The sequence below is a fragment of the Littorina saxatilis genome, linkage group LG9 (assembly GCF_037325665.1).
Source record: "Littorina saxatilis isolate snail1 linkage group LG9, US_GU_Lsax_2.0, whole genome shotgun sequence".
NCBI classification, from domain to species: domain Eukaryota; kingdom Metazoa; phylum Mollusca; class Gastropoda; order Littorinimorpha; family Littorinidae; genus Littorina; species Littorina saxatilis.
In genome coordinates, this window is record NC_090253.1 from 38166548 (window position 1) to 38289867 (window position 123320).

The 123320-nt window shown below is 43.9% G+C and overlaps 5 protein-coding genes across 11 annotated transcripts; 3 read left to right on the forward strand and 2 right to left on the reverse strand.

Annotated features, from left to right (window-relative positions):
- Window positions 1–2351: 2351 nt before the first annotated feature.
- Window positions 2352–19754, forward strand: LOC138975989 (uncharacterized protein C8orf34 homolog). Of its 3 annotated transcripts, none has more exons than XM_070348778.1 (19): window positions 2352–2506; window positions 3207–3302; window positions 3855–3894; window positions 4287–4334; window positions 5335–5448; window positions 8010–8167; window positions 8597–8760; window positions 9241–9374; window positions 10973–11040; window positions 12071–12117; window positions 12683–12699; window positions 15570–15629; window positions 16632–16687; window positions 16968–17001; window positions 17325–17388; window positions 17739–17853; window positions 18484–18595; window positions 18869–18898; window positions 19184–19754. In XM_070348778.1, the coding sequence occupies exons 1-19, from the start codon at window positions 2447–2449 to the stop codon at window positions 19189–19191; spliced, it is 1425 nt and encodes a 474-aa protein (XP_070204879.1). In that variant the 5' UTR covers window positions 2352–2446; the 3' UTR covers window positions 19192–19754. The 3 variants fall into 3 exon arrangements, with proteins under 3 accessions (XP_070204879.1, XP_070204878.1, XP_070204880.1); XM_070348777.1 differs by lacking the exon at window positions 12683–12699 and adding an exon at window positions 13554–13594 and having other exon boundaries at window positions 2353–2506; XM_070348779.1 differs by lacking the exons at window positions 12683–12699; window positions 18869–18898 and adding an exon at window positions 13554–13594 and having other exon boundaries at window positions 2353–2506.
- Window positions 19755–22472: 2718 nt separating this feature from the next.
- On the reverse strand, window positions 22473–32891 carry LOC138975990 (uncharacterized). The gene is made up of 8 exons (XM_070348780.1): window positions 32847–32891; window positions 30669–30804; window positions 29774–29929; window positions 29121–29361; window positions 28326–28533; window positions 27597–27672; window positions 25776–27138; window positions 22473–24816 (listed from the first exon to the last, which is right to left on the reverse strand). The coding sequence occupies exons 1-8, from the start codon at window positions 32889–32891 to the stop codon at window positions 24477–24479; spliced, it is 2565 nt and encodes an 854-aa protein (XP_070204881.1). The 3' UTR covers window positions 22473–24476.
- A 268-nt stretch (window positions 32892–33159) lies between these two features.
- Window positions 33160–90210, forward strand: LOC138975991 (probable ATP-dependent DNA helicase HFM1). Of its 3 annotated transcripts, none has more exons than XM_070348781.1 (36): window positions 33160–33214; window positions 34528–34684; window positions 35103–36165; window positions 36700–36744; window positions 37202–37269; window positions 38040–38172; window positions 45024–45175; window positions 45441–45521; window positions 46157–46303; window positions 50355–50401; window positions 51732–51885; window positions 52955–53096; window positions 54532–54633; window positions 55201–55346; window positions 55978–56025; window positions 56297–56343; window positions 57489–57622; window positions 58629–58676; window positions 58922–59005; window positions 66596–66687; window positions 69038–69144; window positions 69923–69970; window positions 71156–71253; window positions 71587–71715; window positions 72076–72161; window positions 73315–73398; window positions 73882–74039; window positions 74352–74452; window positions 74716–74802; window positions 76907–77119; window positions 84495–84757; window positions 85395–86415; window positions 87005–87179; window positions 87494–87513; window positions 89000–89093; window positions 89569–90210. In XM_070348781.1, the coding sequence occupies exons 2-36, from the start codon at window positions 34571–34573 to the stop codon at window positions 89615–89617; spliced, it is 5580 nt and encodes a 1859-aa protein (XP_070204882.1). In that variant the 5' UTR covers window positions 33160–33214; window positions 34528–34570; the 3' UTR covers window positions 89618–90210. The 3 variants fall into 3 exon arrangements, with proteins under 3 accessions (XP_070204882.1, XP_070204883.1, XP_070204884.1); XM_070348782.1 differs by having other exon boundaries at window positions 76910–77119; XM_070348783.1 differs by lacking the exons at window positions 87494–87513; window positions 89000–89093.
- A 48-nt stretch (window positions 90211–90258) lies between these two features.
- LOC138975993 (eukaryotic translation initiation factor 3 subunit I-like) lies at window positions 90259–101292 on the reverse strand. Its single transcript, XM_070348788.1, has 9 exons — window positions 101164–101292; window positions 98839–99019; window positions 98311–98376; window positions 97111–97260; window positions 94914–95047; window positions 92804–92914; window positions 92310–92399; window positions 91163–91329; window positions 90259–90408 (listed from the first exon to the last, which is right to left on the reverse strand). Exons 1-9 carry the CDS (start codon window positions 101164–101166, stop codon window positions 90327–90329), a joined length of 984 nt encoding a protein of 327 aa, XP_070204889.1. The 5' UTR covers window positions 101167–101292; the 3' UTR covers window positions 90259–90326.
- A 1157-nt stretch (window positions 101293–102449) lies between these two features.
- LOC138975992 (3 beta-hydroxysteroid dehydrogenase/Delta 5-->4-isomerase-like) lies at window positions 102450–120918 on the forward strand. Of its 3 annotated transcripts, none has more exons than XM_070348787.1 (7): window positions 102450–102693; window positions 106065–106280; window positions 109509–109673; window positions 111671–111880; window positions 113418–113626; window positions 115834–116253; window positions 119064–119482. In XM_070348787.1, exons 2-7 carry the CDS (start codon window positions 106088–106090, stop codon window positions 119253–119255), a joined length of 1389 nt encoding a protein of 462 aa, XP_070204888.1. In that variant the 5' UTR covers window positions 102450–102693; window positions 106065–106087; the 3' UTR covers window positions 119256–119482. The 3 variants fall into 3 exon arrangements, with proteins under 3 accessions (XP_070204888.1, XP_070204886.1, XP_070204887.1); XM_070348785.1 differs by lacking the exon at window positions 119064–119482 and adding an exon at window positions 119490–120918 and having other exon boundaries at window positions 102504–102693; XM_070348786.1 differs by lacking the exons at window positions 109509–109673; window positions 119064–119482 and adding an exon at window positions 119490–120918 and having other exon boundaries at window positions 102504–102693.
- The last annotated feature ends 2402 nt before the right edge of the window (window positions 120919–123320 follow it).

The following is a 123320-nucleotide window of genomic DNA, read 5'->3' on the forward strand; positions in this document are numbered from 1 at the left end:
TATTTTGTCTTCGATTTTGTTGTTGTTGATCTTATTCTTATTCTTCGTCGACTTCGTGATCGTCACCATCACCGCAATCACCTTCTCCTTCGTCGTCGTCGTTGTCGCTCTCTACAATCGAGTGTGCGCGTGCGTGCGTGAGTGTGTATGTGTTTGTGTGTGTGTGTGTGTGTGTGTGTAAGTTGTGTAAGGTGTTTGCGTGCACATGTGTGTGTGTGTGTGTGTGTGACGGTGTGTGTGTGTGTGTGTGAGCGCGCGCGTGAGTCAGTGTGTGTGTGTGTGTGTCTATCTGTCTGTGCGTGTGCGTTTGTGTTTGTGTGTGTGTGTATGTGTGTGTCTATCTGTCTGTGTGTGTGCGTCTGCGTGTGTGTGTCTGTGTGTCCGTGCAGCCGATTCTTCAGTACGTTGAACCCTCAGTGGAAGTTATTACCCTCAGCACTATTCTCCCGGTGATGTTGTTTTTCGCAGAATACTCACCACAGAAATCAAACCCTTCCTAAGTGCATACAATAATCAGAAGGGAAAGGAAAGCACACGGCTATTACCCGTATACTTACTGACGTAAGCAAGTCGTTAAGATTGTCTGGAAAATGGTACCCGCATAGTAGGCAGTGACTGCCACATGCGGTGATACGTTCAACGTCTTGTCGTCAAGTCCAACAGAGGTCGATGAACGGAGTGAAGTTAATATCATAGCAGACCAATAAACTCCCCCTGAAGACGTAGTATGTCGGCTTATGAATGGGGTGTGTGGAGGGGGGGATGCGTTGGGAAGTTAGAGGGTGAAAGAGAGTGCTTCAACTTGAAGTTATGAACACCTACCACATGTAGCAGTTAATCTGTTTAAAGCTGATGAGCCCCGATAGAACGAATGATATTATAATAAATGGGGGGCGGGGGGGGGGGGGGGGGGGACAGTTACGTTAGGAAGTTAGAGGGTGAAAGAGAGTGCTTCAAAGTTATGACCACCTACCACGTGTAGCAGTATATCTGTTTAAAGTTGCAGACGAGAGCGTCGATAAAATTGACTAATATTATAATAAATGCGAGGGGGGGGGGGGGGAGGGGGGAGGGGGTAGAAAGCAAAGCTATGCTGTCCTACTGTCTTGGCTGACCAAACGATGTGACGTTGAGGGGGGGGGGGGGGGGGGAGTAACCGTCATGGATAATGATTATAAAAGTTGGGGGAAAAATCACGTGAATCCTAACGCTTAACTCTGACCTGATCTTTATTACCGTCAACGAACTGGGCGGTCAGATAATTTTATCCAGAGAGTCTCGGTATCATCTTCCCGTCCTTTGACTCATCCAAACCCCAAAGAATACGCTTCCAAACTGACAAACCACCAACATTATCAAATCCAAACAAAACCTTCCCTATGTATTATGTAAGCATCAGCCAAAAAAGATGTCTCCTCAGTTCCTGCATGCGTATACAAATAAACAAAGGGAGACAATGCCTGCCTCTTCCACCCTGATTTTTCCGGTATCCGAAAGGTCTAGACAGAAATAGCTCTGGCTGGAAAACAAAGAAGTTCCCTGTATTGATGTGTCCTCCCTGGAATGTTACAAGGGTACGCTTTCTCCTACAACACCGATCACAGTTCTTGGCTCAGTTCTGGTTCAGCTTTGGATTTTCCGACTCAGTAGAAAACTAAGGATGCATGCATGCTGTAGATCGACTGACAGGACGCGTTTATCTGTGTGTGTGTGTGTGTGTGTGTGTGTGTGTGTGTGACGGTGTGAGTGCGTGCGTGCGTGCGTGCGTCATGTGTGTGTCAGTGCGTGCGTGTGCGTGCGTGCGTGCCGCGTGCGTGCGTGCGTGCGTGTGCGTGTGTGTAGTGTGTGTGTCAGTGCCGGTGTGCGAGTGTGTGTGACTACTAGAATACATTGTAACTCATTCAAAACGACAGAGACGTGACTAAAGTTATAATGGGTGTACATTTTCCTAGTTAACTTAATTGAATTAAGTGAATAAGATAATAAAGTCTCTAACTTTGAAGGACGGTTATATTCTGATTTTTGAGAATCCAGTCAAGCATATTGCCTACACATGCAGTTGCAGTGATGCCGTTCACTGCCAGAGTTAAAAAGCCTGACTAAAAAAAAAGACACACGGCACAGAAATGACAACGTACAATTATTAAGTATAATGCTATTCAAAATTATGCTTTCCACCACCGTTTGGGTGATTTTATTTTTATTTTAAATTCTTTACTCTGAGACAACCTCAACAGGAAGCATTTTCTTCATCATGTGAACAGCTCAACCACTACTGGCACTCTTCTCAGTCAGTGTCTGGTACCGCTGAGCCACCGCGAGAAATAAGTTGAGGGGGAACAAATCTTGACGTGCTGTAGGAATGACTTCCCTTGGAAGATGTTTTGATGTCTCCAAGCTGGAGAATCATCTTCAAAATTGTGCTTGTATTTGTTGAATAAGAGCTATGAGTCAAGCCACAATGGAGGCCTACATGGATCGACATAAACTAGGCCCTCTATTTGAAGTGAGTGCAGTCCCTAAAGGGCGATGTTTTGCTTTATGTGTGCGGGATGGGTGAGAAAAGAACGAATACCGGTTGGTCCTGTCCTGCAAAATCGATAACAAGTGCAGGCATGCACTGTATATTTTCTGTTGACCTGTAAATTTGAACTACTTCTTTCAATGCAACTATCAAGCTTACGTATAACACAGGGTTCTTTATGTAACTGGTCCCGCATGCGGTGCACTATAGCCAGTAGATATGCGGTCAATCTTCAAGCTAATAAACCCTACAACGTTTTATCTACTCAACCCAGCTTGGGGATCGGGCCTTTGGTGATTCGCTTCCAGTTTTCTTTGTTTGGTTTATTCCAAGAAAATTGTCCTTAAGCATTACCAGGTTGAGGAATTGCACTTGTAACTCAAAAAAGCATGGTTTATAGGTATTTTTTTAATTTCTTTAATTGTACGTAGTTTTTTTTTCTGTCGAGGTTAAATGTGTACCTTTGTACATAGACCTATATTAGTATAGGTCCCTGGTTTGTAAGACCGTCTCAAACGAATTGTGAAAAGCACTGCATTTTCATTAAATAAGATTGTGATAAGTGTCCGTTGTGGGTTTGTGTTTACATTTGATATCTTGCACTCTTAATTTGATATCTTGCACTCTTAGCATGTGTTATATATATGTTCCTGCAGTTAAAGAGTGTTTGTGACTATTGCAGGATTTGATGAATCGCGTTTTGCATGACATGCCGGAGGAGCCTTTGATCTATTTGTTACGCAGTCTGTACAAAAAGGCAGGAATGGAAATTCCACAGGTAACTGATACAACTCTGTGTGTGTGTGTGTGCGTGTGTGTGTGTGTGTGTGTGTGTGTGTGTCTCTGTGTGTGTCTGTGTGTGTGTCTGTGTGTGTGTGTGTGTGTGTGTGTGCCCGCCCGTATATGACCGCTCTGAGAACAAGTATCACTGTATGATTCCCTAAATTGGACAGAGTTAGGTTAAGAAACGTGTTGATTTCATAAAACGTCACGTTTGTATCTAGTCTCATATACTGTTAATTTGTATGAAAGCATGGACAGTTTCTGCGGGAAACAAAAGTCTCAATGGCGGAGGGTCATGTTTTGAATGAAAGGAGTTGCTTTCAAGAATTTTACATGAAACATTTTGTTTGCATAGATTTGCAAAGAGCTTGTGTAAAAAGTGAAAGTGAAAATGGGGTGTATACTGAACTGGTTCTACGTTATGCTTTAGGATATTATTCATTCCTTTTTTTAAAGCAAAGATAAAAAGGAAGTAAAAGGTGACTATGGTATTTTCATTACCAAGACAGACTGTAAATATGTATTTTTTTCTGATGCTCATTTTCAGGACATTCGCTATGGTGGGCTTCGTAAAAGTGTTGACATTGGTATGTATAATATTTTCAAAATCACAAGTAATCTTTAACACATTTTTGTACCATTTTAAGCACCTTAGTTTTGGTTTCTGCATCTGGTGTTGCATATTGTGATGGTGTATTAATATGTTAGTTTGCCAAAGCAGGCTCCTAAGGCTATGTCTGTGAAGAACTACAACTCATCTCAGTTCTTAGTTTATTTTCCATTTTTTCTTCTTTAACTTTAGCAAAATGCAGTTTGAGTTTGACTGCTTCAAAGTGATAAAATATCTTGTTAAAATTGAACGCACTTCACCACTCTCAGGCTCTATGGTTCTCAGGCAGTGACTATGATATTCCTGTTCATTTTGTATGTTGTTTTTTGAAAAATTTTATATTTGTGTGTCTTTTCTTTCTTTGTGCAGCACGGTCTCGCAGTCCTGAAAGAGCTAGCAGGGGGCTTGCTCGTTCAGGTACGCTTTGTTCATTTTGTTGTGCAATCTTCTTCTTCTTCTTTGTTCATGGGCTGAAACTCCCACGTTCTCTCATGATTTTGCACAAGTGGGGATTTACGTGTATGACCGTTTTTAACCTGCCATTCAGCCAGACATAGGCCGCTTTTGGGGGAAGCATGCTGGGTATTTTCATGTTTCTATAACCCAGGGAACTCTGACATGGGTTACAGGATCTTTTCCGTGGGCACTTGGTCTTTTGCTTGCGTATACACACGAAGGGGGATAAGGCACTAGCATGTCTGCACAAAAGTTGACCTGGGAGATCATAAAAATCTCTACCCTTAACCCACCAGTCGGCCGGGATTTGAACTGATGACAACCTTCGGATTAGGAGGTCTATGCTCAGATATATACTGAAAAGGTCTGTTGTGCAACCTTTTTTTTAGGGTGAATAAATTTAATCTTTCATTTCCTTGATTTACAATGTAACTAGGTAACTGAGGTAAATTATAGTTTGGTTTCTTGTGTTTAAATCCCCTAAATCAGTACAAATGTGGAACCCATATAGTAAGTAAAACGATCCCCTAAATGTGCAAAGAGCCAAAAGGATGTAAAAATGTTGGCACAATATGGTCATGAAAGCATGTTTCAACGTACAGTCTTAAAACAACTACTCACTCAAGTAAAATGTAATCTTCTTCTGCTTCTTCTGCGTTCGTGGGCTGAAACTCCCACGTACACTCGTGTTTTTTGCACGAGTGGAATTTCACGTGTATGACCGTTTTTTACCGCGCCATTTAGGCAGCTATACGCCGTTTCGGGGGTGTTCGGACACCGAGGAGAGTCTGCACACAAAGTTGACTCTGAGAAATAAATCTCTCGCCGAACGTGGGAACGAACTCACGCTGACAGCGGCCAACTGGATACAAATCCAGCGCGCTACCGACTGAGTTATATCCCCGCCCGTAAAATGTAATGATCCAATGCGTAATAGTTGGTTTTACATGTATCTTTGCAGAACCTCTCTCCGCTTCACCCACTCGGGAATACCAGAAGCCATGGCTGACCCAACAGCGGCGCATGAAACCTCGTCGTTCCATGGAGGATCCTGAAACCATTGGCGCCAAGACAGGTACAGAAGTTTTCATTCATCTTTGATGGATTCTTTTTGTCTTCAGCAAAATTTTGACAAAAGTGATTGTCAGTCATCTCTGTTTAGCATGCCTACATATTTTGCATCTGCTCTAACAAGGTTAGTTTAATTAAAAATCTTATACATTAAATAAAGTGGTGTTGACGATAGCTATGAGGCAAAACTTCTTGATAGATCCTATCGATATTCCAAGCTCTTCCAAACTTCAAAGCATAGCAAAGCATGTAGTACAGCTATCTCGCGTGAGCTGCGAAAGCCGAGGTTCGTAGTTCTCGTGACATTCAAAGCAAAACAAAGAGCATGTCTGGCGGATATCTCGCGAGAGCTGCTCAGATACTGAAAAGATCTATTGTGCGAAAAAATGTTTAGGGTGAATAAATTTAATCTTTGATTTCCTTGATTTTAAGTACCGTATTTGACGGACTACAAGCCGCGACTTTTTTTAAAAAAAATCGCATTGCGGCTTATAAAAAGATGCGGCTAAAACGTTACCTAAACTTGAATAGCATTCACCTAATGGAAGTCGCCGCGGATTTTCATTTCGCTCGATTAGCGATTACCGGTACTTTATTAGCTCTCTACTCAAGACTCGGCGCTTTTCTCTTTCTTTCGCGAATCTTCATTTGTGAACAAGTCGTCGTGACAAGATAGTGTACAGAGAAACACCGGATGTATCAGGATCTCGCGCGGATTAGGATTGCCTTTTCTCAAAAACAGTGCCGACGTACTGAACTGCTGATCAAGCTCAGCTTTTATTGATTTTTGACTCACATGCGAAGCAAAAGTGAGTCTATGTACTCACCCGAGTCGTCCGTCCGTCCGTCCGTCCGTCCGGACGTCCGTCCGTCCGGACGTCCGTCCGGAAAACTTTAACGTTGGATATTTCTTGGACACTATTCAGTCTATCAGTACCAAATTTGGCAAGATGGTGTATGATGACAAGGCCCCAAAAAACATACATAGCATCTTGACCTTGCTTCAAGGTCAAGGTCGCAGGGGCCATAAATGTTGCCTAAAAACAGCTATTTTTCACATTTTTCCCATTTTCTCTGAAGTTTTTTAGATTGAATACCTCACCTACATATGATATATAGGGCAAAGTAAGCCCCATCTTTTGATACCAGTTTGGTTTACCTTGCTTCAAGGTCAAGGTCACAGGAGCTCTTCAAAGTTGGATTGTATACATATTTTGAAGTGACCTTGACCCTGAACTATGGAAGATAACTGTTTCAAACTTAAAAATTATGTGGGGCACATGTTATGCTTTCATCATGAGACACATTTGGTCAAATATGATCAAGGTCAAGGTCACTTTGACCCTTATGAAATGTGACCAAAATAAGGTAGTGAACCACTAAAAGTGACCATATCTCATGGTAGAAAGAGCCAATAAGCACCATTGTACTTCCTATGTCTTGAATTAACAGCTTTGTGTTGCATGACCTTGGATGACCTTGACCTTGGGTCAAGGTCACATGTATTTTGGTAGGAAAAATGTGTAAAGCAGTTCTTAGTGTATGATGTCATTGCTAGGTTTCGTTACCCTAAAGGTCGAGGTCAAGCATGTGAGTCGTATGGGCTTTGCCCTTCTTGTTACAGAACTGCTGTGCTGCATGAACTTTTGGCCTTTGTCTCCTTTAACAGTGGTACCTGTGATCTGAATAAATTCAGGACACATATCTAGTCCATTTATCTATTATCTTGACCAAAAGACAAATGTCATGACAGGCCACTTGCAATGTAAGGACACTTTTTTTCGATTTGTATCCAGTTGGCCGCTGTCAGCGTGAGTTCGTCCCCACGTTCGGCGAGAGATTTATTTCTCAGAGTCAACTTTGTGTACAGACTCTCCTCGGTGTCCGAACACCCCCGTGTGTACACGCAAGCACAAGACCAAGTGCGCACGAAAAAGATCCTGTAATCCATGTCAGAGTTCGGTGGGTTATAGAAACACGAAAATACCCAGCATGCTTCCTCCGAAAGCGGCGTATGGCTGCCTAAATGGCGGGGTAAAAACGGTCATACACGTAAAAGCCTAGGGAGTTTCAGCCCATGAACGAACAAACAAACAAAAGGATCTCGCGCGTGCGAGATTTCGGTTTTTTGTGTCTTGCGATAGTTGGAGGAGCGAGAGCTGCCATGTTGTGTTTTCGTCTGCTCGAAATGTGCGCAAAAGTCGTAAATCATCCCAAAAAAGCTTATTCCGGGCGGGACTACATGTGTGTGTTGGTTACAAATTGTGTGTGTGATATTTTTCTTCAAACTTTTTCACTTTTCTTCTTTGTTTCACTTGTTTATTCTCGGAGCCGATTTCGCCAAATAACGGCCGTACTTTCGTTTGCCTGGTTGTTTTGATTGATTGACACGATCTGATTATATTTTTTTGACGGCGGCTAATATAGTGACGCAGCCTATACGTGGCTCGTCCCAATTTTTTTTGTTTAAAGTCGGGGGTGCGGCTTATAAAATGGTTCGTCTTGTAATCCGTCAAATACGGTAGGTTTTGCTGATTTACCAGATGTTGACTAATGACATTTCAGCCAAAAAGAGACCAGACTGGCACGGAGACACCAAAGTCGGCGCTACTTCCTTCGATGAATTGTGGGAAGATCATGACAAACATGCCAGAGACTCGTCTCCAGGGAAGAAATCTCGACTGCGAAGTGACCCACGTTCCTCTTGGGCTTCTGTTGGTTTGGTGTGTTTTCAAGCATTTGAGAAAATGATGGGAGATTTGGATATCATGTCAAATATATGTGCATTAATATTCAAGCCAAGAAGCATGTACGGTGTTGGATTTGCTTTTAAATTTTTGCTATTGTAAACAATATTTGATATCTGGCTCACAAAACAACATGCTGAGAAATAGTTTTTACTTTGTGCATGATTTCCAGCTTGCAAAACAACATGCTGAGAATTGAACGTATGAGATTAGGTCTGACTGACATTTTACGAGTCCACTTTAAAAGTATTCAAAGGTTTTGAGCACCGCAGCCAAATTTGTATCTGAAGACTTGTGTGTTAAAATGGAAGAAATGTTAAAAGTTGCTATTCATTAACATATAAGCCATGCCTCCTTTTAGTGTTTGAATGTTTGCATCTTTCTTATTTTTGCAATGGTATACAGGGAGGCGGTGACACCTTCACAAGTGGTGAATATCGTGGCCCAAGTCACCGTCCTAAACTGGACGAAGAGCAGCTTTTGGCGGCTGAAAGGGTTCGTGTGCCCAAGGAGAAAGAAGAGCAGAGTTCAAAGCCAGCAGTTCAGGTTCCAACAGTTCCCGGTGTAAGGTCAGTGGAAATGGGATAGGGTTGTTCAGAAAAACAGAGGCTAGTGGTTAGTGCATCACACTGTTGTGTCTTTGGTCCAGAGTTTGGATTTTTTAGCAAGGTTAACAGAAGAGTAAAACGTTTCTGCGAATCAGCTTTGTGTTTGCTGAATTGTTAGTGCCTTCCTTGCCTTTGTATGTACAATTAACCTATGATTGTTGTGCACATTAAATATATGGACTTCTTACTGATAACAAGAGCTCTCATATGTGCATTTACATGAATGATGGCATCCGAGCAGAAGATGTGCTACAGACCAGAAATATGAGACCACATATGAGATGAGAACAAAAACAAAGACAGATCAGTTAACAAACCTGAATGTACCAATTTATGCTTATAACATATATGAGGTTGCTAATTTTGTTCAGATCAGCAGGTTTACGATATACTGTGTCATTATCACGAATGACCAAGTGGTGCTTTGTATTCTCTTTTCAGCGCTCAGAGAATCGTATCAGAGCGTCATCGCCAGGAGCTGGAAACCATACTGCACAGCGACAACAAGAAAACATCCAGTGGACCTGTGACGCGACCAGAGGATGACGTGGAAGATGAGGCCTTGGAGTTACTGGGTGAGTGCAGAGAAAAGATATACAGTGGAACCCCCCTTTTAAGACCTCTGAGAAAATCGGGTCTTAATAAGTGGGGGTCTTAAAAATGGGGATACATTTGCAGAGGTTATGAACAGACAATACACGTGTTTCCGGCACACCCCTCGCTAGTGATTGGTCCCTTCATTGGTTGTCTGCCAGTTTGCAAGAAAAGGTCACTCTCCCACAACCCATACAAACCGACGGAGTTATTTTTGAAATTTGTCTATTGGGGGGGTTCTTATAAAGGGGGGTTCCACTGTATTTTGTGTTGGATTTGTGTACATATTATCTATTGTCTAGATATAGCATTGTTGCAAAGATATTTTTGGCTTGGGACATTAAAGTATTAAGTATTTAAAGGTGAGTGGATGAAGTGTGATATTTAATGAGGCCTCCTGAAGTGAAAATAATGATGTTAGGGGAAAAAGGCTTCTTCCATGGCATTGATGCTTGGGTGCAACCCTGCTAAGGCCAACAAAAAAAAAAAGTCTGTTTACGGTAACATAGGCAAAAAAAATAGGGTCGGAAGGTCGGGATATTTTTTGGGGGGTTTTCTTTCTGTCCAAAAAACCCATATTTTTAAGTTATTTTGCCAAAAAACATACTTTTTTTTTCTTTCCCAAATGCCCCCCAAAAGTCTAGGGTCGCGCAAAAAAATAGGGTTGGTCGGGATACCGTAAACAGATGTAACCGAGTGCCGAAACACCGCAATCACCTTTGGAGGCGAAGTCCAATCAAACAGGATTGAGAATTCTAGAGCTTATTTCTAAGCCCTATAAAAACTGTTATGCATTCGCAACGGAATCCATGAACATACAGAGAGACAAAAGCCGCCAGACCCCATCACAAACAGAACTCTACAATCCACAGGTGTTGCCTACTTCAAAGGCGAACAACTCTGCAGAGTCTGCTGTGAAGGACGACGGTAGTCTCCCTGTCACACTCGCCCCCGTTTGAATGAACTTTGTCCCCAAAGTTCCGAACCATGGACCCGCCAAGCTTAGGTCCCTCCCAGGTTCGTGGAATGGGAACAGCACGAAAAATGATTCAGTGGCCATAACGCCATTCCTGAACATATCATGTCGAGTCCCATCCCTGTCGACGACGCCAAATGTAACCGAGTGCCAAAACACCGCAATCACCTTTGGAGGTGAAGTCCAATCAAACAGGATTGAGAATTCTAGAGCTTATTTCTAAGCCCTATAAAAACTGTCATGCATTCGCAACGGAATCCATGAACATACAGAGAGACAAAAGCCGCCAGACCCCATCACAAACAGAACTCTACAATCCACAGGTGTTGCCTACTTCAAAGGCGAACAACTCTGCAGAGTCTGCTGTGAAGGGCGACAGTAGTCTCCCTGTCACACAGACTTTTTTTTTGTTGTGCCTAAGTAGTCGTTTTCAGCAAATGTTATCTTCTCAAAGAACTACACAATCTTTTGGCATTTACTCATGGTTTTTTTTAAGAAAAGGCTGTGGTCTAGAAAAGCTGGCCTTTATTTTTCAGGCTGTGAAACTCAACTTTGATTATTAAACTCTGCAAAAGCTGTAAATGTATTTTATTTTGTTTTCAGAAAATGCTGAAGATCTGGAAAAGGAAGGTGTGAAAAATGTTCCAATGGCTGGGTACAAACTTAGCAAGGTAAGACTTGTGTATATTTTGTGAAAAAGTGTATGAAAAGAAAGCAAAGAGACCTGTCGTCCTTTTGTCTACATGACCAAACCATACCTGTCATGAAAGGCCACCTGCAATGTAGGAACACTTTCGTCTGGTTCCAAGGGTGTCCTTTCATCACAGGTACCTATGACGGCTTACTAGTGCCAAAACCTGGGGTTACCCATTTTCACGTGATAATTACTAATTAACGCTGTCAGTTACTGTTTTCACTTGTTAGTTACTCATTTTCACGGAATAATTAGTTATTTTCATGGGAAAATGACTAATTTTTAGTTTTGGCACTAGCAATCCGTCAGGAAGTGAGCCAAAACTAAAAATAAGCAATTAACAGGTGAAAGTTGGTAATTTTCCCGGGAAAATTAGTAATTAACACGTGAAAATGGTAATTATCAAGGGAAAATTACTAATTTTCCCTTGATAATTACAATTATGAGGTTTTGGCACTAGCGACAAAAGCTGGGATTACCCATTATCACGTGATAATTACTAATTAACGCTGTCAGTTACTGTTTTCACCTGTTAGTTACTCATTTTCACGGGAAAATTACTAATTTTTAGTTTTGGCACTAGCAATCCGTCAGGAAGTGAGCCAAAACTAAAAATTAGTAATTAACAGGTGAAAGTTAGTAATTATTCCGGGAAAATTAGTAATAAACACGTGAAAATGGAAATTATCAAGGGAAAAATTACTAATTTTCCCTTGATAATTACAATTATGAGGTTTTGGCACTAGTAAGCCGTCATAGGTACCACTGTCCCACTTCTTGAGAGATCAGTTGATGTGCAGATAATCTCTTTATGAATTTGTTGTGCAGATGTCAGTAATTGAAGTAGATAATATATTTCTTGCTATGATGAAATTCTTACTGTATTGAAAATGTGCTGATACTTTCATGTTAATTGCTGCCCTACATGCCAAACGGCATAACGGGCAGTAAGTACGTACGTAAGATACTTTCATGTTAATTGAGACATATGGTATTTTTCCCCCCAGATCATGCGTCAGAGAAGCAATGAACCATGTGTGAAGCTGAATATCAAGTGAGTGTTGAGCATACATTATAACTTGCTGTCATTAAAATGTTCATTTTGGGGTTTCTTTCACAGACAACCTCATGTTATTTATCAGTTTCAAAGTTCAGATGAATTTTGCTAACAACGTTTTTAGGTCTCAAAAGGGGGGGGGTCTACTGTGTTTTGTGTTGTGGGCTGTTCTACTCAATTTCAGCATAGCAAACTAATAACATATACCTATTTTGAATTGGTTTACAGTCTTTGAATACATATATGTATGATGTATGTGCATTTTGCTAATTGTTCGCACAAGCATACTCATAACTAGTCATTTTGAATTTCTATGTGTGTCTTTATGGGAATTTGAGCTGGATAATTTGTATTTTGTGTGTCAATGTCACCGTATGTGTGTTGTGTCATGTGCATGTTTCCGAGTAAGCAATGAGTTAGTGCATGCATACATGTACAGGTATATGTACCATAAGACATCAAGATCTGTGTTTGAGAGAAAGAAGTTTAACATGGTAGGATAGAAGGTGTGATAATGTTGATGCATGTAATAGCATGTTGTACCCTGTGCTTTGTGTTCAAGTCCTATTACGCATAAGGGTGAGCATAAAACCAGTGATGATTCTTGAAGCAGGACGTTTTGTGTGTTTTTGTAATAACACCTTGTCAGCCTGTTGTTGTTCTCATTAACTGCACACTGGTTACAGAAGGAATATGCAAAGTTCATGTGCATGGATACATTCTTGAGTGTTTGGAGGCATTGAGTGCTGTGTTCTGATGTTTCATGTAATATAATTTTAGATTGCGTCTGTTTCAATGATTTATCATCACTTGAAAAAAAGAAAGATTTAATAATAGCTCATTCATGTACATGAATGCTGTGGTACAAGAAGCATGTGGTACATCTACATATTCCTCTGGACTAGAATATCTTGGCTCACGTTCCTCTGTACAGTATTTGTTTGCATTGGTGCTTGGATGATTTCAGTGATGAGTTATGTGTTTTTGTTGTCCTAATTTTCTATTTATTTTGGGACATACACCAGTTTCTTTTTCTGTTTCTGTCTTTTATTTTGTTTCTATTAACAGAAAGGGAATCATCCCATTTCTTCTTTTAAACAGTAGAGAAATCAAAATGACTGTTTGTGTATGTCTCTGTCTTCTAATTTGAAACTCACTGTTTTGTGTTTATTTTATTGATCTTGGTAACAGGATGCTTAATATCTGTTGACTTTTTCTTTCATTTTTGTGACACTCTTTTTTTTATATAGCATGCAAATAGATGTTTTCACTCAAATTGTTAGTGGAAGAAAGAGCATATTGCTGCTAGATTTGTGTTCAGCATGGCTTAATACTAACACTTGGGCATGTCAGGATCATTCACACGTGTATAGTTATTTTAATTGGAGTGGTTTCACATGGCAACTGAGTTTGGAATTTGTGTGATCTTGCAGCTTGAGCCCTCGTGGTGCTGGTGGTGGTTTGAAATCCATTGGTATGTATTATATTATACAGAAGTCGCGGATTAAAGTTAAATGCCACCAAGGGACCGTGTTTCTTTCCCACTAGCTAGGACATTGAAAACAAACACTTGAGTACATGTTTTCCTATTGGAAACAATCTGGTGGGGACTAATTGCAAAGCATGCATGCATTTACATGCTATAAGTACAGTAAAATATCCATTTCTGATTAAAATTGTAATGTTTTGCTGATCTGATTAAGTGTGTGTTCATTGTTTAACAGTTCCTGCATTTCTCTTCTTTTAATTGTTATTTTGCTTTCTGTGGCTAATAGTTTCTTGGTTTTTGGTTGTTTATCTATATTTAGTGCAGTTTTTTGTTGTTGTTTTTTTACTCTTGATTTTGTTAAATTAAAACAAAATTGTCTCTGTGTACCTTTCTATATACATGTATAGAGATCTACACAGAAGAAAAGAATGATTTGATTTTCTTTAAAAAGGGTACCGTACTTTCCGGGTGACAAGGCGCTTCGTTATACAAGACGCACCCCCTTCTTTTTAAAAAAAATTGTAATCCAGTCACCCATTGGACGCAGGGGGCCGATAGGGCGCACCAAAATGACCCAGTTTTTGCCATGAGAGGTGGTTCCCCTGTCATATCTGAGAGAGGAAACACTTCCTGCACCGGGGTCAGTGACCGACTTTAACTCAGAGTGAAAATATGTGTGCTCTGTGTGTGCGGCCAGATCAAAGGCATTGTGATAGCTGGGTGGCCTTGTTTATAGACACGACCTTCTTCCCAGGGGTCAATGACCCAGTTTTTGCCATGAGAGGTGGTTCCCCTGTCATATCTGAGAGAGGAAACACTTCCTGCACTGCGCGGGGTCAGTGACTGGTCAGTGACCGAGTTTAACAGAGTGGAAATCTGTGTGTGCGGCCAGATCAAAGGCAGGGCAGTACCTAGTAGCTGAAACATGCATTATCACAAGTTGTTTGACTGGTACTCAAGTGGTCTCTTTGATTTTTTTCGTATTTCATACACGGATTAGGCGCTTTGTTATACAAGACGCAGGGGTCGAACTCGAGGAAAAAAGTCGCGCCTTATGACCCGGAAAGTACGGTACATTTTATGTTGGTAACTTAATGTTGGCTGGTCTTAACCCTTAGGCTGGTTGTCGCGACATATGTCGCGCTACTTTACGTATACTGTCACCTGGTTGTCACGACATATGTCGCGCTACTGGCTCAGTCTGTTTGGTCGGTTCCGATTACCTCCCATGGATGCGAAAACCTATATGACCGTTTTTCTTTATTTTTCTCTCTGTTAATTTACCAGTGGCTATGTAACTTGTGTTACAGAATTGCACCAGTGTAAGGGTTAAAAAGTTCAGTCCCTTATGGTTGTACCAGATCTAGGATATCCAGACCAAAAAGATTGCAGTTTCTTATTTAAATGAAGAACCTGAATGTAAAAACATAGATAGTTTTTTTAGACAATAATTATTGTTACACTGTTCTGGTATGCATGTTTGCCAATTGTTTTTCACTGTAATACAGTGATGTTATCAATCAGGGATGGCCAAATCGTCCGCCCGGTCGACAGGGGCGAGTAAAAAATCCGCCGGGCTAGTAGAAACCGCCTGGCAACTCGCCCGGCTGGCCAGTGAAAATTCTGGTCCAATGCAACATTTTTGGTTGTAATATCGAGTTTCAAATCAGATGGAGCAACTTTGGTATGCACTGGGCCAGTGAAATTTCTGACAGGCTAGTGACTCTCTTGCAGTTACTCGCCCGGCTAGCGAGTTAACATTTTGAAATTTGGCCATCCCTGTCAATGATAGTAATAATAACCCGAAACAGCCAAAGGCATGCAATTAATTGTTTTATGGTATGAAATAATCGAAGGCTTGATTTCGTGATTGTTCGCATGCAATTACAGTTTAAAATTTCACTAGTCAAGTGTGTGCAATGTGTTATATCATTATCTGTTTTTCCTTTTGTGTTTCCAGACAGTCTTCAGTCCATGGAGGGATATGAGTCAGATGAGGAAAATCCCAGCCCGACACCTGGTAATCATGCTGTCATCTTTTCTTCTCCTGTTGAACTTTTTATTTTGCAACAGATATTGTACAGGATGTTCAAGCAGTCTTGTAGGGCTGGAACTAAGGCTGATGGGGTCTATGTCGACCAAAAGAGTGGGATTCCTTGTAGATGGAGTTCCTGTAGGTGGATTCCCTGTATACAGGGAATACCACAGGGTGTGGTTCCTGTAGTGTTTCGCTGATATCGCTAAAAGTCATGTGGTGCTTTGTGACATCGGTAGAATTTGATATTTTTCGATTTTTTTTATATTTCTTAGAAATTTGAGTATGGTTTGCAAGTTTTATTGAAAAACTCCACCCTGTGGGATTCCCTGTATACAGGGAATCCTTCTACAGGAACTCCACCTACAGGGAATCCCACTCTTTTGGTCGACATAGACCCCATCAGCGGAACTAAGGGTCCTTGTATATCATTTGTGAAAAAGAACTTGAATGGAAGGCCGACTCCGTAAAATAGATGTCACGCTTACTACCTGCAGACCATTAACTTGCCTAGTTTTACAGCCTGTTGCAACACTCTGGCAACTGGAACGCCGTAACCTCTGACCCGGTTGCGCAACTTACGCAACCCTTGATCACCAGTACGGCTACTACCTTCCTTGTGGAGTCGGCTTCTTTTCAAGTACTTTTCACAAATATGCAACATGTTTCTCCTGAAGCACCGTGCGGCACTGACTTTACCGCTCGCGTATTGCTCAAACCCACATGGCAAAGTTAACGTCTACCACTAAGTGGCTAAATTACTGTAATGAGCAGATGTTCTACTTTTGTGGACCTTGCAGGGATCTAAAGCACTAAAACAGTAGAAGATGCACAAATAGACAGACAGAGGAGGCTTAGTGTTTTGCAGTAAGTCGACCTGTTGTGTCAGTTCTCTGCATGCTGCAACAATCTTTGTGTGTCACTCATATTTTATTCCATCAAGGGTTTTTATTATGTCAATGTTTGAGTTAATCGTTGTGTGTGCAGGGAGGAGATGGGAGAGTGAAGACGAGTTTGAGAGTGTGTCACAAGTCACTGGACCGGTGAGTAATTCCTCTTTGGTGTGTGTGTTGTGTGTGCAATTATGTGTGTCGGTGGGAGAGTGTGTGTGTCGGTGGGAGAGTGTGTGTGCTGGTGGGAAAGAGTGTGTGTTAAAGAAAGAAAGAAAGAAAGAAAGGAGGGGGGCGGGGGGGTCAAGAAAGAGAGATAGAGAGTGAGTCTACTTTGTATGGTGAATTGTATTGTTTTTTGATGTTACTCTTTTTTAATGTGTGGTTCAATGTTTGCTAATTTATATTTGACCTGTCATTGCTTATTCCACAGAGAGTCCCGGTGTGGCAAGTCCCAGATTCTGATGGTAAGACCAACGACAAGCAACCAGACAAGCAAATAAAATAAAGCAATCTAAAGAAAGAAAGAATGTGTTAACAGTACAGCAAAGTAAAGGTACACATTCTGCTAGATAATTAGCAGACATAATGTATCGGCATGCTCAAAATGTTTCAGTTTACAGTTCTAGAAGTGTTTAACCATTTCACGTCCTCTGTATTGTTTCATGTTTTTGTTTGTTTTTTATTTCCTGTTTGTAATCTGTGTGAGAAATTTAAAAAAATATCCAAGACTGATTCCTGCTGTTTTAGGAAGTTTACTACCGCTCAATACATTATTTTTCGCTTTCAGGGGAGACTGGAATACAGCGCTCAGCTAGCAGCAAACGCAACAGGAGGCACCAGCATGGCAGACAGTATGTATTAAAATGTTTTGAACAGATTTTTATAAAGAAAACTCTGCACTACCAAGGGGTTTCTTATGTGAAATTTCTGAGATATGGAACACAGTGAAACTTGTTTTGCGCATGTGTGAATGTGTACATATTTTATTATGACTGTGCATGCTATAGTTAATTTGATCTGATTTCTGTGTTTGCATGCTGGAGAAGACAATGCACAGAAACTCAGTTACAATGTAACATTTCATTGAAGCACACATAATTCGGTTGGCACATGAAGTAAGTTTTTTTACCGTAGAGTTTACGGATAGAGTTTGGAAAGATGATTTAATTTTGATTTTTGATGATTTTTTTTTCTGCTACAGAGACCTGACTGCTAGTGCCCCAGGACCATTCCAGCAGGTAACCTTTGGTGGTGCCAGTGACCTTGAGCTGGCGCCCAACCAGAGCTGGTCTCCAGGACTCAATGTACACAGGGCGGTTGGTTTCTTTGTTCTTACTTGATTTTCTTAATGGTCCTGGACATACAGTTGTTGATAACACAATGTGTCAGTTAACGCTAGCAAGATCAAATGTTTAAATTTCACTTCAGGAACATATCTGTCATGAAACCACATATTTATTAGCCAGAATATTGTTCTGACAGCTGGGGTGCACTATTGGAACCTGTCACTAAATTAGTTTTTTTTATTGGCTGAAGCATGAGGCAGTGACACACTGTTGGAAAGGTTAAGTTTTGTAGAGTTATTGTTCAACTAAAAACCGAAATCCAAATCGAACACAGTTGTGGTCAGAATATTTTTTTCTCTTACAATTTTGAAATGGTCAAATCTATGTCGTGATATTGTTAGTAATTCTTTTTTCTTTACAACCTACCCTGGATTAAGTCCGCAAAAGGTGCTGTAACTTTCATCAAGAAAAATATAATGCAGTTACAACCTAAGATATATAAAACCAAAAGGTTTCATTCAGTTCACTGTTAATTGTTGTTTCAATTGTATGTCACACCGCAGGTTTTTTTCCTGGGAGAGAATGGCTTTTATGAAGAGAAGTCTCAAATCCAAGCCAGAAAGTGTTATTATTTATCATGCATCATCCTTCTTCCCTCAGGAGGAGAGTTCTCCGGAACCAGACCGTGAGACGTACATGATGTCGGGAAGGTCGCGAGGGTGGGAGGTGCCGGACGACTCTGATGCTGCCAGCGTCCAGGACTGGAACCAGAGTGAGTGGGACACTTGAATCTTTATGCATTGTAAAAGAATTCCGAAAATAACTCTGTCAGGTTTCTATTTGTTGTGGGGGAGTGACCTTTTCTTGAAAAACCTCTGCCAAACATTAGCGGGGCCTGCAATCACTAGTGAGGGGAGTGTCGGAAACATGTGCTCCTGTCTATGTGTTTTTGACACACTCGGTGAACACTGAGCAATTTGGTTGTGTGTTTTTTTTTTAAATATAGGCGCACACTAACATACATATTTCGGACATTGTTTTACAGGAGTGAAAGGCAGGAAAAGGGATCTGAGATGTAAGTGTTGTTTTGTTGTTGTCCTGAATGTACCTAAAGAAGATACCCCCAATGGAATTGGGACTTAAAACTTGAGTGCAAGCCCTAGAGTCACATGTAATGTCTTTTTTCATAACACAAATTAACCAAACACACAGATGAATAAATGTGTTTGAAGTTTCCCATTCAGCTTCCGGTACATTCTATTCTTCAAATCCATATACACTGACAAAATGCTCATTGCTAGTACTATGTGCTTGTTGTTACTGCTTCGTAATGTACATTATATTTGTTTCTGTCTTGCAGCTTACTGAACAACACTGTCAGCCTCCTCAGTGCTATGCCAGAAGATGTACACAATAACTCTACAGGCAGCGGATGAACGTTTCAATTAGTGTTGTTTTTGATTGTTACATTTCTCTGGAGTTCGTGGAAAACTAGGAGCCTCCTCGGTGTTTGAAAGCATGTATGAAAATTGTCATAGTTTTAGGCTCACGGGGTTTACCTCTTTTAATTTTTGTTGTTGCTGAATGTTGTTTTCAGTTTTTATCTCGCACACAACAATTTTTCTTTCAGTTTTTTTTTTCAAACAAGTTAAGCTATTTGTCTAATAGTAAAAGTGGTGAAAGTGTGAGTAGATTTAACTCTTGAGACTTGGAAAGAGTATAATGTTGGGTAAATGTTAGCGAAATTCTGAGTTTTTTGTTGTTGTTTTTGCATGTAAAGTATTTGGTACCATCTTAGATTGCAATCATCATGTTTGTGAAGTAATCGTAATGTTGTCACATCTGCTTAAGTCTGTATCACATGTACTTTGATTCAGTAAGGGGTGCATGGTTTCTGTTTGTTTTGTTATTGTTGTGGGGTTTGTTTTTGGGTTTTTTCGGGGGGGGGGGGGGGGGGGGGGGGGGGGGGGGGGTTGTTACTATTTCTTATTCTAATAAATGTTTCTAATTCTACAGGTGTATTTCATCTGTGCTAGAAGTTCATATCATATGACCTGCTTTTGTTTCAAGTTTTGCAGCTGTTAGCATTTTATGTAATGTTTTGCTTATACTATACATGTGAGTGCTCAGGTGGAATGAGGAAAACATTCCGTTAGGCATCTGTGATAATTTGATTTTGTTAGTTCTGGGTATACATAATTATAACTTTTGATTGGACCTTTGTTCACAGCTTTGTTTCCATACAATTTAATTAAACAAAATGCTTCAAATGATCACAGATAATTGACTTTTTTAATGTTTTCATATGATTTTTTTTTAAATCAAAAAAATTTGATAATTTGATTATCAAATCATTTCCCCTTCATAGTTAAAGTGTTATTCTGGTTAAAAAAAAACCCATTAATTCAAGCTCTACTGTGGTACTAGTTTACCGGGGTACTAGTGAGACTCTTTTACATGCTGTTTTCTCCACATGTAATTTGAGACAAAATGTGGTAATTAAAATGTAACTTTTGAATGGCTAGATGGATTTGTTCCAATTTTGTATATGTTGTTTATGATTTGTGAAGCACCATTTCTGTGCATGGAATAAGAATACAGTGGATTCCTTGTGTTTTTATGAGTCCGACAGTTTCGTTTTGATTCATATCTGCACTAACATAGATGAGTTTTCAAATGATTTTTTAAAAAAAGTCTGGATAATTTGATCGTCAAATCATTTCCCCATCATAGTAAAGTGGTTATTCTTATAAAAACATATCAATTCAGGCTGCACTGTGCTACTAGTTTGAGGTACTGGTTGGAATCTTTCAAATGCTGTTTTCTCTGAATGTAATTTTCAGACAAACATCTGTAATTAAAATGTTGCAACTTTTGAATGGCTTGATGGATTTGTTTCATTTTTGACTCACATGCGAAGCAAAAGTGAGTCTATGTACTCACCCGAGTCGTCCGTCCGTCCGGAAAACTTTAACGTTGGATATTTCTTGGACACTATTCAGTCTATCAGTACCAAATTTGGCAAGATGGTGTATGATGACAAGGCCCCAAAAAACATACATAGCATCTTGACCTTGCTTCAAGGTCAAGGTCGCAGTGGCCATAAATGTTGCCTAAAAAACAGCTTTTTTCACATTTTTCCCATTTTCTCTGAAGTTTTTGAGATTCAATACCTCACCTATATATGATACATAGGGCAAAGCAAGCCCCATCTTTTGATACCAGTTTGGTTTACCTTGCTTCAAGGTCAAGGTCACAGGAGCTCTTCAAAGTTGGATTGTATACATATTTTGAAGTGACCTTGACCCTGAACTATGGAAGATAACTGTTTCAAACTTAAAAATTATGTGGGGCACATGTTATGCTTTCATCATGAGACACATTTGGTCACATATGATCAAGGTCAAGGTCACTTTGACCCGTATGAAATGTGACCAAAATAAGGTAGTGAACCACTAAAAGTGACCATATCTCATGGTAGAAAGAGCCAATAAGCACCATTGTACTTCCTATGTCTTGAATTAACAGCTTTGTGTTGCATGACCTTGGATGACCTTGACCTTGGGTCACATGTATTTTGGTAGGAAAAATGTGTAAAGCAGTTCTTAGTGTATGTCATTGCTAGGTTTAGTTATTTGACCTTGACCCTAAAGGTCAAGGTCATGTAAAGGTCAAGGTCAAGCATGTGAGTCGTATGGGCTTTGCCCTTCTTGTTGTTTATGATTTGTAAAGCGTCAGTTTTGTGTATGGAATAAGAGTTAAGTGCATTGGTTGGGTTTTTATGAGTCTGACAGTTTGGTTCTGATTCATGTTTTCATATCGGTACAAACAAAGATGGCTGTTTTCATATGATGTATATAAAAAAAATCCTGATAATTTGATTGTCAAATCCTTTTCCCTACATAGTAAAGTGGTCATTCTGATAAAAACATATGAATTCAGGGTGCACTGTGCTACTGGTTTTTTTATGTACTGGTTCAAATCTTTAAAATGCTGTTTTCTCTGAATGTAATTTTCAGACAAAACGCTACAATTAAAATGTTGCAACTTTTGAAAGGCTTGATGGATTTGTTCAGTTTTTGTATATGTTGTTTATGAGTTGTACAGCATCAGTTCTGTGTATGGAATAAGAGTTCAGTGCATTGGTTGGGTTTTTATGAGTCTGACAGTTAGGATTTCATGTATTTTTCTTATCAGAACTGAACCGGTAACTGAAAATGCTAAATTAAAATAATATATTGCTTAGAAATGCTTTTCGATACACAGAATTATTAAACACACACATATTGCTGCAAAGAAGAAAAATTGGATCAAAACATGCACTGGTTCACAAACTGCAACATTTTAAAAAAAGCACATTTTATAATGTTTTTCTCACATTTTGGTGAATAAAACCCCCCAAAATTGCTTTTCACTCAAAATTTAAAATGGTTTCCCTTAATTAGGTTATTCTGCTTGCAAAAATCAAACAAGCAGCAAGCTGTTTAAAAAAAAAAAAAAAAAAGTGCTTGCCTACCCTGTCCCCCCTTAACCCACCAGGCGGCCGCGGCCGGGATTCGAACCCTCGACCTTCCGATTAAGAGGCCGACGTCTTACCACCCCGCCACAGCGCCCGTCTCTGGGCTTTTTGAATTGATGCCCTCTCATAAATGTTTATAAGTCCTAGCAAGTCATAGCTCTGTCTTGAAAACTTTATCATGTGATGTCCTTAGCTGCATTGCAATTGTTTATGTGAACATTTAAAGCATGTACATTTCATATTATTAAAAATGTTCACTAATAATATACGTTCACAGTTGATAAACCTGTTTTTATCACAAGTCTCGTGTTCACATATTGTTCTGCAGTTGATGTTTGAATAGTTATTTTGTGTTGAATTCATTCAATGCTGTTATTAAGTGAGGAAGATTGCTAATGACAAAATCTAAGAAACAAAGGGAAGTAAGCGCTCTACAAATAGATAACAATGTGAGAGTTAAGGGGAACTCCCCTTGATCTGAGAAAATAAGCATTGAAAATTAGATGTTCAAAGAAACATTGAAATGAAAAGACGACTTGTATCCTCCCAGACTGAATAACAAAGGCATGAATTGTAAGTAATCACCAGATTTTTAATGTTCCCCAAATCTTGAGAAATAAAATGAAATGATTTTCATACAAAAACGCATGTAACTGAGCAAGAAAAAGAGTAAAATGTGTTTACTTCTTTAAAATATGACATTGCCTAGGTCAAGCATTCAAAAAGGGGTTCTTAGAACCAACAAACAATACATTGGTGATTTGGTGATGGCTTGTTCAGTATCAAGGTGCAAATGCCAAATGGTGATTTCCATATTTCTGACCAGAATCTATACAGTAAATTTGCAAATGTGTTTCACAGTTGAAACATGTGGCATTGTTCAAAATCACATGGTGCATACACCAGTAAAGCTTTTTCTAACACTATTGTGTAAAAGACAAAGAATGTAGTGAACCGCCTTAGTTCATACTTAACATCACATTTATGTCTTCAGCATCCTGTGAAACCATCTTCAGCATCCTGTGAAATCACAGTGAAATTCAGATCACAGTTATTATTATTTTCAACCATTCAATTTCATCTTCATATCCCATAAATCTGTAAAATCGCAATCCCAAATTTCCTTATTTGCATCACTGATGTTTATGCATTACATAATGAGTTATTAGAGCATTGAATTTTTCCATGAATCACAATAGACAAGAACTATAAAGCACAGTAACAATCTTTCGAGAGAACATACCAAACAGCAAACTAAAATGCGAAAGCCTGATCTGAACTGCTGAAGCTATCGGGCATGGGAATTGTCTGCCATAAGGTTTATTTCCGCCGAATTATTTATTTGTTCCGCCAAAAAACAAAAGTGTCCGCCGAAAAAATAAATGGGGGAGGCAAAAATGGTTCTAAAAACTGAATTTAATAGCAAACTTGGAGCTCAGATGACACCAAATTGCACCATTTAGGTTCTCAGGGGAAAAGAAAATTCCGGGCCCACCTAGTAAGGCTAGGCGCTTCGCGCTGTGGACTTTGCTATTACTTACAGATTTTCAGCCTTTTTTACTTTTTTCAATTCCATGCCTGGTTATACTAAAGCAGAAAGAATAAATGGCCTACATAATCTTACCAGTCGAGGTAACTATAGCCATCAACATGCTTCCTTGGTTGTGCACAACCCAGAGCCTCACAAAACCACTTTCAATTCTTGCTCAAGACTTTATGTAATGTTCAAGCACTGAACATCATTCCCATGAAAACGTCTTGTTGGTAATGATAGTAAGTAAACAAACACACAGTGATGCAATTTTACCTAAACAGTCCGGACAGTATAGGCTGAGTACAACCGTACAGAATTTACGAAGACACTTAACAGTATTTATCCTTATGCAGATGGCATGGGTCGTGTCCAAACCATATTTAACAAAAGAGTAGTAATGTAACATGTTTATCCCTATTCTGACGGTGTGACTGTGAGTCGTTTAAAACTCTGACTTTTTACATTGAATCCTTTTTAAAATGTATGAGTCATACATGACCCTAATCATCTGGACTGTCATCCAAAGCAAGATCCAGTAAACCCAGAGATAATTATTCTTCTACACAAAGAGTCCAGGATATAACCTAGTCGAGATTTACATCACAACAAGCAAGAACTAGCATGCTCAGCAATGTTCTCATCAGGAAACATTTCTTCACACAGTGGGCACTGCACAAATGCTGCAGCCAGACTCGCACCCCTTGAACTTTGGCCGAAACAGCCGGCCGCGTGTAGGTTGACCGTGTCGCTGGGAAACATCTCCTGGCACATGGGGCACTCCACAAACACTGCATCCTCATCAATTTGAAGTTCACCAGAAAATGGATCATCCACTCTGTCGTAAGTTGAAGGGGTGGTAGAAGTGTTGACAGGGCAGGTTGGTTCTTGGGGCAGCTCCAGACGCCTGTTAGCTGTACCTCTTCCTCTACCACGAGCCCTGCTGGTTAAAGAAAAGTATGGAGAATAAATAATCAGCAAGAACAAACATGCATGGGGTGACTCAAATCCAATAGTTCTTTATTAGGCATACAGTGGAACCCCCCCGTACCCCCCGTAACACCCCCCACCCCTTCTTTAATTCAACAGAAGAGTTTTGGAAATAACTGTCGGGTTTATCAGGGTTGTGAAAGTGGTGTATATATACCCTTGCTTTTCCTTGGACAAATTGATGCGTACGTGCTCTCGTCCACGTGTTTCAGACACGGCCCTGCTAGTGATTGGCCCCTCCAATGTTTGTCCGAGAAATCTGAGTCTGTGTGTGTGTGTTGTCCACTGTGTCATTAACCAGTAATTTGTGGTTTTTAGTTTTACTTGACACAATTTGAAAATACTATCTGGTCAAACCTGCATCTTATATCTCTTTCTGGGGCGGGGATGTAGCTCAGTCGGTAGCGCGCTGGATTTGTATCCAGTTGGCCGCTGTCAGCGTGAGTTCGTCCCCACGTTCGGCGAGAGATTTATTTCTCAGAGTCAACTTTGTGTGCAGACTCTCCTCGGTGTCCGAACACCCCCGTGTGTACACGCAAGCACAAGACCAAGTGCGCACGAAAAAGATCCTGTAATCCATGTCAGAGTTCGGTGGGTTATAGAAACACGAAAATACCCCGCATGCTTCCTCTGAAAGCGGCGTATGGCTGCCTAAATGGCGGGGTAAAAACGGTCATACACGTAAAAGCCGTGGGAGTTTCAGCCCATGAAAGAACAAACAAACAAACAAATATCTCTTTCTGCCTAAAACTGGGAGAAGCAAGATCATCAACAGGGGGTTAACCCATCTATTAGCTGAAAGCAGCTTTTGATTTAGCATTTCATACCACAACAACTAATCTACCAACACAGCTAAGCTGCTTACATACACACACACGCCAGGGTGCTCAACTCACAGAGTGCTCAACTCACCTTCCTCGACCACGCCCTCGACCCCGCTGTCCTTGATTGGCTTGAAGCGAAGGCAGTTCATGTAGATCGTCATCAGAATCTTCCGGTCCTTCTTTCTTCCTGCGCAGATTGCTCCCAGCCCCACCTCTTCCTCTACCCCGACCACGTGTGGTATTCAACCAGCCTCCACTGTTTGGTGGTGAAACGTCAGGTTGCAAAGGAGTTGAGGGCTTTGGCTGTCGCTTCGCTGGACCTGAATTAGACAAGGTGTCAAGGGGTGAACCGAGTCGCTTCCCTCTCGTTGGTCGTGATTTGTTTCCTGCAGCCCCCCTCCTTCCCTTTGTTACAGAGCTGGGAGTGAGAGAGGCTGCTGCTAGTGCTGAGGGTGGGGAGGTCTTCTGTGAAGTTGGTGAAGACAGAGTATTTACTCTTGAGTTCAGAAACTGTTTGTGTGAGTTCAGCAGTGATGGGTCAATGGTAGATCTGGGCGAGGTGTCCGACTTTGACTGACTATTTGAAACCAAGCCTGTTGCCCCTAAACTCACACCATACAGTGGGGAAGAAGGCAGGGTGCTGGGTGAGGAGGACTTCTTTGCAGAACTGCCGCTCGGCAACACACATTTCATGGTTTCACCACCGTAAAAAAATGTTTCACCGTTGAGAACTCTGTTGGAAATCGACGTTGGACTTGATGTATTCTTGTACAATGCCTTCTGATTTTGTGAATTTTTAGACACTTTGTTGCTACTTTTTGGCTTTGTAGAACAAGGAGAGGAACCACTGCTTGGACTGGAGACTATGTGTCTGCTGCTAGTACTTTTATTCCTATCATGACTGTAGCCAGAAACTGGAGTTCTGCCTGGTGTGCTGTTGGTGGAGTTGTACATTTGTTCAGTTTTAGCTGGAGTTTTGTTTGGAGTGACACCAGACTTCTTGATCACATCAGACACACCAGTTTTGTTCTTTGTCAAAGCGCCTTTGGCTTCTGAAGCATTTGATTTGGAAGACACAGTTCTGAGAAAACCTCCACTCGACATACTCTCTTCTTTGGCTTTAACTTTCTGTGTTTGTGGCATAATTTCTTTTGATAATTTTGGAGAGAGTTCACTACCCCTGGATGTATGGTTTCTAGCATCCTTCATCAAAGCCTTCTGGCCTACAGGACTGCGATTATCCAAACCTTTCCTTGGCTCTGAGCTTGTGTTTGTGTCATTTCTTTCAGACGCAGATTGTTTGGCACTAGTAGCAGAAGCTATGTTGTTGGTGCTGTTGCTCTCCTCATCAAACATGTGACCAATGAAATCCTGGCAGCAGGCATAGAAGCTGCGTTTTTCATCTGCAGTCAGCTTACGCCATTTCAGCTTCTCAAACTTGTGACGAAGATCTACAAAACACAGAACAGACTTGCATTAACGTTCCTTTAATATATTGCTGTAGCAGTAAAACATAATTCATAAATGCATAGGCAGGGTTTGTGTTAACCCAACATTTACCATATTTTACTGAGAACTTTTTCAAAATAATAATGTAACTGAAATCTGTACCAAGTTTTCATTTTCCAGATAAATATAATGTAACCCCTTGTGCTATACTCTATTTAACCGGTTGACATAACACACAGACCACGTTTTCTGTGAGAGCCAGGATTCCGACTTGTCAGACTAAGAAAATACTGGTCTCAAAAATGCTAGCGCAGTCAGTGAGTCACTGAATATAACTTTATAAGTCATAATTATTGTCTTGCTTCACAGAGAGAGATAGTGCTCACACACACACACACACACTGAAAGTGAATAAATCAAATAACCAATCACAATCACATAGTTCTAGTGCAAAACATACCTGACACTTGCAGAGTCTCAATGTCCTGCTTGCTGATGTCAAGCGTGTTCAAGAACTGGGTAACCTCCTCTGAAAACTAAAATAGACCAATCTGTCATGATACATTGAAAATCCAACAAAAATGGTTGCCATTGCCTACAGCACTGCTATCAGTCCTTTCAGGTTGAAATCCATAAGCTGCATAATTTTCACAAGGCCCAGGGATGAAACATATAGTTGAAAGCTGCATGATTAAGTTCCATCTGTGTCTCTACTCGGATTCCAAATTTTCTGAAAAACATTTAGAAGGTTCACACAGACATGAACATGCACTCTCTCTCTCTCTCTCTGCAAAAAGACATGCAAGTCCTTGTGGGAGTTTTCATGATATGAATCGTGAGTACACATAAATATTTGAAATTTTGAACGACTCTTAGTGTTACAATGGAACCCCCCTTTTAAGACCCTCCAATTTAAGACTCCCTCCCTTTTAAGACCTTGTTTTTCAGACTTCTGTTCATAGTCTCTGTAAATTTACCCCCATTTTAAGACTCCCCTTCTTTTTGAGACTCGATTTTTTCAAATATTTTGAAGTCTTTAAAAGGGGGTTCCACTGTACACATAATCACTTGAAATTTTGAACGACTCATTGTGTTATTCAATCATCCCCCCTTCCCCTCATAAGAGGCTGCTGGCCTATAGGGAACTAAACATTTGTACAATTTGCATAACTCTCTCAACACAACCAACCTCTGGAGCCTGCTGCTGTTTGACGGTGTTTGAGAAAAGACGACCAGCGTTGTCATGCTGACCAGGTGGCCCAGGTTGAGGGTATTGCTGATTGGCTGTGAGCACCATGCGAGCAACGCGAGGGAGAGTATCCGGGTTTTCCGTCCCATCTTCGGCTGTTGACGCAATTTTCTGCAAGCGCTGCTTGAGTCCACTGTTGTTGTCGTTCCTAAACAGGAGTTCATAATGGATGAGTTAAATTGTAACCTCATTGCATAAAAGTGAACAGATGATCTAACTGTGAGTACAATCACAAGGGTATACACTTGTAAGCACACACATTGGCATGCAAGACTACTAACAAAACAAATAGATTAGTTCCAGCCACACACACATACGTCTCGTATCTATATTTCAACTCAGACTTCCGTGGGATTTTTTCTTGTGCAAGGATACTTCAATTCCCCCCCCCCCCCCCCCCCCCCCCCCCTCAAATGCAGTCACAGTCTTATTACAGCAGGAAATATTGCTTGACTTGATTTTTTTTTACTTTGACCTTGTTATTCTCTGCAAATACCTTGTGTGCATGTTCGCGCTTTGAACGGGATACCCCTGGATAGTGCACTTTGCAAAAAAACAAAAGCATGCATTAATATTAATAATAATAATAAACCACTCTTTTATAGCACAAATTCTAATAACATGCGCTTTACAAATCCAATAACAGAACCATACAATCCACACAAACACCCCCATGCATGCATGTGATCCTAAGTTACAATATCAGTGTAATCTCTAAGCGACTTGGTCACTTACTCATCAGGCCTGTCTCCAAAGAAATGTTTCTGGATGTCAGCCACGCTGTTTATTTGAGCAAGTGGCTTAGAGCCACTACTGTTTCCTGGATCGACACAGCTTTGGTTGGCCGAGCTGTCACCGTCATGACTGCGCATCCTCAAGAAAGATAACCCAAGCTGCACATCCTTGCGCCACGGCTGACGACACACCACTTGAATGCGGTCCCATTCTCCCTGTGCTCCTCCCTCCCTGAAGTGAGCTGTGAATACAGAATAGATCAAATGAAAGACAATTTTAAACAGTCAGCAGTATTTGAACAGCCTAAACTCCTTTCCTAAATTTCTGAAAATATATGGAACTGAATCCTTCATGTATCCTGTGATGATTGGTTGTGTTCATCATTCATGTATCAGTACAGGCTGCGCTTCTTCTCGTACTTCACTTCTTGATTGCAGTATCACTCAGGATATGATAAATGGTTTAGAGAGTTAAGATTTGTGTTGCTACTGCCACTGTAGTTGTCAACTATGTCAGTTGTAAGTTAAACGGTCATTTACAGAAAAGAAAGATGATCTACAGAAAAATCAAACAGAACTTTTTCAAAATAATAAGCAGAATCCTGCAATAACTTAAATTTGTCACGTTATGTGCAAACTTAAATTAATTATTACCTTTAGAAAACATGCACATTCGCTTGGTGTTGCGGCCGAGACGACAGTCCACAGGTGACATCAGAGTTTGCAGGGGAACTAAGGGCACGTAGCTTTGTCCTTGTGGCCAGTCTGACTTTCCCACACGCACCTCCACGGTGGCACACCATATCACACCTGGAAATCACACAAATCACTGTACTGCAGGGATTAGCTGTATGATTACAATCAACTGACAAGCTCAAGCATAAGTTATTAAAACATGTGTATAAAACATGCACCCTAATATTAATAATTCATTCCAAAAAAAACCACCTTTGTTTCAATCATCATATTCTGATAAAACCAAGGCCCTAGCACCACTAGCACTTGCAGCAATAAAGACGAATTTCAATCCTTTTCAAATTCAATAATAATCCTCATCAAATTCCAAAGCAACCTTGATAAGTTGATTACTGCTAAGGTCAACAGAAACAGATTGAAACTAACAAAGCTTTGTCAACAAAAACCTACATACATTCATTCCCAATACTACCTGTGGTGGCTTTATACCTTTTCCATGGATTGTTGCCCACAGCTGTGTGCATCAAAACTGTGATATTCTGAGTCTGACTACATCAGAGCAGGATCACAAGCATTCTCCCTATTAAACCCCATGGAAGTGTCCCCCCCCCCCCCCTCCCCCCAAATATCCCTTTAGCCCCCCTGTTAGTGGTAATGCACTCCATCCCTTGCGTCAATTCTGACAGGTATCCAGGGGCGGGTCTGGGGGGGAGGGGGGGGGGGTGGTGGTGTTCTAGAACATCCCCCCCCCAAAAAAAACAAAATGGGAACAGCACAATAATTTATAAGGCAACCATATATGTTTTTCACTGTTCATTCATTTTTTAGTGACCGTTTCTGTCCAAATTCTCACCAATGTCAATGAAGGCCAGACGGCATGGTTTCTCCAGCTGAAAGATGGCCTCCACCTGTCCAGATCGGTCCTGAGGGTCACTCAGCCAGTGTTTGGAATCATCGCTCAGAAGGTTGCTCACCTTGTAGACCTTGTCCTGAAAATTCAACACATAGAGGATAAGGTTTAAGAAAATACACATTGCACTTTAAACAATAACAATAATTGAGATGAGTACTGAAAAAAAAATTTGTATGTGTACTGCAATCAAGTCCCCCATAATTCTAGTGTAGTGTTTCTTGGGGAACTCCAGGATCATGATACGACAAAAGTAGGCTGTGGAGGTGCTGACGCTACGTGAGAAAACATGGCAGCTACTCAGCTGCCAGTCTCAGGATCAGGATCGATACATTTTTGCAGAAACCTTTTTAGGTTATCATCGCAACAGAAACGAGAGAGCGCAACCCCAAAAGTTAAAATTTTAATAATAGGAATGATTGGATCCTAGCCTATCCTCCTATTTCTAAGGAGGTCAGTTAGTGGGGTTAGGGGGCAGTTGAAGAAGAGGTAGCATCCGAGAGACACCCCCAGCCTTCCACCACACGCAGATCCCCCAACCCCCTAAATCCTATTCCTAACCGAATTTAAAAGCAGCTTAAAATCATTTTTGTCTCATTGGCTGTTCATGATACTGTTCACGGACGATTGCAGACAACTCCTTCGGTATCAACCAATTGTGTTGCAATTCTTCCCTGGCTAGCAAAAAATCGTCTCATAGTCATACTCATAGTCATAATAAAATAATACGCAGTGGCTACACTTACGCCGCCCGTAACTTTTCCCTTCTTTGCTTTGATTACGCCACAAAGCATTTCCCTGCCAGGGCCGCGCTCTACTTCCGGTTTGATCTGGTTTGGGCGGCCATTTTAAAGCGTGGGTCGAGTGAGGACAGATGTGTTCAACAGTTCATTGGTAGTGGTTGGGCGTTTCTACCTGTATGCAGGCCGGTTTACTTTAGTCATGGATAGCGGACTTCACAGCGAAGCAGTTTTGACAGTAGGAAGTACGTTCGAGTCCTTCGACAGGTTGCAAAAAGTTATCTCGGACTTTGAAACGAATGCGTTCGTCCAGCTCTATCATCTATGTTCGGTCGTCGTGAACCCTGCAGGTGCAGCGCAAACGAGCCCCCAGAAAGACTTTCAACGAAGCATTGCAGTTTGGCGAGTTGGACTATGCCTGCATCAATGGAGGACGAAACCATCTGATGCAAACAAACAACCACTACATTTTCCCTCCAATTAACCTGTACGCATAGTACACATACGGGAACAATATAACCCATAGTACATTCAGTACAGTACATCCTAGTACATACCATGGAGGAAATTTCACCACAAATCATACACAAATGATTCCTTGTTTGGAGAAACAAAATAACGGGATGGGTTGAGCAAACAACTACTTCACTCCCCACATTCACCTGTACCATTAGTACAGATAAAAATACGGAATAAACCCGTTAAAGGAACAGTGAAATCTATAATCACTGAGCCTCATATAAGACTCAATCACTGAGAGGATATCTGGAAAATCAACCACCAGTACATACAAGTATGTCCTAACAAGGGACATGAATAATAGTGAGCGTGTTACGACAGTAAAATGGCGTCATGTCGTAACTAGAGAATGTCCGGGTAGGATCACGCAGCGCTGTAATCAAAGTCTGGCCGAGTGACTACGACTCGTGGAAAAGGTGTAACCGAAGCCTGCAGTGAGCGGGTTATGACAGTAAAATGACGTCATGCCGTAACTATAGAATTTCTGAGTCGAATTACGACTTGAAAAAGGCGTAACAGTAGCCCCTACTAATAAAATAATATTACACCCTCGGGTGTCAGTTTTTTCAACTGATAATGTGATATGATAGTTTGTGAATATCCACCTCTTCAAGCCTCCACAGTTCTGCCCTGAAAACGCAAGATATTAAATGAGAATGTCCCGAGGGGAACTCCACTGTAAATCTGGACTTTAACAGCTGATAGTGATACAGCTGAACACATACAGAACAGCAACTTATTGATAAGACTAAGAGCGATCGCGCAGCTGATGCGACTAAAAGTTAATGGATACAACAGTTGCAGTTAGTGTGATTACTCTCGGAAGCATCGTACATATTCAAACAGTCGATTTTGAACATACCTGAGAAGAAAACGAAACAACAAATTTGATTTTTGTTGGAGGCATGGCGCGGAAGTTTACACTCGGATACCGCGCGCTTTCTTATCTCTAAACTAGTTGAGAAAAGTGCCATTTAAGAAGGAGAACGACATGCTAGATTTTGAAGACCTGGTTCGGACATGATGATATATTATGCTTCTGTTGTTTTGCCCTTTTTTTTATGTATTTTGCGTAAAATTCCTTTTTTTTTTACCGTTGATGAAGAATTTCTTTTTTTTTCCTCAAACGGTTTCAAAGTTGGCTTTTGAAAATTTCGGAAACGGAAACGGAAGTGCTTGGCGGTTGATATGAATGCTGTCGTCTGCTTGCTTTCTGATGAAACGATGCAGGTCCTGTTTTCTCAAGAGAAAAGATATGTGCTGACTGAATAAGTGCTGCACATTAAACATTACTTATTTAACCAGAGTCTTTTAATGGTTACATCATCGTTCATTTCGAAAAGTTTTTAGTTTTGAAAGATTTAACTTCATAATCATTATAATCTTTCTTCAAAGAAGTTCTTCGTGACATTACAGATAAGTTGTAGAATAACCAACGAGATCCGCCAACAGTACACAGACTACAGGACTATCCATGAACATGTATGCAGTTGTCATTCGCCCTGTTATGAAATAAAGGCAGCAGGATTTTTTTCCCAGAAGGATTAAGTGACAAGTGCATATAACACATATTTACTGGCTGTGCTGTGGCACCGAAATGCAGGGCTGTATGTATAGGTCCAACTGTCCTACCTAAGAACCCCCTACTTGTCAAAGCTTGTGTCAAAGCTTTTGGACGAGTCAGACCAATGCATCGAATAAGAGAAAAAGAAAAGTATGTGTCCGAAGTGACTGCATGAAGACTTAGGACTGCATGAGAACAGCACAGCAACTGTAAAACGAAAAGTTTGGGGGAAAGGGGATGGGGGCAGGAGAGGGTAATGTGTCATGAGTCGATGATTATGCTTGTATGCGTGTGTTGTTTACTTTTTAAATAATTATGAAATTGCACTAAAGCTACAGGTCTTAACAAAATAACTAGATTTTATTCAGGCATGGGAATTGTCCGCCGAACGGCGGATTTCCGCCGAATTTTTTTTTTGTTCCGCCGAAAATGCAAAAGTGTCCGCCGAAAAAATAAAGGGGGGAGGCACACAAAAAAAGCACCGGTTACTTTGGCCTTTGCGCAAAAGCCCGCGAAAACTTTCCGTACTTTGTTCACGCACTGCTACCGTACCGCCCGCCTCAGTTATTGAACTTTTATGTCTTGAAAGTAAACCAGATTGCACAGATTGTGTTACAAGTTACATTTTCCTGTTTGTCTCAAGAAGATCAATTTTTTTTTACAAATTTAAACCATATAATACATGTATATATTTTTTTTCTTCAAAAAAGCAAAAATTGGTACATTTTTTTTACTAAAAACTCTGATTCTAAAAACAGAATTTAATGGCAAACTTGGAGCTCAGATGACACCAGATTGCACCATCTGGGTTCTTTGGAGAAATTTTTTTTCCGGGGGGGCATGCCCCCGGACCCCCCTAGAAAGGCTGGGCGCTTCGCGCCGTCGACTTGACGCTTCGCGTCTTCAGTTATAAATTTTCCGCCTTTTATACAATTTTCAATTCCCATGCCTGTTTATTGTTACCCTCATTTTGTTCCAGGTGCAACAGCTGAAGATATTTTATTCATAGTCCAGTACCGCTGATGACTTCATCCAGGACATATGACTTCACACTTCCGCCTGCACCAGAAGTTCCTTCATGGCTGAACTCGTTATGTTCACAAATAGACATTTTCAAAGATACAAGTCTGCCTCAGGTAACAAGTTTCACAAGTTTTTTTTTAATAAGGTTTTGGCCTCAGGGGGCTAAGAACTAAGGGCACTGTCTTAAAAAAACAAGTACACACTGAAACCTTTATCGAAATGCCAGATGATATGATTCTAACATGTCCACATCATACTCTGTGGGTAAAAAAGGGCATGTCATTGTCAAGCAAGAAAATGTTTTAAGTTACACGCAGACACCTGGGTAGCGCGACTGTGTTGCTGCTAGCTTTCCACTGAGAGGAAGCAACCCGAATTTCCCAGCAATGGGACTATTAAGTAATGAAAATGAAAATAAAAATTAAATGCTAAAAAGTTATTTTAATTATTAAATCGTTGACGACCATTAGGAATTTTGGTGTTTAACAGGAATATGACTATTATTTTACATCAATCAATCTAACTGTCCAGGTGTTTACCCCAAGAGAGCAGCAATTACCAGAGGTACAAATAAGTGGAAAATCCCAAGATCAAACTACAAATGGGGGGCTTGGCAGAAATCAACACATCACAGACACAAACAGATGTAGTGAAAACAATAATGAGAGGTTCAACAGCAGAGGTTACTCCAAACCAGATCTTCATCTCAACCAGTTCTCAGAGCTTGATGAAGACAGCTTCAGACCATCACAACCTTGGCCATCTCTTCGTCCAAAGAAGTCAGCAGGCCCTTGGACTGATTCCAAATATTTTCATGATGAGCAAATTCATGATTCTGAGGATTATTCCCAACCATGGCCTTCCTGCGACACGAGAAAGCCAGCATCACAGTCTGGTAGGATCACAGAGTCTCGGCTTACTCGTAGCTGTTTGACTTCAACACCACTGGATAAGGACAGGACGAGAAATCTGGACTGCAGTGCTGCTGACCCAGAAGATCTTCTTAACAACTCTCCGTCTTATTCACCACTAGAAACACCAACTGTTCCACCTAAGAACTCCGCCCTGTTGCATCGACTATCAGACTTATCATCGAGCAGAGAGTCTCAAAATGATTTCAAGATGCCAGCTCAAACATTTGCTGTGCCAAAGCAGAGGGTAGACATGTCTAGCTCTAATACACAAGGGAAGAAGCATAACTACAGCTTTAAATCACCTCAGAATGATTTCAAGAACTCAGCTCAAACATCTGCTGTGCACAAGCAGAGAACATGTCTCTCTAGCTCTAAGGCAAGACAGGAGAAACAAAATTACGACCCCAGATTGTCAGCTTTCCCAATGTCTTCTGACAGAGTGTCTCCTCTGGACATATCCGAAGCCCAACTGCCCTGTAGTACAGCAGCTTTGGTTCAAGCAGGTTTCACTGACAAACAAGAGAACTACGGCAATTCTAGAGTGACCAGTACGCCCGATGCCTTTGGAGCTGGACAGGGTGTGGGTTCCAGCTCTGTGGGCTGTGGATACAGCAGCTCAGCCACTCTTCATACTGGAAAGGATTACAATCCATACACCCCAGCTTTGATCAATTTCTCAGGTATCACTGATCATTTGAAGCACTGATGTTTTACAGTGGAACCCCCCTTTTAAGACCTTAAAAAATCTGAGAAATTCCGGTCTTAAAAAGGAGGGAGTCTTAAAATGGGGGTAACATTACAGAGGTTAGGAACAAACAATCTCAAGAAGCAAGTTCTTAGAATGGGAGAGGTCATAAATTGGGGGTTTCCACTGTATTTTGATTATAAATGAACTAGTTAGATTGTGCATCAATACATAATTGTTAATGGGAGGGGGGGGGGTGGGTTGGTATGTGTGTTCTGTGATGTTATTTTCAAAAAGAAAATGATTAATAATATACATATATATTGTTTGTATGGTTTATGGTAGTCTGATCAGTTGTGACTTGTCAAGTGTGAATTTTTTTTCATTAGCAAGCTAGGATACAGTAATGATACAATGCGAACGTGAAGGAAAGAATCAATGGCTATATGTATATATATGTATATGTGTATGGGTTTTGCCTTTAAATTTAAAACCTGCATTGCTGACTGATATGTTTTGTGTTCGAAAGGTGCTGGTGGTAAGAGAACAAAACTGCGCTCAGTTGAGGAGATCCGTATCCTTTCAGTTCGACTATTTACAGTAACAGCATGGCATGATTTTTTTTTTTTTTTCAGTCCATGATATAGCTTCCAGCTCAGAAACAGTTTAAACCAGAAACTACTCGTGAAAAAAAAAGTTAAAAAGTTAAACAGGGTTGGCTCAGCATGATGTTTGAAGAGGCCAGCAGTTATTAATAATATAATAATGAGGATATTTATATGGCAAAAATCTTAAAACAGTTCTAAGCGCCTCACAAAAACATTCATAATTACATTATTCTGTACACAATGTTTTCATATAAAATCGTAGCTGGTTAACTGTTTCCCTTTGTATTTGTTTCTTTGTTAGTCTTGAAGAAGCCTCCATAGCCAAACATTTGACGTATTTTTGTGTTTGTTGTCCTTGTATTGGTAAGTACAACATTATTTTGTTTTTCAACTTTGAACTGTTTGGTACTTAACTTGAAGCAGCTATGCCATATCGCGACATCTTCACTTTCCCATTCTTCAATGCTGTGCAATCAATGGCCTTTGATCAGGTATGTTTTACACAATTTGGAAGTTCAAACCTGACCTTCAGCTTTTGAGTTAACAAAGAACAAACAAAAAAAAGTAAAAAAATATGTTAAAAAAAAGAAAGAAAAAAGAAAGTGAATCAAAAGAGTAACTTCATTCTCACGTTCTGCCCAAAAGTAAGAAATACTTGATAAAATGAATAAGGGAGACAAATCAGTGTTTGCTTTGTCCTTTCTGTTTAGAGACTAGAGGGATGGGGGTAATAGATGACAGCCTTCCTTCTTACCTTCCTTCCACCTAGCTGGCATCTCCGATTCACCCTCATCACCCTCAGACAGCTTAGTGCAATTCGCTATCAACAGATGTCTGATAGGCATGTGCATCTCAAGTCTAATGAGAACAGATAATTGCACTACTAACTACACTAACAAAACATTAAGCGACTAACGACACGAACAACAAAGACTTAACTTGACAGTAACAGCAGAGTTATAAATCTTCTTAAATCTTAATTTGCCAAAACAAAATGCACATCAAGATTTCCAGCTCTGTAATCTTCTCTTGGACACATAGTATCCAGATAACCACTTTACTTGCAAAAGTTCAAACTCAAGTAAACCTACTACTTTCTAGGAATTCACAAGGAAACTTTTACACTGATGAAAGTTCACCCTGTCACAGGTATGTTCATCAAAATCAGCACTAAAAAGTAGGTTTGCTCACTGTTAGTAATTGCGGCATAAATGGAGATTTCAAAATCTCATGTAGGTTTGTTTAATTAATTTTTTTGCAGTTGCTCTACACAGACAGTTCAGTGGTTGTGTCAGCACCTACCGGTTCAGGGAAGACGGCACTGTTTGAACTGGCCATGGTCAGGCTCCTGCTCAGTGCCCAACTGCCACTTCATGACATCAAAATTGTCTACAGTCAGTGTATATTAGATCTATATAAAAAATAAACATTTTAATGAGATTTCTTCTTCTAATTTTGTATTAAATTACATATTCTTACTCCGAGTCACATATTGGCATTGACGCAGTCAAGATGCTAGGTTAACTGAAAACGCTATCCCGTCTATAGTCTAAGGGAAGCAACCCAAGCTAAAAAAGTAGCAAGCTTGCTACCCTGGGTTGCCTCCCGTAGCGTGTCACGCCACAGATCTCGTACCCAGTACGAGACACCCTCATTCGACATCTTTCAGCCAGAGAGACAGGTCGTGCTCGATTTCGCTCCTAGGCTGTTGTTTGCTGTCTGCTTGACACCCACCAGCCTCGGCTCCCCGTCTGCTCATAGCTGTTTCTAGCGGTGAGATTGTTCCATTTCGTTGTTGTTTGCATTGCCATTCTGCTGAGAATTTTCTCGTCCGCGGACTTGTGAATTTTGCTCGGTAGTTTGTTGCCGTGGCCGCCATTTTGGTCGCCATTTTTCGCATACACGTGGTGTTTTTTGCTGGTTAGTTTGGGTCCGTGCTCGGACTTTTAGCGTCGACCAGTAGCACTATTACCTGCTTGTAACTTGTACCTTGTGCTAGTTTATTCTGCTGAAGTTTTACGTCCTAGAGACTTGTGTATTTTCAGTAGTTTGTTTTTCTCGCGTGACATCATGTCTGATAGTGAGAAAAAGCGAGCGGCTAAGGCCGAGAGTAAGGGCAAAGGCCCTGGCAAACCTAAGTCCTCGGCTTCTACTTCTTCGGCTAGGAACCCCACGGTTCACGTTTCTGACCCGAAGACTAACTTCGTTTTTTCGGTGCCCATTTCGGCGCCGGAGGAAACTTCGTCTGGCTCGCGTGCGGCGGGCTTGACCGCTACCACGTCCGTTTCAACCCCGGTACCTGTGCCGGAGGCTGGCACTCTTGTGGCTAGCCTTTTGTCCTCTTTGATTCCAGAAATTCGGACTCTCGTGCGTACAGAGATGGCGCGGACGGACCCTGTTTCCAGCTCTGCCTCCCTCCCGGGGGTGTGCGACCCTCGGTCGTTGGCTTCCTGTGTTCCTGTTGTTTCCGGATCACCTGTCCAGCCTGCAGGCGTTTCTCTTCTCGGCCGGCGCTCGGTGACTCCCGCTTGCGGGAGTGCACCTGAGCAGGTCCCTTTTGGGATACGGTCGCCGCAAGGTATGTGCTCGCAGCAGCCGTCCGCGGCAGCTGCACTTCCAGTTCCTGGAAGTAGTGGTTCACTGGACAGCGGACAGACCATGGTCCCTGCCGGTTTGAGCTACGACTTACGTAAGCAGTCGCTCGCGGCAGCTTCCCTTCCGGCTCCGGCCGGAAGTAGTGGTTCATTGGACAGCGGACAGACCATGGTCCCTGCCGGTGTGCGCTACGAATTACGTAAGCAGTCGCTCGCGGCAGCTTCCCTTCCGGCTCCGGCCGGAAGTAGTGGTTCACTGGACAGCGGACAGACCATGGTCCCTGCCGGTTTGAGCTACGAACTACGTAAGCAGTCGTTTGCGGCAGCTTCTCTTCCGGCTCAGGCCGGAAGTGTCGGTTCACTGGTATGCGGACAGACCATGGTCCCTTCCGGTTTGAGCTTTGCCCAGTTTCAGCAGCCGTTTCCGGCAGCTGCCCCTCCTGCCTTGGCGGGAAGTGTGGGTCCAGCCGGTCGTGCACAGTCCTCTGTCACTTCCGGTTCCGGCCTAGGGCTCCCGGGTTGTAGCTGGCAGACTCCACAGCCATGGCATAGCTATGCGGTGGCGTCTGCTCTTACAGCTCCTCCCGGTTCTTCCGGTTCGGTTCACGCTGCGTCCGTTGGGATGCCGGTGGATTTCGAATTCGGTCGTTCTCCTGGGCATTCGGGCTTTCAGCCTCTGTTGGGTCAGCAGCAGCCACCCACTCCGGTGGTGACTGCTAGCTCCTCCCTTCAGCTGCCTTCGGTTGCTGGCGTTTCTCACCCTCCTCTTGGCCAGGGTATGAGTTTCGTTGATGACCAACAGGAGGGGCGTTTGGCTTCCGGCCTGTCCTCGCAGCGTCATTTGTCAGGTTCCTTGGGCTATGAGCCATCCCCTTCATGTGGCGCTTCGGACCTTGGGTCTGTGGACGAGGAGCAGCTGCCTTCGGCGGCTCCGGCCAGCTTCAGGGTGGCGCTTGAAGCTGCCGCGGAAGTCACTTCGCGTTATTTCCCGGAAGGGGCTTCGTCTTCGGCCGCGCCTTTGGCGTTGGGTCCGTCGGCGATGGCCGACTTCCGGGCGGCGAAGGAGGAGGACAGCTACTTCCGGTTCGAAGAATCACCGTCAGTAGCTTTCCAGCTTTCTCGTTTGTTCGCCAAGCCCGCTCCTGCCGGCAGCGGGTTGCCTCCAGCAGCAGTTCCGCTTCTGGTGCCGTATGGCACAGCTCCGGAGCATGCTTTGCCTTACCTGGCTGCTGCGACACAGGCAGACTTCTTCGTGCCCTTGGCGGGCCAAAGGAAGTTGCCTTGGCCTAAGGCTTCACGGAACCTTCTTTCGTCCTTTGCTCTGCCGCGTGCACCGCTTCCGGTCACGCCGGCATTGCTCCCTCTTTTGACGAAGCCTTTGCAGAAGGATTCCGTTCTCCCTCTTTCGGAGCGGTCTCTCATGTCCTCTGAGGAGGTGGGAAGGCAGCTCTTGGAACTCAGTTCCATTTCGGAGACTATCCTGCGGGCTCTTTCACGTGCTCTTACGGAGTCTTTAGCTCCCTTTACCTTGAGTAAGGAGCAAGATTCGGAGGACATATCCACACTCCTCTCCACGCTGGCAAGGGTGAACGAGGAACAGATGAGATTGTCCTCTCTGCAGTACGTACACTTTGTCTCGTGCAGAAGGGACTTGTTTCTCGCCCACTCCCAGTTCTCTGAGGAGTCGACGAGAAACACTCTCAGATCGTCACCCTTGGTGGATGGTGCTCTCTTCGGCAACCTGGCCTCTGATGCCAGGAAGCAGGAGATTGACACCAACAGAGAACAGCAGTTCTCGTCTTTTGCGCTTCAGTCCCTGAAGCAGCCCAAGCAGGCTGCTCCTCAGCGGGCTCAGCACAAACAGGCTAAGACCTCTGCTCAGGCACATCCTGCTTCCTGGAAAAGATCTAGTGCCCCTTCCCGCGGGTCGGGCAAGAGATCTGCTTCGAGGAGGGGTAGGGGCTCTTCCAGTGGAAAGCCCCACCCCCAATGAAGCGTTCCCGGCTTCACGCCCCCCCCGCCCTCCACCTTGGTGATGGCGGGGGGCCTTGCTCGGGCACTTCCACATTGGCTGGCCGCCATACGCAGCCGATGGTTAGTGGGTGTCGTGAAGTCGGGATTCCGCTTGCTGTGGCTGGGGGACAAGGCCCCTCTTACCAGGTGTCCTCCAGCCTTCAAGCCCCCCTTCTCACAGGAGGCAAGGGCCGTCCTCCAGTCGGAGGTTGCCTCACTGATAGAGAAGCGCGCGGTGGAAGCGGTCTCGGACCACAGCTCCCCGGGGTTTTATGGACGGCTTTTCGCGGTCCCCAAAGCTTCGGGAGCTTGGCGTCCTGTCTTGGATCTTTCGTTTCTCAACAAGTTTCTGAGAATGATTCGATTCAAGATGGAGACTCCTGCCTCGGTTCGGGACGCTCTCCGCCCAGGAGACTGGGTGACCTCGATAGACTTGACGGATGCGTACTTCCATATTCTGGTGCATCCCGCCGACCGGAAATGGCTCCGTTTCCGGTGGGCCAGTCAAGTCTACCAGTTCCGCGCACTTCCTTTTGGGCTGTCCCTTGCCCCATGGATCTTTACCATGGTGGTGAGGCAGCTCTGCGCGCTGGTGAGGTCACAGGGAGTGCGGCTGCGAGCATACCTCGACGACTGGCTCATCATGGGCCAGAGCGAGGCTCTCTGCAGGCAGCACACTCTCTTGGTTCTCCGGGAGGCCAGCTTGCTGGGATTCTCGGTCAACCAGACGAAGTCAGAGCTCGTGCCGTCTCAGTCATTCACTTACCTGGGGATGACGTTCAATACGGTCACCTGGACTGTCCAGCCTTCGCAGAAGCGGGTGGACAAGCTCCAGGCTCTCATCCGCTCTACTTCGCTTCTCCTGAGGGCTCCCCTTCGGACTTTGGCCTCCATCCTGGGGCAGATGGAGTCCATGGCCCTTCTGGTTCCACTAGGGAGAGTTCACAAACGCCCGCTTCAGCACGCGCTGAAGCCGTTGGTGGACTCTCCTTGTGTGGATTGGAACACTCTGGTTCCCCTTGGGGATTGGTTCCAGGCTGCAACCCTCCCGTGGCTGGACTCGGGATGGGTATGCAGGGGGGTTCCCATTGTTTCCCCCCCTCCCAACATGGACCTGTTCACAGACGCGTCCTTGCTGGGTTGGGGGGCTCACACGGACCGGCTCACGGCCTCCGGACTGTGGTCTGCGGAACAGAGCACATGGCACATCAACTCGCTGGAGTTGGAGGCCGTGTTCCTTGCTCTGGTCGCGTTCCTCCCTTCCCTGGCAGCCAAGCGCGTGCGTCTGTTCACAGACAATACGACAGTGGCTGCCTACGTGAACAAGCAGGGAGGTTCGCGGTCCCCCACTCTCTCCCGCAGAACGTGCGAGATCCTCTCCTGGTGCTCCCAGCGGGGGATCTCTCTCTCAGCGCGTTACCTGCCAGGGAGCCTCAACACACTGGCGGACGCGCTCAGCCGCTCCGACAGGGTGTTGCAGGCGGAATGGACCATCACGCATGGTGCCCTTCTCCGCCTTTGGGCTGTGGCCCCGAAGCCTGTGGTGGATCTCTTCGCCACCAGATTCTCCAGGCGCCTTCCGGTGTTTGTCTCCCCCTTCCCCGATCCGGAAGCGTGGGGGACCAACGCCTTGGACATCCCCTGGACAGGGCTGGAGGCTTACGCCTTCCCGCCCTTCCAGCTGCTCAGCCAAGTCCTCAGGAAGGCGGAATTGGAGAGGCCGTCTCTGCTTCTGGTCACCCCTCTGTGGCCGTCTCAGCCCTGGTTTCCGGACCTGCTGAGACTCGCACACGGCCCTCCAATTCCTCTCTCTCTGGTACCAGGCGAACTCGTTCAGCCTCGCACCGGAGTTCCTCACGGGCACCCGCAGTCTCTCAATCTTCACGCGTGGAGACTGTGAGGTCCGCTCTCAGGCGGTCTGGGGCTTCCGACCGCACTTTGGAGTTGGTGCAGCGCTCACATAGGGCCTCCACCTCCTCAGTGTATTCGTCGCATTGGCGTGCCTGGGTCACCTGGTGTCAGGCTCATGGGCTGAACCCGGTGGCTCCTCGTACTATGCACGTAGCCAACCACTTAGCGGATTTGTCTTCCCAGGGGGCTTCTTCCTCCTCTCTGAAGGTTCGCAGGTCGGCGATCGCCTCGACTCTTAAACAGATTGGGCATACCATCAATGTTAGCGGAGTCGTTGCTGGGGTTATTAAGGGCGCGTCTTTGCAGGACGTTAAGCGCTCTTCTCTGCCCAAGTGGGATCTTTTCCTTGTCCTCGAGTTCTTGCGCTCGGCGGACTTCGAGCCGCTGGAGGGCTCTAGCCTCGCGAACCTTACTCGTAAGGCTCTGTTCTTGCTACTTCTGGCTTCGGCCCGCAGAGGTAGCGAGATACACGCTCTTTCAGGCAGTCCGCAGGACATTGGCCGAGAGCGTGACGGCTCCTTGTCTTTGCATTTCCGGGAGGCCTTTCTGGCCAAAAATCAGACACCGGATCAGCCTTCTCCCTGTGTCCTTGTGAGGCCCCTGTCTCATATTGTGGCGCATGATGACCCAGACATGGTCAATTGCCCGGTTAGGGCCCTAGAGGCCTATTTAACCCGCACTCAGCCCATCCGGTCGAGCTCCCAGAAGCTCCTCTTTATTTCCTTGAATACGTCCATGGACAGAGATATCACGAGGACTACCTTGGCCAGGTGGGTGTCGGCTCTCATAAAACAAGCTTATGTGTGGAGTCTGGCACAAAAGGGGGGGGCTCAGCCTGCCTTCCCTCTCGAGTCGGCTAGAATGCACGAGTCCCGGGCATGGGCATCGTCATTGGCTGTTTTGAGGTCACGAAGACTTGACGACGTCCTGCGCACAGCATACTGGCGTTCAGACGACGTCTTCATCTCGTTCTACTTGAGAGACATCGCCGCGGTCTGCCGCGACGGCTCAAGGACCCTCCCTGCACTGGTGGCAGCGGGGCAATGCCTCTCCAGATCATAACAGTGAGTTTGAAATTTTTTACTTCTTACCCACCACCTTGTTGGAGTTATCTGCTAATATGTGACTCGGAGTAAGAATATGTAATTTAATCGAAAATTTTTAATTAAATTTTCATTTGATTAATATACTTACCCGAGTCACATAGGTAAGTCCCTCCCACCTTCCCCGCTTGTAGTTTCTTTGGATTCTAGAAGTCGAATGAGGGTGTCTCGTACTGGGTACGAGATCTGTGGCGTGACACGCTACGGGAGGCAACCCAGGGTAGCAAGCTTGCTACTTTTTTAGCTTGGGTTGCTTCCCTTAGACTATAGACGGGATAGCGTTTTCAGTTAACCTAGCATCTTGACTGCGTCAATGCTAATATGTGACTCGGGTAAGTATATTAATCAAATGAAAATTTAATTAAAAATTTTCGATTTAAGAAGTTGTTTCTTGTAGGTCTCTTTCAAATTGGATTGGAATCAGTTTTATTCCCTTTTAGTTCTGTGAACTGTTGGGTTGGGGTGTTTTCAAGTGTGTATCTGATGTCAAAATTGCCATCTGACAGCAAATTTTGTCTGCATGGATGTATAAAACTGCTGTAACTTGCAATTCAGAACGATTTTATCAAAATTCATGGTTGGGTAACATAAGTTACTGAGCTCTTGTTTATGCATGTGACGCAGTCGGCCCAATGAAATCGCTGTGCTCTGAGCGTGTGGACGACTGGCGCCAGAAACTGTCACCGCTGGGTCTGCAGTGTCTAGAATTGACCGGTGACTCCGACCTGAGTGATTTCAGCCAGATTCATCATGTCCAGCTCATCTGCACGACGCCAGTGAGTGTAGAAAAAACTGTGTTTCTGTTGCATTATTCATTTATTGTAGCAAAAGTTCATTAAGCTGCTTATAAACGTCTTATAAAATGCAAGTGGTAGTCGTGAAAATAGGAAGTGGGTTATTTTGGGGTTCAGTACTTTGTGTGTGTGTGTGTGTGTGTGTGTGTGTGTGTTTGTGTGTGTGTGTCTGTGTGTGTGTGAGATAAGTAACATGAACACATTTCTGTGTGTGCTTTATGGATGACTCACACATTTTTTTCTTCAGGAAAAATGGGACAGCGTGACACGCCGTTGGAAAGACAACCGTCAACTCTTCCAAAGCATCTGCCTTCTGTGTATTGATGAGGTACCGTTTGTTGAAACTGGATATGAACATTCGGATTTTGTTTATTTGTTGTTATTTTTGTTTCTCCTTGTCTGTGTAAAGAATTGGGAAGAAAAAAGATGACAGCATTGATTAAAAAAAAAACGCTACATAACTGAATGCTTAAAAGTTGGGAGTGTGGGGGGGTGGGGGGTGTTGGAGAAGGAGGGGTATAAACAAGAAGCAATTTTTGCTAATTTGACATAAGCAAAAATCTAAGATTTTCACATGGAAATTTGAGTTTTACATTAAAAAATTTGAATGAAGATTATGGTATTAAAGCTTAAACTGGCTTCAGTAATGTGCCCTGCAGTTATCGTATGTGCCCTGCAGTTATCGTTTGTTTGTTATTTTCATCTTTTCTTTCATTCTTTCTGCTTATTTGTAGTGCCAGAGCTGAACTTCTTGCAGCCTCGTTCTCGATATTTTCTTCAAACATGTTTTCAGCTAACACATACACTACCACTGAACAAAAATCAAATCAACATGCAGGTGTCATTAATGATTGTGACAGGTACATGTGGTGGGAGACTTTCAGCGCGGGGCCACAGTGGAGGCTGTCATCACCCACATGAAAATGGTTTAAATCCTACAGGTGTGGTTAATGTTTGTGCCAGGTACATGTGGTGGGAGACTCACAACGCGGGGCCACGGTGGAAGCTGTCATCACCCGCATGAAGATGGTTCAAACCCTGTCTGCGGGCACGGCTGCGCACCCCATCAGATTTGTGGCAGTCTCGGCCACTCTGCCCAACACTGAGGATGTGAGTTGTCTTTTAGGATTTTGTTAGCTCAAATGAATTGATATATCAAGGAATAAGAAAAGGAAATACTAAAGATTATTTTTTGATAGTTTGCAGTGAAAAACCCCTGTTATGACCTCCAAAAATCTGAGAAAATCAAGTCTTACTAGGGATGGAGTCTTGAAATGGAGGTAAATTTACAGAGGTAATTAACAGAAAAGCTGAAGAAGTAAGGTCTTAAGGCGAAGTGCGCCACTGAAATTTAGAGTGATGGGACTTAAACAGCCATTTTGAGTTGTTAGCAGTTTTGCACCTTTCAATCTGTCTACTTTCATGAAATGCATATGATTACACTATACAAATTCATCAAAGTCTCTAAAAACATATTTCATTGCACCAACCCGGCGAATTTTTCTGTCTTTTCATTCACTCTTCCGATAAAAATTCCGATTTTCAACCCTTGACAACAGACATTTCTGCTCGCCCAACGCGGGAACGTCGTATACCGTTTGAACAGCAGTTCTCTCCCCTGTGTCATTCGGCGGTTATTTTCGGTTAAATATGGATTCTCCTGGGGAAACCCCCCTATTTTTCAAACAAGCAAACCACAGACACTTTCCATATACGGGGGTATGACGTAAATACCTGGCCACGATTGGTCAGATAGGCTCGCGTGGCTTTTCGCGTTCTAAAAGTCGTCTGCTCACCGCGTTTAGTTTTCGACTGAGTTTGCTTAGAAAAATGGCACGTGTGAAAAGATCAACGCTCCGAAAAACACATCATAAAGGCAAGTGTACGAGAAGACAACAACTGAAGAGTTGCAGAGACAAGAGAACAACTAAAACACAATCGGTGACCAAGCGCACAAAATCTGGATCGACCGCTGTGGCATGCAGATCAAATTCTGCGTCAGGACTGAGAGTGTGTTCTTGGCGGTTTGACGCGAAAACAATTCAAGACGAACACATAGGCCTACACAGCAGCCACTGGTCAAAAGCGACAGGTCCAGAGGCTTCCCAAACAAGGAGATGTCTTGTTGATTTGGAAACCTTTGATGGTATTGACTTGTAAACGAACTTTGTTGTCCGCAATGTAAACAGCCAACGCTGTCACCATGCCCAGACTCAAAACAGAGACACGGCCTTGCAGTGTACGCGCATGTGAGGAAGTTGTTCCAGGTACCGCTGGATACCTTGCCTCCAAAGAAAGCGGTCAAACGGATTATGGTCTCATCGTCCAGACTCCTTGATATGTGGGCTAGGTGCTCAACAATTTAACAAATTTTGTGAAAGTTTAGATTTGGTAGGCATGGATCACAAAACCTTCCAGAAGAAAGCTGATAAACTCTATCAACGACTTGATGTAGATCTACTGGAGGAGAAAGTATTCAGTGAGGCTGTCCGTCAGGTCAGACAGATACACGCAACGCACAATGGAATGACACTGTCTGATGATGGTGTTCTTGATATCAGTGTAAGCTACGACGGATCATGGCTGACCAGGGGGCACTCGTCCCACATTGGAATAGGGTGTGCTGTAGTCTAGACGTGCTGACTGGAATTTGCTTTGACGCTCATGTTATGTGCAACTACTGTCATACGTTTGCCAGACAACTGGAAACAAACTTCTCCAGGAGAAACCCCTGGAGTATGCTGCCTGGCTGGTAAAACAACTGGACATCTGTGACAAGAATGTTGCAGGTGAGTGCGTAGATCTAAACAGTATGTGTGTATGGTGCGTTTGTGAAGACGTTTGTTGAAATGGGATGATAGTGTGTTGTGTTTGAATTTTACATAGATCTGTAAGTGTTTGTGAAAATGTGTGTCAGTGTTTTGTGTGCGCTGTCTATGTGAAGTGTACGTGTGTGTGTGTGTGTGTGTGTGTGTGTGCGTGTTTGTGTATTATTTGTGTGTGTTTGGGTACTAATCCATGCATAGTAATACATGTACTGAACAAAAACAATGATAGCGTCTATGTTGGTAGATCTGTGGCTGATTGCCTTGTGTGTGTTTGTGTGTGTGTGTGTGTGTGTGTGTGTGTGTGTGTGTGCATGCATGTATGTGTGCATGCATGTGTGTGTGTGTGTTTGGGTACTAATCCATGCATAGTAATACATGTACTGAACAAAAGCAATAATAGCGTCTATGTTGGTAGATATGTGGCTGATTGCCTTTTGTGTGTGTGTGTGTTTGTGTGTGTTTGTGTGTTTGCTATTCAGTGGCTGACTTTGACTGAAACGGTGGTTTTATTTTTAGGTTCCAGTGGCATCATGGAAGTCGAGGCGGCTCGGGTTCTGTGGGGCAGGTCAGTGTCGCAGCACAATCTGCGATACACAGTTATCCTGTCAGACGGTGACACAAAAACCTTCCAGGAACTTTCCAAAATAAAGCCTTATGGAGATCAAGTAACCATAGAAAAAGAAGAGTACATCAATCACGTTTCCAAGCGTCTTGTAACAGCGCTTCGCAACCTTGTGACAGACTGCCGCAAAAAAGGAATCACTTTGGGAGGGCGAGGGTATGATCAGCTGACTCTGAATACAATCAGGAAGTTGACGATATATTATAATCGGGCAATTAGGGGGGGGGGGGGGGGGGTAAGACAGTTGCAGACATGAAACGGGCAGTGATGGCATCTCTGCGTCACGGCTTCTCAACAGATGACAAGCCACAGCATGACTTGTGCCCCCATGGTGCCGCGTCATGGTCCTTCTACCAGCCCCCAGGACCACACGCAAAACTCGTCCATACACCTCTCAACTTCAAGAAGCTGAATCCTCCTCTAGAACGAGTTTACCAGAGACTGACGAAAGATCAACTGCTTCAGAGATGTGTGTCAGGCAAAACCCAAAACTCTAATGAGTGTCTCCACAGCAGCGTTTGGGTTCGCTGCCCCAAGGACAAATTTGCATGCAAAAATCGCGTACGGTTTGCAGTCGTCACAGGGGCTAGGGAATTCAATTTTGAACCAGCGGCTGCTCTCAACACTGCACAGTTCTACGGCTTTACAACAGGCTGTAACATGAAAAGACTAAACAAGGCTAGGAGTGTAAAAGGGTTCTTGGCAGCCTCAGGTTCAAGAAAGATCAGCTAAACAAGAGACGCGACACTGTGCGTGCAGCTAAACTCAAAAGACAGGATGAGCTCATCAGACTACAAGGGGGTGCAGCATATGCTGCTGGGCAGTTTTAGGTAAGCCTGTAGTTACCAGGTGTCTGTGAAAAATACCTGAACTATGTTAACATTGATTTGGGGTGAATGAAAGAGCTTTGAAATGTTCTCGGCCTTGTTTCTCTGTTCAGCGTTTTTGCATGACCTGCTTTCTAGGAAACTGTTTTTCTTCAATCCAGCTGTTCAGAATGCAATGAAACTTAAGGGACATGCTTATCAGAGGACAACCTGTGGAATGACAACAGGAATTTTCTTTAAATTAATAAATAACTGTTCAGGCGGGTCATATTTACTAAAATTGTGCTGAAAAACATGATAATTCATCTAAAAAAAATATTTTATCAGAACTATTCATCCTAGGAAAAATCCCTGTTGTCATTCCACAACTATGGACTCCTACATCCTTCATACAAAAAATCACATTCCTATGATTTAAGGGGAAGCTAAAAAACGTGTTCCTAGCAACCCATTTTGGCAGTTGGAGATTGCCGTTTCCATGGTAACGGACAGTGACGGTACTGAAAACGTTATCCGTTTTGAAATCGTATATGCCTTACCACTTCATAAGCATATAACATTAGCCTATGGTAGAAGTAAATACAAATTTAGATTTTAGTGGCTCCCTTTGCCTTAACAAAAAAGGGGGGGGGGGGTGTCTTAATAAGGGGGGTTCCACTGTAGAAGCAGATATAAGCTATCTCAATGATATACAACAGAGGTTGTAAAATCTAGAAGTTTACAAAAGAATCAGGAAAATTGGAAGACATAAGACAGGAGAAAAGAGAAGAAGGTGGCATGCAGCAAGAGATATAGCTGTGTTTGAAGTATTTTTCTCACATTGTTTTGCAGGCTTCTTTTTGTTTCTCGTTTGTGTACACTGTTGTAATGCTTCCACTTTTCAGATTGCAGAGTGGCTCAGTTTGCCGACAAACCCAGCCTCAGTGTACAAGTAGGTGTTCCAATCTTTTCTTTTTTTACACTGTTTGTTTTGACTTTGCATGGTAGTGTTGTATTTGCGTGAATAATCCTCATGTCTTTGCTTTGATTACGTCCTTCACAACTGATGTGAATACAGTCAAACCTGTCTCCAAGGACAGGCCAGGGGTACGATCAGAAGTGGTCATTATAGACAGGTGAATTATACAGAAGAAAAACTCTTCTGGGATCCTTCAGACTGGTTGTTGTGGTGGTCGCTTTTCCTTTTGAATGTTGTTTCAGATCCTTTACTCTGTTGAGTGTTCATTGCTAGACCAACATGTGTGCACGTTAAAGATCCCACGATTGACAAAAGGGTCTTTCCTGGCAAAATTGTATGGGCATAGATAAAAACAATGGCCACCAAAATACCCGTGTGACTTGGAATAATAGGCCGTGAAAAGTAGGATATGTGCCGAAATGGCTGCGATCTGCTGGTCGATGTGAATGCGTGATGTATTGTGTACAAAATTCCATCTCACACGGCATAAATAGATCCCTGCGCCTTGAGTCCGAGTCTGGAGATACGCGCGCGATATAAGACTTCATATAACAAATGCACTACAGCGGAACCTCCTTTCAAGACACTCCTTTTTAAGACGACCCCTCCCCTCCTCCACCAAGACCTTTCTTTCTCAGATTTCCTGTCAATACAGTAATGCCTATAAAGTTTCCTTTTTTTTTTCTTCTTCTTCTGCGTTCGTCGGCTGAAACTCCCATGTGCACTCGTGTTTTTTGCCCGAGTGGAATTTTACGTGTATGACCGTTTTTTTACCCCGCCATTTAGGCAGCCATACGCCGTTTTCGGAGGAAGCATGCTGGGTATTTTCGGGTTTCTATAACCCACCGAACTCTGACATGGATTACACTTTTACAGGATCTTTTTCGTCCGCACTTGGTCTTGTGCTTGCGTGTACACACGGGGGTGTTCTGACACCGAGGAGAGTCTGCACACAAAGTTGACTGAGAAATAAATCTCTCGCCGAACGTGGGGATGAACTCACGCTGACAGCGGCCAACTGGATACAAATTCAGCACGATACCGACTGAGCTACATCCCCGCCCAGATTTCCTGTCAATACAGTAATGCCTATAAAGTTTCCTTTTAAGACTCAATTCTTCTCGTTCAGTCCTGATTTTCTTGTATTTTTGATTTTGACGGTTTTAATAGGGGGATTCCACTGTATATATCTGAAACAGTAAACATGGATTGAGGAGACAACAAACAAGCAAACCAAAACTCAGCAAATGCACTAGAATCAAGAAAACAGAAGCTGATTTATTTTGTATCATTCCCTATGCAGACTTGGAGAAGAGTATCGGCCGGTGAAGCTGCAGAGGGTGGTTCTGGGATACCCATTCTCTGAAGGCTCGTCGGATTTTCGCTTTGACCTTCACCTGACCTACAAGCTGCATGCTGTAATAGACAACTACTGCGCTGGAAAGCCAACTCTTGTGGTAAACTTCATGTGTTGGTGTCTTTGGGTACAGTGGATTTTGAAATGATCTTTGATTATTGAAAGTGCAGATTACAAAAAACAAACAAGTCGCGTAAGGCGAAAATACAACATTTAGTCAAGCTCAGTCGAACTCGCAGAATGAAACTGAACGCATTGCATTTTTGTCCGCAAGACCGTACTCGTAGCATCGTCTGTCCACCGCTCGTGGCAAAGGCAGTGAAATTAACAATCCAGAAAAGCGCGGTAGCGGTTGCGCTGAGAAGGATATAGCATGCTTTTCTATATCTCTATTCTTTTTAACTTTCTGAACGTGTTTTTAATCCAAACATATCATATCTATATGTTTTTGGAATCAGAAACGGACAAGGAATAAGATGAAATTGTTTTTAAATCGATTTCGGAAATTTAATTTTAATCATAATTTTTATATTTTTAATTTTCAGAGCTTGTTTTTAATCCGAATATAACATATTTATATGTTTTTGGAATCAGAAAATGATGAAGAATAAGATAAACGTAATGTTGGATCGTTTTATACAAAAATAATTTTAATTATAATTTTCAGATTTTTAATGACCAAAGTCATTAATTAATTTTTAAGCCTCCAAGCTGAAATGCAATCCCAAAGTCCGGCCTTCGTCGAAGCTTGCTTGGCCAAAATTTAAATCAATTTTATTGAAAAATGAGAGTGTGACAGTGCCGCCTCAACTTTTACAAAATGCCGGATATGACGTCATCAAAGACATTTATCAACAAAATGAAAAAAACGTCTGGGGATATCATACCCAGGAACTCTCATGAAAAATGTCATAAAGATCGGTCCAGTAGTTTACTCTGAATCGCTCTACACACACACACACACACAGACACACACACACACACACCATGACCCTCGTCTCGATTCCCCCTCTATGTTAAAACATTTAGTCAAAACTTGACTAAATGTAAAAAGAGAGAAAAGGATGATCTACGTGAACTGTCAGTGTTTTTTCTTCAATGGCCAAATTTTTTTTGTGGGTTTCTTTAACTGCATTTGGAGAGGACAAGATTACATTGCTGTGTTTCAGTTTTGTTCGTCAAGGAAAAGCTGTCAGCAAACAGCAGAGACGTTGGTGAAGCACCGCTGGGGACAGTCCTCATTTGTAATCCCTCAGTTTCGACAAGAAGTCACCAATGCTGCTAGCAGGATCCAGGAGAGAAAACTCTCTGGTAACTATTTTTGTGTGTTATTTTGTTCAAATTCCTGACTTTTTTTTTAAACGGCTACCATTATTTTTGGTGAAAGTGGGTATGTTTTTTCAGATGTTCTGTTCATAATCTCTGTAAATCTACCCCCATTTTGAGAGTCCCTCTTTTTTAGGACCTGATTTTCACTTTTTTTTTTAAGGTCGCAAAAGGGGGGTTCGACTGTATACATAACCAAACAAGAAATTCCTCCGAGGTAGGAAAAACACCCCCATCCTTACCATTCTCACTGCCACCAACTGAGAAGGTTATTTCCCTTTGACCATTAATATGTCCCTCTATAAGTCCTTGTAGAATCTTAATCCACCAATAACTCCCTAACCGTGTGTTTGACTGGTCCCAATTTTTGTAAGGACCGTCTCAGGAATGTATAGAACCTGTTCACCAAGTTTGGTGACGATCGGTCCGTTCATTCTTGAGATCTATATGCGAACACAAACACACACACAAACAAACAAACAAACAAACACATCGACCGAATCCTATACACACCCCTATACCGGGGGTGTAAATATACCTGTCATGACGGGCCAACTGCAGCGTAGGGACGGTTTTGGTTGGTGCTGAAGAGTGTCCTTTCAGTGCAGGTACCCCTGTACATAAACAGCGGTAGAGGATAGAGGATGTATGCGTTGTATTACAGCGGAACCTCCCATTTAAGACACCTCCTCTCTCTCTCCCCCCCCCTCCCCCCTACTGGCACGGTGGCCTAGTGGTAAGGCGTCCGCCCTGTGATCGGGAGGTCGTGGGTTCGAACCCCGGCCGGGTCATACCTAAGACTTTAAAATTGGCAGTCTAGTGGCTGCTCCGCCAGGCGTCTGGCATTATGGGGTTAGTGCTAGGACTGGTTGGTCCGGTGTCAGAATAATGTGACTGGGTGAGACATGAAGCCTGTGCTGCGACTTCTGTCTTGTGTGTGGCGCACGTTATATGTCAAAGCTGCACCGCCCTGATATGGCCCTTCGTGGTCGGCTGGGCGTTAAGCAAACAAACAAACAAACAAACAAACCCCCCCTCCCCCAATTTAGGACTTTCCTCTTTTTCAGACCCTGATTTTCAGATTTTCTGATCATAACCTCTGTAAATTTAGCTCCATTTTAACTGAGACTCGCTCCTTTTTAAGACCTGATTTTCAGATTTTCTGATCATACATAACCTCTGTAAATTTAGCTCCATTTTAACTGAGACTCGCTCCTTTTTAAGACCTGATTTTCAGATTTTCTGATCATAACCTCTGTAAATTTAGCTCCATTTTAACTGAGACTCGCTCCTTTTTAAGACCTGGTTTTCTCAGGATTTTTGTTAGGTCTTAAAAGTGGGTTCCACTGTATAGCTGTGTTGATAGCAACGATTCTGATGATATTAACGACAATGAATACAATGCCGTTGATACTTACAGATCTGGTGATGAACGGAGTGGGCGTGCACCATGCAGGACTGGAGGTTCACGACAGGAAAATCGTGGAGGAACTCTTCCGAAGCAGCAAACTGGCTGTTTTGAGTAGGTTTAGTTTCTTCTCAAGTATATTCACCTATTCTGATTGCCTATTTGAATGAATAATGTCTTATGGACGCTTGCAGGGCAAATGCACACTCAATTCTGACAGCATTTTTGTATGAGTTAATTTTGTGAAAGCTGCTAAAACATTGATTCACCCAAAACAGACGTCTTATGACAGCAAACATTCAGGGTGTTGATATTTGGTATGTGACCAAATGGAGGGATGGTCTTATACCCCATGTAAAACACTGGAGGACTTATAACAGCAAGCATTCATGGTGTTGAAATTTGTTATGTGACCAAGTGGAGGGTTGGTCTTGAAGCCCATGTAAAACACTGGCCAGATCTGAGACGATGGGCCGAACTGTTCATGTGAGAACGAGTCTGCCTTTTATAAATACGATGTTATGCAACTGTTTGCCTGCGTTGTGTTTAAGATCGTCAGTTACTGTGATATATATACATGTTGCTCATTATTTAAATGCTAATGCAATAAGTTGATCTTAGTAGTGTATTTATGTTCAATTAAGCGTTTTAATCATGTCTTTGTGTTACATGTATTTTCAGTCTCTACAAGCACGCTGTCAGTGGGTGTGAATCTCCCAGCTCACCTGGTGGTCATCAAAGCAACACACATGTACGTGATGGGTATGGCGCGCGAATACTCCGATCAGCAGGTGCTGCAGATGATTGGCCGCGCTGGGCGACCTCAGGTAATAATTATACTGTGCACATAGTAATGCAGAAGGGGTCTAAGTCGACCAACATTATCCGTGTGATAACCGTTACTATTGTAGAAGGGGTCCAAGTCAAACAAAAGTGGATGCATTCCCTGTAGGCGCAGTGACATGCGACAGTTACAGGAAAGTGCCCCTACAGGGAATACACCCACTTTTGGTCAACATAAACCCCTTCTGCAATAGTAACGGTTATCACTCGAATAATGTTGCTTGTGAAGTGGATCAGACGATTATGAATTTAAAGGTATGTAATGTGTCATGCAGATAATGGTGATAACTACTTGGGCCGATTAGTGCTTGTAGGGCAAGACAGACGGTCAAATTAATGAATTCAGAACACAACCTGAATAAAAAAACACGATGTGTTTGCAGTGAGGCCTGGTAGCAATTACAGACAAAGAGGCTTAATTTTGTTAGGTGGTATATCATATGTTACAGTTTGCGAATAATGATGATAATAATAAGGGTATTTATAGGGCGCAAATCCTAAAATAGTTCTAAGCGCCTGACAATCTTAAATATAATCATCTTAATAACAATATTGGAAAATTTGCAAAATGTTTGAAAGAACCGGCATTTTGATTCTCTTGTTTTCTCATTACAGTTTGACACATCTGCAACTGTCGTCATCATGACAAAGGCACAGCTAAAAGTAAGTTCACTGAACCATGATTTGTACAACACTGATAGATATTCGTTAGGTCTAAGTGTATGGAACACATGTATCACATACAAGAAAGTCATATGTACTGAATTCATACTAAAGCATAACTCTGTCCTTGCAGACCTGGCTGGATGAATTATTTACTCTGATCTAAATTAAGGGGTTCATGGAAAGAGGAATTTTGGAACAGCTGGCACAGTCTGGTTAGGGACCTTGCTCAATCACAAGCTTAATCACAATGTTCCAATGCTCCTTTCAGGGAAAGTATGAATCTTTAGTGAACGGAACGCAGGTTATCGAGAGCATGTAAGTCTATTGCTGGAATGCAGGTGTTTATTATGCCCGTTATTCAGTTATGCATGACCTTTTGCTATTCATTTTGTTTATTTGTGTGGACTGTGTTCCCTGTTTGGGCTTTTTAATGCATGTTTATTTCATATTTATATTGTTATTATGGCTTTTTGTTCCAGTTGAATTGTTCTGTTGTGAATGACTGTTGTGAATGACTTTCTTGCAAATATAACTCAGCAGGAGTACATTATTTGTTTTAGGAATAGTTTTACCGATTGTGTACTGAAGCTGAGCTACCATAGGCCTTTAGCAGCTCTGGCCTGAGGCTGCATTTCAGCGCTGAAAGTCCACAAAATGGGGTACTGGCCTTTGGCTAGTACTTCTCATAATTCACTAGCCAGTGAGCACATTTTACTCGGCAAACCAACCTTTTGTTTCAGCAACTTTACTTGAATTTGGCGAGTAGATTAACATTTCTACTTGCCATTTACATGTTTCTACCCGCCATGGCGAGTAAAATACTCGCCACTTTCAGGCCTGCGTTAAAACGTGCACACACACAAAGTATAGTGTCAGTGGACAATAATGACTACAGTGATTTAAGTCCCCTCTGATGAGAGGGCACCTCCCAAGAACGGACACCTTTTGTTGTCCCTTTGTCTATTATGTTGACCAAAATACACCTGTCGTGAAAGAACACCTACAATGTACGTGGGGACTCTTTTGGCTGCATGGTCCCAAGGGTTTCCTATAATTACAGGTACCACTGAAACTTAGCAAGATGACGTAAAAGAGGTTTCTGTTTAGCTGACTGAAATCAAAAGTTAATTGTTGCTTGGTTACAAAGCTGCAAGACTAGTTATCTCAGAAGCCTCCCAGAATGATTAAGTTAAGCCTGAAAAAGGAATGTGGTTTAGGTATTTGTAGTACTATTGTTTACTCCACTATGCGCTGTAAGCTTGATGTTCCACTCTATAATGTCTGCCATAAACTTGATGTTTAGTTCAGAGATGTACCTTAAATCAACTTTCTTGTGTACACAGTTTTTAGGATTTCGATTAGCACAAGACGTAGAGCTGCTCCAAAAAAGTATCCTTACAAAACAAACCACCATGTCACTTATTCACTTCAGAACCATCTTCTCATCTCTACACATACAGGTTGCACAAGAACCTGACAGAACATGTGAACGTGGAGATAGTGCTGAACACCATCACAGACATGGCTGATGCTGCCGCCTGGCTCTCACACACTCTTCTGCATGTCCGCGCCACCAAAAACCCTCGGCACTATGGTGATATTATTTTTTTTAATTGGATGTGCAGGGATGTGGAAATACACTCGCCTGCTTGCTAATGGCAAGTAGACATTTTGCTGGGCAATTGCAGGAAAATCATATCTATGACTCACCAATTGGGCGAGTGGCAATTAGTTTGTGAACTTCCAACTGTGCAGTTCATGTTAAATCCAATATTACTGCTCTATTGATCTATTGCCAATAACTTTTCTTATTTGATTTGACTATCACTTTGTCCTAAGCCTTGAGAGTGTGTTTATAGAAAGATTACCTTTCTCACAGGAAAATATTGAAACCATGTTTAGCTAGGTTTGCTGGTCGATGTGAATGCGTGATATATTGTGTAAAAAATTCCATCTCACACGGCATAAAGCGCTTTGAACTTCGGATAAGGCGCTATATAAATAAAGAGAATAATAATAAAAAAAATAAAAAAAATAAAAATAAATAAAAAAAATAGTGGAAATCTTTGTGGGCTAGTGAATTTGAAAAGTTACTCGCCCATCGGACTAGCGGAAATGGTTGAACTTCCGCATCCCAGCATATGTCTGTACAAGTGAACATGTATGATATGTAGGCTTGAGTTATTTCCACCATTTTCAACAATTCGGATTATTCTTGAGATCCCCAGATTGCACAATTTTGCATCATTCTTTCAAAGATAATTATCAAAGGTGGAGAGGGGAATATATAGAGAGAGGAGCATAAAGGAGAGCTAATAAACGTGAAAAGACATTCAAGTTTTACTGTGGTTTTGTTGGCTCGCTCATATGCTTTTTACAATTTCACAATCTCATGCCTGATAAGTTCTGATTCATCAGGAACCCTCATATTTTGACCTTGACATTTATTCTTCTCAGGGTTTTTAGAATTATTTGATTAGTATTTTTTCATCCGTGCTACATGTATTTCAAAATAGATCTGGGAATTTCTGCTAGCAGTTTTGGTAACTCTGTGATGTTTTGTGGTGTGAACATCTTAAAAGCTTGTGTCTATGTTTTAGGGCTGCCTTCTGGTCTGAGTACCCAACAAGTAGAGAAGAAATTGCAAGGTAAAAGAATCACTTGTTTGTTGACTTGCTCGATCAACCTTCATTGAGAACTTATTCCATTGCATGTCTTGGTATGCCTGAACAATGCTTGTATGTGCGCTTGTGTGTTTGTTTATGTGTGTGGGGGTGGGGGGTGAGTATGTGCTTGTGTTGGCATGGTGCGTGCGTATGCGGATACGTATAAACAGAGCTTGAGGTTTGAATATGAACAGCAATGACAATTTACACTTCTTTTTTGTTTGCAGATCTGTGCATGACGGCTATCAACAGACTGAACAGCCTGCAGCTGGTCTCGGTGGACCCGGACACTGCCATGACATCACCCACAGGTCAGTGGCAGAATATGTACATGCTAACTTGGGTGTTCATTAGCGTATTGCAGAAAGACATGGTTGCGCCTTTGATTTTGAACTAAATATGCAAGATTGCATCACTGTGGGACATCGAGAGTGGCATCCCAAAACTTCTTTTCGGGGGTTTAAAGTTGGAAGCAATCTTTAAGTGAAAATTATGTTCAAACACATGCAACCAACAAAGACTGAACAAAAACAAGAGAAAAGAAACAAACAAAAAACACAAACAAACAAAGCAGAGTGTATCTAAAAGGGAAAGAAAAAACCAAGTCAATATAACACTTACCTCGACAGTACTATTCTTGCACATTATCTATTATAGGCCGAAAAAATTGGACAAAACGCTGCGTGGGTACAATTATCTCCCATAACCATGCGCCACCGTGGATCCCAAGCACTGTCTGAGTGCTTCCCCCTTACAGGATGTAGGTGGCGCGTCCTCTTTCTTTTTTCGCGCGTGACAGTAGGCTGTGTTTCTGCTGCGCTCCCGGATTATTTTGGATTCTAGAGTCTTCTTTTCTGTGTGGATTACCACCTGTTGGATTTTTGTGTGTTATTCCACTTCTGGCTTGAGGCTACGTTGTTTTTCTTCCAACTTGTGCCTCCGTTGTTGTGTGGCGGACTCGGCGTGCCTACCGTCCTACTTCGTGGTGACCGGTCGTCTGCTTCTCGTTTCGCCTCATTCACTTGAGTATTGACCTAATTTTCTTTGAATTTTGTTAATTCTCGATTTTTTAAGGGTACGTACAGGGCGAGGTAGGATGTCTCGTCTTGTTTTGGGCTCTGGTTCTACGGAACCAGAGTCTGCCGGGGGCAACCCTTCTCCGGGCGCACAGCGTCATGTTTTGCGCACGGACAGGGGGACCTTTCGGCGCTCCGACTCTCCCTCCCCAAACGCTTTGCGTTTGCGGCGAGGGAGGGCGGAGAAAGCCTGTTTGAGCAAGCTCAATGCGAGCTTGCTCAAACAGGCTGGGCTTGAACCTGGGACTTCGGGCGGGGCTGCGCCGTCGAAGGTTCGGGGAAGGTCGAGGGGAAAGAAAAAGCGTCTTTCTCCTTCTCCTTCCGTGGAACACGCTTCCCCCCCTTCGACGCCGTTGTCCGGCCCTCAGTCTCAGGCTTCAGCTCCTCCCGGTTTCAAGCCTGGGGGGAAGGTTTCCTTCTCCTCCCTGGCTCGAATCCGGGGGCGGGTCGATTCCCAACCCTCTTTGGGGGTTGGTGAATCTGATCTAGGGGCTACGGGAGAGACTCAGGTTTCGACTTCTTTCTTTTCCGGTGCCTCTCCTGTGCCCTCCTCGGTTTCCACCGCTGTGGAAGCCAGGAGGGACACGGGTCCTCCTCTGAACTCCCTCGCTGGGTCGTCTACTGCTGTTTCGACAGTAGTCTCGGACTCATGGGGGGGGAGATCGGAGGAGATGACGGGGTCTATGAATTCCCTCCCCGCTGGGGTTGGGATGCGAATTGACCCCGTTCAGGGCGGTCCTGTGGGGGCAGGGGTTTCAGGCATCGTGCCTACGACCACTGCTACTACGGTTCCCTCTGACGTCCGTGTGACTGGTGGCTGTCCCTCTATGAAACGCTCCGGCCGACTAGTTACTGGACGTGGAGGTGTTCGACAGAACGTGGTACTTCTGTCGAATGGTCAGGGCGACGGGAACATTGTTTCTGTTGCTCAAACCGACACCTCCGACCGGACCGTCTTGACCCCACGCCATTCCTTAGCGTCTGGTGTTCGGGTGACGGATGGTCCGGACCAAGGGTCCGGAACGGTCCAGGCTTACGGGTCGGGATCGAACCGGACCCACGGGTCCCGACTGGACTTGACCTCCGGGTTTGGTCCGGACGGGACCCATGGTACGGGACCGTACCGGACCTTAGGGTCCGGTGCGGGACAGTACCTCTGGCCCTTGCCGGACCCCCGGACCTACGGGTCCGGATGGTACGGTACGGGACCAGTGGTCCGGTCGGGACCGGACCACCCGACCACCTCTGTTGGTCCGGGTGGTCTGGCACCGAACCGGAACACACCGGACCACCGGACCTACGGGTCCGGATGGTACGGTACGGGACCAGTGGTCCGGTCGGGACCGGACCACCCGACCACCTCTGTTGGTCCGGGTGGTCTGGCACCGAACCGGAACACACCGGACCACCGGACCTACGGGTCCGGATGGTACTGTGTTTCCACGTCCGGACCGAACCACCCGAACACTTTTGTGGGTACGGATGGTTCTGTGCCGAATGGGACCTCCGGATGGTACGGGACCGGACCGGACCACCGGACCGGACCGGACCACCGGAACACCGGACCACTCGACCGGACCGGACCGGACCACCGGAACACCGGACCACCCGACCGGACCGGATCGGCACCCCCGACCGGACCGGACCATTTCTTTTCTGATCAGACCCGATGGGTCCCTGTTCAGTCTATAAATGGCGGGGGTTCGTTGGCTGGACTGACCCAACAGTCGCAGGGTTTTTGTTGTTCTCTCCCTTCGGCTGCTGGAGACGTTTCGTCTTTGGGGCAGGGGTCTTCGCGGCCTCTTGCTTCAGTGGGCGTTTCGTCACAGTCTACTTCATCACTTTCGGCTCCTCCCCCTCAAGCTTCCTACACTCCTGCTGTTGAGGAGTTGTCGGGAAGTGAAGAGGAGAGTGAGTCAGAGGACGATGGGGAGGAGGATCAGGGTCGCCCTGAGGTTAACACTGATCCTCTACCCTTGCCGGTTTCTGATGGAACTTCCGAAGCTATGCTTCGTACTTTCCAACAGTACATGACAGACATCACGCGGCGTCTTGACGCCACGGATGCCTCTCTTAAGCGTCTGTCGTCTAGTGTTCCCAACCCTTCGGTTGACACACAGGACGTGGAGTCTGAGGACGAGAGGCAGGAGGCTCTCCCTCGCACAGCTAGAAGGACGTTTGAACAGTTTCAGGACGTCCTTCCCTCCGACGCCCTCTCGTCCTTGGAGTCCGCTTCGGCCCGGGCGCGGGAGGCACACGCCGCGTCTGCCGGCGGCTCGTTTTATGAACGATCCGGCCGCCAGCAATTCGCGTTCCACCCTAGTCTTAGTGCCACGGTGGAAGCGGCAGCACATCGCCTGAGGAGTACAGATTCACGTGCGAACGCGACCTATGTTCCTCGGGAGGACGCGGATTCAGTGCCGTGCTTTCCTTCGGGAGGCGCACCTCCACTGTTTCCTCGTGTCCAATCTGTTTCGTCCCTCCCTTTTCCCTTTGACTCTCGAACTCTCCCTTTCCAGACTTCGAGTGTTCAGGGTGGGGCTGACGGTGATGTGTTCGTTGGGGAGGTGCCTTCGGTCAAGAAGGTGGAACTGAGCTCTGCTTCGTTCCACAATCTTGAGGCCACCGTTTCTTCCATTGTCGAGGCCCAATCACAGGCCTTGACATGGATGAGCACGCTGTCCACACTGTTGGACCCTCCCGATCGGGCAGAGTCCGATTCCACTCGGGTCCTTGACACGGTTCGAGTGGATCGGGCTTTGCATGCCGTGCGATCGTGCGTGACGACTGCGGCAGAATTGGCCATTGGAACACGGGTCCACTTGTTGGCCCTGTTCCGTGATCATTTTCTGGCTACTTCTTTAGTGCCTCCGGATATGAGGAAGAGTCTGAGGAACACGTTTCCTCAGCCTTCTTCCCTTTTTCATCCGGGCACTGTCCGTTCTGTGGTGGAGTCCACACGCCAGAGGAACACTGATTCTCTGATGGTTGGCCTCGCTGCTTCGGCGACGTCGGCGGGGAGTAAGAGAAGTGCTACAGTCACCTCCAGCTCCCAGCCTCAGAAGAAGAAGAAGAAGAAGCCAGTTTCACTGCCTCCTTCTTCCTCCTCTCAGGCGCCTGTCGCGTTCCCCCCTGCGGCCCCGGCTTCTCGTGCTCCCAAGCGTAAGAAGAAGGGTGCTCAGACAGGTAAGGGTAAGCAGCACCACCAGGGGGGTGGTCGCAAGCCTGCGCCTGCCCGCCAGCAGAATTTTCAGTGAGTCCCGGCCCTACGTTGACGCCCCCTCAAGTTGCCCCTCTTTCGTCCGTCGGTTCCCTTTTTCGGGCCCGCGACATGTGGGGCAGACTGGTCTCCAACCAGTTTATCTTGAGGGTGGTGGGGTCGGGGTTTTCTCTACCGCTGTCGTCACAACCTCCATTGTCCGCTCTACCTTTGACGTTCCCCCCTCCTCGAGACCCTGCCAGATGGCAGGCTCTTCAAGACGAGGTGAACTCGTTGGTCGAGAAGAAGGCTGTCTACCCCCTTTCTCAGCCTTCTCCGGGGTTCTACTCCCGCCTGTTCACCGTCCCCAAAAAGGACGGCAGGTTCAGGCCGGTGTTGGACCTCTCCACCTTGAACTTGTACCTTCGCAGGTGCAAGTTCAAGATGGAAACCCCTTCGTCGGTCCGGTTGGCCATCCGGCCAAACGATTGGGCCACGTCTGTGGACCTCCAGGATGCTTACTTCCACATCCTGGTGGCCCCGGGGTACCGACATCTGCTCCGGTTTGTTTGGGAGGGCACAGTGTTCGAGTTTCGGGCCCTCCCATTCGGCCTGTCCTTGGCCCCGCTGATTTTTACAAAGGTGGTCAAGGAGCTGGCGGCGTTGGTCAGAGCTCAGGGTGTGCGTCTGCGTCAATATTTGGACGATTGGCTCACCCTGGCCCAGTCTCGCGATCAATGCCTCCAACACACCCGGCAGGTCCTGGAACGGACCCATGCTTTGGGGTTCCAGATACAGTGGCACAAGTCAGACCTCGTGCCAGCCCAGCAGTTTTGCTACTTGGGGATGGCGTTCGACACAGTGCTTTACACTGTGTCTCCCTCCCCGGACAGAATCCTCTCCCTGAGGCGAAAGATCCTCTCCATTCAGGCTTGCCGCGCTGTTCCTCACAGGCGGCTGGCGGAACTGTTGGGTTCCATGGAGTCTGTCGCTCTGCTGCTGCCCCTTGCAAGGCTACACAAACGTCCCCTGCAACGGGCAGTAGCAGATCGGACTTCCAGGCCTCTCGATTACACCGAGTTGGTCCAGATCGGGCCTTGGTTTCACGAGGCTGTAGTCCAATGGCTGGACCCGATCTGGCTCAACTCTGCGGTGCCTATCCAACCGAGACGGCCGTCTCTCTTCCTGTACACCGACGCTTCTACGCGGGGTTGGGGGGCCCACCTGGACCTGCACGAGGCCCAGGGGGTCTGGACCCAGGAGGAGTCCCTCCTACACATCAACTTTCTAGAGTTGGAGGCGGTTCGTCGGGCTCTGCTGGAGTTTCGCCTCCTGATTCGGGATCAGGATGTGTTGGTCCACGGGGACAACACCACATGCCTAGCTTACCTTCGCCACCAGGGGGGCACCAATTCTCGGTCCCTCTCCCTGTTAGCGGAGGAGATTCTGCTCTGGTGCCAGACCAATCAGGTCCGGATGTCAGTCCAATTCGTTCCGGGGAAACTGAACGCCCTGGCCGACATTCTCAGTCGGGGCGATCAGGTTCTCCCCACAGAATGGACCATCGCTCACAACGTTCTACGGCGTCTGTGGGCAAGGTGGGACCGTCCTCTGATCGATCTGTTCGCAACTCGATTCAGCGCTCGGCTTCCCAGGTACGTCAGCCCCTTTCGAGACACGAATGCGTTCCACGTGGACGCATTCACTCTCTCGTGGAGGCTCCTCGATGCTTACGCCTATCCCCCGACATCTCTGATTCCGAGGGTACTGGCAAAGTATCTGCAGGAACGGCCAAGACTGATTTTGGTCGCGCCTTACTGGCCAACAGCTCCGTGGTTTCCAGATCTTCGCGGTCTCACCCACGTAGACCCTCTACCTCTGAATCTGGACGGGGGAAGTCTGCTCCAGCCTCGATCAGGCCTCCCTCATCCACGTCCAGAGAGTCTGTGCTTGACCGCATGGCTCTTGTGCGCTCCAAACTGCTTGCACTAGGATTGCACAAGAGTTCAGTAGAGTTTTCCTTGAACGCTAAGAGGCGATCAACTAATCAGCTCTATGACTTACGCTGGAGAGCTTGGGCCTCCTTCGCCTTGTCCAAGGGGATAAAGCCGCTTTATCCCTCAACACAGGACTTGGCCAACTTCCTGGTGGAAGTGTATCAAAAGAAGAGTCTTTCTTCTAAGACTCTTCTTGGATACAAATCTGCCATCACTTCCACGATTGCGGCTGCTACTGGTCGCAGACCTGAACACTTGATCAGTTCCTCCCTCATTGCTAATGTCCTTTCGGGTATTAGCAATGCAGCGGTGTCTAAACCTCGGGTTTCATTTCCCAAGTGGGATGTCTTCCTGGTTCTCAAACTCCTGCGTAGCAAGGAGTTTGAACCCCTGGCAGGCATTAGTATCAAGTTCCTGACTTTTAAGACTGTGTTCCTCATCGCTTTAGCCACTTGCCGTAGACTCAGTGGTATTCAAGCTTTGAGTGGCCTGGAATTTGACATTGAGTTCACCACACATCAGGTGACGTTGGCTTTCCTACCAGACTTTCGAGCCAAGAATCAGAATGCCTCGGAGTTGTCCAAACCAGTAGTCATTCAAGCCTTGGCTCCCACTCTTGAACATGATGACCCTGATCGCTTCCTCTGCCCAGTACGTGCCCTTAGAGTGTACCTGGATAGAACACGTAGCTTTCGGTCTTCTAAGCGGTCACTGTTTGTCTCGCTTAATCCGAAGTACCAATCGGATATTTCTAGACAAACTTTAGCTCGTTGGCTGACCTTGCTTATCAAACAGGCTTATGTTCATGCTCAAGTGGATGTGGTCCCTGACATCAGGGCACACGAGATTCGGGCTATCGGCTCCTCGTTGGCGCACGTGCGGGGTGCCTCGCTCCAAAGCATAATGGCGGTCGCGTTCTGGAAGACTCCAGCCACGTTTATTAACCACTATATGCGAGACTTTTCCAGTCTCAGGCTTGACCAGTCGTATGGCATTGCCAAAGCAGTGGTTGCCAGCATGGTCACGTCAGTCTAAGGTATTTTTCTTGGGTATATTTTCTTTTACAGTAGTACTGTTCGAAAATTGCCTGGGTATCTTAATCCTTGGATTTAAGTGATTTTGATTAAGGAGTTTAATACTCTACATATCACCCTCACACCACTCTGGTATTCTGTGCAAGAATAGTACTGTCGAGGTAAGTGTTATATTGACTGTAAGGCTTCTTTTTAAGCCTACTGTCTATATGATACTTACCGAGACAGTACTATTAGAGTTTCCCTCCCGCCTCCCCTCTTGATATGTTATGGGCTTTTTGAGGGTCTGCAGCTCATAAAGAAAGAGGACGCGCCACCTACATCCTGTAAGGGGGAAGCACTCAGACAGTGCTTGGGATCCACGGTGGCGCATGGTTATGGGAGATAATTGTACCCACGCAGCGTTTTGTCCAATTTTTTCGGCCTATAATAGATAATGTGCAAGAATAGTACTGTCTCGGTAAGTATCATATAGACAGTAGGCTTAAAAAGAAGCCTTACATTTAGAACTAGAATTACATTGTGTATACTCAAAGCTATACATCCTGGCGTGTGTTACTACCATCATCATGTGCATGGTGTTTCTTTTCTTCAGATCGTGGTCGCCTAATGGCACGCTACTGTTTGGAGTTCCAGACCATGAAACTCCTCTCAGAGCTTCCATTGAAGAGCTCTTTGGAACATCTGGTATGTCTACTTTGTTTGTATGATGTTTTCTCATTCTTTGGCGCAGCTGTTTCAAAGATTTCTGACCAGGTGACATTTTGAAGAAGGTCACCAATGCAGTTGATAAACACGTAAACAATGATCAAAAACAAAAAGGAGAACAGTGAGATGTATTCTAGAATATTTATGATCTTTCGTGAAAGCAGCACCTGGTGGGTTAAGGGTGGAGATTTTTCCGATCTCCCAGGTCAACTATGTGCAGACTTGCCTTATCCCCCTTCGTGTGTACATACAAGCACAAGACCAAGTGCGCACGGAAAAGATCCTGTAATCCATGTCAGAGTTCGGTGGATTATAGTAACACAAAAATACCCAGCATGCTTCCCCCGAAATCGGCATATGCTGCCTGAATGGTGGGGTAAAAACGGTCATACACATAGAAATCCACTCGTGCAAAAACATGAGTGTACGTGGGAGTTTCAGCCCATAAACGAAGAAGAAGAAGTCTCCCTCATTTTTGACTCACATGCGAAGCAAAAGTGAGTCTATGTACTCACCCGAGTCGTCCGTCCGTCCGTCCGTCCGGCCGGCCGTCCGTCCGGCCGTCCGGCCGTCCGGAAAACTTTAACGTTGGATATTTCTTGGACACTATTCAGTCTATCAGTACCAAATTTGGCAAGATGGTGTATGATGACAAGGCCCCAAAAAACATACATAGCATCTTGACCTTGCTTCAAGGTCAAGGTCGCAGGGGCCATAAATGTTGCCTAAAAAACAGCTATTTTTCACATTTTTCCCATTTTCTCTGAAGTTTTTGAGATTCAATACCTCACCTATATATGATATATAGGGCAAAGTAAGCCCCATCTTTTGATACCAGTTTGGTTTACCTTGCTTCAAGGTCAAGGTCACAGGAGTTCTTCAAAGTTGGATTGTATACATATTTTGAAGTGACCTTGACCCTGAACTATGGAAGATAACTGTTTCAAACTTAAAAATTATGTGGGGCACATGTTATGCTTTCATCATGAGACACATTTGGTCACATATGATCAAGGTCAAGGTCACTTTGACCCTTATGAAATGTGCAGACATGGGATTCTTCCGTAAAATTACGGAATTCCGTAAATTTTTAGGCTCCAGGGATCATTCTTGAGATTCGTGCAAATCCGCTGAGAAAATGTTGGGGTATATGTAGGTAAAGACCCAAGTTTTTCGGCCGGTCCGCTGATCGCGACGCTCCATTCCATACTATTCTTGAACGGTTGGTTCCTAAAACGGTCAGACTGTTGCTGGTCGATCCGTATGGGAACGCGCTCTGTGTCTTTGTCTCCTACAGTCACCGTTTCAACGTAGCTATCGGGGATTCAGTATAAGCTAAAGCATACCGTATGAGAATGATTCGGCGCCATTTTTACATCGCTTCGAGCCACTTGCCAAAATGATGAGGAAGCTAAAGCGAGACGAAACCGTTCTATCCCGGGAAATTGACCAGCAGAAGTACAAGAAAAATCTCTGGAGATTCGACTGGCTCGATGAAGTTGTATCATTGAGCTGGAAATACGAGAAAGGCCAGAAGACACAAGACGTGAAACTGAAAGTTGGCGATGCTTTTGCTAAAATCAACTTGCCGGGAAAAGCTTAGTGCACTTTGTGCAACGATGTTAATGTTATCAACTACGGTTCCAATGGAAAGACTGCCCTCAAAAGCCACTTGAAAAGCAACAAGCACCTGACTATCCTGAAAACCCAGTCGGGTAATCAGTCACTGGGGTCGTTTGGCACCGACAAGGTAAGAAGAACATTGAAACCACACCGTCACACGCCACCACCCCACCCCCGCCTCTCTCTCTCTCTCTCTCTCTCTCTCTCTCTCTCTCTCTCTCTCTCTCTCTCTCTCTCTCTCTCTCTCTCTTTCTCCTCCTTATTTTGAGTCTTAGCGTAAAATTAGTTTGAGAAACATGGGAAGGAAGAGAAAGGGAGGGGGGGGGGGGGGGCTATGATTAAGCTGAAATATGCATTTCAGGGCCATTTTTGTGTGTCTAAAATACTAAAAACCTTCAGCTTCTGGGGGATTCGCCCCCAGACCCCGACCAGGGGCGTTGCCCCTGGACCCTACTGGGGGCCTTCTGCGGCCCCCAGACCCCCACTTTTTTTTTCCTTAATTATCACTTTTTCTGAATCCCATGTCTGCATGGTAGAAAGAGCCAATAAGCACCATTGTACTTCCTATGTCTTGAATTAACAGCTTTGTGTTGCATGACCTTGGATGACCTTGACCTTGGGTCAAGGTCACATGTATTTTGGTAGGAAAAATGTGTAAAGCATGTGAGTCGTATGGGCTTTGCCCTTCTTGTTGATGATGTTACAGATGAAGGTCATCTCCAGTTGCTCAGAGTTCCAGGACGTTCAGTTACGCACCAGCGAGAAGAAAACCCTTAACACATTGAACAAGAACAAGCATCAGGAAACGATCAGGTCTCATCTTCCTATCACTTTACACACTTTCTACTATACAGTGGAACCCCCCTTTAAGACTTGCAAAAGTATGTGAGAAAATCAGGTCTTAAAAAGGAGGGAGTCTAATATAAAATGGGGGTAAATTTACAGGGGTTGTGGACAGAAAATGTGAGAAAATCAGGTCTTAAAAAGGAGGGAGTCTAATATAAAATAGGGGTAAATTTACAGAGGTTGTGGACAGAAAATGTGAGAAAATCAGGTCTTAAAAAGGAGGGAGTCTAATATAAAATGGGGGTAAATTTACAGAGGTTGTGGACAGAAAATGTGAGAAAATCAGGTCTCAAAAAGGAGGGAGTCTAAAATAAAATGGGGGTAAATTTACAGAGGTTGTGGACAGAAAATGTGAGAAAATCAGGTCTGAAAAAGGAGGGAGTCTAATATAAAATGGGGGTAAATTTACAGAGGTTGTGGACAGAAAATGTGAGAAAACAGGGTCTGAAATTGGGGGGTCAAAATGGGGGTTCCACTGTAATAAGACATGACAGAAAAGCAACACCCGAGTGTTACGTTTGTACTTCTACCTAGAAAGGTCTTTGAGATGCGATTTCAGATTTTCTTCTTCTTTTTCTGGTGCCTTCCTCTGGGCTTTGTTTCTTCTTCAAAACTATGGTGTGTCCAAGCGTACATTTATCAAGCCATGTTCCCTTTGTTTGACTTTTGTACATTCACTGATAAATCTTGAGGTATCGTATTACTAAGCTTACTGGTGTTCACTACTGATGAACTTGATTTGTAGGTATCCCATGCAAGGAAAGATCAAAACCAAGCAGATGAAAGTCAACTGGTAAGTGATGTTTTGTTGCAAAAGTGGCATGGACTGGGTGGCCGAGTGGTAACGCACTTGGGCTCGGAATCGAGAGGTTGCGTGTTCGACCCTGGGTCGGGCCGCTATTTTCTCCCCCCTTTCCTAACCTAGATGGTGGGTTCAAGTGCTAGTCTTTCGGATGAGACGAAAAACCGAGGTCCCTTCGTGTACACTATATTGGGGTGTGCACGTTAAAGATCCCACGATTGACAAAAGGGTCTTTCCTGGCAAAATTGTATAGGCATAGATAAAAATGTCCATCAAATACCCGTGTGACTTGGAATAAAGGCCGCGAAAGGTGAACATTCGCCTAACAGGCTTGAGGTTTGCTGGTCGATGTGAATGCGTGATATATTGTGTAAAAAATTCCATCTCACACGGCATAAAAGCGCTTTGAACTTCGGATAAGGCGCTATATAAATAAAGAGAATTATTATTATTATTATTATTATTTAATAATTGAGTCAAAACAATCAGTGTTCTTGGGAGGTCTTAGTTATTGTGTTTCTAAATAACTTGTGATTTGTGTAGTCCAACAGTTTATTTGAAGTGAAACTGAAGATAGTGAACCCATACATGTGTGACTGCAGTGTGATAGGCATACACAAACTGGAGGTCTGGGGTGAGGTGTATGAGAAAGTCACCACCCCAACGGGAGCTACCCGCAGTGTTGGATTGATTGAAACTGAGATGTGTTGTGATTTCAACAAATCAGACCCCGCGGTTTGTTCTCTCCCGTTTGTGTGGCACCCACTTTCGCTTCGTGCACCCCAGCCCTGGTATCTCAATAGGTAGAGCACTGGACTTGTGACCCTCAGCCCTGGTATCTCAATAGGTAGAGCACTGGACTTGTGACCCTCAGGTCAGGGGTCCGAATCCAAGCCAGGACAAACATGGGTGAACTTTATGTTATGACACAGACATGGCGTCCATATCCCAACCCCATGTTTCCGCCGCTGCACGTCAAGACTTTGATTAATTTGCCAGTAGTGCAGGTGGCTGACTACACCTGGACATGAATACACCTGGGTAGGGCAACTCTTGTTGGTTCTAGCTCAAGTTTTTCTTGGAGGAAGCAATCCTAATTTTCCCCAGCAGTGGGATGATACAGTAATCAACATGAAAATGAAATGAGGAATGACATGCAACGCTCTTGTGTTTCAGTCTGATGCAGGCGGGGCTGGGCTGTCTCCACTTCCAGGACTACTCCCTATCACAGGATCTCCTCAAGATCTTCAGGGTCGGACAGCGCGTCACCAAGTGTGAGGCATTTTAATGTCTGTCCGCATTTCCTCAAGTATTTGGTTTAAACAAGGTTTTATTCAATTAAACATGATACAATAATAAAATGAGAAACAATAGGGACACGAACTCAAGCGAATACTCACGTATTTGTCTATTTTAGTGTGATAAAAACTTTACAAGCATGGTGAAAACTATTCAGAATACAAATCCCAGTAAAGAGAATTACTGAGGGAAAAAACACACACACAAAAAACACACAAAAACCAAGTGGCTAGTTAGTTAATGATATGGAATTATAGATAACATGGTGTTCCCGAGTTTGAACGTGATGGCTTTTCTGATATTATCAGGCCTAATGGAGTTGCAGTGGCTGGGAGTGGACTACACAACACTACTGCACACCATCCAGCTGTGCAAGGCCTTCAAGGCCAGACTCTGGCCCGACTCCAAGCATGTGTCACGCCAGCTGGAGGGGATCGGTGAGTGACACTGACATAGCGCTGTAGAATGAGTAATGCTGTCATTTTAGTCACGGTAGTGTTTTGACTTCAGGGTTATTGTTCTAAGTGTCAGCAGTCATCAAATTGCGGCAACTTACTTGACATCGCCAAAAGCTTTGCCATCATTTCGGCAAAATTGCCAAACTGTCCGGGTTTGTTTTTTTACTCCAAGGACTGCCTGAAACTTCTTAAAAATGGCTGAAACCTTTGTGGCCATTGCGGGTTATTTTCCAAAGAAAATAAATCCTAGCAACAGCCCTGTAAACCACTAAATTTGATAACAAACATATTCTCTAGCTCTCTCTCTCTCTCTATTCAATTTTCTCTCTCTGTGTGCAGGACCCACCATTTCCCAGGCGCTGGAGACAGCTGGATTGACATCCTTCCAGTCACTGGAAGCAGCCCCACCTCAGCAGCTTGAGATGGTCAGTCTGGGTCATCATCAATTTTGCGGTGAAAGCATACATGCATTTGGTTGTGCCGGAAGATTGCAATTTGATAAGTGTTTCAGAAGAAAATTAAGGCCTGAAGCAAGGAAAATCAATGTAAGAGTAACAATCACCTGATGACCAATGGTGTTGGTTACATACACCAATGTCAGGTTTCAAATTCAGTTAGTCTGTGGCACAAGACAAAATCATGAGAAAATATGCCCAAATAGACGAAGTTTTGAAATAACTCTGTCACTGCTACATGACCGTTCGGCAGAGTTATGCCGCTTGAAGCTCGGACAAATATATCGACTTCCGCTTGCGGCCAACATGTGCTAGAGGTAAACAAGCAAGGAGAGACGAGAGATATTGGTTTAAACATGATGCGCTGCCCTTGGGGAAAGTGCAATTCTCATAGTCGATACCCTGCGTGCGTATGTAACGTCAGTTTCTTCCCATTTGTGAGAGAGGGTGTGTTTCAAACAGGTGTACAGGAAACATGTGATGTTTGTCCGAATAAAGCAAGGCTACTTATGTTTTCACAACCCATACAAACCTGAGTTAATTCCGGAATTTGTCTATTGTGCTCTTTACCAACCCCCACCTGGTGCACTTACCTTGATCGTGGTGTGGGGGCTTGCGTGCCTTGACAACCTCCGGAGCTATGTCGGCGGGGACCTCGTGTCCCTGGTAGGTCCAACCATGCCGAACAGATCCGCGTGAGGTAGAGGCCAGACTAAAATGTGTACCCTGGTCCTCCAGGTTGGGGGTTCAGCTTAGGGCCAACAACTCTAACTGGTAAAACCGAGTGAGTTACAGAAACAGCGACAAAGGAAAACAACACTGATGCCTTTGTCGCTGCCCTACACGCCACCAGGCGTGAAAGGCAGTAAGTAAGTAAGTAAGTAAGCTCTTTACCAAGTGGAGGGGTGAGAGGAAAAGAATGACAGACCAAAGTAGCTAGACCAGGTCCATGACAAAACTGTTCAGTTCTTTTGAGAGCTGTTCTTGCACAAACCCAGCACATTTCTGATACAGTTATGTTATGGAGCAAATCCAATCAGTGTCTTCACTACAGGAAGCTAAAACAGACCTCAATTTGTCAGTGAAAAGTGAGCTTGCTAACAGGTGATTTGTGCTGTTGCAGGTTGTGAACAGACATCCACCGTTTGGCAGCAGAGTGCGCGATGCTGTCAGCCATCTACCTCGCTATGAGCTCATCATACAGCAAGTTAGCAGATTTTTCATTTTTTTCTTCTTTTTTTTTTGGGGGGGGGGGGGGGGATACAGTAGGCTAAGAAGAGACAGTGGGATGAATGGAGGGAAGCTAGGTTTATCCAAAAAAGACAACTGATTGGTAGCAAGACAGAAAGTTCAACAGTGTCTGAAAGGTATACAGAAAACTTGAGAGAGTCAGGGAAGGGGAGGGAGGAGGGAATAAACAGGACCCCTCACCCGGCATACAAAATAGGAGTAAGGAAAAGAAGAGATACCAGAGTGTCAGTGTGTATCCATCCAAAAGCTGCAGTTTGTTGGTATGTATCCCTGAGTAAATCTGTCCAAAAAAGATAACTCATTAACTGAATAATCAATTAATAAATGACACAATCTCAGAGCTGTTGTTTCAAGTTATCATTGGACTGATCTCATGATCTGTGAATGCTGAGAACCAGCCTATCCCACATATAAAGCACTTCTGTTTTTCCATGTGCAGGCCAAGAAGCATGCAGCAAGCTCGGCACAGATTGTCATCAGTGTGTCCATGCTGAATGCAGAGGAAGTGAGAGTTTCATCCACATGCGGCCCTGATCACCAGATTGTGGTTCTTGTTGGAGATGATGACAACAGTGTTGTTTTCAAGTGGAGACTCTCGTCAGTGCATTCTTGTGGAGCATTATAATTGACACGTTTGGGTCATGATGTGTGCCAACTCCAAAATCAATGAAAACTTGTTTTCCTTTTATGTTATCATCAAAATCGCTTTTGACTTCTTGACTAGATTTGTTTTCATTAAATTTTAATTTCATTTCTAATGATTACACTAACACTTTGTGTTGATCATATAGGTTACAAATATGACTCTCAAAGACCCCCTCATGTGTGTGTGTGTATGTGTGCGTGCACATATATTCCACATCTGTATTTAAAACCTTAGCATGTGACCTTATTTCTCTGTGTTTCCAGGGACAGAATGTTGTTGTCGCAGACATGGAATCGAAACGTTCATGTGAAGCGTGCAGTGGCAGGTCCAGTGCTTCACGTAGGACTCATCAGCCTTGACTGGGGTTGGTGTCCTTGCATCTATCTCTAGCTTACTGGTATTTCAGAATATACAGTGTGCTGTACCCTGAATGTCCATGATCAAGATAGAGTATGTATATTTAGTTACAGGTGATGGTGTCACATCAAAAACAGCACAATTTTGACAGCAAACCCTGTCATGCTTTAGTAATTTAAGTCTTGCTTTTGGCTGCATCATGTCGGGTTGATAACACTCCAGTCAATGCTTACTTTTCAATTTCTGCGTTGTGTTTTGTTCATTTTTCAGTTGGGCTCGACATCCAGACAGAGTACCAGCCAGCGTACACAACAAGTTTTCATCCACTGGAAGCAAGACAACCACTTGCACAACCAGGTGAGTAGAGTTAAGAGAGAAAGAGAGAGAGTGCAAGAGAGGGAGAGAGAGAATAATCTATGTGTGTGTGTGTGTGTGAGAACGCGAGAGAACATGAAAGAAAGAATGCACGCAAAAGAGCGACGTTATTCCTTACTTTTAACCATCCTGATTTGTTTGTTTGTTTATTTGTTGCTTAACGTCCAGCCGACTACGCAGAGCCATATCAGGACGAGGAAGGGGGGGATGAAGGGGGCCACTTGTCAAGCGATTCCTGTTTACAAATGCACTAACCCATTACTTGTGTCCCAGCAGGCTTTAGTAAAACTAAATTAATACCTACTGGAAGATTACCAGTTTCCAGTATGTTAAAATAGGCTTAACCTATCTACTGCTGGACTTACATCAGAACACTAACAGATTAAACTATACATGAATCGCGAGACAAGCGGCAAGAGAAGAGATTTTTGGAAAAAATACAGGTGAATGAGCAAGAAGGCAGAAAAAAGAAAAGAATTCATGAAGAAAAAGAGAGCATGACAGGAAAGAGGAACCAAAAATCTACCTAACAGCAAACTAGAAAGCTCCTGCGGTTCCAAAAACAGGAGGGGCCTTTAATTTCATAACCGCAGTGCCCCACTGCGGGATTAACCATCCTGAAGAAGGCTGCGACGAACTGTTGAAATATTGATTAAGAACGTACCAAACCTGGTTACTGTTGTGTTCTCTTTTTGTTTAAATGAAAACAGTTAAGTATAGCTAAAAAGGCAAAATGACCATATTCTCTTCAGGAATTTTAAAACCAATGTTCTCAGTTGAGTCATAAGCTCTTATATACACTGTAATAGCAGTACAGTGGAACCTCACTCTTAAGATCACTTCCCCTTTCAAAAAACCCTGCGGGTTAGGGGGAAGAATTTACCCGATGCTCCCCAGCATGTCGTAAGAGGCGACTAACAGATTCTGTTTCTCCTTTTACCCTTGTTGAGTGTTTCTTGTATAGAGTATAGTCAATGTTAAAGATCCCACGATTGACAAAAGGGTCTTTCCTGGCAAAATTGTATAGGCGTAGATAAAAATGTCCACCAAAATACCCGTGTGACCTGGAATAATAGGCCGTGAAAGGTGGATGCAGCGCCTAAAGGCAGTCGATCTACTGGCCGATGTGAATGCGTGATATATTGTGTAAAAAATTCCATCTCACACGGCATTAATAGGTAACATGCGCCTTGAGTCGCCTTGTGTGGTGAGATACGTGCGCGATATAAATCCTCGTAAATAAATAAATAAATAAATAAATGTTTGTAAAGATTTTAGTCAAGCGGTATGTAAGAAATGTTAAGTCCTTTGTACTGGAAACTTGCATTCTCCCAGTAAGGTCATATATTGTACTACGTTGCAAGCCCATGGAGCAAATTTTTGATTAGTGCTTTTGTGAACAAGAAACGACAGGCGCTGTGGCGTGGTGGTAAGACGTCGGCCTCCAAAGCGGAAGGTCGAGGGTTCGAATCCCGGCCGCGGCCGCCTGGTGGGTTAAGTGTGGAGATTTTTCCGATCTCCCAGGTCAACTTATGTGCAGACCTGCTAGTGGCTTATCCCCCTTCGTGTGTACACGCAAGCACAAGACCAAGTGCGCACGAAAAAGATCCTGTAATCCATGTCAGAGTTCGGTGGGTTATAGAAACACGAAAATACCCAGCATGCTTCCTCCGAAAGCGGCGTATGGCTGCCTAAATGGCGGGGTAAAAACGGTCATACACGTAAAATTCCACTCGTGCAAAAACACGAGTGTACGTGGGAGTTTCAGCCCACGAACGCAGAAGAAGAAGAAGAAGAAGAACAAGAACAAGAAACAATTAACAAGTTGCTCTATCCCATCTGCCCCCCCTTTCCTCGTCGCGATATAACCTTCGTGGTTGAAAACGACGTTAAACACCAAATAAACAAAATAAACAAATCTCCTTTTAAAACCTTTGCCTTTTCAGATTTTCTGTTCATAACCACTGTCAATTTACCCCCATTTTAAGACTCATCTTCTTACGACCTCACTTTCTCAGACATTTTGAGGTCTAGGGAGTTCCACTGTGATCAATTTACTGAAGACATTTTCCGCGTCTATATCAAGCAGGAACAGGCACAGCGCAGCAGAACAAGAGTGGTAGAGCTGCAGCCAAGGAAACAAAGGAACAGTCAGCGCAAGGCAAGCAGAGCGCCAAGAACAAAGGAAGCAAGATGGGCGACAAGATACAGCAGCAGATTGATGTCATGCACAACAGACTTCAGCAGTTTCAGCGCACACTCCCCCAAACAGTGGAGAAGCTGAATCATGACAGAAATGGTTAGTTTTCTGTAAGATGTTTACTCTGCTTGTCCCTGTACTTTAAACAGAACGTGTACAGACTATGACTTTTTAATGTTATTTTGTTTGTAGACTGTGGGGAAGCTGAATCATGTCAGAAATGGTTAGTTTTCTGTTAGATGTTTACTCTGCAGATTTGCTTGTCCCTGTGCTTCAAACAGAATGTGTACAGACCATGACTTTTTAATGTTATTTTGTGTAATTCGATTGAGGTGTTCATTTTGTAAAATGATGTCTGGTAAAGGTGAGTGTATCCAAACAAGAAATCATTAGCACAGAGAAATGTTGAATTTTTCTGTAATTTTATGTACAAAAGAATGATGAATCTTCCAACACCAAGATATAGTGTTACGGGTGAATCATTGTTAAAATGTTGTTTTCAAATCCCTGCATGCTGCATGTTTCCAAAAGAAATCAGGTCATTTGTAAAATGTATTTTGATCTAGCTGGTTCTATAGAATATTAGTAATGTTATGTCCGACATCATAATTGTGTTGTTCTCCAACTGCGTTTGCTTGAGTTTGTGTCCCTATTTAATCACATATTCTTACTCCAATTCTTATGAATGCATTGACTTTAGTCCCACATGCTAGATGTCGAAAAACCTCAAATTACCTGCCCTTAGTAGGGTGGTAACCAAGCTAAAAGCGACGCCATAGCCGTTGCTATGGCCTGACCTTGCTCGGTTACCCATAACACCCTGCGCACCACGTGAGCGCCCGCATCCGTAATAATCATTCTCGACTTTCGACAACACACGGTGGACGTGTCCGAATTTCGCTCTCACTTTTGGCCTTCACATGCCGGTTCTTGGGGGTCTACCTGTCCGTCTACCTTTTGGTGAGATCTTTCTTGTTTATGTTTGGTATAAATGTTGATAGCTTTGTGTTGAACACGCACGCAGACGTTTTTTGAGTCACTTGAGAAAAAGTGACTCTATGTAATCGGTCAGTGTTAGTCTGTCCGGCCGGCCGTCCGGCCGGCCGTCCGTAGACACCACCTTAACGTTGGACTTTTCTCGGAAACTATCAAAGCGATCGGGCTCATATTTTGTTTAGTCGTGACCTCCAATGACCTCTACACTTTAACGATGGTTTCGTTGACCTTTGACCTTTTTCAAGGTCACAGGTCAGCGTCAAAGGAAAAATTAGACATTTTATATCTTTGACAAAGTATCTCGGAAACTATCAAAGCGATCGGGCTCATATTTTGTTTAGTCGTGACCTCCAATGACCTCTACACTTTAACGATGGTTTCGTTGACCTTTGACCTTTTTCAAGGTCACAGGTCAGCGTCAAAGGAAAAATTAGACATTTTATATCTTTGACAAAGTTCATCGGATGTGATTGAAACTTTGTAGGATTATTCTTTACATCAAAGTATTTACATCTGTAGCCTTTTACGAACGTTATCAGAAAAACAAGGGAGATAACTAGCCTTTTCTGTTCGGCAACACACAACTTAACGTTGGGCTTTTCTCGGAAACTATAAAAGTGACCGGGCTCAAATTTTATGTGAACGTGACTCATTGTGTTGTGAATAGCAATTTCTTCCTGTCCATCTGATGCCTCATATAATATTCAGAACTGCGAAAGTGACTCGATCGAGCGTTTGCTCTTCTTGTTGTTCTGGGTGACTGTTTTTCGCCGGTCTTAAAATGGCCGACAACAAAGCTAAACTTGGCGCGAGACTGGAAGGTTACAAGGCTCTTAGCCTGGTTTAGAAAACTATACCTAAGAGTAGCCTAAGAACTTTGATTTGCCTATTATGCGGGTCGTAGATCCGTCATACAGCACTTCTTTTTATGTTCCTATCCCTCCGAGGGCGGGTTCAGTTCTTTCACAGCTCGCTTCCCCTGTTGGGGTTAATCAGCCTTTGGGCTCCTTATAGACTTTTTGTTGGATCGTCGTCGGTGCGACTGATGGGGGGGGGGGGGGGGGGGGTGGCCGTGTGGCTATTCTTTCCCCTTTCTCTGTGTAAGAGGAATCAGTCAATGTCCTCCTTTTGGGGGGACTTAACGATGTTTTGGTCTGTATTCTCAGCTGTTTCAGGCGCGATCGGCGGTTCCCGCCCTCCCGTTCGTCAGCTTCGCACTGTGGTCAAGTGCAAATGGCCTGTTCGGTTCAGCCCGTTTTTTGCCTCTGGTGGCTCTGGGCTGTTCTCGAGCACCCCTTCCTTTTAGGAGGGGGGGCCTGCTCCCTGCCTGCGTCTAACCACTCTGATTACCGCCGGTACTTCACAGTGTGTTACGCAGCCCCCCGCCAATGGGGGGGGATAGGGGGGGTGCTCCTGCGTCGCACCGTCGCCTGGTGCAAACGGCCAGTTCGGTTCAGTCCTTTCTGCCACTGGTAGACTGGGTTGTTCGCGAGCACTCTCTCCTTTGGGAAAGGGGGCCAGCTCCCCGCCTGCTTTGGCCGCTCGGCTTGCTTTAAAAACAGCACTGCTGGGTCGGTCATGCAGCCCCCTTACCGTGAGGAAGGGGGAGTGGGGGGGCACGGTAAGTCACGGCCTGGGCTTGTCCCACTCTGCCCGTTGCGGGCAGGGGGCCGTGTTTGCTTCCCACCCTTTCCCGCCCCCCGGGCGCGTTCGGGTGGCGGCTTTCCAGGCTACGTTACATACCCCTTCTCTGCTCCATTTGGGGCAGGGTGGGGGGGTATCAGTGGCTCACTCTTTCCCGCCCACTGGGCAGGATCGAGTGGGGGCTGGAGTAGCGTTACACCCTTTCCCTCCCTCTGGGTTGGACGGGGTGGGCGCTGTTGGACTGTCTTCACAGTCTGTGCCTCTATTGTCCTGGCAATCGTTCTCCTCCCCTTTCGGGGTGGGTGGGCGGTGGGCTATAGGACTACGGCAGGTGGACGGAGGGGGGTCGGCCGTTGCTCGGTCGTCTCTCTCCGTCGCTCTTACTGCTGTGGCGAGCCATCCCCCTCCTCATCTGGGGCATGGCGTGGCTCAGGCCTTTATACACAGCGGGGGTGCTATGTACGGCTTTCCAGGCTACGTTACATACTCCTTCTCTGCTCCATTTGGGACAGGTGGCTGTGTTAGCTGCCCGCGCTTGTCGCGGGTCCACCCTTTCCCTCCCTCTGGGTTGGACGGGGTGAGCGCTGTTAGACTGTCTTCACAGTCTGTTCCTCTATTGTCCTGGCCTGACAATCGTTCTCCTCCCCTATCGGGGTGGGTGGGCGGTGGGCTATAGGACTACGGCAGGTGGACGGAGGGGGGTCGGCCGTTTTTCGGTTCGTCTCTCTCCGTCGCTCTTACTGCTGTGAAGAGCCACCCCCCTCCCCTTCCGGGGCATGGCGTGGCTCAGGCCTTTCTACACAGTGGGGGTGCTATGTACGGCTACGTTACATACCCCTTATTTGCTCCATTTGGGACAGGTGCTGTGTTAGCTGCCCGCGCTTGTCGCGGGTAGCGGTCGCGAAACAATGAGCTTGACTCTCTTTTGTTCTCGGCAGGGTGTCTCGCACAGTGGTCAGGGAACAATGAGCTTTGCTCCGTTTTGTTCTCTGCACGGGCTGTGCCGGCTGTCTACCTGTGACAGGCGGAGACAGAATATACTCTTTCTCTCCAGTCTCCCATTCTTTGTATTCACAATGGTCTGTGGGGACTCGGCTATAGTATCGCCTGGCCAGTGGTCATTGTCCTTAGCCAGCATAGGTCACCCCCCCCCCCCCCATCCTAGGGGTGGGTGAGTGATAGGGCTACTTGACTTCGACAGGTGGACGAGCGAGAAACGGCCGTTTCTCTGTTTCAGTCCTTACCCCCTCTAGGGGTTACGGCTGTGCTGGACCACCCCCCTCCCCACTTGGGGTGAGTTGTGGTTCAAACCAGGTAGTCTGGTTCTTAGCACTGGGATGCTTCTCTCGCACAGCGGATGGGGTAAGACGCGCCGAGCCCGGCTTTGTCTTGTTTCTCCACTCTCTCTCCTTCTCGGCAGAGATCTGTGCCAGTTACCAACCCCTCTTCCCCCCACCTCTTGTTCAGGTGAGCGGTTTTGGGTTGGCAGTCAGAGACTGATCACGCTTTTCATCCACACTCTTGGCGGTGTTATCGGCATGAGTATTTAGTGCGCGACCTCCCCGGTCTCCCCTCCTTTTGTGTTTTACACAACTGGTGGTTAGCTTCGGACTCCTTGTTTGAGGAGGGGGAGTGTATAGGGTTGCCTACTGGTTGTAGGCTTCTCATACATAGAGCGGCTGCTGTTGCAGTTTACTGTGTCCCGGTTAGGTTGGGGGTGTCTCTCTTCCTTCCTCTTCCGGGATGGCTTTGGGTTTTCACAGGCTTTCTCGCAATTTGTTTCATTTGCTGAGTCTGCGGTGATTGCCTACCACATGCCACACTTTTTGGCTTGATCCGCTCCTTAGGATAGTGGTCTTCAGCCTTCACCTTTCCCGCTGCTTCATACGCAGGGGACTGCTGGCTTCGGGGTTTCAGGCTGCTTCGTCCTCACTTTTAGTGCGGAAGAAGATAGCAGGGAATTTTCAGGCTCAGGGTCTGATCCGGACTTTTTTATTGCCAGGGGCTAGTTTCTGGCTTCGCTTACAGACCACAGGGAACATGGAGTTTTCATGATGTTACTCCTCCCTCTCCTCTCTGGAGGAGCTAGGATGGCATGGTTTGGAGTTTTCTGCTTTGGCTGAGACTCTCTTCTGTGCTTTCTTATAGGCAATCTTATCCTCCCTGAACGCTCTTTTGGGTTAGGGAGGATGCCTTGGATAAGGCTTTAGCCAGGCTGCTGGCGGCTTGGGCTAGGGTCTTCACTGAGCGGAGAAGTTTCTCGGTGACGTTTTAGGCCCACACTGTTTTTGCTTGGTGTGATCTCCTTCCTTTACAAGGGGTTTGATTTCATGCTGGTTGCAGGAAGCAAGGGTCAGGCTTTTTCGGGGGTTGTTAAAACCTACTCAATAGCTGGAATCTTTCCCTTCCTTCTTGGACCTCTGGCAGCGCATTTATGCGCTCCCGGTTACAAAGGGGTGTTTTGGTTCAGTGTCTCCTCCCTCTCTGCGGGAGGTGGGTCGGCATGGGCTAGAGCTTTCAGCTTTGGCTGAGATTTTCCTCGATGCTCTCACATGAGCTTTCCTTCTGCGTTTCTGCACACAGGAAAGGGCTCGGTTTCTGGGGGTGTTGGTCTCTGGACTATCTCGGGGGCTGGTTGAGCTTTTTCAAGGTCAATCAGCTTGTCAGCTGCACTTTCTTTTGGTGTTGAACCAGGCTTTTTGCCTGGTGCTCTCAGTAACCAGGCAAAATTCCGAGCTGTCCTTATCCCAGGTTTTTTACCTGGGCATGCTGTTCGACTTTGTCTCTTGGAAGGTTTATTCTTCACACAAGAGAGAATAGGGAGGCTTTAAGCTCTTTTCACTGCCAGACTGGCACGAGAGCAGGCCTCTGCGGGGTCTTTAGACCCGATCTTCGGTCGGACGGTATCGATAGCTATGCTGGCCCTCTAGTCTTTCCTCAAGTTTTTTGGGGGGTTCGGCCTCACAGGTCTGGGACATGAGGGTCCTCCTCCAGAGTGGGTTCCTCCACTCGGGAAGGTGGCTGGAATCCTTTTGGATCGCTCAGGGGACTTTTTTCCCTAGCTTTGTTTCCCCCTGGACTTAGACCGCTTTATGGATGCGTTTTCGTCTAGATGGGGCCTGCACTGGCAATTGCAGTCTTGAGGCTGTGATGTAGACGCAAATCCTTGGGCTTCTCTTTTGCCTGAGGTTAGGAGCAGTAGCTCTTAGTCTACTAGCCTTTCCTTTTTGGCTATTTACAGGCATGTCCTGTTGCATTCGGGCAATTCTTCTGTTGCTTCTTATGTGAACTAGCTGGGGTGAGCAAGTTCTCGCTCCCTGTCAGACAGAGTATAGGGGATTCTGATTGGGTTTTCACACTAAATCATTTTCTCAGGGGAATTTCTCCCCGGCCAGCTCTGCGATCTGGCCGACTCGCTCAACAGGTCCTTTCAGGGCTTGCACAGGGGTTGGCCCATCTGCTTACGGGTCTGGAGGCGTGCTGTTTGTGTTTTAGATCATGGGTTCTGACTCTGGTCTTTGGGCACGAAGCATATATTTCCTCCACTTTATCTGTGTATGCTCCTTTTTTGGCCTCCTTGGCCAATTGGGGATTTAGAGCGGGGGTGCAACTCCTTAGCGCCCCTCTCTCAAGCCAGGTGGTTTTTCACCTCTGTTTCAGTTTTTGGCTTTGGGCAGCTGGGCCTCTTCTTTGAGGTTCCGGCGTCTCGGCTATCTCAGCTGTTTTGAAACAAATAGGCCTCTCTTCTGTTGCTCATGGCGTTCTTGTGGGCATGATCAAAGGACCTTGTTTTACGAGGTTTAGAGGCTCCCCCTTGTTTAGCGCGTGGGACTTTGTTCTACTTACTCTGGGCCTCAGCCCTATAGGGCAGTGAGGCGCATGCGTTTTTGGGGTTTGCCAGAGGATGTAGCCTTAGGGCTTTTGGTTCCGTTTGTTCACGGTTTTTGGCCAGGTTTTTGGGGTTTCAGAAACCTGGTCAATATCCTCTGGTGTTTGATTCCCTCCTCTTGGGAGGATTCTCGCTCCGGGAGATTCGGATTTTCTAACTGTCTGGTTAGACTTTTTTAATCCCTTTTTTGACGTTACTGTCTTTTGGAACCACGAGCTTTATCTCAGGTTCTTATTTCTTTACAATGGAGCTAAAGAGACATTGCTTCTTTTATTGCCGTGTTGCGTTCTGGTCGCCTAGACGAAGCTTTGCAAACGGCTTACTGGAGATCAGATGATGTGTTCATCGGTTTCTATCCTCGGGATATCTCCTGCACGCGGCTAGATGGCTCCAGTTCATTGCTGGTTTTAGTTGCTGCAGGGCAGGTTCTTACAAGGACATAAGTAGGTTCCCTCCACCTTTAGGAGGAATCTGCATTCATAAGAATTGGAGTAAGAATATGTGATTAAATCGAAAATTTTTAATTAAATTTTGATTTAATATAATATACTTACCCAATTCTTATAGTTAATACCCTCCCATCCATCCCCGCTGGATTATGTCCTTGGGGTGTTTGTTTGATTAATAGTCTCGAATGATTATTACGGATGCGGGCGCTCACGTGGTGCGCAGGGTGTTATGGGTAACCGAGCAAGGTCAGGCCATAGCAACGGCTATGGCGTCGCTTTTAGCTTGGTTACCACCCTACTAAGGGCAGGTAATTTGAGAGGTTTTTTCGACATCTAGCATGTGGGACTAAAGTCAATGCATTCATAAGAATTGGGTAAGTATATTATATTAAATCAAAATTTAATTAAAAATTTTCGATTGTTGCTCGTTTTATTATTGTATCATGTTTAATTGAATAAAACCTTGTTTATATCGAAATGTTTTGTTTTTTTACAGCTTCCAATTTTGCAGGCCCTTCTGCTTCCAATAAACCTGCAGCTTACCAGCTAAGCAAGCAACCTCCCTCCAATAAGACACCTGCACACCAAGACTACCAAGCTTCTGCACATAACATTGTTCCAAGGCTTCCTGTTATGATGTGTGTCGAAGAAGACCACCTGACCCCTGAGATTGACCTTCAAACTGTGCCATGGGGTGACCTTGTCAACGACTTTTGGGAAGAGGATGACTTTGACGAACCTCCAAACAAAGCCCCAAGGGTAAACAAATGCAGATTCAATTTAAACCAAAAAAAAAGTTTAAATCTGTTGGTGTTCCGTTGAGCAAAATGATTCTTGTTCAGTGTTTCCAGAATATCAAGAAAATAAAGCTTCAAGAATTACTCAAGACAAAGGCTCTTTACATGCTCGCAAATTGGGGGTGTAAAGGTTTCACTCTATTTGTTTGTCTGTCCGCACTAAGATCCTTGGTGTGTATGGGTCGTTTGAGCTGAAATTTGGTGTGTAGCTTGGCAGCTGGGTATTGGGATTGAAATTTAGGCCCACGTCTTGTCTTTTAACCCACCAGGCACGTTGAAAATGCCATCTTGCCATTTGCAGAGTACAGAACTTGGATCGTGCTTTTAGCTCCATAGCACAAGTGTTTATAGAGGTTGCTGGTCTAAAGGGTTAACTTGGTTAAACAGAAACAGAGACTATTTTCAGAACTTTCACGGTGTTCCACCCATTTGAGGATGAAAGTAGCTTGTTCATTTCAATGCCTGTCATTCTCTCAGGTGCCAGGAGATTGGTTTTTCACAACTCTCATTTAATCTTGTTGCACATGCCTTATGCATTTAGAGTGCTTATGTCCCTTTGTTTCTCAGATTTCACAGTGTATTCAATGCCATTTTTTCAGGTGGCAGAAAACCAGAATGTGAAGGAAAGTGTGACTGGATCAAGCAGCAGAACCTCAGCCAGCAGCGCCAGTGTCAAAACATCAAACAGCTGTGTTTCCTTTCAATCCCAACCTGACATCAAGGTATTTGGCAACACGCAGAACACATCCCAGATGGATACAAGGGGTCCTGTGCGTGTTTCCAGTACTTCCAGCTTAGCCGTTCCCAACAAACAAGCCATGGAAGCTTTAATGAACAGTGCTGCTGATTCCGATGCATCTTGTGATTTGAACAAGCCCATCAACAGTGCTGGTGCTAGAAGAAGGGTCTTCTTGCCTGTTCAGAGCTCATCGCAGTGTTACCCCTCAGGCACAAGCGAGAGAAGTGTTGACTGTGCAAACAAGACACAAATGGTGGGTTCAGAAAGGCCAGATTCTGCTGTTGGCGCTGAAAACAGAGCTAACACGACTCGTACCAATGATGGTAATTACCATGGCAGATTTGGTTCAGCACAGCAAAATACTTCAACTTACCACCAGGTAAGCTTGATGAAAGGGACACCTTGCCCAAACCAGAGTGATAACATGAGTGACAATCAGCCTGGTGCCTGTGGCGTTAATTGGCGAAGCACAGTAACATCACAAGTTCAGGGTGAAAGCACGAGGAACACTACTCCCTCCTTGAGAACAACAGTCGGGACAAGGACACCACACTTTCCCAGAATCACAAACACCCCCAAACCGCCACCCTTGCAGGAAAACATTCCACCCATCACACAGCGTTATGCAACAAATGGGGTCACAGGAGAAGGAGAAACTAAGGTTGCAGACAAAGATTCAAATCCTTCAGGATCAGGATGGGAGAATCTGCAGCTGTATCACATCAACAGAGAAAAACCAGCAGCCAGCGAGCAGTGCCGAGGAGTAACTGCCGAAGAAAAGAAGGCCAGTGAGGAGAGAAGGAACGTTGCACGTCAAACAGGGTCAGGTTGGGAGGATTTACTGCTGTACCATTCCAACAGGGAGTCTATGGTAAATGAAGGTGAGGGGAGATCTTATTTCACACTTATCCCCCCCCCCCCCCCCCCCCCCCCCCAAGAAAAATCTAAATATATTATTACATTCAAACAAAGATACGACACAATTGGACAGTCTAATGAAATTACCATAAAATCAAAATAAGATTACACGTGATGTTAATGTTAAAAGTTCAATAGATACAAAAAAATTCAGTGATAGCGTTCATTTTGCAATACAGTGGAACCCCCCTATTAAGACCTGTAACAATCTGAAAAAATCAGGTCTTAAAAAGGAGGTACAGTGGTACCTGCGGTGAAAGGTCACCCTTGGGACCAGCCAAAAGTGTCCCTACATTGCAGGTGGCCTTTTATGACAGGTATACAATGGTAGAGATAATATAAAAAGGGACAAGAGAAGGTGTCCTTTTAAGGGAGGTGTCCTCTCATCACAGGTACTGCTGTACATTTACAGAGACTATGAAGAGAAAATGTAAAAAAAGAAAGGTCTTAGATAAGAGGAAGTCTTGAATTGGGTCTTAAAATGGGGGCTCTACTGTATGAGTATGTGCATAAATTCCCTTCCGCTAAACTTTTCACCATATTCATTGGCAGGTGACACCCAAGAGTCGTCAGAAGGAGAGAGCTTGCCATTTTCAGAGCCCTCACGCTTTCCAAACCATCAGTGCTCCAACCCAGCTACACCCATGCTATCACCATGGCAACAGAAAGGCTTGACTTCACCCATGGTTAGAGGCGTTGCACAAGCTTCTTCACAAGCACAAGAAAGGTGAGTTTTAAGTTGTTGGTGTGTGTTTACATGAGCAAGATGTGTGCCTATAGTGTTTGTGAGGTGGTAGAGGTAATTTGGTAAAAAAACCAAACACACCATGTGTATCCTTTTACATTCTGACACATAATAAGAGCCGGATGTATGGATGCATACCATAGAATGATAGACACCACCATGCATAATCCCTTGAAGATAGCATGCGACTAGACTGTCCTTATTAAAACTATGAAAAGACTAGTTACACACACACATAAATTGATGGTGGACGCACAAGATGTTGATTTGAAAAGATTCGACTCGTGTTGTTGCAGGGAGGCAAGACATCCAGGACTTCCAGCATAGGTGTCAACCTATCATTGGTGTTGCCCTTATATGAGGCCTTCCAAAACCGTATTAGACAGCTCAAGACCTTATAAAATTGTATTGTGCCCACGTGTTGAAAAATGGCTCTTCAGGTCGTAAAATCCAGAGGCACGCACTTTCACATGTTTCCTGCATGGGACACAAAACGAGTAGTCTGGGCCTTCTGATGAAGATTTAATCCATCCAGCGTATGCACCGTTGTTAAAAATTGGGCTCTCCCACTCTTTAAGATGTCGTCCGGATCCACTTTGCGATGTAGTTTTCAGCTTTTTAGCTGGAGGATAACTTTGCGATGCCATGCTTGTTGATCGACGCTTGATAGAATGTACCGGAAACCGGAAGTGATTTATAGGAAGTCAAGTGGAAAAAGAGTCTGAGTATGCGCAATGACAACGTTTGAGAGTCGTCTGCATGAAAGCGTCGATCGTTGTCTCTCAATCTCCATTGTTATCATTCATTATATTTAGTCAAGTTTTGACTAAATATTTTAACATCGAGGGGGAATCGAAACGAGGGTCGTGGTGTATGTGCGTGCGTGTGTGCGTGCGTGTGTGTGTGTGTGTGTGTGTGTAGAGCGATTCAGACTAAACTACTGGACCGATCTTTATGAAATTTGACATGAGAGTTCCTGGGTATGAAATCCCCGAACGTTTTTTTCATTTTTTTGATAAATGTCTTTGATGACGTCATATCCGGCTTTTCGTGAAAGTTGAGGCGGCACTGTCACGCCCTCATTTTTCAACCAAATTGGTTCAAAGTTTGGTCAAGTAATCTTCGACGAAGCCCGGGGTTCGGTATTGCATTTCAGCTTGGTGGCTTAAAAATTAATTAATGTCTTTGGTCATTAAAAATCGGAAAATTGTAAAAAAAAATAAAAATTTATAAAACGATCCAAATTTACGTTTATCTTATTCTCCATCATTTGCTGATTCCAAAAACATATAAATATGTTATATTCGGATTAAAAACAAGCTCTGAAAATTAAATATATAAAAATTATTATCAAAATTAAATTGTCCAAATCAATTTAAAAACACTTTCATCTTATTCCTTGTCGGTTCCTGATTCCAAAAACATATAGATATGATATGTTTGGATTAAAAACACGCTCAGAAAGTTAAAACAAAGAGAGGTACTGAAAAGCGTGCTATCCTTCTTAGCGCAACTATTACCCCGCTCTTCTTGTCAATTTCACTGCCTTTGCCATGAGCGGTGGCCTGACGATGCTACGAGTAAAATGGCATTGCGTTCAGTTTCATTCTGTGAGTTCGACAGCTACTTGACTAAATATTGTATTTTCGCCTTACGCGACTTGTTTTAACTTTGCTGTAATTTTTTCTTTTCGCCGTATATTCTTCTTTTGCCCGTATAGATTTTCCTATACACCGTATTGGGTAAAAAATGCATTTTTCCCGTACAGCAATACGGCCAAACCGTATAGGTTGACACCTATGTTCCAGGAACAAAATTTGTGCATGCCTGGCAGCTGCATGTTCCACAGATGCTTGGTCATTGCACTACAAAAACTTCTGATGCCTTCTTTTCAGGGTGGGAGTTATTTTTCAGTATTTACCACTGGTTTTTTTCTTTCAGTTTTCTTTTTTTTTAAAGGACCTGGAGAAGACAGTTTCATTTGTCTTGCTGTCCGAGCTGACAATATAGACGTGTGATCGACAAGAAGAAAACCACTTTTTTTTTTTAATACACGACTTGCAGGCTCCCGTCTGTCTGTGGTGTGTGTGCTAAAGGCAGCAAATAAGACTGATCTTTTTCCATGTTTATTTTGTAACGCTTTTATATTTTCACCGCTCATGTAATGCATTCAAAGCCAAATAAATAATATGTTTGAATCTGATGACAACCCCCCAAAAAATTAGACAAGCTGTGTCCCCATAAAAAAAGTTCCAGGGTCGGGAAGAAATAATTGGGCTGGTCTGCGCACCGGAAACACTGAAGGTTTTTTTTCTTTTCGGCTTTTGATATTTAAAATGTCAGTCATGCATATTGTGTAATGATGTTTCAGGAAACTCTGTACTGTCACAACAGAAAATCTCTTGGAGGGAATCTTCTGACCGGCGTACATGGTTTGACCTACGCCAGTGCTGTGACCATGAACAAAATTATAGTCATCCACTGAACAAATAGTCTGATGTTGTACATGTGCATCAATTGTCCCACGTATTGTTATGAAAAGGAAGTTTCAGTTTCTTTCAAGTTCAGGTTGATCTTAGATTTACAGTTAATTTTCAGCGAGTTAACTGTTCGCTACACGCGTTTGTAAAGGATACAACAGAAGTTTGAGCATTGTGCCCAGAACGCTAGATTTGAAGAGTATTCCATGTTTGTTTTCACACGTTTGTGGCAATGCTGTTAATAATATGCTTTGACTGTATATTTTGAACATCTGTTTTTGCATGTATGTATGTGTGCGAGTGTGTGTGTTATGGACGCACACAGAATGCATTCTAGGGAGAAAAGTTTAATTTTTGAAACAGTGTGTCTGAAACAAATTAGCTCTAAAGGCACATTGTTGCCTCCCTAGAATGCATTGAGTGTGCGTCCATAACACACACACACACAATGCATTCTAGAAAGGCAGCAATGTGCCTTTAGAGCTAATTTGTTTTAGACACGCTGTTTAAAAAATAAAACTTTTCTCTCAGTTGCCAGTATTTCACACTTGGTTTCATGCACAAACCCACAGCAATGCAAATTTCCAACTATGTTCATGATTTATTAGAGAAGATTTTGAAACAAAAAAACGGCTGTTGTGCATATGGTCTAATACTCGAATCTAAAGTCTAGGTAGGTTTGATCAAAGTAATGCACTCTCACGTAGCCGTCCTCTCCTCCGCTGCTGTAGCTGTAACACAGGGAAACAAAACAAAACGTTAACATCATTTCAAACTGAAAATAACTATTATACACTTTCTAACATCTCCCATTTACTACCCACATCTACACTGGCATGATTCACGACCCCTTTTCACCCACTATCACCACAGTGCACAGGGTTCACGACCCCTTTTCACCCACTATCACCACAGTGCACAGGGTTCACGACCCCTTTTCACCCACTATCACCACAGTGCACATGGTTCACGACCCCTTTTCATCCACTATCACCACAGTGCACATGGTTCACGACCCCTTTACACCCACTATCACCACAGTGCACACGACCCCTTTTCACCCACTATCACCACAGTGCACATGGTTCACGACCCCTTTTCACCCACTATCACCACAGTGCACAGGGTTCACGACCCCTTTTCACCCACTATCACCACAGTGCACAGGGTTCACGACCCCTTTTCACCCACTATCACCACAGTGCACAGGGTTCACGACCCCTTTTCACCCACTATCACCACAGTGCACATGGTTCATGACCCCTTTTCACCCACTATCACCACAGTGCACAGGGTTCACGACTCCTTTTCACCCACTATCACCACAGTGCACAGGGTTCACGACCCCTTTTCACCCACTATCGCCACAGTGCACAGGGTTCACGACCCCTTTTCACCCACTATCACCACAGTGCACATGGTTCACAACACCTTTTCACCCACTATCATCACAGTTGACTACAAATAGCATTCTACCACACCCACCTCTTTCCGTCTGGGTGAAAAGAGAGACTGTTGATGGGTCCGAAATGTCCCTTGACGCTGCCGTACTCCTCCTCGAAGATCTCGTGGAAGAAGCGAGCGTCAAACTTTCCTATCCTTGTGGACGTAGTTGTCACAGACATGGCTTCCTGACCGCCACCCAGTACAACCTAGTGGAAAGATAAATCACAACCGTATGACAGCAGATACACAAAAACAATGAAGGTATGTCAGCAGATACACAAAAACAATGAAGGTATGTCAGCAGATACACACACAAAAATGAAGGTGAAACCAATTTTCAGGATTACTTTTAAAAGCACAATTCCCAGCAGAACCACCTTGTGGCAAAGAAAAATCACAACAGTATGTCCGCAGATACACAAAAACAATGAAGGTGCGAGCAATTTTCAGAGGATTATTTTTACAAGGGCAATTCCCAGCAGAAACGGTAAAGGTGCAAACAATATTTCAAAACAATATTTTTAAACAAGGACACATTTTGCCGCACACAGAAACTGAGTTTAAAACGTGCAGGAGGTTACATTTTTAAATCTTTCTTTCTTTCTTTATTTGGTGTTTAACGTCGTTTTTAACCACGAAGGTTATATCGGGGGAAGGGGGAAGATGGGATAGAGCCACTTGTCAATTGTTTCTTGTTCACAAAAGCACTAATCAAAAATTTGCTCCAGGGGCTTGCAACGTAGTACAATATATTACCTTACTGGGAGAATGCAAGTTTCCAGTACAAAGGACTTAACATTTCTTACATACTGCTTGACTAAAATCTTTACAAAAATGGACTATATTCTATACAAGAAACACTTAACAAGGGTAAAAGGAGAAACAGAATCCGTTAGTCGCCTCTTACAACATGCTGGGGAGCATCGGGTAAATTCTTTCTCGTCCCAACCAATATGGGACTCCCCCTAACCCGCGGGGGGTCATTTTTAAATGAGATTGTCCAAAAGAAATACCCACTGGGTCTAACAGGTGGCTGATGTTTTTTCTTCTGGTATTTTTAGATGTCAGCTGTGAAAATACATTAAATTAATGATTCCCACACAAGCTATGCTAAGATTTATACACCCTGTCAAAATAAAACATTTCAAATATGCGATTTGCAAAAGATTCAGAATGTAGTACATACATGATCAAAGAGTGGCGATATAGATGCAGAGTTCACAGGTCGCTCTGTCTTGTATGTCTTCAAAGGCTCCAGGGTCTCCATGTCGAAGAGCTGAAAAGAGCAAAAGTCACTTGTAGAAATCACATGTGAAACTGACGAGTAATAACACTAATTTTCATGATTAATTTCTGTTAATTTCCAAGACTTAAAAATATGGAAGTCTTATAAAATGTTATTGGCAGTAAGTATTCAACAGGTCTAATCTTTACTTTCCTGTAATCAAAAGTCTACTGTGCTTACTGATACTAACAAGCACAAGCAGAATCTAAGTGAGATTGTATGTCATTCAACACAACAATCAAAATAACAGGGTAGACTGGTAAGAAAATAACTCCGGAATTCAGGGAATAAAATCTGATTGTTGCTTACTTTGGCTGTGAAGTCTTTGGACAACAGGGTAGACTGGTAAGAACATAACTCAGGAATTCAGGGAATAAAATCTGATTGTTGCTTACTTTGGCTGTGAAGTCTTTGGACGCAGTGATGAAGAACATCCCATCCTTGGAGGGCTGGATGTCGTTGATCTGTTTGTTGTGCCCCTTGCTGGTATTCAGCATGTCTCCAGTCTGCAGCACACAAAGGAGCAAACATGTCACACATGCACAGTTATCATCTGGCACAATTCGTCTCTTAGTCCTATAACTTACACTTTTTCCCTCAATTCAGTAAACTTGACTGCTATTCTACCACAATGACACACATAAAGAGACAAAATCCCAAAATAACGCTGTCTGGTTTGTGTGGGGTGTGACAGAGTAAATGCTCTCTTCTTTTATTGAAGCAAACTTTCCAACCGTTCTCCTTGTCCATCCATGTGTTTCAGACTCACCCCTCATACTGACTGGCCTATAATGTCACGATAATATCTACAACGACCACCCAAAATGGTTGTTAAAGACAGTATGTTGCTTTGGAAAGGTGGATAATACAGCTAAAAAACCTGGTCAGGGATTCTTCAATTGGGGTGGTCTTTGTGGGCAGATGTTCGCCACAACAGGTTCTGTAAAACCAAAAAGGAAAGTTCTGAAAAGCTATCACTAAAATATCCTACAAAACACTTTGAGGTATTCAGAGGGTTGTGAAGCAGCGATAGCGCTAATATTTTTTCAAACTGGTACACAAACTTTTATGATGAAAACTATCCAGAAAAAAAGGTAGGCTGGTCATTGGAACCAGTAAGAGTCCAACTCTGGTTTCGTTGTTATACCAGTGAAAAAAACGGTACAGCAGTCCCTGCAATGTACGGCCCCGTCAAATTTTCACCACAACACAATCGATAACAGAGCAGTCCGGCTCTTGGTACAAAGATCACAGCCGCAATGGCGTGATGACTGTCACTGATAACTTGAGTGCACGTGTACCCATCAGGAGGGGGGGGGGGTAGTTTTGGTCAGGAGTGGAGTACATGCGAAGATGCCAACATGAAACTGCACTGTGCTCTTTATTCTTGTCTGTTGGACGTAAACAACAGAAACCACAGTCGATGAAGGTCCTGAGCGAAAGAGAGTGAAAAACCGGCCACAGTTCTCAGCATCGTGTGTCTGTGTGTAACCTCTTTCACTGATTGACAAGATACTCTTGTTTCCCCTCAGCCTTGACCAGTGAGTCGGTTGCCTAATCTGTGAACCCTTCAGTTGTCTTGCTTTGTCAAAAGTTACGACACAGTCAACTGGTTTTGCTCTGAGTGAACAGTGCAGCTGGCCTCTCTGGCCACAGCCCCAAACAGTACATGGCTGGAGTGGTGAGAGAGAGGGGTGGGTGGGTGGGTGGGTAGCTGGCTAAACTCTGTGGGGTGTCACTGCATGTCAGCAGGAAGAGCATTGGAGAGAAATAGAGAGGTGTACTCTTCCACACAATTTCCAAGCATCAGTTGTCACTGGGGTAGCCTAGTATTAGTGAGGGAGAGTGGGAGCTGTGTTATGTACAGTGTATTTCCGACTGAAGAGTGAAAAGTCACTGCCATGCCACATGATCGGCATGCAGTCAATAAAGCCAGACAAGAAGAAAATAAATTATATGATTATGACATGCAGCTCTATCTGCTGCTATTTATTCAAACTGGTTTTCAAGCTTATTCTTGCAAAGCATCTGCACAGGCTCCTCTGTGCTGTGTTTGTGTGGCTGCTTTCGTATGTCAGTGCATGGTGAGTGTGTTCACTGCCTTGAGGATTTATTATATCTCTTCTTTTCAACACTTTTCATTCAAATCATTTTTACAAAACGTTTAAAGAAGTATTAGGAGTTTATTGTTATTGTTTAGTAGCCACAAGAAGTGATTAGCATAGACTCAATCCTGTTGTTTGTGTGAGTGTATGGGGGAGGGGGTGGTGTGGTCACCCCTCCCCTGACCGGACACCTGCAATGTACGGACAGTTTTGCTATGGCCCAAGGGTGTCCGTTCATGAGAGACTGCTGTAGTTCTAAAAATCAATCGGTAGGTTATACCGGCAGCCAATTATCTTCCGGTATTTTCTCAATTCAACCGGTAAAATACCGGTAATTACCGGTTAACGCCAATACTGTGAAGTGGCATGTTAATCTCTGGAGACGGACAAGAGACCTTACCTTCATCTCATACTGTCTCAACTCCCCGTTCTCATGTCCTGTCAGGATGTTCTCGTCCAAGCCAGCCCAGATGGCCGATGTGATCTTGGAGTCACTGATGGGGATAGACACCTTCTGCAGGGGATCTCCACTCACTGAAAGCAGAAAGACAGCTCGTATGAAGATGAGTGCCATCAGCATGTCATGGGTGTATGTGGTTATGTCAGATGCTGGAATTCCAGCTTGCTGATAAGAAACTACAGAGAACCATTTTTACTAGACATTGTCTCTTTATTGTGTGCTTTTTTTCTTCTTTAAAAATGCACCTCAGAAAGTTGCAGACACTCAAAGCTATAACTTTGAATTGATGGCTGTCCTCAATGTGAACTTTAATACAAAACATCAATCATTGACGGAAACATGAAGATACTTCGGATTCACGTTTTCAGCTAAAACGAACAGATACTGATAGAAAATAACAACCTCTATGTATCAGGGGTGGGACTCTTCCGCAAATTTCCGTGGACGCAACTTACGAATTCCGCTGGAGTAATCTATTTTTCCGCGTCAAATCATATTTAACGATTTTATTCTCAAACGGCATTTATTTCTCAAACAGTTCGGAATCGTATTTGGTACAGTCTTTGTCTTTTCCGGTTTGCGAAACAAAATGGCACACCGCAAAGACATTGTCGAACGAAGCAAATGTTCAACATTGGATGAAAGTTTGAAAAACAAGTGGAGATGGGATTGGACAGGGGAGAAGGTTGATAAAGAACTTATTGGAGAATTCATCACAGTATCTATAACTTGTTGACTGAATGATATGGAGAGAAGTAAAGATGGAACAGAACACTGGAGGCTTGAGAGTTAAATTGTGCTGACTGAAAACTCCTGATAACTAACAGTAATTTTGAGCTTCAATGTATTGGGGCGTCACTTGGATCATACCATTACATTTTTGCCAGTATTGGATTATGGATACATGGTTCATTACGTAAATATGCACCATTACACTGTTACCATTGTTGTGTGAAAGTGTTTTTTGTTGTTGTTTAGTTGGGATTGTTTTAGGTGGGCGAGGAGCATGTCTTTACCTGATCCAAACAAGTATGATTTTACTTTCAGAATGCACCAGATTTCACAAATTTTAATGTACCATTTGAAAAAAATTCGGGGGGGGCATGCCCCCGAACACCCCTAGAAAAAAGGGATTTCCTCTTTTTTCATCACAAGAGAGTCCCACCCCTGATGTATGATGAAGACAAAACAAACAACAACCGTAGCATGTTCTCAGTGTGTAAACAACTCAAAAGATTAGTGCTTTTTCATTCTGCAATATAAACCCACGGCATGAACAGGTGTCTGCATCAAAACACGCTTGAGGTTGAACATATTCAGTCACATGCTTCCATCACTTTTCACTCTACTATCTATATTTCACTGTCTTGCAGATCAATATTATTATATCAAACAAAAACAAGAAGAGCAAACGCTCGATCGAGTCACTTTCGCAGTTCTGAATATTATATGAGGCATCAGATGGACAGGAAGAAATTGCTATTCACAACACAATACAGATGTAAATAATTTGATGTAAAGAATAATCCTATAAAGTTTGAATCAAATCCGATGAATAGTTTCAGAGATATGATATTTCAATTTTTTTCCTTCAAGACATACCTGTGACCTTGAAAAAGGTCAAAGGTCACCAAAGCAGACGTCAAAGTGTAGAGGTCACTGGGAGTCACGTTCACATAAAATTTGAGCCCGGTCACTTTTATAGTTTCCGAGAAAAGCCCAACGTTAAGTTGTGTGTTGCCGAACAGAAAAGGCTAGTTATCTCCCTTGTTTTTCTGATAACGTTCGTAAAAGGCTACAGATGTAAATACTTTGATGTAAAGAATAATCCTACAAAGTTTCAATCACATCCGATGAACTTTGTCAAAGATATAAAATGTCTAATTTTTCCTTTGACGCTGACCTGTGACCTTGAAAAAGGTCAAAGGTCAACGAAACCATCGTTAAAGTGTAGAGGTCATTGGAGGTCACGACTAAACAAAATATGAGCCCGATCGCTTTGATAGTTTCCGAGAAAAGTCCAACGTTAAGGTGGTGTCTACGGACGGCCGGCCGGACGGCCGGCCGGACAGACTAACACTGACCGATTACATAGAGTCACTTTTTCTCAAGTGACTCAAAAAACAAGCAAACTCACGAAGCTGGCCACCATCGCGGACATCGAAGATGAAAATCTCACAAGGATGACCCATGGTCTTGTCTGTGGTGAGCATGATGTAGTTGGCGCTGAAGGAAAACCCACAACTTCTGACCGCTGTTTTCGTCTCCAGAGTGCTCACACACTGACCTGTCAAATCAACAGATAATCAGTCAAAGCTATGACGAAACAGAAACTATCATCTTGTCATATATGTGTAGACCAAGCAAACAGATTTTGAATTCATCTCAAATATAAAACGGAATTCATCTGAAACGGTAACACTGAACAATATCAGGGCAGGTGCTTGAAGTCTAATCTGCTTGATTTATTCTTTACTTAAAGGTCCTTGTCTACATTTTTATACCGAAATCGCCATTTGACCATTAAAATGCAGAGTCTATTATCTACACATATCAACAATACACCCCCTTTCGATCAGGAAAGACGAAGCCAGTGTAGCCGTTTGAAAATTCATTGTAGTATTCCAGCGTAGTACTCATAGTAGGATATCCTTATTTGGAAAATGCCAAGCGCAAAACTCCTCTCAAATCCCGTGCATTTCGTGCGTTTAAAAAAAAGCGTGGACAGCGCTCCAGTGTTGCCGCACTTGTTTGGGCGTGGCTATAAGCATAGTGACATGAATTTGATTGGTCAGTATTTTAAGGCAAAGCACATGTTCTCAGCAAACAGAAAACAAAATATTGGAAACGTGAGTCACGCTACCCAAAAATAAAATCTTTTTTTACATTTTTTTTTTCTATAACTTTTTTCCCCATGGTTCATTCATCATCTGACATAACTTTTTAGCAAAATGTAACCATAAGATTATTGAAAAAAAAGCAAAAATCTAGACGACCACCTTTAAAGTTATAGTTATACAATCAGCACTCACTGTGTAAACTTAGCATTCATTTTTTATTTCTAAATTTTTAAATGTTAACATAATTATTAACTCTGTGTGCAGACTTTCAATTTTCACTTTGGAGCGGTAAGCCAGAAACCTTTACAAAAAAGCAAGTTACTTTCTTGGCAAAAGCCTTACAGGAGCTCAGCGTAAGCCAGCTCCTGCGCTTAATTCAAACAGTGAGAAATCAACATGTCGGGAAATTTCCGCCTTGTATCTAAGCCGGGAGCATCAGGAATACATAAGGATATGACAAAGGGTTGGGGTGGAGTTGAAACACACAGAAGGCTCACCTGTCTGAGCATCCCACAGTTTGCAGGTGTTGTCGGCAGCCCCTGTTAGCACTTTAGTTGTGTTCCCTGACAAAGCTGTCAAGGCAAACTGGATAGTGGGTTTTCAGCCTAAAGCTATAATTCATACTGAGACAGCACCAGCACCGGCAACCTTAAACATGCTGAAAACAACCGTTTGTGAAATGTCCTACTTTGGTTTCAGCTGATTGACTCAATTCTCCATCTTAACGCTTTCGTTTTAAACTTGAATACCTGTTGTAGAACCAAATACAAAACATAACATTGCAAAAGAGATTATTCAACATTTCAGCGCTACACTACTGATAAAATTAAAATTCTTAGCAAGGCTGCAAGAGCTGAAAAAGTTTACTTTAAGCAACAACCCTTACCCTTCCATTTAAAAAACCCACCAAAAAACAACAACAACAAGATAAACACGAGTTATAATTTATGTCTACTGCTAGAAAGTTACTGCTCACAATTAAATCAAGGGCTAAATCAATCATCTGTAAGTGAAGCCAAGGATACAGTCAACATCAATGCACCAAACGGCACCATTGTGTCCGTCAAATGTGCCCAGACGTTCGCCATTCAGGGAATACCACACGTTCGGCTGTGAATCTTTTGCACAGGAGTATATCAAGTCACCTTCACGGTTGTACTTGATCTGCGTGATGGACCGTTCGTGGCCATGGAGCATAATAGGCTTCTGCAGAAACAAAGACACACAAAAATATAGCTTCAATTTGACATGGGGACTGGAAAGAAAAGTACAGTCAACAGATCTGTGTCACAAGGTTGATAAACATAGTTCTTTACGTCCTAAACTCGCTAAAGCAAGATATATTCATTTTTGTCACCGTCACTTCTCTTTTCTTTGTTCTGTGCGTCTTATTACTTGGGGCGGGGACGTAGCTCAGTTGATAGCGCGCTGGCTTTGTAGCCAGTTGGTCGCTATCAGCGTGGGTTCGATCCCCACGTTCGGTGAGAGATTTATTTCTCGGAGTCAACTTTGTGCAGACTCTCTTCGGTGTCCGAACACCCCCATGTGCACACATGCGCACGAAAAAAAATCCCACGTTCACAGCGAAAGTCTCAGGGCTTGGAAAACACGAAGACACGCATGCATCATCTCTCGTCTCTGATTATCATGATCGTATTTCGATACTTTGACGAGACAAACCCAATGCTGGTGTGTCGAAGAAGACAGCCACAGAGAGCTTGCTCGAATCAAAGTATCACACCATATCTTCAGCGTATTACCAATACCTGACCCAATATAGTCCAGTTGGTCTAAGAGGATGTTAAACCCTAATACTAGTAGTAGTAGTCTTATTACTTCCCCAGTGGCTACACTTACGCCGCCCGTAACTTTTCCCTTCTTTGCTTTGACTACGCCACAAAGCATTTCCCCGCCAGGGCCGCGCTCTACTTCCGGTTTGATCCGGTTTGGGCGGCCATTTTAAAGCGTGGGTCGAGTGAGGACAGACGTGTTCAACAGTTCATTAGAAGTGGTGCGTTTCTACCCGTATGCAAGCCGGTTTACTTTAGTCATGGATAGCGGACTTCACAGCGAAGCAGTTTTGACAGTAGGAAGTACGTTCGAGTCCTTCGACAGGTTGCAAAAAGTTATCTCGGTCCAGCCGCCTAAATTCGGTCATCGCGAACCCTGCATGTGCAGCGCAAACGAGCCCCCAGAAAGACTTTCAATGAAGCATTGCAGTTTGGCGAGTTGGACTATGCCTGCATCAATGGAGGACGAAACCATCTGATGCAAACAAACAACCACTACATTTTCCCTCCAATTAACCTGCACGCATAGTACACATACGGGAAAAATATAACCCATAGCATAGTACCTTCAGTACAGTACATCCTAGTACACACCATGGAGGAAATTCCACCACAAATCATACACAAATGATTCCTTGTTTGGAAAAACAAAATAACGGGATGGGTTGAACAAACTACTTCACTCCCCACATTCACCTGTACCATTAGTACAGATAAAAATACGGAATAAACCCGTTAAAGGAACAGTGAAATCTATAATCACTGAGCCTCATATAAGCCTCAATCACTGAGAGGATATCTGGAAAATCAACCACAAGTACATGTATACAAGTATGTCCTAACAAGGGACATGAATAATAGTGAGCGTGTTACGACAGTAAAATGGCGTCATGTCGTAACTAGAGAATGTCCGGGTAGGATCACGCCGCGCCGTAATCAAAGTCTGGCCGAGTGACTCTACGACTCCTGTAAAAGGTGTAACCGAAGCCTGCAGTGAGCGGGTTACAACAGTGACAGGCGTAACACTAACAGTAGCCCCTACCTATTACTTCTAAGATCTTTCTCCTTGCTTTCGGGATTTAATGTATGTAATACAATTAGTATCCTTAAAAATAATTTACTACCATTTCCTGTATCTCTTAAATCAGCGGTTTGGGGTCTCTGGTTCATGAATCGTGGTGAAAAAATAATTGAATGAAGTAGGCCTATACCTTATACTTATATAGTTATAATAAGTCTGCCAGCCCTAATCCAATCACAATCCATCTTCCTCGTGTGTTTCTCGCTTACAGTGGAGATGGTTCGCTAAATCTGTATCGAGTTATAAATATTATAACTGGAATTCACGAATAATGTAAAATTTGACAAACACTGCGCACAATTTTCCAGGCTCACGGGGGAAAAGACAGGACAATATTGTCATTATTAACACTAACAATCTTGGAGGCGTACTGTAATTTTAGCACTCTAAATATACGTAAACACTATTACAACAAGACTATTAACAACGGAAATCCGAATTAGATTCATTTAATATTGAAATGATCGAATAAACCTTACCATCTTGAAAGAAATCTGTTGCAACCACACATGTAATTATGGCCGGAAGTATAAAGAAGTGCTCTCCCTTTGTTGGTAAGCTTAATGCGGACTTCTGGGTAAAGTTTCTAATCTCTCTCTCTCTCTCTCTCTCTCTCTCTCTCTCAAATCAGGAGAAAAATGCAGACGGCCTCGCATGGAAAGGAAAGTGATCAATATTTCTGCGCTGATAACGTTTGATTTGAGTACCTTCAAGTTCCAGATAGAGCCATTCAGACATCCAACAAGTGATGCTTAGTAATGATTAAGTTGAAATCACGGTTGCAATTTTATTTAAGAATAAAATAATTAAAAAAACAACCCAACAAAACAATAACGCAGTTCGATCTATGCTTCGTTTGGGAAATGGCTTATTTAATCACACAATAGGTTTTGACAATTCTGCCTCGGTACAAAACTGCGTAATTTAATGTTCCTGGAAACGTGAAATTATGTTTTTGTTGTTGTTTGTTTTAACGAAAGAAAGGAATAAACAAGGAAAAAAGAAGCAAGCATTTTTTTTATAATGACTAATTCAATTGTTATCATGCAAATGTTTATTTTAAGCATAAGGAAACAGACGTAGAGAGAAAAGAACACGGGGGAAACAAATCAATGATATTTACCAACCAAATCGAGTCATTTTGAGCTGCCGATGTTGAACTTTAGATAAAATCTAACAATTAAACGAACTGTTCATTTACACTGAAATGCTGCTCTTCAAGATTGACTTTCATCTGTGTGTGTCGTTTTTAATTTAATCAGTATTCATCTATTAGCAGTTTACTTGTAGATGCACTTTTAAATTGTTTTGTTGTTTAGCTTACCGGAAAACGTATATAGGAGAGAGACATTACAATAATTCAAACAGAAACACATATAATCACAACAAACGTTAACCAGGGAATGCCACTTCCAAAATAGGTCCTGTGATTGTAATTGATTGGGCAGATACCCAATAGAACTACCCAACTCTCGTTTATCTGATTCTTGGCATGTCATTATATTCAAAAATTCTGTATCATAAAATCGGCCCTATTGATTTTTGTCATTTTTGTCACACTTTTTTCAACATACTCTAAAAATACCACAGGCAAAATATCATCAGCGAAATTTGTTTTTGTCAATCGATGTCCGAACTTTTTATAAAGCTTTAGTCAGTTTTGCTGGCATTTCAATATTTAAAAACAAAAAACTCGTGTAAATCTGATAATTATGACACAGCAAGTCATAAAATAATTTGGTCGCAAAGTTCATTTTAGTGTTGACTGAATCTAGCAAACTCCGAGATTCTGAATAGTACTTGTCTTGAGATGACGCACTTTATTGTTGACGTCATAAGAAAAGAACACACAGAATACCAAAATGGCAGAAAAAACTGTTCCGGGTTGAAAGGCACCCAGGTGTAAAAACAGCCTGCCAAATGTGTTGGATATCGAAGGGTCCCCAAAATTCATCCGACCAGCTGGATCCATCCAGACTGAAATTGATGTTCGCGTTTCAGTGCCGCACGTGAGTTCTGTCAATTTTTCAATGATATTGCTCACATCTCCATACAGCGAAGCATTCATGAGCGTATGGACTCACCGGGATGGACGGACACAGATCGACACACACACGCGCACACAAACACACACTGAGGCTCTGACACACACCGACCGCGCACGCACGCACGGACACACGTCTCAGTCTCACACTCTAAACGACACACACGGCACACACACACATCACTCCTTCCCACTCGCTCTCTAACACACACACAAAGTTGAAACACACATACACACACACACTGACGCACACACACACACACACGCACACACGGCACACACACACACTGTGCCACGCGCGCGCACACACACACACGCACACACACATGCACACACCGTAACACACACACACACCAGTGACCGCGCGGATTTAGGGGGGGGGGGGGGGCGGTGAAGGGGGCCTTCAGGGAGAAAAAACAAGTCGCGTAAGGCGAAAATACAACATTTAGTCAAGCTCAGTCGAACTCACAGAATGAAACTGAACGCATTGCATTTTTTCCGCAAGACCGTAGCAAAGTCCCAAAGAGTGCTCGTAGCAAAGTCCCAAAGAGTGCTCGTAGCATCGTCTGTCCACCGCTCGTGGCAAAGGCAGTGAAATTAACAATCCAGAAAAGCGCGGTAGTAGCGGTTGCGCTGAGATAGCACGCTTTTCTATATCTCTATTCTTTTTAACTCTCTGAATGTGTTTTTAATCCAAACATATCATATCTATATGTTTTTGGAATCAGGAACGGACAAGGAATAAGATGAAATTGTTTTTAAATCGATTTCGGAAATTTAATTTTAATCATAATTTTTATATTTTTAATTTTCAGAGCTTGTTTTTAATCCGAATATAACATATTTATATGTTCTTGGAATCAGAAAATGATGAAGAATACAATAAACGTAATTTTGGATCGTTTTATAAAAAAATAATTTTAATTACAATTTTCAGATTTTTAATGACCAAAGTCATAAATTAATTTTTAAGCCTCCAAGCTGAAATGCAATCCCAAAGTCCGGCCTTCGTCGAAGATTGCTTGGCCAAAATTTCGATCAATTTGATTGAAAAATGAGGGTGTGACACTGACAGTGCCGCCTCAACTTTTACATAATGGCGGATATGACGTCATCAAAGACATTTTTCGAAAAAACTGAAAAAAACGTCTGGGGATATCATACCCATGAACTCTCATGAAAAATTTAATAAAGATCGGTCCAGTAGTTTACTCTGAATCGCTCAGTACACACACACACAGAGACACAGAGACACAGACACACAGACACACAGACACACACACACACACACCACGACCCTCGTCTCGATTCCCCCCTCTATGTTAAAACATTTAGTCAAAACTTGACTGAATGTAAAAAGAGAGAGGGAGAGAGAGAGAGATGATGAAATAATAATAATAATAATAATAATAAATAACTTTTCTATAGCGCGAGTCCCATCAATTGGCTCCAGGCGCTTTACAAATTCATTATAGAATAAACTAGCACAAATCAACAAGCATACAAAGCATACATTTAACTGAGACATAACACCAAGAACCCAAGCACTAAGCAAAACTTAGCGTACAATGTTAAAAGTACACACACACACACGCACACACACACACACACACACACACACACACACACACACGCACGCACGCGCACACACAAAAATACCATTGACAAAGAGACCATAAAGCACATACAGGGTAGAGAGTTCCAAAACAGAATAGAGTTGTGGAGAGTCTACTCAGGCTAAGCAAAGGCTTTACGAAACAGGTATGTTTTGAGTTGGGTTTTGAAGGAGGAAAGGCTGCTGGAATCACGGATAGAACTTGGAAGCGAGTTCCAGACGGTCGGAATCTGGTACCTAAAGGTTCTTTCACCAAAGGTCTTGGTCCTGGTTTTGGGGATGCGAAGGAGTTTTTCAGAGGAGGATCTGAGAGAACGGGATGGCTCGTAGATACTGAGGGAATGGGACAAATAGGGGGGGGGGAGTGATTTCTCAAAACAGCGGTACCCTAACAGAGCGAGCTTGTACTCGATTCTGTACTTCATAGGAAGCCAGTGAAGGGTGGTAAGTAGGGGAGTGACATGGTCTTTCTTAGACTTCTGCAGAATGAGCCTTGCAGCACTGTTCTGGACTCTCTGTAAGCGATCAAGTTCTTCAGTGGGGAGGCCGGCAAGCAATGAGTTGCAGTAGTCAAGTCGACTCAGGATCAGAGAGGAGACAAGTTGAACAGTGGCTTGGAGTGTCAGGAATGATCTGACAGAGGAAATCTTGCGCAACTCAAAAAAGGCACATTTACAAACAAAACTAATGTGTTTTTGCATTGTCAGAGCAGAGTCCAGGTACACGCCTAGGTCCTTAACAGCGGTTTGGGAAACAATCTGAGTCTCTTAAATGACAGTTTCTGAGCTCAGGTGGCCCCAGATTGCAGCATTTTGCTCCCTTGAAAAAACAAATTCGGGGGGGGGGGGGGGGGGGCATGCCCCCGGACCCCCCAAGCATTTAATGTTGAACACGTAAAAGCTCTTGACGTAATGACAGCACCAGCTTCACGTCAGAGTTACCTTTCAGACGAGGGGCAGGTTCCCTACACAACTGATAACTATGTTGGTTTTATTCATGACAGACTGACTGTATTTGGTAACATGAAGAATACTTTTAATGACGTCATGGTCACCGAGTACCTTGCTAGCAGAAGTTCAGCTTTCGGAGGAGTAATCGCCGAAACTCTGAGAAAATCAGACCTTAAAGTTAAAGATGGGTGGAGTCTTTTAATGGTGTGTGTGTGTCCTTGTACAACACTCAAGGCGTAGATTTTATGTACAGCAGGTCGCTATTCTATCTCGATGGCGTCACAGCCAATGACGTCACGCTCTGAATACCAGGCGACCGTGCAGAACTCGGATGGCAGGGTAATAGTTCGCACCAAGGGCGGGGCCCTAGGGGGGGGGGGGGGGGGGGGTTAGATGTCTTTCTAGGGCTGCATTGTACAACACGAAACCCGGAAGTGCATTTTATTTACAACAGATTATAGTGATTCTGACTCGAGGGCGTCACAGTCCGCAATGACGTCACGCTCTGAATACCAGGCGACACGGTTATCTTTAGAACTCAGAGGACAGGGTGAGAGTACATGATAGTGTCCATCAAGGGCCGCGGGGAAGGAAGGGGGGGAGGGGGGATGGGGGTGCTAGAGATGACGTTCTTCTACATTGTACAACACAAAACCGACTGACTGGCTAACTTACTATATCTGTCCCAAGTACTAGCGACTACGACATGACGTGGTTTTATGCTCAGAGCAACTACAAAAGACGCCGTGGGCCGGGATTTATCTATAACAGGTGGCGGCTATTCTGACTCCGCGATGTCCTCAGAGCCAGTGGCGACGATCTCGGAGTGCCTGACGACCACTCAGGACTGGGAGGTAAAGACGACAGTATGCATCACGGGGGGCTGCGGGTTCCTGGCCCAGCACCTCATCAAGCAGCTGAACCTCTACACCACCAACATCGAGTGTGTCCGTGTGCTGGACTTTTGCCAGTTCGAACAGGCATTGGGTCAGTTGCTCACTCATAATATATAACTTTTCAGTGAAGTTGCTTAGGGCCAGATCTAAGCAGGGTGAGGGGGGTGGGGGTGGGGGTGGGTGTTAACCAAATGCGGAAAATTGTTGAAACTGATCTAGATTAAAATAATTATGTGCGATCTGGCCCATTCTGGGAGAATATGTCATGAGTTTTAAAGGCAAAACAATGTTTTTTGTTTTACCCTTGGAGGAGGTACATGGTCAGGCCAGGGGAAGGAGGGGAGTGGGTGACGAGGGGACTAATGCTCTCATCAGTTTCTCTACCCGTTACCCCACCTCGGCATCCCCATGGAAATAGACACCAACACCAGACATCTTACTTTGATCTACACAAATGAATCTAATTTCAGTCCGTTCCGGCCTCCAGTCGACCTTTAGTACATAAGTTTGTCAGTGTTCTCTCTTATTGCAGCATAATTTTCATGACGCACAACTGTCCGTCAATGACGTTGTGCCCTCAGGCACTCGACACGAGGTGGGCGGGGCTTATGTCTTGGATGTCACTTGGTGAGGGTGATGGACGGTCGTCTCTAGGGGATGATGATGTTTCCTGTCCCACAGGCTTGTACCTATTCAGTCTTGAGACCAGATGAAAGTGGAAGAGGGTGAATGGTGGCGGTGGTTGGGGTGAAGGGGTTTTGTTTATTCTCTGCTGTCTCGGTGAAACTGTCCGCATCATTCTGCCCCGCGAGTCAGAGAAAAATGTCCCTCTTTTTATATTTAGTCAAGTTTTGACTAAATATTTTAACATCGAGGGGGAATCGAAACGAGGGTCGTGGTGTATGTGCGTGTGTGTGTGTGTGTGTGCGTGTGTGTGTGCGTGTGTGTGTGTCTGTGTGTGTGTGTAGAGCGATTCAGACTAAACTACTGGACCGATCTTTATGAAATTTGACATGAGAGTTCCTGGGTATGAAATCCCCAGACGTTTTTTTCATTTTTTTGATAAATGTCTTTGATGACGTCATATCCGGCTTTTCGTGAAAGTTGAGGCGGCACTGTCACGCCCTCATTTTTCAACCAAATTGGTTGAAATTTTGGTCAAGTAATCTTCGACGAAGCCCGGACTTCGGTATTGCATTTCAGCTTGGTGGCTTAAAAATTAATTAATGACTTTGGTCATTAAAAATCTGAAAATTGTAAAAAAAAATAAAAATTTATAAAACGATCCAAATTTACGTTTATCTTATTCTCCATCATTTGCTGATTCCAAAAACATATAAATATGTTATATTCGGATTAACAACAAGCTCTGAAAATTAAATATATAAAAATTATTATCAAAATTAAATTGTCCAAATCAATTTAAAAACACTTTCATCTTATTCCTTGTCGGTTCCTGATTCCAAAAACATATAGATATGATATGTTTGGATTAAAAACACGCTCAGAAAGTTAAAACAAAGAGAGGTACAGAAAAGCGTGCTATCCTTCTTAGCGCAACTACTACCCCGCTCTTCTTGTCAATTTCACTGCCTTTGCCATGAGCGGTGGACTGACGATGCTACGAGTATACGGTCTTGCTGAAAAATGGCATTGCGTTCAGTTTCATTCTGTGAGTTCGACAGCTACTTGACTAAATATTGTATTTTCGCCTTTCGCGACTTGTTACATTTAGTCAAGTTTTGACTAAATGTATTAACGTAGAGGGGGGAATCGAGACGAGGGTCGTGGTGTATGTGCGTGTGTGTGCACGGTGTGTGTGTGTGTCTGTGTGTGTGTGTAGAGCGATTCAGACTAAACTACTGGACCGATCTTTATGAAATTTGACATGAGAGTTCCTGGGTATGAAATCCCCAGACGTTTTTTTCATTTTTTTGATAAATGTCTTTGATGACGTCATATCCGGCTTTTCGTGAAAGTTGAGGCGGCACTGTCACGCCCTCATTTTTCAACCAAATTGGTTGAAATTTTGGTCAAGTAATCTTCGACGAAGCCCGGACTTCGGTATTGCATTTCAGCTTGGTGGCTTAAAAATTAATTAATGACTTTGGTCATTAAAAATCTGAAAATTGTAAAAAAAAATAAAAATTTATAAAACGATCCAAATTTACGTTCATCTTATTTTCCATAATTTTCTGATTCCAAAAACATATAAATATGTTATATTTGGATTAAAAACAAGCTCTGAAAATTAAATATATAAAAATTATTATCAAAATTAAATTGTCGAAATCAATTTAAAAACACTTTCATCTTATTCCTTGTCGGTTCCTGATTCCAAAAACATATAGATATGATATGTTTGGATTAAAAACACGCTCAGAAAGTTAAAACAAAGAGAGGTACAGAAAAGCGTGCTATCCTTCTTAGCGCAACTACTACCCCGCTCTTCTTGTCAATTTCACTGCCTTTGCCATGAGCGGTGGACTGACGATGCTACGAGTATACGGTCTTGCTGAAAAATGGCATTGCGTTCAGTTTCATTCTGTGAGTTCGACAGCTACTTGACTAAATGTTGTATTTTCGCCTTACGCGACTTGTTTTTTTGCTGCTGCATGTACTGTATAAACCATTTTTTATTCCCCTCCTTTTTGCACTTACTTTCTGATGCTCTCTGTCTCACCCGGCCTCTGCGAGACTAAGGAATAGAAAAGAAGGGGAGATATTCCAATGGCGTCTGTTCAGTCTGATCGCTTGGAATAAAAGGTCACGCGGGGTGCCCCTTACGTGTTGATAAATCTGCCAGGCGGGGTGTGCGAGCGATGCCCGGCGCAGAATCTCTCCGTGCGGTGGTGCTCCCAGACACCTCATACCTTGCCTGTATTAGGGACTAGTGTTGTTAGTGCGCTAACGGATCGTCTCTACTACAGTTTCTAGTAAGTTATTGTAGTAGTCTTGAGAGCGCGTCAGGCCCCGCCCACTTTTGATCCCGCCACGTTCGCAGTGACGAGGTGGGCCGGCGGGGCTTAAATGTCTTGGGTGTCACTTAGCATGCGATGGACGGTCGTCTCTACTACAGTTTCTTGTAAGTTATTAGTAGTTTTGAGAGTGCGTCAGGCCCCGCCCTCTTTGATTCCACCCCGCTCGTGACGAGGTGGGCGGGGCTTATGTCGTCTTGGATGTCACTTGCTTAGGGTGATGGACGGTCGTCTCTACTACAGTTTCTAGTAGTAGTCTTGAGAGCGCGTCAGGCCCCGCCCACTTTGATCCCGCCAACCTGTGGTTGCTGCCTACTTTCCCCCTTTCGTGTCATCTTCAGAATACACGGAAATGATCGAGACGCACAGCATCATCGGGTCAGTGACGGTAATGGAGGACCTGCTGACGGCCACGCAGGAAGCCACGACTGTCTTTCACCTGACCTCTGTCCAAGACCGCACCATGTTCCCTGATTACGTCATCGACAAGGATATCAACATTGAGGGTTGGGATGCTTGTGTATACAACTCTCCTGTGTTCACTTTCAAGTGAATAACTATCGTTCTGATATCATTTTAAAGTGAAGCTAAAGAAACCTGGTATCGGCACTGCTGTGCATCTCCTATGATCTCAATGGTATCAAGGCACGGGTCATAGAGATCAATTTAGATCTAGATCTATTTCCGGTTGTGTTATTTTCCTTCCACCATTCCTCGATGGAAAAGAGTTCGTGTTGTTTTTGTTTTAATTTTTGTCTTTGTCGTTGATCATTGTATACACAAATTACACAAACGTCATCTTGTGAGGGACCAAAAAATATTGAAACTCTCGGATGATTTTTTTGTGTGGTATCAACCTCGACCTACGGTCTCGGTTGATACCACAAAAAAATCATCCTCGAGTTTCAATATTTTTCGGTCCCTCACTCGATGACGTTGTGTAATCTCTATATACTACACGTCATCACAAAAACTAGACAGATGCGTTAGAGGGCAGATCTTTGTAGTGCGGCCTTTAATTGTAAAACCAAGAGACTCAGCGACACAGCCCAATGTGAGTGCGGCTCAGAGTAGCAAACCCATGACCACGTTCCCCAAACATGTCCACATATGGAGCACTACTGGCCAGAAGACACTAGCCTGGGCACCAAGCTCTTGGGACCCGCTGTCGAACTGCAGAAGACTGCGAACTTCATGGCAGCCACCGACCTGAAGAGATGACGGCCATAAATATCGAACGCACAAGAAGAATAATAATAATTGTAAAACCAATTATATGACTGAAAAGGCCATTCACTATCCTATCTCATGCAGACAACAGATTGAGTTTACATGAGGTAGTGTCTATGCAGTGGATCCTACATTAAAGACACCCATCGCAAATTGAAATAAAGGTTCTCGCGTTAAAATCGACAAAAAATCAGAACAGCTAAAACGAAAGCCTTTCATATAATTGGTTTTAAAATACTGAGCTTGAACAGCCTGGGGGGTGGGGGGTGGGTGCTTGGCCGGGTGGTAATGGTTTGTTTGTTTGTTTGTTTGCTTAACGCCCAGCCGACCACGAAGGGCCATATCAGGGCGGTGCTGCTTTGACAATGATATAACGTGCGCCACACACAAGACAGAAGTCGCAGCACAGGCTTCATGTCTCACCCAGTCATATTATTCTGACACCGGACCAACCAATCCTAGCACTAACCCCATAATGCCAGACGCCAGGCGGAGCAGCCACTAGATTGCCAATTTTAAAGTCTTAGGTATGACCCGGCCGGGGTTCGAACCCACGACCTCCCGATCACGGGGCGGACGCCTTACCACTAGGGCCAACCGTGCCGGTAGGTGGTAATGGTGGATGGGAGATGAATAGATGAGTCAGGAAAGGGCGGGGGTGCAAAACTGGAGCTAAAGGGCCGACCAGACTTGGACGCCGTTTTACGGTATATGCGCCGCAGGCCGTTTTATGCGTCGCGCGGAATTTTGCCGAGTGGCCACACATCGACGACTTTTTTCACAACGCGGTATCAGTGGAGCGGAAGCGTCAAGGTCACCTAAAGGCAGGAAGGTTCAGTTACATCGACTGCCACGCCGCGAGCGGCTGACGTCATCGCTCTGGTTTGCTCTGATTGGTCAAATTTCCGCCGTTCTATGTCTGTGTCAGAGAAATTAGAACACGTTCTATTCTTCTGGAAATAACGCTACGCGATCATAGCCCGCCGCGGCGCGCCCAGTGGGACCGTTTTGAGCGGCATAAGTCAAATGTGGACAGGGTCAGCCTGGAGTGTCTGGACAGGCCTTAAGGAGTGGGAGTGGAAGCCAGAAGTGTGGTTCGTAAAGTTTTAGTCCTGTGTGTGTGTGTGTGTGTGTGTGTGTGTGTGTGTGTGTTTGAGTTTGTGCGTGTGTCAGTGTGTGTGTGTGCGCGTGGGGGCTTCCGGAAACCAGGACCTCCTTCTCCGCCCCCCTCCCTCCCTCCCACCTTCAGATCCAGCCCTACCCTTCTTCCCAGGCACAAGGAACGTGATCAAGGCGTGTCAGGAGAACAGTGTGCGGAACCTCATCTACGTGTCCAACACCTCCGTGGTGAAGAGCTACAACAGCATCATCTCAGGGACAGAGGAGAACACCTCCTACCCGAAGAAACATCTCTTCCCGGACGGGGAGTCTAGGGCTGAGGCTGAGAGTCTGGTGCTCGGTGCTAACGGCTTGGTTCTCAAAGGTACGTTGACTTGATTGAGGCCGGACTGTGGAAGTATTATTCTGGTCAAATCTTTAAATCGCCCCCGATGAAAACTGAGATCTTTTTTTTAAGTTTTTATATAAGGTCCACTTTGTTTTTGACTCACATGCGAAGCAAAAGTGAGTCTATGTACTCACCCGAGTCGTCCGTCCGTCCGGAAAACTTTAACGTTGGATATTTCTTGGACACTATTCAGTCTATCAGTACCAAATTTGGCAAGATGGTGTATGATGACAAGGCCCCAAAAAACATACATAGCATCTTGACCTTGCTTCAAGGTCAAGGTCGCAGGGGCCATAAATGTTGTCTAAAAACAGCTATTTTCCCCATTTTTCCCATTTTCTCTGAAGTTTTTGAGATTGAATACCTCACCTATATATGATATATAGGGCAAAGTAAGCCCCATCTTTTGATACCAGTTTGGTTTACCTTGCTTCAAGGTCAAGGTCACAGGAGCTCTTCAAAGTTGGATTGTATACATATTTTGAAGTGACCTTGACCCTGAACTATGGAAGATAACTGTTTCAAACTTAAAAATTATGTGGGGCACATGTTATGCTTTCATCATGAGACACATTTGGTCACATATGATCAAGGTCAAGGTCACTTTGACCCTTATGAAATGTGACCAAAATAAGGTAGTGAACCACTAAAAGTGACCATATCTCATGGTAGAAAGAGCCAATAAGCACCATTGTACTTCCTATGTCTTGAATTAACAGCTTTGTGTTGCATGACATGGATGAACATGTATTTTGGTAGGAAAAATGTGTAAAGCAGTTCTTAGTGTATGATGTCATTGCTATGTAAAGGTCAAGGTCAAGCATGTGAGTCGTATGGGCTTTGCCCTTCTTGTTTTCTTTAATGTGTATGTGTGTGTGTGTATAGGCTACGTGTGTGTGTGTGTGTGTGTGTGTGTGTGTGTGTGTGTGTGTGTGTTCGACGACAATAGCGCGAAGGTGGCAAGTCATTGCGTGCAGTTAAACCTGTAGTATCGTGTAGTGTTTGGATGCCTAAAACTTGATATTAATTGGGAGAAGTCGACTTTGCGCAGTCCACAACCTAATGCATTTTGGTGTCGATGTAGAGTGTCAGGGATTCTGAAACCATGTCATCTTGAGTGATGAATTTGGGAGAAACTTGAACATATTTAAACGACGTCAGGTTCTTGGGCTGCGTTTTATATGTCAGTGCATGATAACGCAAACTCAAGCTACTCCTCAGTACTAAGGGATGGCCAAATCGTCCGCCCGATCGCCAGGCCGGGCGAGTAAAAAATCCGCCGGGCTATAGTGGAAACCGCCTGGTAACTAGCCCGGCCGGTTGGCCAGTGAGCATTCTGGTCAAATGCAACTTTTTTGGTTGTAACAGCAAGTTTCAAAGCCATAACAACAGCGAAATCTCTGCCGGGCTAGCGACTATCTTGAAGTTACTCGCCCTCCTGACGAGTTAAAATTTTAAGATTTGGCCATCCCTGTCACTATTAAGCTGACCGGTTCAACTGGCTTCCGTCCAGACCTAACCAGCACACTGCGGACCTTGTGCATCCGGCCAGTGACCCTGTACGGAGAGCTGGATTCCTACCTCCTGCCGCACCTGGTCGACCTGGCCATCTTCAACGAAGGACACATCCCGTGCATCGGCAGCCTGCGGAGCAAGCATCACTTCATGTACGTGGGCAACGCCGCCTGGGCCCTCCTCTGTGCCAACAAGGCCATCAATAAGATGAGTGGTTTATTGCCTAATGTGTGTATTTACTTAACTTGGAATTATGTTCCAATTTGACCGGCACGGTTGGCCTAGTGGTAAGGCGTCCGCCCCGTGGTCGGGAAGTCGTGGGTTCGAACCCCAGCCGGGTCATACCTAAGACTTTAAAATTGGCAATCTAGTGGCTGCTCCGCCTGGCGTCTGGCATTATGGGGTTAGTGCTAGGACTGGTTGGTCCGGTGTCAGAATAATGTGACTGGGTGAGACATGAAGCCTGTGCTGCGACTTGTCTTGTGTGTGGCGCACGTTATATGTCAAAGCAGCACCGCCCTGATATGGCCCTTCGTGGTTGGCTGGGCGTTAAGCAAACAAACAAAATGTTCCAATTTAAAAAAGAAGAGAAAAAAAGAAGAAGAAAAAAAGAAGAGAAAAAAAGAAAGAAAAAAAGTGTATGGGTATATTTTGATGTGTATTATTATTTGATTTGGAATTGTGTACAGAATAATGTATCTATGTATGTTTTTGTGAGGTGCTTGGAACTGTTTTTAGGATTTCGCCACATAAAGATCCTCATCAATCTTCTTTTTTTCTCCAAATTTGGTGGATTGGGGTAGTGATGGTGGTGGGAAGGAGGTTGGGGGTTGTGCAAGTTTGTATATTATGTGAAATATTCTTCGGGATGAATAACTAAATAGATTGATACAGGTCACATCAGGATAAAGTTTGTGTCAATCAGTCGGACGTGAACATTCTCTTGAAGTTGAACAGCATTTTTTGTTTGGGGGGGGGGGCTCATATGTAGTGGAATCCTCCTTTTTAGACCGACAAAACCCTGAGAAAATAAGGTAAAATCAAAACTTGACTAAATGTAAAAAGAAGGATTCTAATAAAATGGGGATACAATTACAGAGGTTAAGAACAGAATATCTGAGGAAACAGCCTCGGGTCTTAAAAAGGTGAAGGGTCTTATTGCGGGTTGGGTGTCTTAAAAGGGAGTCTTCTATCGGTTAGGGTGGTGCAGGGAGGTGGTGGTGAGGGGAGGGGGGGGTAACCAAGGAGAGTCGCGTAAGCATTTGCTTTTTGACTCACATGCGAAGCAAAAGTGAGTCTATGTACTCACCCGAGTCGTCCGTCCGTCCGTCCGGCCGGCCGTCCGGCCGTCCGGCCGTCCGGAAAACTTTAACGTTGGATATTTCTTGGACACTATTCAGTCTATCAGTACCAAATTTGGCAAGATGGTGTATGATGACAAGGCCCCAAAAAATATACATAGCATCTTGACCTTGCTTCAAGGTCAAGGTCGCAGGGGCCATAAATGTTGCCTAAAAAACAGCTATTTTTCACATTTTTCCCATTTTCTCTGAAGTTTTTGAGATTGAATACCTCACCTATATATGATATATAGGGCAAAGTAAGCCCCATCTTTTGATACCAGTTTGGTTTACCTTGCTTCAAGGTCAAGGTCACAGGAGCTCTTCAAAGTTGGATTGTATACATATTTTGAAGTGACCTTGACCCTGAACTATGGAAGATAACTGTTTCAAACTTAAAAATTATGTGGGGCACATGTTATGCTTTCATCATGAGACACATTTGGTCACATATGATCAAGGTCAAGGTCACTTTGACCCTTATGAAATGTGACCAAAATAAGGTAGTGAACCACTAAAAGTGACCATATCTCATGGTAGAAAGAGCCAATAAGCACCATTGTACTTCCTATGTCTTGAATTAACAGCTTTGTGTTGCATGACCTTGGATGACCTTGACCTTGGGTCAAGGTCACATGTATTTTGGTAGGAAAAATGTGTAAAGCATGTGAGTCGTATGGGCTTTGCCCTTCTTGTTTTGTTATGGATTATTAATTGAATGTCATCTTAGTGTGTATGGGATAAATACTAGTCTAGCTTACAAAAACAAAATCTTCAAAACATACCTTCTGACATTGTTGGACAGTGTCTCAGTGCTGTTGGCTCGTGGTAAGCCGAAGTGTTAGATAACAATAACAATACTCTATCGTCCATTAAAATGGAAAATCTAGAGTGAGCTAAGTGTACTGCATACGACTGCATGAATGGGTCCTCACCTTACGATTTACATTTTTTATTTTATTTTTTTTAATGTTTTACATGGAATGGAACTAGACGCCTTTTCTTTAAATACACCCACTACACACTTCAAATATTGAAGCTGACGGTTGCATTCTTCATTCCTTCTTTGAACACGGATCTTTCCAGCTACCGACATTGATACCTCGGATCAGCCAGTCTATGACAGAAGACGTCTGGACGTCCGGTGGGCAGACGCCATCAACATCATCGGGGGGCAAACGTCTTTCAAAGACCTTAGTCAAACCTAAGGGAAAATTATGGGGAAAGAAATTATTCTCCTCAATAGGCCGTGATTCTAGAAGTAATAGTGTAAGCCTACCTACCGTACCAAGGACCTCAGATCCTTCAGTCTCTGGCTATAGCGTTGACGTCATCACGCCGCCGTGGGAAACGTATGACGTCAAGGGGGAAGGCAAAGTTTACTTCATCTGCGACGACACACCACCCATCAACTTCTTCTTGTTCATCAAACCTATCCTGTATCGCTACGGCTACTTTCTCACGTCCTGGTCGCTCCCTGAAAAATGGGCTAAAGTGAGTATCAGTACTGTTGAAGAGACATTTTTCTTGTTATACTTATTTGAAACTCCCAGAACTAAGTGAAGGGGTCCTGCGACACACTAAACCTGAAACTAAAGAGCGGGTCCTGAGATGCACTAAATGTGTGTAATCATGTGTACCGCAGTTTTTGACTCACATGCGAAGCAAAAGTGAGTCTATGTACTCACCCGAGTCGTCCGTCCGTCCGTCCGTCCGTCCGGACCGTCCGGAAAACTTTAACGTTGGATATTTCTTGGACACTATTCAGTCTATCAGTACCAAATTTGGCAAGATGGTGTATGATGACAAGGCCCCAAAAAACATACATAGCATCTTGACCTTGCTTCAAGGTCAAGGTCGCAGGGGCCATAAATGTTGCCTAAAAAACAGCTATTTTTCACATTTTTCCCATTTTCTCTGAAGTTTTTGAGATTCAATACCTCACCTATATAAGATATATAGGGCAAAGTAAGCCCCATCTTTTGATACCAGTTTGGTTTACCTTGCTTCAAGGTCAAGGTCACAGGAGCTCTTCAAAGTTGGATTGTATACATATTTTGAAGTAACCTTGACCCTGAACTATGGAAGATAACTGTTTCAAACTTAAAAATTATGTGGGGCACATGTTATGCTTTCATCATGAGACACATTTGGTCACATATGATCAAGGTCAAGGTCACTTTGACCCTTATGAAATGTGACCAAAATAAGGTAGTGAACCACTAAAAGTGACCATATCTCATGGTAGAAAGAGCCAATAAGCACCATTGTACTTCCTATGTCTTGAATTAACAGCTTTGTGTTGCATGACCTTGGATGACCTTGGGTCAAGGTCACATGTATTTTGGTAGGAAAAATGTGTAAAGCAGTTCTTAGTGTATGATGTCATTGCTAGGTTTAGTTATTTGACCTTGACCCTCATGTAAAGGTCAAGGTCAAGCATGTGAGTCGTATGGGCTTTGCCCTTCTTGTTTTTGTTTTTTTTCCCAGAAAATATTCTGCCCGGATCTGTACCGACGCAAATTTACATAGTCAGGGTTTAGCCTGGGTGAAAAGGGCAATGGGACATTTGTCCCCCCCCCAAACAAATTCCGATGGGACATAGTCAAAGGCAAGAAGCGCCTAAGAGGCCTGTACGCGTTTTGTCCAAAGATGCGAAATGGTGCAATGGTGCCATCTGAGAATTAACCGCTGTATCGTGTTATCTGTGGGTGTGTGTGTGCGTTTCAGTGTGTGTGTGTGTGTGTGTGTGTGTAATCCTATGTAAAGTGTACATTTGGTGACGCAGTGGTACGTAATCTCAATGCGCCCTTTGACGCACTAAAGGGAATTGTGATGGGACATTTTCAGAATTAATGCGCCAATGGTGCAGGGCGCACTAGGAAATGAAACCCTGCATGATAGTTAGTCAAACCCATATGACCGTATTGTTTTTGCAGTAAAGGGCGCAGAGAACGTCCAAAGTCGGCAATACGTTGACATGATATGAGCCCTCCACTGATCATCTGGCGAGGAATGTGCCTTCCAAAAGAAAGAATATGAACTTCCTGGTTTTGATACCCTCTAAAATTCCACCGAAGGGGTTCAAAGACCCCCTGAACATAAAAGTTGGGGGTCCTGGGACCCCTCTCCGGGTGGAGCATCGGTGTGGCTCTGTTCATGTGCAGTTCAGCCTTCTCAATGTCATCGAGTGTGTGAACGTGAAAAAACTTCGCGACAGACACTACAGAACAGATACTCTCAAGGTTTTATTCCGCGACATGTCCCCGGACAAGAATTTGACCTTTTCAAAGGAGATCAAGACAGTCTTGATCTAAGGACTATATGTCCGCGGTCGAGAATAAAAAGCTGGTTCTTGTGTTTGATTGTGTACGTAAGTGTTAGTTGGAGTGCTTTGGAGAATGATGAGCATATGAGCTTGCGGCGATCATCCTTTTTTGAGGATGAACTTAAAGTCGCTTGTTCATTTCAATGCTTGTCATTCTCTCAGGTGCCAGGAGAAAGGTTCCGTACAACTCTCGCTTACTCCATTACACATGTCGTATGCATAAAGAGCGATTACTTCCCTTTGGTTATTTGATAAGATTTGTTTCAACAAGATTTGAAGAAAAAAAGTGTGTAAAGACATGATTTTAATTTTCAGAACCTTGTTTTAACTGTGGCTCCCGCGTGAACTGAGGAAAGAAACAACATTTTCCGCGGTCCCCGATAGCCGTGTCGGTTGAAAGGACGTCAATTAAAAAAACAATAACCAACCAGCCAAATTTAATAAAAAGACCACTGGATCGACGTACTGTAAATGTTAGGTTTTGTTTTGTCAATAACAAAACGTTCCAAATACCAACAATTCTTGTTTTTTGATTTTCAACCAAGCAACCAACCTTCTCAATGTCAATGACTCTTTAGGGGTTTTGTGTTGCTTTTGTGTTTGCATTTTGTTTTTCTGTGCATTCGTTGTCCCGAAGAAGCCTCCATAGGCAACATTTCGACTGTGTTCTTGTCTGTGCTGTCTTTGTGTTGAAGAGTACCGATTTCTTTTCTTTTTCAACAATGTCAGTGACTGAAAACGTGTGTGTGTGTGTGTGTGTGTGTGTGTTTGTGTGTGTTTGTGTGTGTGTGTGTGTGTGTGTGTGTGCGTGCAGAGAGTGGCCACAGTGGTGTATGTGGTGGCCTTGATCCAGTATGTGTGTGTGCAGAGAATGGCCACAGTGGTGTACGTGGTGGCCTTGATCCTGTATGTGTGTGTGCAGAGAATGGCCACAGTGGTGTACATGGTGGCCTTGATCCTGTATGTGTGTGTGCAGAGAATAGCCACAGTGGTGTACGTGGTGGCCTTGATCCTGTATGTGTGTGTGCAGAGAATGGCCACAGTGGTGTACGTGGTGGGCTTGATCCTGTATGTGTGTGCAAAGAATGGCCACAGTGGTGTACGTGGTGGCCTTGATTCTGTATGTGTGTGCAGAGAATGGCCACAGTGGTGCATGTGGTGGCCTTGATCCTGTATGTGTGTGCAAAGAATGGCCACAGTGGTGTACGTGGTGGCCTTGATCCTGTATGTGTGTGTGCAGAGAATGGCCACAGTGGTGTACATGGTGGCCTTGATCCTGTATGTGTGTGTGCAGAGAATGGCCACAGTGGTGTACGTGGTGGCCTTGATCCTGTATGTGTGTGTGCAGAGAATGGCCACAGTGGTGTACATGGTGGCCTTGATCCTGTATGTGTGTGTGCAGAGAATAGCCACAGTGGTGTACGTGGTGGCCTTGATCCTGTACCCTTTCATCATGTGCAACCCCAGGGTGACCATTAACGACGTGCACCATGTGTGTCGCACCTACACCTTCAGCGACAAACTGGCGCGCCAGAGGCTGGGCTACATGCCCATCTTCAACCCCAAGGAAGGGATGCGTCGCACCACCGAGTTCTACGACAACAAGTACAAGGAGGCCATGATGTCTCACCTGGTGGACCACGCGCTCAGCTCCAAGCACGTGGGCATGCTGAGGAGGATGTCCATGATCAAAAGAGACATTGCTGTGATGGATATGACCGACACTGGAAGGAGATTCCGGGTCAAGAGGGTCGATTCCAGAAACAAAGGATGGTGGTAGATTTCAATAATAGAGGATGGTTGCCTTTGTAACATCAAAAGAGACGTTGCTGTTATGGACCGGATCGACGCTGGAAGGAGATTCCGGGTCAAGGGGGTCGACTCCAAAAACAGAGGATGGTTGCCTTTGTAAAAAAAAAAATAGCATCAATCGTTTTGGTTTTGGAGCTCTTGGTTTGAAATCATGTCATCCAAGAAATGCGTCTGGCTGTCCGTGTAAAGTAAATTCGCCTGAACATGTTTAGATGGTTGGGGTCAAGGTCACGAGCTCTAAGAATGATGGCTTTTTTCTACCTTTATAACATGCATATGCATGTGACCTTGTTGATGGATTTGTTAGGTTTTCCACCATGATCATATCACAAAAAAAGGTGTCTGGTGAAGTACCCGAGGCTTATTTTGGGGGTCGATTTTATACCTATAGTCAGGGACCTATATTATATAGGTCTATGCTATAGTGTAATATTACTTTGCTTTGGTAGAATTGAAGGTTGTGGGTCACGGTCATGATCTCTTACAAAGTCTACTCTAAGTAGTCCTGTATGAAGAATTTTCCTGACTTTCTTTGAGAGATTTTGGGATTAGGGTGTAGCTTCCAAACATTGGCTACCCTGATAAAATAAACTGCTCTGTAATAGAGACAATGTGTTGTTTGTTTTTAAAACAGTGTAAATTTGTAAAATGTTGGTTTTTGTGTATTTAAGAAGAATATTAAGTTTCATGACAGCTTGAGAGAAAGCGTGTGTGTGTGTGTGTGTGTGTGTGTGTGTGTGTGTGTGTGTGTGTGTGTGTGTGTGTGTGTGTGTGTGTGTTAAACTTCTAAAAAGAGGTAAAGTGGATTTTTATATTTGCAATGTTACTAGAAAGACAGAAAACAAATGCACACACAGAGGAAAATGCACTTAGAGCTAGCCTTTCACAGCATGGCATAACACAAAAAAATTGTTTCTTACCACAAATGTATTTGAAAGCATTCTGTCAACATTATGCATTCAAATATGACCTGCCATGCACTTAACCACACTAATTCAGGCAATAATAGACAGAGCATGTTTTCCTTAATATATAGTCACTGGAGCACAGCAATATTAAAACAAAAAGCTATTTCAGAAAACATGGTTCTCTTCTTTACTGCTAACTCTCTCTCTTTCTCTCTCTCAATCTCTCTCTCTCTCTCTCGCACACACACACACACACAAGTTTATATGCACATCTATTCCCACACACTCGTGTGCACAAACATACATATGCACACACTCACACATGCATGCACATGCACACACCCACTCGCTTGCATACAATCACACACATGATGACAAGTGGGCTCTGAGATCCAATATTCCATTTGGAGTTCCATGTTTTGATCACAGATTCTCACATTCTTTGCCACAGTCACTTCGTATACTGAAATAAAACAGAAACCAATCATAGTTCTGTTCTCTGGATCTTTCTTGCAATTTGTTCACATATTATATACATGTATATCATTCGATCAATCAATATCAATGGCAGAAGAATTTCATATGAAGAGTAAGCTTTATTTTTTCAATGTGTATTCAAAGCCCCAGTCTGCCTCAAATGGTTTGCAGAACGACTTAAATCTTCTCACAAAAAAAGCAGTTCTAACCTTATGGAACACACTTGCAATAGCATTTAACATCATTAAATGACACAGTTCGTTTGAATGGCTATTTAGCTTGCGTAAACCACACACCAGATTTCATTTTTTGAGTCACTTGAGAAAAAGTGACTCTATGTAATCGGTCAGTGTTAGTCTGTCCGGCCGGCCGTCCGGCCGGCCGTCCGTAGACACCACCTTAACGTTGGACTTTTCTCGGAAACTATCAAAGCGATCGGGCTCATATTTTGTTTAGTCGTGACCTCCAATGACCTCTACACTTTAACGATGGTTTCGTTGACCTTTGACCTTTTTCAAGGTCACAGGTCAGCGTCAAAGGAAAAATTAGACATTTTATATCTTTAACAAAGTTCATCGGATGTGATTGAAACTTTGTAGGATTATTCTTTACATCAAAGTATTTACATCTGTAGCCTTTTACGAACGTTATCAGAAAAACAAGGGAGATAACTAGCCTTTTCTGTTCGGCAACACACAACTTAACGTTGGGCTTTTCTCGGAAACTATAAAAGTGACCGGGCTCAAATTTTATGTGAACGTGACTCATTGTGTTGTGAATAGCAATTTCTTCCTGTCCATCTGATGCCTCATATAATATTCAGAACTGCGAAAGTGACTCGATCGAGCGTTTGCTCTTCTTGTTTTTTATACCCCTGAGCCATCACAAACTGACGACGGAATTGTGAAAAAAAACGGAAAGTGTGTGACACGGGTCCACAATAATAAACTGAAAAAAGCTGAAAATGTCATTTCTGTACAATTTAACAAAATGTGTCTTCCGAATTCCTGTTTTACTACCAGTACATGTAAATCAATGCAATAAAGGAACTATTTCTTGTAAAACTGTTGCACTTTCCAATGCATTCATGTTCCCCATGTATATTACGCATGTACTTCTTCTTCTTCGTTCATGGGCTTAGACTCTCACATTCACTCATGTTTTTAGCACAAGTGGATGTTTACGTGTATGGCCGTTTTTACCCCGCCATTCAGGCAGCATATGCCGATTTCGGGGGAGGCATGCTGGGTATTTTTGTGTTTCTATAACCCACCGCTCTCTGACATGGATTACAGGATCTTTTTCGTGCGCACTTTGTCTTGTGCTTGCGTGTACACACGAAGGGGGTTAAGTCACTGGCAGGTCTGCACATAATTAGTTGACCTGGGAGATCGGAAAAAATCTCCACTCTTAACCCACCAGGCGGCAGCGACAGGGATTTGAACTCATGACCTCCCGATTAGGAGGCCCACGTCTTACCACCACGCCACTGCGCCCGTCACTGTTGCACTTTCCAATGCATTCATGTTCCACACATATTATGCATGTACTTATTGATTAACATTTATCATTGCAGAAGGCTGTCAGCTCTTGCTAGTCCTTGGTAAAGCACAAAAACAAAACAACACTATACACAATGTACTGTCATTCACCTTTTTAACAATCCAGTCTGCATCCTCTAAAGCTCTCTGGATAATCTGTTTGATGCGCTCATTGTCCGGTTCATCTGCATGGCTGTTGAAACCCTACCAGGACAAATGAAGGTTGAAGTTAACTTTCCTTTAAAACTGGCTTAAATTAAAAAAAAAAAAAAAAACCAAGTCGCGTAAGGCGAAAATACAACATTTAGTCAAGTAGCTGTCGAACTCACAGAATGAAACTGAACGCAACGCAACGCAGCAAGACCGTATACTCGTAGCATCGTCACTCCACCGCCCGTGGCAAAGGCAGTGCCAGTGGAATTGACAAGAAGAGCGGGGTATTCGTTGCGCTGAGAAGGATAGCACGCTTTTTATATATATTTAGTCAAGTTTTGA

Coding starts and splice junctions, on each gene's coding strand:
- LOC138975989 (XM_070348777.1), top strand. CDS start 2,447: ATGAGTCAAGCCACAATGGAGGCCTACATGGATCGACATAAACTAGGC. Junction 5,449..8,009: donor AACCATTGGCGCCAAGACAG/GTACAGAAGTTT, acceptor ATGACATTTCAG/CCAAAAAGAGACCAGACTGG. Junction 13,595..15,569: donor TGGTGGTTTGAAATCCATTG/GTATGTATTATA, acceptor TTGTGTTTCCAG/ACAGTCTTCAGTCCATGGAG.
- LOC138975990 (XM_070348780.1), bottom strand. CDS start 32,891: ATGCCTCCAACAAAAATCAAATTTGTTGTTTCGTTTTCTTCTCAG. Junction 29,362..29,773: donor AATGTGCATGTTTTCTAAAG/GTAATAATTAAT, acceptor CTGTATTCACAG/CTCACTTCAGGGAGGGAGGA. Junction 27,139..27,596: donor TGAGACTCTGCAAGTGTCAG/GTATGTTTTGCA, acceptor TGTGTTTTGTAG/ATCTTCGTCACAAGTTTGAG.
- LOC138975991 (XM_070348781.1), top strand. CDS start 34,571: ATGACTTCATCCAGGACATATGACTTCACACTTCCGCCTGCACCAGAA. Junction 55,347..55,977: donor GCCGCGCTGGGCGACCTCAG/GTAATAATTATA, acceptor TTCTCATTACAG/TTTGACACATCTGCAACTGT. Junction 69,971..71,155: donor AAGCAGATGAAAGTCAACTG/GTAAGTGATGTT, acceptor CTTGTGTTTCAG/TCTGATGCAGGCGGGGCTGG.
- LOC138975993 (XM_070348788.1), bottom strand. Junction 95,048..97,110: donor CCGCGATGGTGGCCAGCTTC/GTGAGTTTGCTT, acceptor TTCTGCTTTCAG/TGAGTGGAGATCCCCTGCAG. Junction 91,330..92,309: donor TATCGCCACTCTTTGATCAT/GTATGTACTACA, acceptor TCTTTCCACTAG/GTTGTACTGGGTGGCGGTCA.
- LOC138975992 (XM_070348785.1), top strand. CDS start 106,088: ATGTCCTCAGAGCCAGTGGCGACGATCTCGGAGTGCCTGACGACCACT. Junction 109,674..111,670: donor CAAGGATATCAACATTGAGG/GTTGGGATGCTT, acceptor CCTTCTTCCCAG/GCACAAGGAACGTGATCAAG. Junction 111,881..113,417: donor TAACGGCTTGGTTCTCAAAG/GTACGTTGACTT, acceptor GCTTCCGTCCAG/ACCTAACCAGCACACTGCGG.